The sequence below is a fragment of the Capricornis sumatraensis genome, chromosome 5 (genome assembly GCF_032405125.1).
Source record: "Capricornis sumatraensis isolate serow.1 chromosome 5, serow.2, whole genome shotgun sequence".
Taxonomy (NCBI): Eukaryota; Metazoa; Chordata; class Mammalia; order Artiodactyla; family Bovidae; genus Capricornis; species Capricornis sumatraensis.
The window spans coordinates 79,233,036-79,377,214 of NC_091073.1; the positions used below are offsets into that span (position 1 = coordinate 79,233,036).

The 144,179-nt window shown below is 37.8% G+C and overlaps 4 protein-coding genes across 8 annotated transcripts in view; 3 read left to right on the forward strand and 1 right to left on the reverse strand.

Annotated features, from left to right (window-relative positions):
• Positions 1–11,519: 11,519 nt before the first annotated feature.
• On the forward strand, positions 11,520–65,293 carry CFAP69 (cilia and flagella associated protein 69). 3 transcript variants are annotated; one of them, XM_068973232.1, is made up of 23 exons: positions 11,520–11,639; positions 20,744–20,803; positions 22,233–22,298; positions 24,859–24,968; positions 27,454–27,530; positions 33,072–33,170; positions 36,125–36,274; positions 36,374–36,551; positions 38,231–38,354; positions 40,752–40,800; positions 40,897–41,018; positions 43,637–43,853; positions 46,655–46,819; positions 50,605–50,723; positions 52,382–52,500; positions 53,556–53,637; positions 57,647–57,839; positions 58,866–59,003; positions 59,598–59,674; positions 61,136–61,333; positions 62,972–63,058; positions 64,524–64,628; positions 65,123–65,293. In XM_068973232.1, exons 1-23 carry the CDS (start codon positions 11,520–11,522, stop codon positions 65,291–65,293), a joined length of 2,826 nt encoding a protein of 941 aa, XP_068829333.1. The 3 variants fall into 3 exon arrangements, with proteins under 3 accessions (XP_068829333.1, XP_068829334.1, XP_068829335.1); XM_068973233.1 differs by having other exon boundaries at positions 33,072–33,116; XM_068973234.1 differs by lacking the exon at positions 61,136–61,333.
• Positions 65,294–77,216: 11,923 nt separating this feature from the next.
• FAM237B (family with sequence similarity 237 member B) lies at positions 77,217–77,694 on the reverse strand. The gene is given in 2 exon segments (XM_068972410.1): positions 77,217–77,310; positions 77,312–77,694. Coding segments are annotated over 2 exon segments (477 nt in total).
• Positions 77,695–98,793: 21,099 nt separating this feature from the next.
• GTPBP10 (GTP binding protein 10) lies at positions 98,794–126,754 on the forward strand. Of its 3 annotated transcripts, XM_068973192.1 has the most exons (10): positions 98,794–98,851; positions 101,854–102,047; positions 105,835–105,926; positions 106,589–106,733; positions 114,516–114,589; positions 117,536–117,588; positions 120,044–120,151; positions 120,674–120,751; positions 122,812–122,935; positions 126,205–126,754. In XM_068973192.1, exons 1-10 carry the CDS (start codon positions 98,819–98,821, stop codon positions 126,465–126,467), a joined length of 1,164 nt encoding a protein of 387 aa, XP_068829293.1. In that variant the 5' UTR covers positions 98,794–98,818; the 3' UTR covers positions 126,468–126,754. The 3 variants fall into 3 exon arrangements, with proteins under 3 accessions (XP_068829293.1, XP_068829295.1, XP_068829296.1); XM_068973194.1 differs by lacking the exon at positions 120,674–120,751; XM_068973195.1 differs by lacking the exons at positions 105,835–105,926; positions 106,589–106,733.
• Positions 126,755–142,754: 16,000 nt separating this feature from the next.
• The window catches only part of HUS1 (HUS1 checkpoint clamp component), a 12,147-nt gene continuing 10,722 nt past the window's right edge, over positions 142,755–144,179 (forward strand). The window contains exons 1-3 of the mRNA XM_068973109.1: positions 142,755–142,922; positions 143,499–143,626; positions 143,731–143,907. Coding sequence (XP_068829210.1) covers positions 142,871–142,922; positions 143,499–143,626; positions 143,731–143,907 — 357 coding nt within the window. The 5' untranslated portion in view covers positions 142,755–142,870. The remainder of the gene's footprint in view (positions 142,923–143,498; positions 143,627–143,730; positions 143,908–144,179) is intronic.

Here is a 144,179-nt window from a genome sequence, read left to right on the forward strand (position 1 = left end):
CCATACACCTCTTTATGCAGTAAGGGACTCCAGTAGAGATAGGACTGTAGTAGTAGTTAACAGCAGAGGTCCTACAGAGTCTTAAAAAGTCCCTGTAGATTTGGTCATCTCTTTTCTCTCTTCTTAAGACATCCTCCTGCCTACTCAGCCATTCATTAGGGAGCAGTTTGCAACTATGAAGGATATTTAGATGAGTGGGTTAATTATGAATCTACTCTAGAGATATGCTGCTGCTGCTGCTAAGTCGCTTCAGTCGTGTCCAACTCTGTGCGACCCCATAGACGGCAGCCCACCAGGCTCCCCCGTCCCTGGGATTCTCCAGGCAAGAACTCAGGAGTGGGTTGCCATTTCCTTCTCCAATGCATGAAAGTGAAAAGTGAAAGTGAAGTCGCTGAGTCGTGTCCGACTCTTAGCGACCCCATGGACTGCAGCCTACCAGGCTCCTCTGTCCATGGGATTTTCCAGGCAAGAGTACTGGAGTGGGATGCCATTGCCTTCTCCTACTCTAAGGACATAGAATCATACAAATTATTCATGAAATTTTTCAGTACTGACATTACACATTAAAATTGTATTTTGTTCATACTTTGGTTAGAAAGTGCTACATTTTCCCCCCAGTTGCTCTTTCTTTATTAAAAGAGAAAGTTGCAAACAAGATACAATGATATGTATTCCTCTTCCTGAAATTTTAACATTTTAAAACTTACCCAGTAAGGTTCTACTGAAACCAGCTGCCAAAAAGAAAAGGACTTTTACTCAGTAGAAGCTACCTTTCCCACCAATGGCTTGCTCCCTACCACCATATCATGTCAGTTTGGTAAACTACTCATGATTCTCTGATAATCTCTCCTTGGTGAATTTTAGTAACTTGTACTTTTTAATTGAGCTTTTCATTTTAATTGTAGCCTTTCTGTCTTGATAATCATTTACTTGTTAGTTCTCAGCAGGAATTCAGTTGGGTGATAACTTCAAGGTAACACCTATAAACTATGTAGTAGACTTGTGAAATTAATGACATATTTGTAATAATTTCTTGTCCCTTCAGTTTCACTCCATTTAAGCCCATGCTTTTACCAGTTAATATGAAAATACAACAAAATAGTTTTAAAACTTAGCTTACTATTGAAGTATATTTATATTGTTACATGTATATATTAATTAGCTAATAAGATAAAATTATCACTATTACAGATAAATGGGGCCTTTGAAAATATGAAAAAGTGAAGTTTATGAAGTGTATGTAAGATGTAACAGTTGTTTGAAATGATAATAACTTCTTTTGAGTACTACAAAGCTGACATAATTTTGAAGTTTTAGAATAAATATAATATGTGCGTGCTCAGTCACTAAGCCATGTCCGACTCTGCAACTCCATGGACTATAGCCTAACAGGCTCCTCTGTTCATGAGATTTCCCAGGCAAGAATACTGGAGTGGGTTACCATTTCCTTCTCTAGGGGATCTTTCCAACCCGTGGATCCCAATATTGGCAGGTGGATTCTTTACCACTGATCCACCAGGGAAGCCCAAGTGTAATACATTCATTATAATTCTAAATGTTTAAAAGCTTTTCTAAAAGTGGAAAAATACTGACTTTTAATTGCTTTACTTAAATAACTTTTAACTGCTTTATTTTACTACTTCCTACCTGATTACTTTTCTTAATCATCATTTCTCATAATCATTCTTTAGAAATCATTACTCTGACCTCATCAGAAGTATGACTGAATTTTGCTCTTGCTAGATGTGAGAAAGTAGTTTTGTTTTTCCTAAACTATATTTTGAGAAGTGTCCCTGAGAAAATTATAAGAACGTAAAATATATCTAGTTCTGAAAATGAAAGTCGCTCAGTCGTTTCTGACTCTTTGCGACCCCATGGACTGTGGAGTCCATGAATTTCTCTAGACCAGAACACGGGAGTGGGTAGCTTTCCCTTCTCCAGGGGATATTCCCTACCCAGGTATCGAACCCAGGTCTCCCACATTGCAGGCAGATTCTTTACCAGGTGAGCCACATGGGAAGGCCTAGTTTTAATCCTATGCAAAATAATTAATGTTTTTCCTAAGAAGGAGTTAATTATTGGATTGAATCATGCTACCTAGCTTTTATGTGCAGATTTCATATGTCTCCTCTATTAAAGATATTTAAAATCATATTTGAATCGGAATATATTCATGTTAGCATATATTTTTCAAAGCATATATGAAAATTAGCCTAGATTGTCTACAGGTAGAGATTTTTATTTAAATTTTGAAGTATTTTAAAGTATGAATAAATTATATTTATAGGTATTTATCAGAGATAATTATTTTGTGCTACATATGGGATTGGTTAATGAGCTCCAATGTTAAACTACCTGATTAATTTCTTATAAATTAGCATAATTTTGAGTTGATTGAGGGATTTTACTTTCAAAATTAATTTGCTAATAATAGCCTAACATATATTCATCCTTACAGTGAAATTATGAAAATTATTTGTGTAAAAGGGCTTTTGAAAATATATCATATCCAATTTTTTTATTGTTTATCTCTTATTAATGTGATAGAATCTTAATTATTTTTAATTACCTTTTTAATATAAATTTATTTAATTGGAGGCTAATTACTTTACAATATTGTATTGGTTTTGCCATACATTAACATGAATCTGCCACGGGTGTACATTGCCATTAAACTATTTCATAAAAAATTCTGTACATAGAGGTTCCCCCTGCCAAGAGGTTTTATTTATGAAATTTAAAATTTCTTATGTGATGTTTTAAACAAAGTGCCATCAGTGTAATTCATAAATATTTCTTTAGGAATACTATGAACACTGAACCTGTGTCAGTCTATAAAATCTCTGTTTTGAAATAAGTATTCAAACAGCCTAAAATGTTGCATTGAAATTATTTTGTAAGTTCATGACTTAAAGTAGTGTAACACATAGTATAATAACCTGAGCCTGGTGTTAAGATTTATATTTGTGATGTGTTGTCATGAAAATGAGCTGCTCCACCCTCAGTTGTTCATAAGCCACTAAAGCAAATTCTGATACATATTCATTATATGTAATTGCTCTAAATGAAACTGTAATAATTTTAGTGGAAACAATTTGTTCATACTTTTGAACAGTGAATTTTATAGGAACAAATAGGTTCTTCAATTTTGTTTTAAGCAAACTTCTAAAGTGCTAATATTCAGAGATTCTGTCAATATGTTACCAAAAAACATTTAGTTTAGCTGAATACATGTACACACCATAGTCCCCCCTACCATGGTTTCATTTTCTGTGATTTCAGTTACTCACAATCAACTGTGGTTTGAAAATATTAGATGGAAAATTCTGAAAATAGACAGTTCATAACTTTTAAATTGTGTGCCATTCTGAATAGCATGGTGAGATCTTGGGTGTTCCCAAGATCAGCTGGGAACAGCTGATGTTCCCACTCCAGCTGCCCTAGGACATGAATCAGCCCTCTGTTCAGTATGTCCTTCCCTTAGTTACTTGGTAGCTGTCTTGGTTATCAGATTGGCTGTTGTGGTATTGTAGTGCATGTAATTCTTATTTTACTTAATAATGGGCTCAGAGTACAAGGGTAGTGACGTTAGGAATTCAGATATGTCAAAGGGAGCTTGTAAAGTGTCCCCTCTAAGTGAAATGGTAAAAGTTTTTGACTTAATAAGGAAAGAAAAAAAAATTGTATCCTGAGGTTGCTAGGATATATGGTAAGAATAAATCTCCTATCTATGAAATTGTGAAGAAGGAAAAAGAAATTCATGCTAGGTTTACATTGCACTTCATACTACGACAGTTATACAGTGTGTGACAAGTGCTTAGTTAAGATGGAAAAGACATTATATACAATAAGAGATTTTGAGAGAGATAGACTACATTCACATAAGTTTTGCTACAGTACTTTGTTATAATCTATTTTATTATTTGTATTTTGTTGTAATCTCTTACTGTGCCTAATTTATAAATTAAACTCTGTCACAGGTATGTGTGTATAGGGGGAAAAAAACATGGTATATATAGAGTTTGGTACTGTCAGTGGCTTCAGGCATCCACTGGGGGTCTTGAAACATCCCCTGTGGATAAGGGGAGGACTACTGAACAGATTTTTTTTTTAACTTTCCAAATCATTGGATTAACATCATGCAGTCATCCAAAATGAGGGTGGACTATTTGGATTCTCCCAATGGCTAGATGGGCTAATATAAATACCCAAAGCAGGTGTTTTTTTTAAATGATTTCCAAATTGCCAACTCCAAGGATGATTCTCTTATTTTCTTTAAAGGTCTTTCATAGTTTTGCAGATACTGAGTCTTAAGGGGGACTGGAAATTGTCTCTCTGTGTCTAGTTACCCTACTTTAAAAGCTGCTGCCCATCACATTCCTCAACAGCCCTTGCAGTTAAGTCTTCATTTGTGACTGAGTGTGGACCAGTGAGAAGTAGAGGTACAAATAAGTGAATTCTTAAAAGTCTCTTCAAAGAAAAGCAGCATGTGTTCCTTTATCTTATTCCTCTGTCTTGCTGCCAGAACTGTCATATAATAGGAACTCTTGCAAATATCCAAGAAGACCAAGGCCAAACCCTAAGGAGGGCATGTTAGAAATTAAAAAGGTCTTGACTGCTTCACTACTTTGACTGCCTTTTCCTGTATTTAAGCCATTGTAAATTTGGGTTTCTTTATATGAAATCAAAATTAATCCATCCTGGCCTTCAGTTCTTTATTACAATACCATATAACACTATTTGAATAAACTAGATTGCAATAATTCTTATGTTTAAAAGTTTTTAAAGGATAGTGTGCAGTTCACATTAGAACTGATTTTCCATTGTTAATTATACTCATTTTCCTGCCTTTATCTTTCATTGAGTATTTTGTATCTGCTTAGAAAATACTGTCTTCTTTATAACTGTGTAATAGATATTTGATAAAACTCCATAATCTCCAAAATACTGTTATCAAATTATATGCCATGTTTTTATATCATTCTCATAGATTTGCCTTATAAACATCTAAATAAAAACATCTAAATTAAATCATTTAATGTGATTTAATTTCTTTTTTAAAATGTTATATACAAGTGGAGTTGTCTTTCTTACTGAATAATCATTCCAGTATTTGATGGATGCCATCTATACTTTGCTGGCTGTTTCTTTTTAGAAGCATTCAGAAAGCATTCATGTAATTGTTTTGGGTTTGGGGGAAGTTTTGTTTGCTTTTATCAGAGCAGACATTTAGAAAAACATCCATCTAATGAGATGGTATTCTTAAAAGTATTTCACTTCACTAGCATTTATTAAGTATCTTTAAACTAGGACTGAACACAGTATTCAAGCTATATTCTGTAAGTTCCTGATAGCAGGAACTCTGTCTTACTGCTGTATTCCTTTGTTGTTATTCAGTTGCTCAGTCGTGTCCTACTCTTTGTGATCCCATGGACTGCAGCACATCAAGCTTCCTGTCCTTCACCATCTCCTGGAGTTTGCTCAAACTCATGTCCATCGAGTCAGTGATGTCATCTAACCATCTCATCCTTTGGCATCCCCTGCCTTCAGTCTTTCCCAGCATCAGGGTCTTTTTTAATGACCCTGATGGCCAAAGTACTAGAGCTTCAGCTTCAGCATCAGTCCTTCCAATGAATATTCAGGGTTGATTTCCTTAAGGATTGACTGGTTTGATCTCCTTGCAGTCCAAGTGACTCTTAAGAGTCTTCTCAGTTTGAAAGCATCAATTCTTGGTGCTCAGCCTTCTTTATGGTCCAACTCTCACATCCATACATGACTACTGGAAAAAACATAGCTTTGACTATATGGACCTCTGTTGGCAACTGTATTTCTAGTGTCTAGTAAAATACGGTCCTGCAGAAACCAATGAGATAGTATGACTTGCCTCATTTTTACAGAAAATTATGTTATTTATCAGCCGATTTCTGCGTAGCCATGCCTGCATTCTCCTGCCCACACCTTCCCCATCACCATCTCAGCTTCCTATTTTGCCTCCTGGCCAGTGGTTAGAGCTGCCCTACGGGCCCAGAGAGGAGTCATTGCTATTGCTGCCACTGCCACCATCAGTCCCACCACACTTCTGTACTGATATTCGTGCCTGTGCACAGGATCTGTGAAGGCTCTGGCTCCCCCTGCAGCTGCCTGGAAATGTGTGGGTATTAATATCCTGAGAGTAGGGTCCAGATAAAATACAGGACACTCAATCAAATTTGAATTGCAAAGAAACAAATAAGTGTAATTCTGTTACAAATACTGCATGGGTTTTCACCTTTAAATCTGGCAACTCTACTTCAAGGGTGAACTTTGATCAGAGTTGAAGCATAAGAGGGTGCTAGTAAGTAAGTTCTCCCTTCATTTCCCCAGATGGACAGTTCCAAAGTTTAATAATTCACAAGGCCTCCATGAAAATATTCTAAAAGCCCGAGCACCTATAACTCCATTGTTCCAAAGCTATGGCAGCTCAGTAACACCTGTATTTGTACATCCTCCTCCACTGCCTGCCTTACTTCCATCTTTTTTTCCCTTCTGCTTAGCAGAAACAGTGCCCGCCCCCAACCAACTGGCAGAAGGGGAATGTTTCTTGTTTGTTTGTGGAAGACTCCAGGGAACCTAGGCTAGCACAGTAATTTGGGTAGTAGATTCTTCAAATGGAAAATTATGAAATGATGATTTTCACAAAGTCAGACATAGGGCTGTGCAGACTCAAAATCCAGGTAGGCTGAGAACCTTGAGTGGATACATCTCCCAGGGATGGATTCACATTGATAAATGTACAGTGATAGTTTGTTAAGTCAGAAATATCTGAGAAATACCTGGACTTCCCTGGTGGCTCAGGTGGTAAAGATTCTGCCTGCAATGCAAGAGATGTGGGTTTGATCCCTGGGTTGGGAAGATCCCCTGGAGAAGGGAATGTCTACACACTCCAGTATTCTTGTCTGGAGAATTCCATAGACAGAGGAGCCATTGAGAAATATCAATGTCCTAAAGGCAAAGAAACTGGTATTGCTTCAACTAAGCACATTCTACTCTTCAATCTGTTCTTTACAAGAATTCTAATTATAGTCCAAAGGATGTCGGGATCAATTACAGGCTAAATTATGTCCCCCTAAAATTCACATTGAAGTCCTAACCCCTGGTACCTCAGAATGACTACATTTGGAGAAGGGGGTCTTTAAAGAAGTAGTTAAGGTAAAATGAGGTCATAGTGGTGGGCCCTAATGCAACATGATTGGTGTCCTTATAAGAACAGTAAGAAGAGTAGATAAAGATACAGAGGGAAGACCACGTGATGACAAAAGGAGAAGCCAAGGAGAAAGGCCTCAGAATGAAACCAATCTTGGACACCTTGATCTTGGACTTCTAGCTTCCAGACTGTGAGGAAATAAAACTTCTGTTGCATAAGCCACTCAGTTTGCGGTATTGGTTCCCACAGCCTTCAAAGACTAAAACATGGTTCATAGAATCAGAACTGGTCAAGTTAGTTACAGAACTTGGGTAATTAATGTCACTGGAATAAGCTTGTCCGATTAGTCCTACTCCACAATACAGACAGTTCTCTCCTGGGGTTACAATAACCTCCCACCATGTAAACACAATAAATGGCTTTTAGTTCTAAAAGTTCAAGAACATTTTCAGTTCATGGAACTATGAACTGGAACTACGTCATGGAGCTGAAGCTTTGATCAGATAAAAGTCACTCTTTATAAGTTAATACCATTTATTTCATTGCTCCACTAAACATGAATAGCTCTTGTGGCTTCCTATTTAAAAATCACTTGCAATTTAGATTATTACTACACTTCATTAGAATGGTTGACAACCAAACAATGGTTGACTTTGTTTTTATGTTCCATGTACTTATTACTTAGTATCAAATTTAATGATTCTGTTAGAAGGAGGTAATTACTTTTCTTTTTTATGCTTTGTTTCTACAATACTCGAAAGATTTTTTAAAACACTACAATAGATTAAATCTCAGCTTTTATGTATTTTTTCTGTTACATAATTCCCCTACAGGGGACTATAATCACACTTCCCATGTGCTATAAAATTTTTCTGTTTAAATTACTCTCAGAAAGAAATAATACTTGTGTGAACATTTAGAACATTTGGCACTAGGTTATTGACTACCAGATTCATATATAATCTAAAATGTTAATTAGAAAAATTCTTAATTCATGCTATTGAATAATTACAATTTTATTAAATATTGTTAATTAGGGTGCAAACAAGTATCAATAAAAAGTCAGAAGAAGAATATTTATTTCCTAATATTCCATTTAAGTTAAAAATATATTTAGCTTTCAATGTTACTTTTAAAAATGGTGCATAGTTCAATAAATTATTAAAACTTGTAGTTAATCTTTAAGTCTACAGCAGCTTTTAAGAAATTATAATTTGTAATTCAACAGAAATGTTAAATTCTGCTGAATTGTTACCAGATTGAAGTATTTTTATTCCCTATGTATGTCATCTCTTACACATTTCTCTACTATTAATTTATCTTTTTGTGAAATAATTTACCATTTCAGTAGTTAGCCATTTAACACTACATCCTTCTGGGTTCTGCTGTCATAAAAATGTCTTTTGTGTTCTTCACAGTTTTTAAAAAGCGACACTAAAGAAGGATCAATGGGACTTCCCTGGCAGCCCAGTGGTTAACACTCTGTGCTTCCAGTGCAGCGGTTAAGGATGCTGGGGGTGGTTAGGGTACAGTGTGGGGCTAGGGACATTGACCCTGACTTGGATGAAAACCCTGGGGTAACATTACAGTTAACCCTCTGTATCCAAGGTTCCGTATCCATGGATTAAATCCACCAGGTTGTGTGGGACTGTACTCTGTATTTATTGAAAAAAATCTGCATGTGAGTGGAACCCGCAGTTCAAACGTGTGTTCTTCAAGGGTCAACTGTACATGCAAACCCTTGAACCCTACCCGACTTACTAAAGCAGACCCTGGATATGGGACTCAGAAGTCTTTTAATTAGCTCTCTGGATGATTCTCATGCACATTAAGTTTTGAGAAATACTTCTCTAGACACTATGCTGAGGGCTTGGGGTATAAAAACCTGGGTAAGTAACTCCTTGTTTTAAAAAATCTCAGTCTAGCAGGGAGTCTGCTGAGCCAGTAAATACCATTAAATGTGTGGAGAGTACAAGAACAGAATGACAGACAAAGCAGCACCTAAAATAGCAGAGCATATAGAGAAGGTTTCCTAGAAAAGGTCACATGAGCTGAGTTTCATAAGGAGTTAGACCCTGGAGGACAGGCACAGGTACAAAAGATGCAAGGGTAATGCAGGAGGAAGTTTGGCACCTGTGTAAAAGTGAAGTAATTCAGTCAATACGGCTTGAGCATGGGGTGACTGAGGATTCTATTCTGGTTGCTTCTCACCTGTGAAAAGATAAAAATCATTAAAGCAAAAAAAAAAAATTACAGTTAGATCTATTAACTTCCCAGTAATAGACTCGCTAATGGAGAAAAGTCAAAAGATTTAAGTGCTAGAAAGGGGGAGTTCGTGGGATTTGTGCTAATTAAGGATGGGAAACTGATACTCTGGATATGGGGCAGAATGAATATATAGGTTGGTACACAACTGGTTAAAATAAAACAAAAATCCTATTGTTCATTTGTTAGAAAAATGTCTTCAGTTAAGTCCAGTTACAAGAGTTTGATTTCCCAGGGCCATTGAGGTTTATGGACTCTTATCACCTTCAGTCTATTGTGCTAAATCACAAAAGTCAGTTGACATCTCCTAGGTAAGCTCTACTTTAAGTGGAAAATTTTCCTTGGCAATCCTTTCTCTTCATCCTTCCTCATCTTGAGATGCCAAAATGAGCACACAGAGGAATCGCAAGTCACTGGATTATCAGCTTTCCAACCACCATTTTAGGCTTTGGTGCCATTCTCACAGGATTCCACTCTGTTTATCCAAGTGGTTTCAGTCTCCTCTTGATGTAGCATACTTACACAGTAATTAAGGTTACGTCAACAATACAAGTGACACACCCTTTGCACTTTCTTGGGTTAATAGCAACCTTAGACCTACTGAACCACCTCTGGGTGTAAGGCCTGAGAGGAGCTCTAAAGGCACCAATGAGTAGCTGTAAAGATTAAAAGAAATAATAATGCTGAAAATGGAGCTAGGGAGTTTCAAGAAAGGGTGAGTGGTCAACAGTGTAAAATATTATAGAGTATACACCAAGATGCTGCTTCTACTGCTGCTGCTAAGTCGCTTCAGTCGTGTCGAACTCTGTGCGACCCCATAGATGGCAGCCCACCAGGCTCCCCCGTCCCTGGGATTCTCCAGGCAAGAACACTAGAGTGGGTTGCCATTTTCTTCTCCAATGCATGAAAGTGAAAAGTGAAAGTGAAGTGGCTCAGTCATGTCTGACTCTTAGCGACCCCATGGACTGCAGCTTACCAGGCTCCTCCATCCATGGGATTTTCCAGGCAAGAGTACTGGAGTGGGGTGCCAATCCCTTCTCCGACACCCAGATGAAGACATGAAAATGTACACAGTCTTTGACCGCAAGTGGTGGTAACCTCAGTAAGGGCAGTTTCCAAGGACTGGGGTTAAACAGAATTGAGGAAACAGGGACTGGAAGCGTGCAGTACTCTTTCAAAGAAACTTGGTTTCTTTGGCTGTGACTCACATCAAGTGCTGCCAAGCCCAATCTAGGTTTTCCATTTCTATTTGTAGAGCCAGAAATGTCATATAGATCATCTCGCTTATTATGTGCCAAGCACCACTTTACAAAACCATCATCTCATTCAGTCCTCTCACAGCAATCCTATTGATGAGAAAAGTGAAAAAGTTATATGAGTGGAGTTTCCAGGGGTTAACTTGCTCTAAATTCAAGGATTTGACTCGAAAGCCTTCCAGCATTGTGTACAATGCTTTGGTGCTCACTAAAGTACAGAAGAGGTAAAAGGCTGGGGAATGTAGGTAATACTGGTCTCTTCTTAGGGGTGAGATAAACTGATCAGCTTCCAATATTAGCATTCTATCATTCATCATTCCTGCATCCCACATCCACCACCGGCCCATTCTTGTTATAAGAAGGCCCAGAGCAAACTACAAAGATTGAGTCACACAAGCCGCCAAGGTAACACTCCACCGTTACCTACCGAGGTGTTCGCCCCTCTTCCCTCTGGAACCCATGCAAATCTAGCCACTCCAGAGTTTAGGATGCAGATAAGGGTTTGGGGTAGTTTGGATCCTCCGGCTTCCGTAGGAGCCCTTTTGTCAGCCTTTGGCTCCTCCCCTAGCAACGCTTTAGCTTGTTAGCAACCTGCCTCCTGAAAGCGGCAAGGTGTGCGAGTGGGCTTCAGGGGCGGGATGCGAGTGGCGTCGCGGCAGCCGAGGCCACGGCCGGACCCTCGGGACCTTTCGCGACTCTAGCCTCTCTTAGGCGGCTTTCACTTTTCGGTAGCGGAGCCTCTTTCTGTCTCGCGGCTGCGGGCACAGTGTAGGAAGGAAGGAGACGCACCCATCCCTCCCTCCGCAGCCACGGCCATGTCCACAGGGGAGGCCGCGAAGACGGCCGAGGCCCGGGAGCCCAGCAGCAGGATCAAGTTCAGCAGCCCTCGCAAAATCCCGATAGTCGGAGTGGTGACGGAGGATGAGGAAGTGCAGGTATGGCCAGGTGTCTGGCTTTGGAGGGTGTCAAGGAATGGGCGGGGGTTGAAATCTGGGGGCGGGGACGATGCCTGGGGGCAGCGAGAGCGGAAGTGGGGGCCCGAGTGGAAACCAGGGCAGCCCACGGGACGGAGGCTCCAAGCGCAAAGCTGATCCTTCAAACTAAGCTGCCTGAGAGGGGAGTTGGTTGTCGTCAATCAGCCTGTCTGGGGACTTGTGTCTCGAGGTCCTCCTGGGTCCTCCTGGAGCGTCCTAGTAAATTGATTAGCCGAGGTTTGGAGACTTGGCTTCGAAAAATGTGAGGCGACGAAAGGCCTGAGAAGGCAGGGAAACATTCTTAGGGAAAATTTGATATGCATTGGGCTTTTATATGTAGAACCCTGTTATCGTGTGCTGTTCTTGATACAGGGGTAAATCCTCGTGTGTTTGAATTTGCTGCTACCAAAACCTGCATCTGGAGGCGGGGAGGAAAATACTATTAAAATTAGAAATTAAACAACATTTTTATATAAAATTGGAATCTGGTTTGGGAGGACGTTGGAGAGAATTGGAATCGAATAGAATTGATTTTATTGTGCTCGTATATTTTGGTTTTTGGTTACTTTTTGTCATACAAAACTAATTCTAATTTCTGTTGAGAAATTTCACTTCAGAACCCTGTGGATCTGTAGCAGGGGTCTTTAGAAACTCCAAGTTGTTTGTTTCATACTAGGTTCCATTGCTCCTCCCCAGAGAGCCATGATCAAGCCCTATATTAATGTGAATTCTACAGAGGAATCCTGCACTACCTCCTCACACTGATGGTGTGGGGCCACCCTGGGAATTCCTGTTGAGGCCTCAGAAGGCTCAGGCTGCGTCAGAAAACCTGTCCTCTGCGTCCACATCCTGGAGCCTTGGAGAGTTCCTTAGGAGCGGTTGGTTGACTGGGGACCTCTCCTGTGGTGGGAATAGGGTTGCACCCTCTGAAGATGGACAGACATTTAACTCATGGAGCAGCAACACTTTTGCATGAAGAGGAGCAGGTGTTGAGCGAATTTACCTAATCGATTTTGTGGAAGTAGTGCAGTCCAGGCAGGGAGAAGAATTTTGAGGAGCAACAGATGTCCCTTCACTCCCAAGGCTGCAAGGGGGCTCAACACTACCACTGTTCTCCCAGGCACCTGGCAAAACTGAGAAGTAGGTGTATTTGGCATCTGATGGCTCTCATTCCTCCTTTACTTGGTATTACAAAAGGGGGTGGGGTGCAAAGTTATAGGAGGCAGGCAACCGTGGGTTGAGAAGGAGAAAACGGGGGAAATACTTTTAACAGACTATTTACCAATATAGTCCACAACATATCAAGTAATGCAGAACAAGCATACCTGTGTATATGTGGGTATATTTTCTCCCTTCCCTTTCCCTTTCCTTTCATTACTATCTCTTCTTACAGAGCCTAGGATTCTTCTCCAGGTAGAAATTGGTTTGTATTGATTAAAGTTCCTACCCTGTTAATAACTGCTTCAGAAAGGCAGTTTAGCTGGGTACTGTAGATTTTCTCAAGCATAATCCCCAGTGTGGAGCCTGGGACTCTTAACAGCCTCCCTCAAATGATTTTTGGCCTCGAAACCTCTGAACTAGATGCATGTGAGGTCTTTGCCATCCTCAGTGTGTCAGGTCTACCTCTCTGTCCTGTTTGCAAGGTTTCCTAATGCATAACCTGTACTGTATCTCTACCATGCAGTCTGCTTAGTGCTAGCTCTGTGAGGGCAGAAACTTTCTCTGTTGTTTTTTCTGTAGTGTCCCCTATTATCTCCCAGTAGCAACCACCACAACACCTGGTACACAGGAGGGGATATTAACGATGTGTGGACTGAATGCCTTCCGCCTGTTTTTGGAATTTAAATCTTACCCTACCTTTAGGTCCTACCTCTCCACCATAAAGTATCCCCAACAGGAAGCACTTCCCATTCGTTTTCACACTTACAGACCTTCTTCTCATAAATGGGTATAGTCCCCAGCCTGAATCACACAGTTTCTTACCTAATGATCTCTTGTTTTATATTTGTTATTATTTCATTTGTCTTGTTTTGTCTCTCCCATTAGCATATGGGCTTCTTAAGTGTAGGACATATATATTAATACTTACATGTCCTTCCCCACTCAACTCTAAACTCAGAGTATATATTTAATTCTTCTTAAGTAGCTTACAAAATCTTCTGTATTCCAGCCACACTGGCTCCCTGGCTTCTCCTCAAACATGCCAGGTATACCCTGCCTAAGGGTCTTTGCAATTGCTGTGTCCACTGCCTGGAAGTTTTCCCCTTGATATCCATGGCTTGTTACCTTTCCTCCTTCATGACTGTAGTGAAATGTTACCCACTCTCCTCTTTTGCCGACAATTGCCTGAGCATCTTAGCACTGTTTACTCCCATTTCTCCAGAGCATTATTACCTTGCAGTACACTATATAACTTATTGTCTCCCCCAAACCATATCACTTCCTTATTGAAGCAGAGATTTTGTGTGTTTTATTCAATACTATGTCTTTAGAACTTAGAACGATATCTAACACAGCAGTTCAGTTCAGTTCAGTCTCTCAGTCGTGTCCGACTCTTTGCGACCCCATGAATCACACCACACCAGGCCTCCCTGTCCATCACCAACTCCCAGAGTTCACCCAAACCCATGTCCATCGAGTCAGTGATGCCATCCAGCCATCTCATCTTCTGTCGTCCCCTTCTCCTCCTGCCCCCAATCCTTTCCAGCATCAGGGTCTTTTCCAATGAGTCAACTCTTCACATGAGGGGCCAAAATACTGGAGTTTCAGCTTCAGCATCAGTCCCTCCAGCAAACACCCAGGACTGGTCTCCTTTAGGATGGACTGGTTGGATCTCCTTGCAGTCCAAGGGACTCTCAAGCGTCTTCTCCAACACCACAGTTCAAATGCATCAATTCTTCAGCGCTCAGCTTTCTTCACAGTCCAACTCTCACATCCATACATGATCACTGGAAAAACCATAGCCTTGACTAGACGGACATTTGTTGGCAAAGTAATATCTCTGCTTTTGAATATGCTATCTAAGTTGGTCATAACTTTCCTTCCAAGGAGTAAGCGTCTTTTAATTTCATGGCTGCAATCACCATCTGCACTGATTTTGGAGCCCATAAAATTAAAGTCTGATGCAGTTTCTCCTGTTTCTCCATCTATTTGCTGTGAAGTGATGGGACCAGATGCCATGATCTTTGTTTTCTGAATGTTGAGCTTTAAGCCAACTTTTTCACTCTACTCTTTCACTTTCATCAAGAGGCTTTTTAGTTCCTCTTCACTTTCTGCCATAAGGGTGGTGTCATCTGCATATCTGAGGTTATTGATATTTCTCCCGGCAATCTTGATTCCAGCTTGTGCTTCTTCCAGCCCAGCGTTTCTCATGATGTACTCTGCATAGAAGTTAAATAAGCAGGGTGACAATATACAGCCTTGACATACTCCTTTTCCTATTTGGAACCAGTCTGTTGTTCCATGTCCAGTTCTAACTGTTGCTTCCTGACCTGCATATAGGTTTCTCAAGAGGCAGGTCAGGTGGTCTGGTATTCCCATCTCTTTCAGAATTTTCCAGTTTCTTGTGATCCACACAGTCAAAGGCTTTGGCATAGTCAATAAAGCAGAAATAGATGTTTTTCTGGAACTCTCTTGCTTTTTCCATGATCCAGCAGATGTTGGCAATTTGATCTCTGGTTCCTCTTCCTTTTCTAAAACCAGCTTGAACATCTGGAATTTCACGGTTCATGTGCTGCTAAAGCCTGGCTTACAGAATTTTGAGCATTACTAGCTTGTGAGATGAGTGCAATTGTGCAGTAGTTTGAGCATTCTTTGGCATTGCCTTTCTTTGGGATTGAAATGAAAACTGACCTTTTCCAGTCTTGTGGCCACTGCTGCGTTTTCCAAATTTGCTGGCATACTGAGTGCAGCACTTTCACAGCATCATCTTCCAGGATTTGAAATAGCTCCACTGGAATTCCATCACCTCCACTAGCTTTGTTCATAGTGATGCTTTCTAAGGCCCACTTGACTTCACATTCCAGGATGTCTGGCTGTAGGTGAGCGACCACACCATCGTGATTATCTGGGTCGTGAAGCTCTGTTTTGTACAGTTCTTCTGTGTATTCTTGCCACCTCTTCTTAATATCTTCACAGCAGAGGCACACAATAATATTTGTAGGTTAAATACATTATTGTAAACAGTTGACTTGAGTGGGTGTCATGGCTGAGCTTCCTTGCCCAAATTTGTTTTCCTTCTGAGAGCCTCTGAGAACTTATACAATTTGTTGGTTGATGTCATATACTGGCACTATCTATAATTCTGCCATATGCTATGTACTTAAAGTGGCCTATCCTTGTTGTGGAGTAATTGCTAGAAGTAATCTCTGGGTCAACTGAGGTGTCAGGCAGAGAACTAAGGTGCAAAGAACCAGTGTTTCTGCATCAAACAGCCCTTCTAGCCCATACAGTCACTATGTGAACTTAATAAGTTAGATCTCAGTTTCAACGACAGGGATAATGATTCTACCTTCATATTGTAGATATGAGATATGTTAATTAAAACATAAAGTGCCAGACACATAAATGGACCATAATAAATGGTAGTTCTTTCCATATAACTAGGTATCAAATAAGCAGGATTTTTTCCCCTTTGAAATGTTCACTGTTAAAGTGGGAAAATAAGTTCATCCTATGACTTGAAGTAAGTGGAGGTATAATTTTCTTCAAAGCAGTTAATTAAATGAGCTTTTGATCTTAAAAGATTTTGTTAAATGTTTTTATAATTTCTCCATAAAATCTTATGATGATAATAACAACAGTTATTTTTATATTTACATTTGTAAATTGTCTCTTGCGCTACATTCTGCTTGTGTGATCTTGTTTACCTAATCTCTCCCAATTATGACTTTAAGCCTGTGATTTAGAAATCTCTGCCCCAAATTTAACTCATCTCCAGCCTCAACCCAAGCCTCTTCCTCCAGCATCCCTGTTTCAACAAATGGTGCTACCACTTATGTCATTCCTCAAGCCAGTCAGTCATCCTTACCTTTTCCTTCTCTTTCTTGCCAAATCAAATCACTTATTAGGACCTGCTGATTCTGCCTCCTTGATGCTTTTCATTCCACTCATTGTTGTGTATCCTGGCGGCCGCTGTTTAGTCAATGCCTGAAGTCATAGACTAGTCTCCCACTTCCAGTCTAGATCTTTCCAGATCAGTCTGTACTCAGCAGACAGAATTATCTCTTTATTGTTACATTCCTCTGGTTAAAACCTGTGGAAATCAACAAAGATCACCCTAATGAGAATGAACACTGACTGTTTATGCAGAGTTTGCTGTAGAAAGAGAGTCAGCCAGCATTACTTATATTTGACAGAGACTCCAAGGGAAGCTTCACTGTGAATAAAAGGGAGGCTTCTGCTTTGCTCTTGTTGACTGAATGATTGATTTGTGAAGCATACTTGGCTGTTTCTGGTTGGCCCTGAGTCGCAGATGGGGTCAAAAAATAGGGAATGTGATCATCATTGACCAAATACTGACTTTTCTGAGCCAACAGCTGCAGAGGTTGTGGTTTGACTTCCTAGGTTGCCTGCTGCAGAGGTTGGAGGGCAGAGTTCTGTTACCAAGTAAAATCTGGCCATTGCCTGTTTTAATATCCAGTCTCTCAAACCATTCAATATCTTCTGATGAGCCTTATCATAGTATGTACAAGGCCACCTGTAAAATGGTGTTAATAGTATCTACCTCACAGAATTCAGTTAGTAAATATTTAAAGAGCTTACAACTGTACCATCATTGTTATTATCACTAAGATTAGTATTCATGATTTGACCTCTGCTTACCTTATCAGCAGCATCTGTAGCTTCTATCCCTTGCACTATCCTCTCCTACCGAATGACTCACCAATCCTCTAAATGCCATGTTTTTCTTGTCTCCAGGCCTTAACACATGTTACTCCCTTTGCTCCATCTCTCAAACCTTCCGTTTATCTCACAAATCCTATTCAATCTCACTCTGCCTGCAGATTGCTTCTTTCAGAAGCTGTCCCAGATTCCTATCCCTCCTCCCCATGCTGTCCCTCTCTGTATAGTTCTGGAACACACCTCTCGACATTCATGAACCATTTTGTAGCATGTTATCTATATTACCTATATCTCATGCCAGATTGATAGATGCTTGAAGTCAGGGCAAATGTATTCCCCACACCTACCATTTCTGAAATGTAGAAGCTACTTATAAATATTTATAAAAGGAAGAAAAGGCTAAGGGAAGGAGGGAGAAATCTTAAAAATATAACATTTGCCATGCAAATAAAATACCGAGTAACATGAAGTGATAATATAAAATAAATTTAAGATAATATAAGTTAAATCTGTGCCTTAATCTTTACCACTCTTCTTTCTTATAAAAGTTATATCTGGCCATATAGGGGGAAAAATTCTGATAATAATACAGATTTTAAAAAGAAAATTCTGCACTGACATTTCATTTCAATATCTTTTCCAACCCACAAAACCAATATTGCAGAAAATCAGAAAATAAAAATTCACTGTACATTTTTATTTCTCTGAGAACACAGGGAGAAAAAAGAACAATTGAGGTGGTGGCAGATGGCACTATTAAAACTCCAAATCTTAAAAGGCAAAATTCTATTTATCAAAAAATTGTTAACAGTAAATTTAATAATTTAAGCAATTTAATAGTAAGATGTAACACTGTTAATGATAATCATAATACCTAGGATAAATAACTATATAGTAAATCTTTTTTGATAATATTTAAAGTGAAAATCATATTGAGTAAACTCAGGGACTTATTCTGCAGACAAAGTTAGAACACTTAACTGAAAATTGTATTTGAATGACATTTCTTAAGATTAGAACATATTAATTTGTAATTGTGAAAGGAAAGGAAATTCTAGACCTAGGAGGCAATGAAACAATGACTATGTAGAAATATGAAAATGTATGTATTATAGACTTAAAAATCAGAATATAAAATGGTATTAACAGTAAGTGAAATTATGTTAAGTATTTATATGTGGAAACAAAAACAAAATAAAATATAAGTAAATATATAAAACAGAAAATAGTATATAAAAATAATAAGATGTATTTTGATGATAAGAATGGAGGCGACTGTGTCTCAAAGGACCTGTGAGGGTTAACCAAGGAGACGGATAGGATCCTAACAACAATGAAAACAGAGGAGGGGGAAGGGCATTAGTGGAGTCATTGAATGAGTTAGACATGTTGTGTTCAGATTTGAGTTTTATTGTTCTGACCAGAGGGTAGAGGACAGTGTTGAAGGGTGCAAGACTAGAGGTAGGGAGAGCAAATAGCAGGAAAGCTTCACAATTGAGTGAGAAATAAGAACTGAATAAATCATTAAGCTGGAATGGGCCAACTACCATAAAACTCTTAGAGGAAAACATAGGCAGAACACTCTTTGACATACATCACAACAAGATCTTTTTCGATCCACCACCTAAAGTAATGAAAATAAAAATAAACAAATGGGACCTAATTAAACTTAAAAGCTTTTGCACAGCAAAAGAAGCCATAAACAAAACAAAAAGACAATCCTTAGAATGGGAGAAAATATTTGCAAACAAAGCAACTGACAAGGAATTAATCTCCAAAATATACAAACAACTCATGCAACTCAATATCAAAACACAACCCAATCAAAACATGGGTGGAAGATCTAAATAGACATTTTTCAAAGGTGAAGGTGAAGCTGCTCAGTCGTGTCCGACTCTTTGCGACCCCGTGGACTGTAACCTACTAGGCTTCTCCGTCCGTGGGATTCTCCAGGCAAGAATACTGGAGTGGATTGCCATTTCCTTCTCCAGGGGATCTTCCCGACCCAGGGATCGAACCCAGGTCTCCCGCATTGGAGGCAGACGCTTTAACCTCTGAGCCACCAGGGAAGCCCCAAAGATGGCCAAAAAAAAAAAAAACACATGCAAAGATGCTCAACATCAGTAATTATTAGAGAAATGCAAATCAAAAACTACAATGAGGTATCATCTCACACTGTCAGAATGCTGCTGCTGCTGCTGCTAAGTCACTTCAGTCGTGTCTGACTCTGTGCAATCCCATAGACGGCAGCCCACCAGGCTCCCCCATCTCTGGGATTCTCCAGGCAAGAACACTGGAGTGGGTTGCCATTTCATCAAAAAATCGATAAACAATAAATGCTGGAGAAAAGAGAAACCCTCTTACACTATTGGTGGGAATGTCAATTGGTACAGCCACTATGGAGAACAGTATGGAGGTTTCCTAAAAAACTAAAAATAGAGCTACCATATAAGCCAGAAATCCTATTCCTAGGGATATATCCCGAGAAACCCATAATTTGAAAGGATGCAGCACCCTGATGTTTATGGCAGCACTCTTTACAACAGCCAGGACACGGAAGCAACCTAAATGTCCATTGACAGATGAATGGATAAAGAAAATGTGGTGCATATATACAATGGAATATTACTCAGCCATAAAAGGAGCAGAGCAATGCCATCATTGTAAAGCAACTCTATTCCAATAAAAATTGTTTTTTAAATGATGGAGTGGGCTCCAAAATCTTTAAGATGTAAAATCTGTAGAACTTGGCAGTTCCTGTTTTCTAATCTGGGTGATGTAAGACTGCTGGGAGAAGGGATACCTAGTTCAGGAAGGTGGTCTCCTACCTGTAGTTTAGAAGCTAGTCTTAGGTATATCTGCACAGGCAAACTCAGTGTTTACGATGTGTATCCATGAGATGCATAATATGTATAAAATCATTTTATTTCTTAAGGCATGGAAGTGCTGTTATTCCAGAGCTCTCTTGGGCCTTTTGGAACTATTGAAATTTAAAGACATTGAGACTGTAAGATAATACCAAAATTCAAGAGGGCTGTTTTTTTTTAACTCCAAAATTTATTTACTCCTATAAGTCTCAGCTGCTTTTCATTCTCCCCTCACTCTCTTTTTGTCATAAGGTATTTTTAAGTTGCTAAGACATACTACCATATAAAAATAATGTGTTTGATGTGATTTCTTGATTCTTATGATATAAAATACTGTGAATTGTGTGTTTTTAGGGTGCCTTCAAGTCTATGGACCTAAATCGTGTCATCAAACTCTTCGAAGAGACTGGTAAAGTAAGCTTTGGGAGAAAATTTCTCCATTTCACTTAGAAACTGTGATTTCCTGAAAGGTAATATGTACTCCCCTAAACATAAGTCCCATTTCTCCTTTCATTGACAACATTTCAAACAGTATATGTCTTCTGTTTAAATTTAGTATGAATATATTTAACCTGGTAGGTACATATATATGAATATAATATATACATATATTATATGGGTGAATATAAACAGAAATCCTAAGAGTAGATTTGACTCATCTAGTCTTTGTTCATGCTTATTAACAAGTAGGATGTGGGTGCAAGGGTAGGAAACATGTATCATGATATAGTACTTAAAAATTCTCTGATATGAAATTAGGATATGTAGATACTCATACACAGTCATAAGTAATTTATTTTGAGAGAACTCTCATACAGAATGTAATGGAAATAAAGATACAAAACTCAAAACTGAGTTTACGCTTTGGCAGAAAGGATAATAAATGCATATGCATACATGTTTATAGGACACTCTGCTGATGTTACTCAAGAATTGACTGAATGCCTAAAAAGTCAGTATACACTAGAAAATTACTACAGGATGAAGATTGCACGCTTTCAGTATATGGGAAGTGGGCTGACCATGGTATCAAAACAGTCCTGTGATTAAAAGGTGCAAAAATTTAGTCATTGTCTTAACATTTTTTAGTTTCTAGTTTTACATAGAAAGAAGACAAAACACAATAGAAATAATGCCTTTTATAAGGATAATTTCTTTTGTTGGCTCTGATTGTTGTGAAAGTTATTTTTAATTGTGAATATATCTACAGTTTTTAAAAAAGGAAACCCAACTACATAGAGCTCCTAATAGCTTGTTAATTAAGGGTAGCCAAAATATGTGTGTGTGTGTGTGTGTGTGTGTGTATGCTTTGTTTAAATTGACTGAAGGTGTTTAGTTTGAGCCATTATGTTGGGCATATTTTAGGTTAAAAATACAACTTCTGGACTCAGATGGTCAAATCTGACTTCATAAATCACCGGTTATTAGCTGTATGATTTGGAATAATTAGTGTTTCAGCTGAGATTCCTGTTCTGAAAAAGAAGGATAATAAAAATACCCTCCTAATAAGGTTATTTTGAATATTAATGAAATGATATCTATATATATTGCCTAAATGGTATTTGGCATAGAAAAATGCTCAACATACCTCAAGTATTATTAATATTTCTGGAAACCATTACTGCTTTTATATTAATCTAGTTTTGATTTGCAATTTCCTATTCGAATATATAGTTTATTTTTAACCTTCACTATTTTAGGGAGCATTTTATAATGCTTACATTATAATAAAGTAATTCAAGAATTACTTGATAATGTATCTACTTTATTCTTACATTAAGGGAAACTTTTAAAAATCTCAACAGAATAACACAAAACAACTAAAATAGATAATTTGTTTCAGGATGATTTGGAAGAAAGACAACTTAAATCTGTCAAGAAATTGGTGCAGTGTTATCAAAATGGATTTGTATCCTTTACTTATATGTGTATGTTTGTTTCCTTTATCCTAAAATGGGAGAATTATTAGGAAACGTGTTAGTTTCCCATTGCTTCTATAACAAATTACCACAGACTCAGTGCCTTAAAACCACATGAATTTTTTGTTTTATAGTCTGGAAGTCTCACTGGGCTCAAGGAGAGGTGTTGGCGGGGCTGGCTCCTTCTGAAGCTCTAGGGGAGACACCATTCCTTGCCTTTGCCAGCTTCTAGAAGCAGCCAGCCTTCCTTGGCTTCCTGGGCCCTTCCCAAGAGGTAGCCAAGGACCACCCCCTCACCTCTACTTTTGCCATCACTCCTCCTTCTCTGACCCTCTCCTGCCTCCCCTTTCCTTATAAGGACCCTGTGATTGTATTTGGCCTACCTGGATAATTGTGGGTAACTTTCCCATCTCAAGGCTTTTAATCACATCAGAAAATTCCCTTTGCCATATAGTAAGAAAGGTAACATTCACAAGTTCTAGGGGTTAGGATGTAGATATCATTGTTGCTGCTGCTGCTGCTGCTGCTAAGTCACTTCAGTCGTGTCTGACTCTGTGCGACCCCATAGACGGCAGCCCACCAGGCTCCACCGTCCCTGGGATTCTCCAGGCAAGAACACTGGACTGGGTTGCCATTTCCTTCTCCAGTGCAGGAAAGTGGAAAGTGAAAGTAAAGACGTTCAGTCGTGTTACACTCTTAGCAACCCCATGGACTGCAGCCTACCAGGCTCCTCCGTCCATAGGATATTCCAGGCAAGAGTACTGGAGTGGGTTGCCATTGCCTTCTCTGAGATATCATTGAACAGGCCATTATTCTGTTTACCACAGAAAATATCTAACATTTTATGTCTTTTACAAAATTATATTTTTACCAGAGAATGTAAAGCAGAAGAAACAGTATAATACAATATTAACTGTGTAGTGTCAGTTTCTATAGACTCAGAGAAATAGTGGATGTAGTTAGGAGGGCCAAGTCAAAGTCTTTTTTCTGCCAATTTACTTGAGTATTTGCACTGTTGGTAAACTTTTCAATTTTTTCACCCTTATGAAATAGGGGTAATAGCTCCTCATGAGGTCACAAGGAAGACTAGATAACACACCAGCATTGCTTGATAATCTTCAAAACATTCTATAAACGTGTTATTCCCAATGAATATACCCCCATGATTAGAATATGTAGAGAACAGTGTGTTTCAAAACTATGTGTGATTAAGAACCAGTTTGCTGCCGGGGGGTTGTTTTCTTTTTTAACCTTTGCATATACATGCTATTGTAAAATGCAATAGAATTGTTACAGGAAACTCACTTTCTGTAGTTATTTTTCCATAGACTGATAACATACAGTTCCAGAACTGCCATGGTCCACAACCACAATTACAGCAGTATTGATCTAAATAAACTTTAACAGTTGTCCAACCAGGTTTAAAGAAAATACCAGCCTCTAATTTAGCTTGTTTAATATATCATAACATCTTAAGCCTCCCATTTAGAAAAATGTGCCTTATAATTTTATCTAACTCTTTTCTCACCTTATTTTAGCCTTGTTTTATATGGATTTGTTGGGTCAGTCAGTTACTGAGGGCTTGTGGATATCAAGCATTGTTTACTGGTAGCCAAGAAAGTCTACTAGCAAATGATTTCTTTTCCTGTCTTAACCTGATAACTCAACACCTCCATTGTTTTTTCTTCTTCAGGCCAGAGAGTTGGTGGCAAATGGCTCTGTTTCTGAATGTCTTCAGTAGTCTGACTTTAGACTTTAGAAAACATAAAGCAAAGCTAGGTTAGAGAGGTATTTTAGTCATTTCCCTAGGAAGTTAATGGAAGTTTGTATTTCTAATACATCCAGCTCTCCTGTCTTTTACAGAGAAGCTCCTAGAAAGAGACTAGAAGTGATCAGATTCAGTGAAGAAGTGCAAGTCACGTTACCATGTCCACTTAACTATTAAAAAAAAAAAAAGTGAAATTTGTTTAGGTACCAATTGGGTTTTTTTAATAGATATAATAAAAGTTGCTTTTAACTGAAGATCTAGAGAGGGTACATTTTGCTTTCATAAACTAGTCTTAAATAAAATTTCAACCAATATAAACCTTAAAAACAAGAAAAGGCAACTGAGTAATATTAATAAATAATGCAGGAAAGTAAGGTAGGTTTGGTTTGCTTATTCCTGAGCAATGTATATTTTGTATTTGGGTGGAGATGAAGGATATAATTGAGCCATTAAGTTTTTTTTTCAAAGTGTTATTATTCATTGCCAATAATAAGTTATTGCTCAATTGAGCATCTGATGTAGTAGTTGGTAATCAGATTCTAAAGATGTGGTGAGAAGAGAAAAAATATTTTGAATAAGAGGTTACTGAGACAAAAATTAAATAATATTCCTTAAAAAAATGGTTCTGTTTTTCTCTTTACACTTCAAAATTACTGTAATTAAAATAGGGTCAACCATGTTTAACGAAATAGATGGAATTCTATAGATTTTCTTGATAGAAATACTATAAAGAATATATTAATAAAAATCTTAATTTTATTTCTTAACTAAAAATATTAAAGCCCTTAAGGGATTTAGCACAGATATTTAAAATTCTGAATCTGTGTGCAGAAAAAGTTAAAACACAGCCCCATTTTATAGAACCTGCATATAATATCATAAAATTATGTGGGTAAGTTTTTAAACTTTATTTGATATTAGCACGCATGCAATATTTTATGTTTTATCTTACAAAGACATTATGCTTTATGGTGTAGCAAAGCAATATAGAACTCAGGAAGCTTCACTTGATCACTTGATTCCAGCAGCTGATATCTCAAAGGTAGTCCATTTTACTGTAATCTGAGATTGCTGGCCACAAGAACTTAAACTGCAAGTATATTAAAATGTTTTCTCATAATAAGTTACCCCAAGTGAATGAAAAATGTGAGATATAAATAAGAAGTTATAGTATTTTTAGAGAATCCTTAAGAAAATTTATGGATAATACTAATTTCTGTCTAGTTTTTTTCTATCTCTTTAAAATATTTGACTCTCAGAGATATGAGAGTCAAAATGTTTTATTTGATCTTCCAAATTTGAATAAAGAAGGATTTATCACCAAATTGTTTGGGAGATTATTTTTCAAAATGTAAATTAGAGATCAGAATTATAAAATTTATGTCTTCCATCCTCTGTACTATTGTTTCAGCAACCATTTGGGGGAACAGCCATATAATTGCTAATCAAGATGTATATTAAAATACATATTCCCCATTTTCAATATAATACAGTAGAGGAAATTTCTTTAAAAAGAGATAAACTTTTTGACAGCTGAATCTTCTAAACCTTTCTACCAATTTAACTTTAAAAAGTGAGTTTCTTTTAATTATAAACAATAGTATTTATACATAGTAAGTATATCTCTCACTTTTAGATTTAGTAGCAATAATATTTGCAATTTTGTTACTTAAGTTCATTTAAGTTTTTTGATATCTGAACAAATGATTGAAAATAATTTATTGAATGTCCTTTCCATGCCTTTTTAATAGAGACCATGTAAAATAAAGAAATAAATGATTGCTCTGATGCTTTCAAGGAACTGTAATATACTAATTGGAAATTATTTTTATATTGATGTGAGATAATATTATGTAAAATAGTTTCACATTTTGAGGCCATGCAATCTTAGAATACCATGTTCACATTACTTTCAGTATCGGTGTTCCTAGAGTACTCTACCAAGAATTGGTTCTCTAGGAAAGCTGTAACTGAATGTTTCATTGCATAATATGAGAAATCTTTAGAAATGCACTCTCCACTTACCTTCATAGTTCATAATTGTCCACATTCTTTTTTTAAAATTTCCTAATTTCTCCTTTTATCATGCACTTTTCCATACCATACCCTCACTTGATTCCCTTTTAAGGTCATTTTGGGGATATAAAAACATTGAAAATTTAAAAAGTAAAATCAAGCCCTTCTGTTTTGGCCTCAAGTAATTCATTTTCTCAGTGCATCAAAAGCATAATGCTTACTTTTTTCATAACCTTTTTGGTGGGAAACTCTTCTGATTCTTTATCCTTTAGGTTGCTTTCTTTGGTAATGAAAGGAAAAAATATGACAAGGAGAATTTATTTTAGAGATTCAACAATGAGCTGGGTGTCAAGTAATAAATTACTTCAAATGAAAATTCTAGAAATGACACCTAGAAATGCTAGAAATGAACCTTGACGAAATTTATAAATTTTTCCTTTTCATAGCTTAACATTGAAATATCTTTTAATTCTAATTGGTCTATATATATGTATATATATATATCCATATGTGATAGTTCCCAGTGTTGTTTTTCAATCGGTTAATTTTTCTTGAAAAATATGATTTAAAAGTACTATATATAAGACATATTAAATATCTTTAAATAACATATAAATTTCAAATTTTGAACCCCTGAAGTGCTGAAATAGTTGATATTTTTTATTTAGGAACTGACTTTTATTTCTCCTCTGACAGACTAATGACATTGGTTCAAGTGCCTTATCTTTTCTGATTTGTGAATAAATAAATTATTTTCAAATAACTTTGGTTATATTAGTTGTGAAGTAGGATTCTACTATAATTAATATTTGTTAAATTGAATTCTTTAGTGTCTCAAAAAGTATATTTGTTATTTTGTGGATGGTAACTAATCCAATTAATAAGGAAAAAGTCACTAACCCTTAAGAACAAATAGACCATTGAGATATTAACTGGAGTTGCAAATTTTCAGGAAAAAAATCCCCTAAACAGCCTTTAAGCTATAGGTAAAACTAAACCTGTGATTTGTATCAGCTTTTCTAGTGTACTCCTAATTTTGATAGTATTATCTTACCCTCAGAGAGGAAAGAGAATTCTTAAGTTTTGTATTTATGTAGTATTGCAAGATGGCTTTCTAAACTGTTGCCTTTTATGTCCATCTCTCTTCATTTTTATAAACCAATTTTATTTTGTTTTATTTTATTTTGGTCAGCTGGTTAGAAAAACAATTTTTTTTGGTAGTTAATTCTCCAGGAATAAAGAAACAGGATATTTATCCTCATTTTAATCTTTAGAAGAGAAATTTTCCTCTATTTTGCAAATGATGCTTCAGTGAAGGACTTCATTAAACATAACTCATATATTCTTCATTCTTATTGAAGCTTGCCATTTTTGAAAAAGAAAGCATCAGATGAAATAACATATGCTGAAGATACTGCTAATTCAGTTGGACTTTTGGGTGAGTTAAGATGATTGGACCACTGACAAGAAGGAACTATCTCTTTCACTAAGTTTCACTAAGAATACTCCTTCTCTTTTCTTGTTTTCTGGTTGGAGATTAAGCATAGTGTGCTTGGTGATATTTTTTGTATTATCTTCCACTCAGGTGTTTCATGATACCAACAGGATTTTTTTGTTCCTTAATTATAAGGACTGGAAGATATTTCTTTGTGCTTATATGTCTTGATGTTATGTATTTAGTTCGTTGAAATGTTTAACATTTTTTTGTGTGTAAATCAGAAGTACATGTTCCTATCAGTAATCACAGAAATGTTTTCATCTTTGAACTCTAATAACCGCTTGAATCTAAATGATTGCAGGAATTGATTGCGGGCCCAATTATTTATTAAATAATTTTAAATCTTAAAATGCTGGAATATTGGGAACTTTAATATAATATACATAAAGATGCCTGTGTTTTGTACACAAAAATATAAAAAAATCACAGGCAAGTGTTTATATTTGGCTTATAACTCAATTTTCTAGAGAAAGAAGATAATAGAAATGAGATCAAACACTTCAGTTCAGTCGCTCAGTCATGTCTGACTCTTTACGACCCCATGAATTGCAGCATGCCAGGCCTCCCTGTCCATCACCATCTCCCAGAGTTCACTCAGATTCACGTCCATCAAGTCAGTGATGCCATCCAGCCATCTCATCCTCTGTCATCCCCTTCTCCTCCTGCCCCCAATCCCTCCCCGAATCAGAATCTTTTCCAATGAGTCAACTCTTCGCATGAGGTGGCCAAAGTACTGGAGTTTCAGCTTCAGCATCATTCCTTCCAAAGAAATCCCAGGACTGATTTCCTTTAGGATGGACTGGTTGGATCTCCTTGCAGTCCAAGGGACTCTCAAGAATCTTCTCCAACACCACAGTTCAAAAGCATCAATTTTTCAGTCCTCAGCCTTCTTCACAGTCCAACTCTCACATCCATACATGACCACTGGAAAAACCATAGCCTTGACTAGACGGACCTTTGTTGACAAAGTAATGTCTCTGCTTTTGAATATGCTATCTAGGTTGGTCATAACTTTCCTTCCAAGGAGTAAGCATCTTTTAATTTTATGGCTGCAGTCACCATCTGCAGTGATTTGGGAGCCCCCAAAAATAAAGTCTGACACTGTTTCCACTGTTTCACCATCTATTTGCCAGGAAGTGATGGGACCGGATGCCATGATCTTCGTTTTCTGAATGTTGAGCTTTAAGCCAACTTTTTCACTCTCCTCTTTCACTTTCATCAAGAGGCCTTTTAGTTCCTCTTCAGTTTCTGCCATAAGGGTGGTGTTATCTGCATATCTGAGGTTATTGATATTTCTCCCAGCAATCTTGATTCCAGCCTGTGCTTCTTCCAGCCCAGCATTTCTCATGATGTACTCTGCATATAAGTTAAATAAACAGGGTGACAATATACAGCCTTGACGTACTGCTTTTCCTATTTGGAACCAGTCTGTTGTTCCATGTCTGATTCTAACTGTTGCTTCCTGACCTGCATGCAGGTTTCTCAAGAGGCATGTCAGGTGGTCTGGTATTCCCATCTCTTTTAGAATTTTCCACAGTTTCTTGTGATCCACACAGTCAAAGGCTTTGGCATAATCAATAAAGCAGAAATAGATGTTTTTCTGGAACTCTCTTGCTTTTTCCATGATCCAGTGGGTGTTGGCAATTTGGTCTCTGGTTCCTCTGCCTTTTCTATAACCAGCTTGAACATCTGGAAGTTCATGGTTCACGTATTGCTGAAGCCTGGCTGGGAGAATTTTGAGCATTACTTTACTAGCGTGTGAGATGAGTGCAATTGTGCAGTAGTTTGAGCATTCTTTGGCATTGCCTTTCTTTGGGATTGGAATGAACACTGACCTTTTCCAGTCCTGTGGCCACTGCTGAGTTTTCCAAATTTGCTGGCATATTTAGTGCAGCACTTTCACAGCATCATCTTTCAGGATTTGAAATAGCTCAACTAGAATTCCATTACCTCCACTAGCTTTGTTCGTAGTGATTCTTTCTAAGGCCCACTTGACTTCACATTCCAGGATGTCTGGCTCTAGGTGAGTGATCACACCATAGTGATTATCTTGGTCATGAAGATCTTTTTTGTACAGTTCTTCTGTGTATTCCTGCCATCTCTTCTTAATATCTTCTGCTTCTGTTAGGTCCATGCCATTTCTGTCCTTTATCGAGCCCATCTTTGCATGAAATGTTCCCTTGATATCTCTAATTTTCTTGAAGAGATCTCTAGTCTTTCCCATTCTGTTGTTTTCCTCTATTTCTTTGCATTGATTGCTGAGGAAGGCTTTCTTATCTCTTCTTGCTATTCTTTGGAACTCTGCATTCAGATGCTTATATCTTTCCTTTTCTCCTTTGCTTTTTGCTTCTCTTCTTTTCACAGCTATTTGTAAGGCCTCCCCAGACAGCCAGTTTGCTTTTTTGCATTGCTCTTCCATGGGGATGGTCTTGATCCCTGTCTCCTATACAATGTCACGAACCTCCGTCCATAGTTCATCAGGCACTCTGTCTATCAGATCTAGTCCCTTAAATCTATTTCTCACTTCTACTGTATAAGGGATTTGATTTAGGTCATACCTGAATGGTCTAGTGGTTTTCCCTACTTTCTTCAATTTCAGTCTGAATTTATCAAACACTATGGCTCCTTGAATCAGCCCCTGAGACATGACATCATGTTCCCAAAACAAATCCTAAATTAAATTTATACTTATTAATTTAGTTTTTGTTTGTATAGTATAAATAAAAGAAATACAAATTAAAAATAAGTATTCCCTGAATATATATGTTCCTAACATTATATTGCATATTGAAAGATGACAGAAACTAGTATAGTAAAATACTAGTATCATTTAAAAATTTTAACATAGACACTAACACTTTTATGTCTAAATAAAGTTTCATAGTCTTCATCTGTAGGTACTTCGGGAGAAATTATTGTGGCCTACAGTGGGTGAAGAAGGAAATTAGAATAGACATGGGGAGTTAGATAAGATGACCTTTAGGAACAGGCAAGTTGGAAACTAATGGGAAACTCTAATTTACCAGTGAGAAGCCAACCAACCTGGAAGAGGATATGATAGTATTAACAGATTAAAATGTGTAGATTTGGTTGATAACATTAAAAAAATCTCTGTTGCCCCTATTACTTTTAAATATGCATTTGTATAATAAATACACAGCCCTTTCTTACTGTGTCAATCTGCTGTTTGTTGAATGCCTGCTCACAGAGCATGTTATTGCCTCATTTGAGGGCAATATGAACTCAGCTAAAAAATGAACTCCTTTCACTGATTACTTACAATAAGTACTGCTGTTCTGTCCTTTATTAATTGCTGGAAACATGAGTTGAAACTAAAATAATTGTAATACAAAGCTTTGAAAAAAGGATATTCATTTTTACTAATAATTTCCAGTTTCTACTTGTACTATTTATAAAAATGAATTATATTACTTTTTGTCCTAAATAGTAGATATTTTTCCACTTAACAGCAGGATTCTGGAAACATGAAGGAAAAAGTTGGTACTCTGCCCTGAGATTGTAAAACAGGAAACCATGAAAGATGATCTGAACTTACAGGAACTAAAATGATAGTGAAACAGACAAGAAACCTTAGCATTTCCCATAAACTTGGTTTGGCTAGTTTTGTTGGAAAAGTTTAGTTGTTCCAGTTGCCTAATTTGTTTCAAAACTTAGTGAGTTTTCAACCACAAAGGAGAGTCCAAAAAAATTAAGAGTAGCCTGTCTTTCCCCTTGCCCTGCTCCACCTTCCCCACCCAGTGTTAGTTTTTGCAGATAGATCCTCCTAAAGCTAGGCTGTCTCCTTCATGCTCCCTCCTCCTGTCCACTTGCTTACCCACTCACTGACTACCCTCAGAGATAAACATTATGCAAGACCTAATGCAAAACACAAATCTTCAAGGGAGATCTAATTATCTCTTTCCCTCAGAGAATCCAAGCATATCTTTTTCCGTTCTGAAGCTGATTCTCCTGACTGCAGTTGTTCTGCAGGTGCCCAGAAGGCATGGATCATTTTCAGAATCCCACTGGTCATTTTCAGATTCTCTTAGGGATCATACTTGGAGGACTTCGCCAGAGCAAATGCAATCCAGTTTGAAGTATAGGCTGAAGCCAATTCAGAAGTTGTTTAAATATGACTGAAAAGGAATCTTCCCTATCCTCCATCCCCGCCACAATAACTTGAACATAAAATTATTACCAGCAGGCGAAAGACTGCCTAGAAACATTATCTTCCAGTCTGTCAATAAACTGAGGGGGCAGAGCTCAGCTGGAACTTTTCTAAGCAAAGGATACATTATTAGAGGCAATAGATTACTGACTAGCTAGGGAGGAAAACTCTCTGCCGTTTTCTCAGGCTAACTCATTTAATTCTCACAGCAATCTTTAAAGTAGTAACTATTTCTATACCAATTTATGGATGAGAAAACTGAGACACAAGTTTATACAGGTAGTAGGATGGCAGAAAATGAAGAGGAACTAAAAACCTCTTGATGAAAGAGGAGAGTGAAAAACTTGGCTTAAAGCTCAATATTTAGAAAACAAAGATCATGGCATCTGGTCCCATCACTTCATGGCAAATAGATGGGGAAACAGTGGAAACAGTGTCAGACTTTATTTTTTTGGGCTCCCAAATCACTGCAGATGGTGACTGCAGCCATGAAATTAAAAGACTCTTACTCCTTGGAAGGAAAGTTATGACCAACCTAGATAGCATATTCGAAAGCAGAGATATTACTTTGCCAACTAAGGTCCGTCTAGTCAAGGCTATGGTTTTTCCAGTGGTCATGTATGGATGTGAGAGTTGGACTGTGAAGAAAGCTGAGCACCGAAGAATTGATGCTTTTGAACTGTGGTGTTGGAGAAGACTCTTGAGAGTCCCTTGGACTGCAAGGAGATCCAACCAGTCCATCCTAAAGGAAATCAGTCCTGGGTGTTCGTTGGAAGGACTGATGCTGAGGCTGAAACTCCAATACTTTGGCCACCTCATGCGAAGAGTTGACTCACTGGAAAATACTCTGATGCTGGGAGGGACTGGGAGCAAAAGGAGAAGGGGACGACAGAGGATGAGATGGCTGGATGGCATCACCGACTCGACGGACGTGAGTCTGAGTGAACTCCGGGAGTTGGTGATGGACAGGGAGGCCTGGCGTGCTGCGATTCATGGGGTCGCAAAGAGTTGGACACCACTGAGCAACTGAACTGAACTGAACTGAAGTGGTCAAGCAGGATTTAATCTTAGGCAATCTTGTTCTAGCTGCTAATTACCATTCTTTTCTTCTTGGGAAGGAACGGCTGAGTTGATTCTTGTCCAAGGATAGATAGGGTGTTTTGTCTGTGTATGTGTGTATGTATTTAAAATTACATGATCCAGTTTGAATCTCTGCTGATGATATTTTAATAATCATGTTACACTTTATTCTTAAAACTGTAGATAAACATATGTCATTGTTATTAAACAGCATTCATTCATCTTTCTGACAGGTGACTTAATGAAAATACAAAATTCTGAATTGAGGATTCAAATTTGTAAGTGTATTATTGACTTTTATCATGCAGAACCACCAAAAAAGCATATTACAGGTAAAGTTTTCAATACTGTTTCAGTAATAACTTGTGTCTTTATAAAACAGAACATTTTCATATCTCTTTGAACTTGTAAAAACAGAGTGGGGATCATAAATGCAACACATCAAAAACAGGCTTTTTTGGCAGTCTCAAGCTCTTCGGTCATTTTAAACAGAAAAATTATGTTTTTGTCAACTTTAGATATTCTGATGTTAAATATTTATAACAAAATTTTTAAGGCTAAACCCAAACTAGTTTAATTATAATTATTACTGTTAATGTAATTTAATACTGTTGATAATATTATTCTTTTCTAACGTTTATAATGTTAGATCCCCAAAGCTAATAACATTCTCCACCACTTCTGGAAAAAGAATTCTGCATGTTACAGCTAAGGAATTTTAATATATAATGGTATAATGAGTCACACTGAAATGGGTAGTATCAAGATAGGGGACACTTGCTATATGGAGGATATAATGTTACTTTAGGATATATTTCCTACCTTCATAGTTTCCATAATTTATAATCAATTTAGGAAAGGAGAGAAGATATAAAATACATTTTAAAGTTCTCTGTTCCTTAAGATAGGTGAAAAGACGCTGGTAGAAAAAAAAGATTACTTATAATAGGGGAAAATGGGAAGACATCTGAAGTGAAGAAATGAGTAGAGAGATTATTAACTGTCATATTTGAGCTATCAATGAGATAAACAGGAGAAAGTGTTTGATAGATAGTAGACACTGAATACTAACAGAAATACAGGTTTGGAATTCACCCAAATAGAAATGAAAATTGAAACCATCTAGATGCTTGAGTTTTTCCAGGAGATAAAACATGTAAATGGGAAAGGACCAAGAATAACAGCATGGAGAGGGTCCATACTGAGATCCAGGGGGAAAAAACGATCCAAAGAAATTGGCAATGACAGAAGGTTCAAAGTGGAGGATGAAAAGCAAAAGATCGTCATGTCTTGTATGCCAGTGAATGAAATATTTGATGAAGGAAGTAGTCCTAATGTCAAATACTGTAGAGGCTTCTGTAATTGAAGAGTCAAATTACCAACTGATGTGATATCTGGAAAACTCTAGTACATCTTTGGTGGAACTATTGCCATAAATAGGACAGATACAAGACCAAAGAATGAGAGGATTGTGAGAATAGAGACAGTGAGTGCCGACTTATGTATTAAGATCAGATGGAGAAGAAAAAGAAGGAAGATGGAGAACAACTCAACTGGTAGCAAAATCAAAGAAGATATTTGTTTTTTTTTTCATAATTTTTAGGATACAAGAAGCTAGTATATGGAAAATGAGAGGAAGAAATTCCCAAAACATGAGAGGATGGAATTAAGAGTACAAGCATAAGGTTAACCTAGGCAATATATCCACTGTCTTTTTAAGATAGAAAAAAAAAGGGGGGGGTGGAACAAATGATGTATAAGATAAGACAGAGGAGTTACGGTGCAGAGAAGTGAGGCTGATCTTAATTTAACCAGGCTGTGAATATTGGAAACCTTAGGCAGTGCTCTCAGTAGCTGTGTCACACAGTTGGTTTCAGGTGATGGCGTGGCTGGATATTTGGGACCACAGCTGAAAAGTCATCGGTAGGGCAATTGTATGAGACATATCCCTGGGGATAGGAATCAGGTTCATGAGCCTTAATATTACAATATCCTTCTAGATAAATGTAAACTAAATATATAAAGATACTGTAAGCACAAAGTACAGGCATGCAACCAGGCTATTATGCAAAAAAAACCATGATTTGGGAAAATATTTTATAGAATAGGCTTACAATAAAATGTTTAGTGGCTACAATTGAATATAAAATTCTACATATAGTGTATTGTTAAAATTATATGATACATTAAAATATCAATACTCTAAGAAATATACCAGAATGTTAAGGTTGTTATCTCTGAATGATGAAATTATGCAATGGTTGGTTTCCTCTTTATACTTACTTTTTATACACCTAAAGTAAATAGCTAGGGTATACCAGAGAACCCATCACAGCAAAGGACAGGGCCATGTCCAGGGCTAAAGATCAAATGCATAAAGATGAAATAACAGACATCTCAGAACCATGGCAAAGAATCTAGTTGGTCTCAAAAGTCAAGAAATCAGGGAGGTAGATAGTATATCACTACAACGGAAAATAGCTGCATCTCAAGGAAGCAGGTACCCTCTGCTGTGTATTTAATCTCTCTTGAGTTGAGAGATTGTTGGGCAACCACCTGTGCAGCTGTATCACAGGAGAGGTGGTGGTGTTGCTCATGGGAGCTATTATCACCAAGAATCATGCTTCCTTAAAATACCATTATATTTCACTAGCATTTATCAGAATAGCATTATATATTCATTGCCAGATTACATCACCAAATTGCATAATTGTGGCCCCTTGAAAGCACTAAAGTCGTGAATTGACTTGAATATGAATACATTTAGTATTTGTAATCATGCCATTTTCATTTATGGAAAAGTGTATCTAGAGACAAGAAATAATGTTCATTTTAGCATTTAAGATATGTCTCCAAAACTGTGGTCCTATTTCAAATTCTACACTAGGGATCAGCAAACTGTGGATCCTGAGCCAAAACCAGCCCTCTGTAAATAAACTTTTATTGGAACACAGCCATGCCCACTTATTTTTATACATTTTATACCTGCTTTCGTGCTATGGTAGCAGTGTTGAATATTTGAGAGAGAAACCTTATAGGCTACAAAAACTAAGATACTTGTTACCTGGCCTATTATAGAGTAAGTCTGCCTACCCTGTGCTATACCATTTTAAAATGCTGTATCAGTTCAGTTGCTCAGTCGTGTCCAACCCTTTGCCATATACTTTTTAAAAATTTTTGTTGTTGTTGTTGTTGCTGTTTAGTGATAAATTACTCATTCCTTTGTTTAATGTAGATGATTTCTATGTGAAATAATTGCACATATTTATTCACTAATTGTTGTTAGGTTACCAGCAGGCTAGTTCCTCATATAAGATTAAAATGGCTGAAGTTGGAGGACTGGCAAAAACAATGATCCAGTCATTGGAGTTGCTTGAAAATCAACTTGTTGAGAAACTTTGGGTACTTAAAGCTCTGCAGCACCTCTCAACTTCTGGTTTGTATATTATGTACATAACTGAACACTTCATTCTCAACTATTTGTTTTTATCTAATAATGTCGAGTCTATAAAACAATTTTAGAATTTATTTTCAGAAGTTAATTGTACTTTAATGGTGAAAGCACAAGCAGCCAGTGGAATCTGTGCTCACCTCAACGACCCAGATCCCTCTGGACAACTTTTATTTCGTTCATCTGAAATACTCTGGAACTTACTGGAAAAATCTTCAAAAGAAGAAGTCATACAACAGCTTAGTAACTTGAAATGTTTGCTGTAAGTATATGGGGTTAGACAGGAATGTTTTTAGCCTTAAAATGATAGCTGGTGACATAACTAAACTCTTTGTTTAAATTTGTGTTCAATTAGGTTTTTGATTCATGTGATAGCTTTGTTTCAGGACTTTTTTTTGGTACCATGGTATAAATGTATTTGCATAATAACAAGTCTTTTCTTTCTATGTGGAAGACATTTAAAGTAGCTTGTTAACAAAAGTAAATTGTGTCCTTGAGTATATATAAAGTAAAATTATATATTTAAAAGGACTATCTCATATGTTCATTTAGTAAACCTATTTTTGAGTATTTACTCTCTTCCAGATATTGCAGTAAGCATTAGCAATAACATGAGTGAGACTTTAAGTTACTTATTCATTTATTTATCAAATAATTACTGTCTGCTCTGTGCCAGGTTCAGTACTAGGCTGTGGAAGTACAACTGGAAACAGTATAGAGATGGTCTCTATACTGCTGTGGCTTTCATGGCACTTTATGTTAAGAGAGACAGACAAGTAAATAGGCAACTAAAGGAGAGCATACTAAACATTATGAAAGAGAATTATTGCAAGGTCCTTCATGTTGTCCAGAAGAGGGTAGATCAGTACATTTTTGTTTGCAAATGACTGAACCCCCCAACTCAACTGATTCAAACCAAATAGGAAATTTATGAGCTCATGTAACTACAGAGTTAAGGGTAAAACTGATTTCATATGCAGCTGTATTCAAGGCTCAGCAAATATCAGGACTTGAGCCCTCTTCATCTCTCTTCTCTGTTTTCCACTGTGTTGGCTTAAGTCACAAGATCCATATGGTTAGACCTAAGAAGTCTAGTATCACATCATCACAACCCCAAACCAAGCAGAAGAGAAGACTTCCTATACCAAAAGCTCAAAGAAAAATTTTCTGAGTTCCTGCTAACCTGGTGCTGACCATATGCCCATTCCAGTGTGAATTACTAGTGACAGAAAGAAGAAATGTTCTAACTAGCTTCCCTTTAGTTAAAGGCAGCATCACAAGACCAAAAGTGGGGAAAGAGTGACTGCCTAAATAAAAATAAGGATACTGTTATCATAAGAAGAGCAAGCAGGTCCTAGAAGATAGAGTGGCAAATGCCCATTGTACAGGGAACCTAACCCATACTTGGAGAGTTAATGAACACTTCACAACAAACCCTAATCTGGTATCTGAATGCTAAATGTGAGTTAGCAACACAAGAGTTTTGCATGTAGAGAGCATCCTAGACAGAGGAAGAGAAGTGAGAGCAGAATTTAGTAAAACTGGAAAATTTAAAGAAATTCAATATAGTGAGAGAGAAAATACAGGGTAGAATAGTGAAAGATGAAGCTAACAATGTTAGCAGGGATCATAGCATGGAAGGCCTGATAACCCATGGTAAAGAGGTAGGACTTTATCCTGAGAACAAACGAAAAAAGCCTTTAAGTAATTTTAGAAAGAAGAATGATGTAACTGAATCTTTATTTTAGAAAAGTCACTTTGACCACCATGTATAGACTCGATTGAGAGATTCTTATTTGCTCCCTCAGTGAATTACAGGTAGATTTGGAAAGAGAAAAGATTAGAAATATTTTGAAATGAATGAAAAAGGGAGATTTTGGTGGGAAATACTTGAGTATTTCCATAGACATATGGCTTTAAAGATATGATTTTATTTTTTAGGGCTTTGAAGGAAGTATTTAAAAATCTGTTTATAAGAGGCGTTAGTCATTATGATCGTCAGCTTAGAAATGACATATTAGTGATCACAACAATTATATCTCAAAATCCTGGGGCACCAATGATTGTAAGTATAAATCAAATTGCATTTTAATTTTAATTGTGGAGGCAGTGGGTGTAGGGAGGAGGAAGCAGTCCTAAACGGTGTAACATTTATGTGAAAGTGAAAGTCATTTAGTCATGTCCCACTCTTTGAGTGACCCCATGGACTGTCCATGAAATTCTCTAGGCCAGAATACTGGAGTGGGCAGGCTTTCCCTTCTCCAGGGGATCTTCCCAACATTTATGTACTTGATTATAAATACCAGGTTATATCATTATGGTCACCAGTATACTTGCACTCTGCCAATTCTTCTTTGCATCCCTTTGGACAGCTGAGATCTTCCTCATGTACTATAATTTACTCACGTATTTACTACTCATGATGTTTTTCATCTCTTCCTGATGATATGAGTTTCTAACTGTTATCATCTCTTTCACCCAAAGAACCTTCACCATTCCTTGTGATGCAGATCTGCTGACTGCTAGCAACAAATTTTCTTAGTTTCTTGTATCTTAGAATAGTTTTAATTAACTTTAATTCTTGACATCTGTGTTCACAAAATATGGAATTCTAGATGCAATTTTTCTTCTATTTTAGCACTTTAAAGATATCATTCCACTGTCTTCTGGCCTCCATTGTTTTCTATAAGAAGCAGTCATTATTTCAATTTGCTGTTCTATGTAAAATGCATCACTTTGTCCTCTGTTTTCAAGATTTTCACTCTTTTTGGTTTTCAGCAGTTTTACTATAATGTGCCAAGATGTGATTCTTCTCTGTATTTGCCCTGGTTGAGATTCATAGATCTTCCTGAATATGTTATTGTTGTTCAGTAGCTTGCTCATGTCTGATTCTGCGACCCCATGGACTGCAGCACGCCAGGCTTCCCTGTCCTTCACCATCTCCTGGAGTTTGCCCAAACTCATGTCCATTGAGTTGGTGATGCCATCCAACTTCTTATGCTGTGTCATCCCCTGCTGCTCCTGCCTTCAATCTTTCCCAGCATCAGAGTCTTTTCCAATGAGATGGCTCTTGGCATCAGGTGGCCAAAGTATTGGAGCTTCAGCTTCAGCATCAGTCCTCCCAATGAATATTCAGGGTTGATTTCCTTTAAATTTACTTATTAACTTTGATTTAAATTTCCTGAGTATGTAAATTTAAGGAAAAACCAGTTATTCAGTGGTTCAGGTGCTAAAGAATCTGCCTGCCATGCAGAAGACCCAGGTTCAATCTCTGGGTTGGGAAGATCCCCTGGAGAAGAGAATGGCTCCCCATTCTAGTATTCTTGCCTGTAGAATTCCATGAACAGAGGAGCCTGGAGGATTACAGTCCATGGGTCTCAAAGAGTCGACCCGACTGAGCAGGTAACACTTTCACTTTCACTTGGAGAATTTGAGACCACAATTCTTTAAATATTTTTCCAACCCCATTCTCTCTCTCCCGTCCTTCTGAAACTGATTATACTTATGTTTAATTTCTTTGATATTATCCCACAGGTTGCCTGTGATTGCCTCTGTCTTCTGGTTCTTCAGACCACTAAGATTACAGGTTTACCCTGAATTTTAGCGTCTCTTTAAGGTGCAAGGGCCTGGCCTCAGTCTAAAAGTCATTTTTTCATTCATTACCTACATAGCTTCCTAGTCAAGGCTGCAATATGTAGGTGGACCTATGTTTTGTGGAAGCCCATGGTCAGTCAATAAATTCTCATTAGCATCCTTGCAAACTTGGGTGAATTCCATGAATGTGAATCAACAGATATAACATCTTCACATTTTAAAGAAAACAGGTAGATCTTAAAGTAGTAAGAATATATAGTTGCAAGCTCAAAAGCCCAAAGTTTGTCTTATAAATTCTTCCTAATGTACAAAGTCCACCTAGAATATCTCTGTCAGGAATGAGTTCCCTCATGCTGAAATGTTTGCAGTTCTCGTCATTCTTCAGGGCTTTTCGGGTTAAATAGGAATTGTTTGTTTTCTCTTGACCAAGACTTTCATATATGAGAGTGGTTGATGTCAGGATGGGGAGCTGGGGGGGTGTTAAGAAGAAAAGCTGTTGAAAATAACTATTTTCTTTCCTTCTTTTCTCAACTGAAGCTATGGAATTACCTAAGTAACTTGTAGTAATACATTTTTAGGTTCCTAACAAATTTTAAACAGCATCTTACAAAATATTCATAGAATAATGTAAAATATTTCTTAGGACCTACAAAGTTAACTTTAATATTAAATAAATTACAGGCTTATCTGGCTATATGCTTTTATTTTCTTGCTTTCATCCCTTCCTACTATTAGTGCTTTATGAATTCAAATCAATGACAAGGAGAATGTGACAAATATACTTAAATATTAAGTAAATATGGGAATCTGTAACCTAATTTACATATAATTAATTCATCCATCTGTTTCTTTTGTGTATTTTTATTAGGAGTCTGGCTTTACCAGGGATTTGATATTATTTGCAACATTTAATGAAGGTAAAAACCATAAAACTTTCAAGTTATAATTATCTTAATATGTCTTATACATCATTTCAGCTTTTATTTTCCTTTTCCTTTTTTTCTCCCTCACAGTTAAAAGTCAAAATCCTTTGGTAAAAGGTCTTAAGCTCTCTAATTCCTATGAAGATTTTGAGTTGAAGAAATTGCTGTTTAATATAATTGTGATCTTATGTAAAGATTTATCTACTATACAGGTAAAAAGTAATCAAAACAAAAATTAAAATTGTCTCACTTTGTAGTATAATTTTTTAAAAGTCACAGCTGCAAATCTTTCATCAGCCCATATGTTTACCATACTACTACTACTACTAAGTCACTTCAGTTGTGTCCGACTCTGTGCAACCCCATAGATGGCAGCCCACCAGGCTCCCCGCCCCTGGGATTCTCCAGGCAAGAACACTGGAGTGGGTTGCCATTTCCTTCTCCAATCCATGAAAGTGAAAAGTGAAAGTGAAGTTACTCAGTCGTGTCCGACTCTTCGCGACCCCATGGACTGCAGCCTGCCAGGTTCCTCCATCCATGGGATTTTCCAGGCAAGAGTACTGGAGTGGGGTGCCATTGCCTAAGTAACAAACTCTTATTCACTGGAATTTCACCTTTTCAAAATTTTTCATATCTATTAATTAATAGTGATTTTACCTAAAATAAAATCAAATCAAGGAAAAGCAGGAGAACCTGGGAGATTTATTTATATATTTAGAGCTGCTAAAAAGAGAACATAATATGAAAGGCAATCCATATAGGCCCACCCAGCCTAATAGTCTCTTTGACCATAGTAATAAGGGATGATTTAATGCTAGAAGAAATTGCTCATCTCTGTGATGCCCATTTCAAGCCCTATGACCCTGCTTTTTCTCCACACAAATCTAACCTACACACATATATACATACACTCAGCCTTCCCTGGTGGCTAACACAGTAAAGAATCCACCTGCAATGCAGGAGACCTGGGTTCAATCCTTGGGTCAGGAAGATCCCCTGGAAAAGAGAATGGCTACCCATTCCAGTATTCTGGCCTGGAGAATTCCATGGACAGAGGAGCCTAGCGGGCTGTGGTCCATGGGGTTACAAAGAGTTGAAATATGAGTGACTAACTCATATATAGATATATAAAACCCATGAATTATCTTAATACTTTATATCCTAAATAAAGCATGATGTAATTTGAAGAACACTGGAAATGAATTTCAGCCTGTATTATCACCTACTTGCTATATGACCTTGGCAAAGTCATCTGAACTTTCTGAGGCTCAATTCCTCCTTCTCTTGTGAGACTAAGATAAAGGCTTTGTAAAAGGTAACAGAAAAAAATAACTGCTTACTAACAATTCCATCTGTTTAGTTAATACTGCATTAGTTGAAACTTCATTTTAGTCTTAAAACTCAAGTTCCAGGGGGGCATTCAGTCTATTAACATCATTAGTAATAATATAAAAGTGGTATAGTATGGTGATTAAGGCTTTAGTCAGGTAAACTCGTTTCTTTGCTTTCTAGTAATGTGATCTAGAATAAGTATTTTAGCTTATCTCAATTCCAGTTATCTCAATTTCAAAATAGAAAACATACCTATCTCATGAAATTATTATGAGGATTAAAAGAGCTATGAAAAATTTTTGGTAATGACACTTTGAGGAATATACCAAAAAATGCTCAGGAAAAAGCCTGTCTTTACAATTATAACTTTATTATTCATATCAAAAACATGTACTCTGTAGAACCTAAATGTATTTTCTGAAATGTCATATAGAAAATCAATAGAATGTGTTTTATTATTACAATGGAGTATCATATAACTATTAAAATGACAGATACAGAGTCAAATGGCACAAAGACTATGGTAAGTTACTTAAAGCACAGATGTAAGCAATGGAATCAATCAATTTTTTGTGTGTCATATGTTTGTGTTTGTGGCTCAGTAGTGGTAGTGATAATGAATATGTGTACTATTACTTACAGTTCACAGAGTATTTCAAAAAAATTATTCACTTAATATAGCAATGCTAGAACTAATAGTTATTTTTGCTTTCTCAGTTCTAAATCTTGTGCTCTTTCCATGCGGAATAATATAAATTTCAGAAAAATTCATAGATGCTGTTGTGAAAATATCTTTGTAGAATAATGCCAGATGAAAAAAAAAATGAATAGAATATAGCACATGGTGTGTTACTATCTTTTGAACCATAAATATGTATCAATCAGAATCAACTATAATATTAACTTGATTGTCATATTATCATAGCATTGTACTTTTTATTTTTATTGAAATCATGGATTCAATACAAACTAGATAGAGTATTTGTAAAAGTTCTGTTGGCTATGCTTAAAAATTAACCATAGTCAAATTGATTTCTTGAAGTGTATAATTTCTTAAAGTATACAACTCAAATATACAATTGCGTTTCTAAAAGGTTTCTTTTTTAGAAAAGCAAGGAAGGCAGAAATAACCACCAGCTTATTTGCCCCAAATTTTTGACTCTTGTGGTTTTATGATAAGCAGGAGCTATGTTATAGCAGTTCTACAGTTATAGAAACTGCATATATAAGTAATATAGGTTTTAAAATTACTACTTATTATGTATTATTGTCAGCCATAGAGTGCATAGCCCAGAAAGGGGGATCATAGTGAACGGTTGTTATTATTGAGTTTGGGTTTTGGTTTTTTAGTTTTTGGTACTTAACATAGCTTGGAATCTTTAGGAAGGAAATATTTTGGAATCATCATCAATAACACATTAAATTGGAAATCTTTTATTAAATTTCCTTAAATTGTTTTAATTATGTCTCTAACATAGTACTTTTGCCTTTCTCGTAGCTATTAATTGATGGCAAAGTTATTTTGGCTTTGTTTACCTATGTTAAAAGGCCTGAGAAACACAAAATACTTGAATGGTCTGCAGCACAGTATGAAGAACTACAGCTGCACGCGATTGCCACTTTGTCATCAGTGGCTCCTTTTTTAATAGACGAGTACATGTTCTATAATGGAAATGCTCAAGTCCTTGAATTTCTAGCATGGTGTGATAATGAAGGTAAGTGGGCTTTCAGATTCCTGTCAAAATTCCAATTTACACATTTCAACTGAATAAAAGTGAAAATGAAGTTGCTCAGTCATGTCCAGCTCTTTGCGACCCTATGGACTGTAGCCCGCCAGGCTCCTCTGTCCATGGAATTTTCCAGGCAAGAATACTGGAATGGGTTGCCATTTCCTTCTCCAGATAATTTTCCCAATCTAGGGATAGAATTTGGGTCTCCTGCGTTGCGGGCAGACTCTACCATCTGAGCCACCAGGGAATCCTTCAACTGAATGGTGGTATACAAAAAGAAATACAATTAAAAGGAGAACTAAAAATGTTGATCTGACCTTCAGTGATTTTAATATATTTAAATTCTGTTTAAAAAAAAAAAAGTCTGAGATTTCATTTAGAGTCAGATGTTAGTAAATGTTAGCTATACCTGATACATACCTTTCAGTAAAAGAAATCATTCATTTAAACTGATTTAAATTTTTTGTATTATTAGACCTATCCAATAATTATACTGTCCTATAATATTATAATTAGTCATTCAACAAATATTTATTGAATGCCTACTAGTTACCATATTTTATCTGCTAAAGAAACACTTATGTTCAAAATAATAAAATCCTACCTTCATGGAGCTTCAAATCTAGATCTCTAGCCACATATTGCCTGCTAAATTAACAAGAGCCATAATTTATATGACTGTTTCATCTCAATTCTCATAATTCTTAGAAGGGAAATAAATATATTCTTTTAAAAAATTTATAAGGAAGATACTGCTTTCTTTTCTGGTAGTAACTTTGCTTTGGAAATAATTTTACATGGTGCATTTTTATTAGATCAGGAATAGCACTCATTTATCAATGAGGGAGAGAAAACTATGGCTTATTTTTATTCTCTAGCTTTTAATATGATGAGTTATTAAATTTAGTCATGTTAAATTCATTCAGTTCAGTCACTCAGTCATGTCCAATTGTTTGTGATCCCATGAACACGCAGCACACCAGGCCTCCCTGTCCATCACCAACTCCCAGAGTTTACCCAAACTCATGTGCATTGAGTCGGTGATGCCATCCAACCAGCTCATCCTCTGTCTTCCCCTTCTCCTGCCCTCAATCTTTCCTGCACATTAAATAAAACAGTTCTCCTGCATCTGCTTTATATCATTTATATTTATAGAAATCTATAAGACCAAAAAAAAAAAAAAAAAAGCAAAGGGTAATGCTGCTTAACCAAAGGAAGCCTGATGGCTAACAGTTATTGAGTATCTACTGTGAGGTAGGCCTCAACCCTTTCAACAATATTAAATCGTTTAGGCCTCAAAACAAATCTAGGAGTTATAGGTTCTGTTATTAGTCCTGCAGGTCAGTAGATAGAACTCAGTCAGAGGAGTTCAATAACTTGTCGCTTTCAAATAGTAAGTAGCAGAGCCAGGATTTAATACAAGGAGTCTAGTTCCAGAACGCACATTTTTAAACCTATACACATTACTGCGAATAGTATTTTGAACTTTTTTTTTTTAGCACCAAACAAAAAGATACCTCTAAAAGAACCTTTCTAAGAATGCATATTATATCCGAGAAAGAGGACTTGTCTTGTTACTTATCAAGACTGACCATAAAGCTATAGTAATTAAAATTATATTGTACTAGACTTGGAATAGACCAGTGAAATGGAATATATGGGAGGTGGGAATTATCAGAGATGATATTGCCAATCAATGAGAAAAAAATAGTGCTTGGGCAGTTGGCCCTCTGTGAAAAAAATAAAGATTAGATCTTTTCAACTTGTTTTAAAAAGTTAATTGCAAAATGAACTAAAACCCTAAATGTGAAACACTGTAAAAATCTTAGAAGAAAACATGGGAAGTTATCTCTATGATAACAGGGTGAAAAAAGATTTTTTTAAAAAACAGAAGAGCTTAAACTATTTATAAGATTATAAAAGATTATTAAATGTATCAATTACTGTAAAACAGAAATATCTGTGTGACAGAATGACAGAATCTGAATAAGATAACAATTTACAAATTGAGAGAAGATATTTATTCACCCCTCTGACTGATAAACAGTTGGAATTCAGGCTCATAAAGAACTCTCAAATATCAAAAAGAAAATAACTCCATAGAGTAGACAAAGAATAAGGTTTGCCAAGAAAATTCTTCAAAAATTTTGGAGAAAATCTCAAATTAAAAAAAAAAAAAAATTTAAAGACACTCAACCCCACTGCACTACAGAGGAAATGTAACTGCTCTGCAAATTAAGATAACAGTGAACTACTATTTCACATTTAATAGATCAAGGAAAAAATCTATTTCTTATACATTGTATTCATATAACCACTTTGGGAAACAGTCTGGCAAGGTGAGTAGAACTCCATGTGGGTGTACCCTACAGGATTCTGGTGTCACAGGCAAAACACTTCTTTGTGGGAACAAGAGGACATGAACTAGAATGTTCATCTTAGCAGTTTGTACTAGTGAACAGATAAAATGTTATTTATAATGTGGCTGTGGAAAACAGTTAAAACTGAGTGATCTAGATCTACTTGTAACCATGTGAATAATTTTAAAAACATAATGTTGAGTTAATAAAAAACAAATGACAAAAGATACATGCAATAATGAAACATTTGAGTAAAATTTTAAAACACATACAGGAAATAGAGGAGGGGAATCAAAATCACATTTACTTCCCTAAAAAGGAAAACCCTGAAGTATGACAAAATTTTACCATCTCTTTAAACTTATATAGACAGAAATAATGTATAAATTTCTTGATGTAAACTAAACTATTAATATTTTCCTACAGATTCCTTCTTTAGTCATGGTAACAGTTTTCATGGTGCAGGTGGCCGTGGCAATAAGTTTGCCCAGATGCGTTACAGTTTAAGACTCTTGAGAGCCATGGTCTACCTTGAGAATGATACTATAAACAAGGATCTGTGTGAAAAGGGAGCAATTCAGCAACTAATAGGTAAAACATAACACGTTTCTGTCCTGATGAAAGTAGGATTTTTATAAATTAGAAATTTTGTTTGAAATGTTTTTCTGTACATTTATTTTGTCCGATAGCTGACAAACTCCTAAATATTTCTTGATTTTTGTTTCATACTATTGGTATAAATTAGTTTGTCTTTACTGAAACATCATGATTACTTATCCTTAAAACATGTGTTTATTTAATTCGGATATGGTTTCATTTATCCTTTTTTTAATGGACTATGGTTATGTTTCATTCTTTTAGTAGTAAGATCACCACTTTTTGGCCAGACCTTTTGGAGTCATTTTAAAAGAGGAAATCATTACATTTTCCAGTGCATTTGACATACCAGAACACTGGTACACTGGTGTATTCAGAAATTTACATAGGCTTTCTGGTGTGAAATATCAGGATATCCTTAATTTTTAACTTAGATTTGACAATGCTAAGTCACTTTATCCCCAACATTCATACATGTGAGCTCAAAATTGAGTTCTCAAAAAATTGAGAACCCCTAAAGTTAAAACTTTATGCCTTTTATTATTAAAAAATAATAAATAGTTATCTGGCCCTAACCTTTCCTGACTTTGAGAAGTAAGAGTTATATTAGTCATACTCATGTTCAGTGACTACCACATGGGTAAGTGATATAATTTGCTGGATGTCAGTTAATTATAAATGCTTACTCAAAAACTTTCTTATCTGTTAAGACAGGTGCCCACTCTTCCATCAGTAGTGGATTGGGGTGAAAGTGAAAGTCACTTAGTCATGTCCTACTCTTTGTGACCCCATGAACTAGAGTCCATGAAATTCTCCAGGCCAGAACGCTGGAGTGGGTAGCTGTTCCCTTCTCTAGGGGATCTTCCCAACCTAGGAATTGAACCCAGGTCTCCTGCATTGCAGACAGATTCTTTACCAGCTGAGCCACCAGGGAAGCCTGAATTGGGGTGGTACCCTCTAATATTATATAAATAAAGAAAGTGAGGATATTGAAAAAAGGGGCTAGGCAAAAACATTCACATTATTGATGAGTTTACTTAGGATAACCAAACCTGAACGTAGATTTTATCTCTTCTGTGCACATTTCATTATGCAGAACTCAATGTTAGGGCCCCAGCCTAACAGGATGAATACAGTTTTCCATATATCCAGGTAGAAGTCTTAATCTTACCTGGGTGGCAAGTGGGGAAGGAAAAGCAAATAGCAAAGGTTTTTTTCTTCTTAGGACCTTATCCCTTTAACTTGAAAGAAGCTGATCTTTATTATGTGAGTTCCTAGTGGTAAGGATCTTCTCTTACTGAGTCTAACAGAGGGCTCCATAGTAGTAATAAGCTCAACACATAGTAATTGCATTGTAAACACAAATGTTTATACACCTGTTGTCTAGGCACTGATGTCATAAATATGTATAGAGCAGAACTCCCAGGACCTTGCCTTAATGGAAACAAAAGGAAAGATATATGTCATAGAAAGATAGTATGAGTTACCCTGCACCATCAGTAAAGCACCTAGTGAGTAATACAGAGAGTAAATGGCACAAGGTAGTTTTCAAGGCTGGGCAATTCTTAACAGGAAACTTTATGAGTTAGAGTGTGAAGGTAAGGCTGTTTCAAGAGGAAAAAAGAGAAAGAAATGGTCTTTCACACAAGGGGACAGCATGAGCAAAGACATGAAGCCAAAATATACATGATGGTTGTTCAGAGAGAGTTTAAGTGGAGTCAAAGTTTTATGAAGATAAATAATATGAGATAAAGTTAAGTGTTTAGTCAGAGGCCAAGCTAGAAAGAGTTGTTGTTGTTTCTTTTTTAATTTTAAAATCTTTAATTCTTACATGCATTCCCAAACATGAACCCCCCTCCCACCTCCCTTCCCATAACATCTCTGTGGGTCATCCCCATGCACCAGCCCCAAGCATGCTGTATCCTGCGTCAGACATAGACTGGCGATTCAATTCTTACATGATAGTATACATGATAGAATGCCATTCTCCCAAATCATCCCACCCTCTCCCTCTCCCTCTGAGTCCAAAAGTCCGTTATACACAGCTGTGTCTTTTTTCCTGTCTTGCATACAGGGTCGTCATTGCCATCTTTCTAAATTCCATATATATGTGTTAGTATACTGTATTGGTGTTTTTCTTTCTGGCTTACTTCACTCTGTATAATCGGCTCCAGTTTCATCCATCTCATCAGAACTGATTCAAATGAATTCTTTTTAATGGCTGAGTAATACTCCATTGTGTACATGTACCACAGCTTTCTTATCCATTCATCTGCTGATGGACATCTAGGTTGTTTCCATGTCCTGGCTATTAGAAACAGTGCTGCGATGAACATTGGGGTACATGTGTCTCTTTCAATTCTGGTTTCCTCAGTGTGTATGCCCAGCAGTGGGATTGCTGGGTCATAAGGTAGTTCTATTTGCAATTTTTTAAGGAATCTCCACACTGTTCTCCATAGTGGCTGTACTAGTTTGCATTCCCACCAACAGTGTAGGAGGGTTCCCTTTTCTCCACACCCTCTCCAGCATTTATTGCTTGCAGAATGGCAGATAATAATAGAGTTTGAACTTCATCCACTTTAACCACGGGGAGCTATCAGTAGTTTGGATTAGGGAAGTTATATATACAATGCTATTTTAGAAAGAGGAAATATGAAAGAATTATATCTAATGATTTAAAACAGGACACAGGGAGGGTAAATGTAGGGAGTTAAAGGATAAATATTAAGAAAATAATTCAGCATTAACATAACATTTATTACAGATAACAGGGAAAGTGACATACCCATACACAGATAGGAAGAAGAGGAGTTAATCTAGCAAAGAGAAGCAGACCTGAGGCAAGCCAAGCTGGATTCCTAGAAGGTGTCCTAATAAGAGAACATAGGCCTTCTGTCCATGGCATACCTTTGCCCTGGCCTCCAGCACACTCAACTAGCCTTCCTAGACTCTGATCCTTTACCTGTAATTCGCCATAACAGGACCGAGAACTTTCCCTTCAGGGACAACTATGGCAATAGGCTATAGTTTCCATGGCCCTTTTACTTTGAAACATAGCTCTACACCTTGCTGTTAATGCTAATTCCCTTTGATTCACTTTAAGTGAAGAAAAGTGACTTTTGTTCCTTATATAAAGTTTAAAGGAGAAGTCCTTTTCTGAAGCAGAATGTTCTTGTGAATGACATTCCATCAGTGTAAGTGACTATTTTCAAGTCTTTTAAAATTTTGATTGGAAGCAAGGGAGAACTTTCAAAGGACATAGGAATATTGCTACCTAAGTTGTCAAAGATGCCTTCGGGTAGACATAATTAGACAACACAGAAAGAAGTAACAGAAATAGAAAACATACTTGGGGCACTCGTCCACCTTTACTTAAAGTTGACCCTGTAAATCATAAGGATAAGAAGAGATGAGGCAAGATAAGATCAGTATTTTGGTCATATTTTTGCAAAGGCATGTGTCTTTGCCTCATGAAATTGCATATTTTTAAACAGTTTTCTTTTCTTGATGAAGTGTCAGGTTGTAAAAGGCTGCTTTTAATGATATTCAGTTAATTATGTACTAGAAATTCTGTATATATATATCAGAATATTGATTGTATTGAGAGCTCAAAGAATCCATTTATCATCTGTCTACAGCTTCTAGGAAACCATGCAATGAAAATAACCCTTTTAAAAATAGTTCTAGTTGAAATTTTATAAGAATTTCAGAACAGTAATTGATCAAAATAGAAATGCAGTGTTCAATAACTTTACATTCTTTAACTTTCTTCAAATCAGGAATCTTTAAAAATACAATAAGCAAGTATAATGATAAGGAAGAGGCCATTCTTCTGGAAATTCAGTCTGATATTTTACTTATATTGTCTGGTCTTTGTGAACATCATATTCCTGGGAAGGTATGTATGCCTGTGAATCAAAGTTTTGTTCAGATCTTTCAATCACATAACATTAGGAACTATTTCTTAGTAAATGTCCATAAATGTTGGTGTTTTTTAATCTTATGAAGATTTAATATTCTTTTTATAATTAGAGTATAATTACATACAGTATATAGATCTTAAGTATATCGTTCGATTTGACAAACGTCATGCATTTAACCAGTATCCTAATTAATATATCGAGTTTTTCTCTCTATAATTCTTTCATGCTGCTTAGCAGCCATGCCCCTACTTGCGTCTAGGCAACCCACTATTCTGGTTTCTATCTTCATAAATTAGTTTTGCCTATTCTTTAACTTTATATGAATAGAATCACATAATTATCTACCCTATTAGTTCTGGTTTTTGTCACCCAGCACCATGTTTCTGAAATATATCTATGTTGTTGCATATATCAATAATTCATTCCTTTTTATTGCTGAATAGTATTTCATTGTATACCAAAATTTGTTTCTCTATCCCTTGGTGATAAGCACTTGGGCTGATTTCATTTGGGACTACTATGTTTACAGCTTTAATTAAGGTTGCTGCACTAGTCTTTTTGTGGGAAAAAAATGCTTTCATTTCTCTTTGGTAAATACCTGGGAGTACAACTGATGAATCATAAGCTAGGTGTTATGTTTTGAAGTAACTGGCAAATAGTTCTCCAAAGTGGCTGTACCATTATAAATGCCATTTTGTGTTTGAATTGGGTTCATACCTAAAACTAAAAGTTAAAAAAGAGTTTAATTCCTTTTGATCTTTTTAATGCCTTAGAAAACTCTGAGTCTCAGAGATTAATAACATATAATAATACAGATTTGGAAAAGTAAAAAGTAAAAATTTTGAAGGCTTCAGTACAGTGATTTGAGGGAGAAGCCAAAAGAACAGTAAATACATACTTAGCTCAAAGCTTTTGTGAAACTTCTTATATTCTATCATCTTGTGTCTATGTTCTTCTAGAAAATACTCATAGTCTTGCTTACTGGGACCCAGAATAGAATAATAGGACTATAAGAAAGATACTTAGTATGGGACAGATATTAACTGGTAATAACTTTATATAAATTATTAAAAGTTTTAACTGCTATTGATTATTTCTCTCTTGGAAACATTAGAAAGTCTTCCGTAATAGAATTTTAACCCCTTAAATTAGTTGTTGCTATCTGGTACTTATCTGACATTATGTTAGACTACATTCACTACAGTGTGAAAAAAAAAAAAGCCATGGGACAAGTCTTATGGGTTTTTTTTTTTTTTTAAAGAAAGAGAAAGAGGAAAAATATAAATGGGCATTAAGTTGGCATATTGATTGGTATCCTCTCTTAAAAAATGACCAACTTTACAATAATTTGTCTTAAGTTCCTGAGAAAAGTGAGTAAAAATTAAAAAAAAACAAAACTGTATTACTGTACTATTTTCCTTGCTGAGATAATCCCATGGACAGAGGACTCTTGTGGGCTACAGTCCATAGGGTCACAAAGAGTTCATGACTGAGAAACTGAGCATGTCCATACACACTGTTTTCTTAACAATGTTGTATTTTCCTAGTTGAAAAGTTTTATGGCATAAGATGAAATGGGAAAGGAAATGAGTATTTGTTTATTTCAAGAAATAATTGTAAATAAATCTCTTAGGAAATTTTTGGAACTGGAGGAGTGGATATAATTCTTCATGTAATGAAAACAGACCCCAAGAAGTTACAGAGTGGATTAGGCTATAATGTACTTCTTTATAGTACACTAGACAGCATTTGGTGAGTATGGCTGTACCCACAGTAAAAGAAAATTACCTCTCTAGCTATGTATCCATTTTCTTCCCTCAAAACTACAGAAGAAAGACAAGCCTTTTTCTTTTCAATAGTCCAAAAATAATACTTACAAGTATACCTTGGAAAGTAGTCTTGTCCATCACTCAAATATAAAAACCATTCTTGTATCTAAACTTAGATCCTTATATTTGTGATTTGAATGCTTTCCATTTTGGCCTGGCCTGGGAAAACACAGAGCATCTACTGTTCCTCATATAGTATTCAAGCTGATGGCCTTTATGTACCAATCCTTACATCTGCCACCACACACAACCACCATCACAAAACAGCCAGAGGAAACAGGTCTCTCTATTTTTTTCCCCAAGAGGGAGCCATGTTAAATAATTATCATATTATTATTGAATCATAGATAAATAAATAAATACCACATTAAATAGAAAAGAGATTTCGATTGACCCCAGCAGGCTTGCCATTCCTGGGAAGACTAGAGGGAGATTGGGCTCAATTTACCACCACCACCAGCAGCGGCTTGTTCAGCCTATGTCTGTTGCAACCCAGGAAAACAGTGAAAGGAGCCCTGGCAACAACTTCAGTCCCTCACTCGATGAGGCACTTCACAGCAGGCACTTCAGCAAATAATCTCATGCCAAGATAAGATGTAATTAAAAGCAATTTAAAAAAGCAAGTATTTCAGGTATGCCAGCACTGTAAAAGACAGTAAATGAATAAAGCTTGAAGAAATAGTTCATAGAGCAACCAGAGGAGACTTTTAGGAATAATTAACATTGGGAAAGCAAAGGAGAACATTGCATCTACAGAAAATAGGCAGTAATGAAAAACAATTGGGATTAGTTTTTAAATAGTTGAAATTAAACTACACTGGCAGTCTCTTCAAAGTTCAGTTTTTAAGCAAAGAAATAAACTGATTTGAGAGAATGAAGAAAAATATTCTTTGAAAAGATATTTTTGATAGAAATAAACTCACAAATTGAATTTACCAGTAAAGCCTTGTTAAGTTATTACCTACCTTTTTATTTAAGGTGCTGCATTTTGGGATGTTACCCCTCAGAGGATTACTTTCTTGAAAAAGAAGGCATTTTTCTCCTTTTGGATTTATTAGCAGTAAGTACAATAACTGTTTAACAAAAATTAAATATGTCTTTATTAGGTCTTTACAAACTGAGGATCACAGAACACTACTCTGTGATTAAATGTGCCTCCAAATAGTTTAAATGTTTGTTTTAAACAAAAATCCCTCTTGGAGTTCCATAATGTGCATTGGTGTAATAAAGTCTGAAAGTTCCTCCAGTGAAGAAATTGGTTTACTTAGATGAATGTTCCCAAACACATGACAGCAAGGAATTTGTTTTATGTGGATTTTTCCCCACAAAATTAAAGAAACAGCTAGACTACTTCAAAGTCAATAATCATTTACTAATAACTTCTAGCTTGACAAACAAGGAAAAATCAACATTAAAAAAAAAACCTGTATGATTTGTAGGTAATGTGAAGACTAGTGTGTCATAGAATGATCCAGAAAGGCTGAGAATGACAGACTCTCATTTATCCTTACAGTAATCCCCTCCTAGCCTCAATAAGTGAGTCCATAGTTAATATAAAGAAAAAGTACACTTTTGTTTCAGTAAAACTCTGAGAGATATTCTCATGCAGAGTTCTAGGTATGTCACTGCCTGTGATTGCCACCATTCTTGATATTATTAACAGAATAATGGACCTTTAACTTAGCAAAGATACTAAAGTTATTTGTGTCCTTTCATCTCTGTGAAAGAAAATTAGTTGACACTAAAGATGATAGCAAGCTCATTAGATATAAAACACTACAAACAAAAAATAAGTAAGTAATAATTATAATAATAAAAATAACCCACCTTGAATGAGTCATAAGCAGAAACCCTTTGAGTTCAGAAAATTGAGCATAATACAGAGGATGTATGCATAGCTCTACTTAGGCAGTCCTAAACGACATTTATCTCACCATGTTCCTCTGACTAGAGTATGTCTAGAAGCACATGGTCAGTGCCAAGGAATTCTCAAAGCTACAAAATTAATTTGGCATATCTTCCTGGAATGTAGCTTCTATTTAATATTTGGAAGTGAGGAATGATATTATGTGTGTGTGTGTGTGTGTGTGTGTGTGTATATAAAGTAATTAAATTTTATTTTAACAATATGTAGAAGACTTAAAAGACATTTCTTACTTATATTCATTCTCCTTCACCATTAGGGTTTCTGGATGGAAAGATATGAAGACTGGTAGGAGAAGCCTTATAGTACAGTGACTGTGAGCACAGACTGGAATCAGTCTGATTGAGGCCTCCAGGAGTTGTTAGCTGTGTAACTTTGACAAATTATTTAACATCTCTGTTACCAATTTCTTCATCTATAAATAGAGATAACAGTATTATCTACCTCATGCACTGTTGCTAGGATTGTATGAGTAGTTATGTGCATGTGTGTATACATTTATATGCAGTGGTTTGAATAATTCCTGACATATTTTTGCTGTGTTTTCTTGAATGTAATTATTAGATTGTACTTAATGTAGATTAAACCAACCAAGCTAATTATAAATTACAAATAATTTTAATGAAGTTTCTATATAAACTTCAACCATTGACATTTGCCTCCCTCCTAATAGTGAAGTATGTCATAGTAGTTTTAGTTGTTAAGTCATATCTGACTCTTGTGATTCCATGGACCAGGCTCCTCTGTCCATGGGATTTCCCAGGCAAGAATACTGGTGTGGGTTGCTATTTTCTTCTCCAGGGAATCTTCCCAATCTAGGGATTGAACCCATGTCTCCTATATTGCAGGTGGATTCTTTACCACTGAGCCACCAGGGGTTCCCAAAGTGAAGTAGAGGAATAAAAAACTAACTTGATTGAGGATTGTGATTAATACAATCTGTTAAAATATTTATTCAGTGTGTAATAATAATTGCTCATAAACATTAAATATTACTGAGAGTTTACTATGTGACAGTGTGTGTGTATGTTAGTCACTCCGTCGTGTCTGACTCTTTGCGACCCTAAGGGCTGTAGCCCTCCAGTCTCCTCTGTCCATGGGATTCTCCAGGCAACAATAATGGAGTGGGTTACCATGCCCTCCTCCAGGGAATCTTCCCAACCCAGTGACTGAACCCGTGTCTCCTGTAGCTCCTGGGAAACCCCATATAAGATAATAACTCTCGAAGTTGCTGGGAGAAATATCAATAACCTCAGATATGCAGATGACACCACCCTTATGGCAGAAAGTGAAGAGGAGCTAAAAAGCCTCTTGATGAAAGTAAAAGAGGAGAGCGAAAAAGTTGGCTTAAAGCTCAACATTCAGAAAACGAAGATCATGGCATCCGGTCCCATCACTTCATGGGAAATAGATGGGGAAACAGTAGAAACAGTGTCAGACTTTATTTTTGGGGGTCCAAAATCACTGCAGATGGTGACTGCAGCCGTGAAATTAAAAGACGCTTACTCCTTGGAAGGAAAGTTACGACCAACCTAGATAGTATATTCAAAAGCAGAGACATTACTTTGCCGACTAAGGTCCGTCTAGTCAAGGCTATGGTTTTTCCAGTAGTCATGTATGGATGTGAGAGTTGGACTGTGAAGAAGGCTGAGTGCCGAAGAATTGATGCGTTTCAACTGTGGTGTTGGAGAAGACTCTTGAGGGTCCCTTGGACTGCAAGGAGATCCAACCAGTCCGTTCTGAAGGAGATCAGCCCTAGGATTTCTTTGGAAGGAATGATGCTAAAGCTGAAGCTCCAGTACTTTGGCCACCTCATGCGAAGAGTTGACTCATTGGAAAAGACTCTGATGCTGGGAGAGATTGGGTGCAGGAGGAGAAGGGGACGACCGAGGATGAGATGGCTGGACGGCATCCCTGACTCGATGGACGTGAGTCTGAGTGAACTCCGGGAGATGGTGATGGACAGGGAGGCCTGGTGTGCTGCTATTCATGGGGTCGCAAAGAGTCGGACACGACTTAGCGACTGAACTGAACTGAACTGAAAGCAGGTAATATTATCCATAATTTAATTAAACAGGAAACTGATAATGTATGTAATTCAGACAACAGGTTACATGCTTCTTTTGCCATATTCTATTAGCAGTACACTGTAAGAGTTTCTCAACCAAAAATATTTCATACAGAAGCCATGATTGTATGGACACCTCTGCTCTATTTGGACTTCTCTATACCTAAATTTTAGTTTGCTGAAAACTATTTGTAGAAAAACAGGAAATATGCTTAATAAGATAATTTTTCTTAACTGCTGATATACTCTTTTATGGTTGCTGAGTTTCAAACTACAAGATTATACTTCATTTTGATTTATTTTCACACATGACTGCCACTTGGAGTTACTATCAGTTAGTCTCTTAATATGGAGAAGGCAGTGGCACCCCACTCCAGTACTCTTGCCTGGAAAATCCCATGGACGGAGGAGCCTGGTAGGCTGCAGTCCATGGGGTCAGTAAGAGTCGGACAGGACTGAATGACTTCACTTTCGCTTTTCCCTTTCATGCATTGGAGAAGGAAATGGCAACCCACTCCAGTGTTCTTGCCTGGAGAATTCCAGGGACGGGGGAGCCTGGTGGGCTGCCGCCTATGGGCTTGCACAGAGTCAGACACAACTTAGCAGCAGCAACAGCAGTCTCTTAATAATAATGTTACAGTGAGGATGAGTCTTAACAAACTTTAATAAACCAGGTAAATTAAAAAGATCCTATAATTACAGTCTTATGTATAGCACAAATGACCTTGCTCCACTTAATTTCAATATTTCCCTTTCATATTGAACTAAATCAATGACATTTTTGTTCAGGATGTGTTTATGACTACATCAAAATTATATTCAATCTTTTTATTTCTATTTTTTAAAAGTCCTTATTGTTTGAAAATGAACTCATTACGATGGTATCTATTTTAACAGGAGATGGTCACAAATCATACTTAGAGTCTTGATTTTATAAGGCAATCATTTAGGAAAAAACCTACTGATTAACACAAATATTTCTCTTTTAAAAGACAATAATTCTTAAAATTTTTATTTTTTTATTTAAAAAATATTTATTTATTGCAACATTTTTCTTTCTCTGTTTCCTTGCAAAAGTTGAACCAAAAAAAATTCTGCAATCTAATACTTGGAATAATGGTTGAATTTTGTGATAATCCCAAAACTGCGGCTCATGTCAATGCTTGGCGAGGGAAGAAGGACCAGACAGCTGCTAGTCTTTTAATTAAATTGTGGAGAAAGGAAGAAAAAGAACTAGGAGTAAAACGTGATAAATATGGGAAGATTGTTGGTAAGTGTATTTGTAATTGTTTGTAGAAATAATTAGATCTGTATTTCTAAGAAGAGACATTAGGAAAGTATGGGCACTTTTACCTCTTTGTTTAAAGTTCTTTTCACAGGGGTCTGCAGATTAAAAGAAAACTAAGTAAATTAGTAGGTTCATGTTTTTATAGAATATTTTCAGGAAATGGTATTTGATTATATTCTTTAACTTGGAAAAAAAAACAACAGGACTTCCTAAAGCATTTTATTTGGGTTATCTGTTTTTGTAAGTATATTCAGTAATATTTCATTTACCAATAAAATTTGAGATATAAGTAGAGTGCTTAAGAACAATTTTTATAGTATTTTGTACATTTCTATTGATTCTCATTTATAGTTTACTTTTTATGTAAAGGAGGAAACTTTTCTAAATAAAAATAAATCAATGGTCATAAATTTAAATGACTAGACTCTAAATTAATGAAGTTTATAGTATCAGAATTTATATTTCATTTATCTATTCTATAGTGCTATATTACATTTTCTATACTTCTTATGATTCTTATTATAATTTTATGTGTTAGTATGGTTTATTTTTAAGTGAAAATACTTCCCCTTTAACTCCTGGTGATTTCTCTCTTCAATCCATTTTTACTATTTCTAACTTCTAACCCATAACATCATAAAATAGTTTTTATATTTATAGGATAACATACAGGAACCAAAAGCAAATAGGAGATTAAATCATTGTTAAACTGACATGTTCAGTTTCTGGATCTCAAAATTAGAAAAGTTTTTTATGTGAAAGTTTCATGTTTAAAAAAGTAATTTTGTGAAATTTTTATACTTTACATAAATAGTAAAAAATTAAATTTTTCCAACAGAATGGGGAAAAATTGCTGATTACTTATGTTTTTAAAAGAGTAATCATGTATCAGGCAGTACTATACTCTGTTAGTATATTTTATGATGTCTAGACTAAAATCTTAAAATTATTAATTTACTACAATTTTTATCTGTCCTTTCTATATTTTTATGATTATCCAATGATTAGATACAAAGAAACCTCTATTTACTAGTTTTCAAGAAGAGCAAAAAATCATACCACTACCTGCTAACTGCCCAACTATTGCAGTTATGGATGTTGCTGAGAATATCAGAGCAAAAATTTATGCTGTGTTGGGCAAACTAGGTAAGAAGTTACTTGTCAAATTCTAAAGAGCCTCTCTTTCTTTACTGAGTATTGTGAATTGATTTCACTTTGGAGTCCATTTTTCAAACATGATGAATAAAAGTCCCTTTATATAGACAAATGCATGTTCCATTGTTATCACAATGCAACCAGCTGCCCCCTTGAGCTCTGAATTTGGGGGAAGACATCAGTATTTTTAAGCTCCCCAGGCAATTCCAGAGTACAGTCAGGATTAAAGACAGTTAGTTTAGATGATTAGACTTAATACTAGACTTAATTAGACTTAAATACTAGAATTCTTAATCCTGAGGACTTAACTTCGCTTCTTATTAAGAAAAAAGTCCTCACTCTTCAGACTGTAAAAGTACAGTATCATGGTCTGACCACAGCACAGAAAATGTTCCTCTTTGAATGACTACATAAGGATGACCTGGCAGAGGTTTGTTACAGGAGGAAGCCAGAAGCTCACAGAAGTAACATTTTCATAAATCAGGATAAAATCAAAAGGAATAATTTGCATTTTTATGATAAATATATGCCTTTTAGAATTATTTGCTCAGTTAAAGTAATTCTCTCTTTATAAACTTTGTTTAGATTTTGAAAATTTACCTGGCTTATCTGCTGAAGATTTTGTCACTCTATGTATCATACATAGATATCTTGATTTTAAAGTGAGTACCTTCTTAGACTTGTTATTAAAATCTAGTATGCAGGTCATCAGTTGGGAAAGATCTATTCATATTTGTATTCATAATACACATACTATGTAGTTTTCATTTTTCATCTGATACTATTCAAGGAGCATACAGTTAATTTATTGGGTATTTCCATGGGATAAGATTTCATCCAACTTTTAGTTTATAGAGGAAGATAGACATTACTGATATAGAGGCCTAACAGAATCTTTAAAATATAATTTCTTCTCTTTAAAAGGGTATTTAGAGCTAGAATTGGGACTTCCCTGGTGGTCCAGTGGTTAAGAATCCACCTGCCAATGCAAGGGACACGGGTTCGATCCCTGGTCTGGGAAGATCCCACATGCCACAGGGCATCTGAGCCTGGTGCCACAACTACTGAGCCTGTGCTCTAGAGTGAGCCTGTGCTTTGCAACAGGAGAAGCCACTGCAATGAGAAGCCTGTGCACGGCAATGAAGAGTAGCCCTGGCTCTCAGCAACTAGGAAAAGCCCACACGCGGCAACGAAGACTAAGTGCAGTCAAAAATTTCAAAAATAATTTTTTTAAAAAAGAGCTAGAATTGAATGAATTATTACTTGTTAAAATAAATTATTAATACTTATTAAAGTATTGTTTTATCATTACATTATTCAGTGGTCAAATATCAATTAATAGTCCTGAGTTGTTTACTTTGCTGGTTATATACTTTTTGGTAAATAAATGCCTTTGAACTTTTAGGAAAGCCTTTTCAAGTAAACACTCTCTTCTAATATTAGTACTATGTATTGAATGCTGTAAATGAATAAATCTCTATTTAAAAAGGGAAAACAAGGCTTAATTTTACCTGTATCCTGGATGCATTTTTTTCCTCTAAATTTAACCATACTCAAATGCAGTAATTTCCATATATCCCAGTATATGAGATGGAGCTACAGCATGATGAAATCAACATATTAAAAGTTTTAGGTCAAGTATTACCTTAGCTAGAAGATGAGGGACAAGGCCCTATTTCTCATATGACTAGGTACCAGGATTCCAGAAATCTCCATCTTCACTGTTCTACAAATTCATCTTGACCCAGCCTTCAAACAGGGCTTTAGAAAGGAAAGCATCAGTACTTTAGGAAGATGAGAGTAAAGCAACAATTTGTGCAGCTGTGAAAACAGTGACTGTAAAGGAGAGGGCAGTGATGATGGCAATGAACTACACTTAGATAGTAGAGCCTTCTCTGTGAATACTTATCACTGAAAAACATTAGTTAAGTGATTCCTGAATACTCAAATGTAACTGTTGCCCCAAATCATTCCCAGAGCCACTTATTCCCAAAGAGTAAGTTAGGAAAAGCTGGTTCAGTAAGTGTTAACTTTGGAATGATCACTCAAATACATTTTAGGTTACCTAAAAGTATATCATTTATTTTTGGTTAATTTAACTTTTTAAAACTTTGCTATAACAGATTGGAGAAATATGGAATGAAATATATGAAGAAATAAAATTAGAAAAGCTAAGACCAGTCACCACAGACAAAAAAATTTTGGAATCTATTACAGCAGCATCAGAAAATATTGGAAAGATGGTTGTTTCTCTGCAGAGTGAGTTGATTGAAAGCCAAGCACGCCAAGATGTGCAAAATGAACAAAAAGTATATACAAAAGTAAGCCAAAATAATTTCCATGTGTAAACTAGTTGAAATTATCCCTAAGGTATATTTGCCTTACTTGTGAATGCTTCAGCACTTAGAGTCATTTTGTGATTTTCTTTTATAGTTACTGTGTCTTTGTACAGACTGAAAGAGAACATGGAGTGAATAGCTTGAAATTCAATTACTGTACTCAATGGTGGTCTATGACATTATAATTTTATTTCTAAAGGCTTACATTTCCATTTTTGAAATGTCACAGTTTCAAAAATTGTGGTCTATTTAAGTGCACACATTTAGAAAATTCTGACAAACATTATCTCTGTGACTATAAGTTTAATCTCAATGAGAAAGTCCCTCACTCTGTGACAGGCCCTCACTAGTATGCCAACCACAGGCACATCTCCTCACCTCAGTGCCAAGTCACATGCTGTGAGCACTCTGTACATGTGCTCTCTGACTTTAGCTAGTCAGAAAAAGCCTGTTGGGAAAATATGAGCCATTTTTCCCCAAAGCTTTACACAGGTGAGAAACGAACACACCTGAAGTTTTTGAGCAAATAGGTTAAGTGACTAAGTGAACTTGTCCACCGATGCAGAGATGATATAGACTCCCCATTGCTGCTTGGTGATCCTTTATGACTAAAGTTAAATATTTAGAACTCTTTAAGGTGATTTCCAAAGTGTTTTGCTATTGCCTGCTGGTTTCGCTTATACTGTTAAATGTTTATATCTTCAGTCTAGTGGAACTTAGCGTCCACTTATAAATTCTGCTCCATCTTAGATACCTCCCTTCTTAAAAGTTTTATTTGTTGGAGAGTTTTTATTGCAAGGAAACTGCCATTTAAGCCGTTCCTTTGATCTTTAGTGCCCTGATGGAAGTTCTGCTTCTCATTAGTTATATTGAGTGGCAGTATTCTGCTGTGTGGACTAGCTATTGCTGATTTGCTGATTATCGTTGATTTGTTATCATGGCTCTGACCCCACTTATTTTTTTAGCAGTTGTTTAATTAAATACTCTTAAGTTCATAATTTAAGCTTAATAATATACTATATACCAACCAAGGGCATGTGTTTTCTGATTATATATTTAGTGGAGAGTCTGTTGAGAACCGCAGTCTTTGTAGTTTGTCAGTAGTATTTCCCAGACTGTAACTCCACAACAAACTCACCACTCTCACAAAATTGCTTATCTTGCTGAAGTCATAAATTAGAAGAAGCTCCACCAATATAATCATGCCTAAACTATTATCAGTGGCAGCAGAAATCTCTTTACTTTCTCCTGTGGATTTGCTGTTGGGTCATTTATGTAACTTGCTCTGGATTACACTCTGTTTTTGCAAGTGATACTTATTTAAAACAGTCTTGCTTAGAACGATTATTGTTATTCTCATATTTTATATTTTTATAACAACAGTTTTTCATTACATTTCATGGGAAGCAGTTCAAACCTTGGCCACATTGTGAGGAAAGGATTTTTTTTGTTTGTTTGTTTTAAGACTTTTGTTATTTAAGTTGTTAAACTCTAATCTTTTTGCTAGTTGGCCTTAAAATTTATGTTGGCAAAAACTAGCTCTTTCGTCAAAATAGAGGTATTCAAGCCCTTTGGCATCCTTTCATAGAAACGAACTCTTAATTATCTTTCTCATTTCAGATACAAGCCACACACAAACAAAGAGAATTGGCTAATAAATCATGGGGAAATTTCTTGGCCAGAACATCAAATGCTAAAACTTTAAAGGTAGGATTTTTTAAATATTATAATAACCACAAAAACCAGCCAACTCTGACATAATTTTTCAGGGAAATATTCATTCACCTTTTTCTGTTGCTCTTTCTGTGGGTTACCAACACTGTTGATCCTCATTTGCAGTTTAAGATGATAACTGAAACAGCGTTTTTCACAGTTTCAGAAGATACCACTCTGAGTTTCATTTGGCTTAGCAGGGTGAAACAAGGATGGTGTTCCTGGTTTGCATAAGAGATGAGAGTTAGTCAGGAATAAGCAGGAGTGTGCCCCTGCTTTCCATTCTGAACCTTCTTATTCACTGATTCTTTCTGTAAGAAGCAGAGTGAAGGACACAAAAAACAACTGTCCATATTGCCCTCTCAATCAAAGATGTTTTCCCTGTGACCACCACAAGAAACATTATACTAAAGCTTAAATAGGAATTTGAGAAAATGTGATAACCTGCTTCAGCAATAAGCTTGAAAGTAATCTAAAAAGTTTATAATGCTAATTGTTCACTTGAAATATGTAAGAACACCATGAAGTGAAGCCACTCTGTCATGTCTGACTCTTTGCGACCCCATGGACTGTAGCCCACCAGGCTCCTCCATCCATGGGATTCTCCAGGCAAGAATACTGGAGTGGGTTGCCATTTCCTTCTCCAGGGGATCTTCCCGACCCAGGGATCAAACCCTGGTCTCTCACATTGCAGGCAGACGCTTTAACCTCTGAGCCACCAGAGGAGTCCCAAAATCTTATTACTTTTTTCCATTTCTGCTTGGGATACACTTTTACATAATGTGATAATTTTTCCTCTAAATATGAAATCATTAAATGATATATTAGCCCACAAAAATAGTGGAACCATATTAAGATAGCAAAACCAAAATTAACAAGCTTATTCAAGATACCATGTCTCCCCCTTCTCATGAAAAGTTCTTCCCAATGTTATTTACAAAATAGCCCCATAACTACCTGTACTTTTAAGGAAGAATTTATAAAACCCTTCCACACAGATTAGTTGTTACCTAGGATTTCACCTGTTCTAGTGCCTCAACTATTGAATTTGAAGGTAACTGCAGCAAATTGTATAGTTTGCATTATTCTGAATTCTTAAAACATTTAAGTGTACTGGATTAGTATTTGTACAAAATAATTTGAAAACATCATCTATTGTAAATTTAGTAGTTTGTTCAACCATGTGCAAAAAGTTGAGCCTGATTTCCTTAGGAACTACTTTATCCCTTGGTCATATATTGCCAGTATCTCTGGAAATCTCAGTAACATTTTTAGTTGTTTCCTGCAGTGTGCAAAGGATATAACTTGCTAATAACTATTTTCTTAGCCTAAATGAATAAATGCTGGATCTAGTGCTAATAAATTATATATGCAAATATATTTTGTATACTTCTTTGTAAGTACCATAGTTAATGCTTTAATAACAATTTTATTTTCTTTTTAATTCAAAAATCTTCAGAAAGCAAAAAGACTTCAAGAGAAAGCTATAGAATCCTCTAGATATGGTGAAAGACCACCAAATGCAATATTTCACAGGACAGATATTAAAGGCCTTAACGCAACAGTAAGATTTTTTTTTCTCCATAACTTTTCTTAATAGATAATGAATTTAGTTCCCAAAGAATGTTATTTCCATGAGGTTTTGTCTCATACTTTTTCTATTTGCTGTTAAAATGCCAAGTAGGTAAGGCATATTTATCCCTGCCCTTACCTGGTGCTGGTTTAGACCAGACCTAGCCCTCCAGGATTCCCAAGAAACTGCTGTAAACACTAGTCAAAGTAGGTCTTACATCTCATTGACAGGAAGTGTGCAGTGCCTCCTTTGCTTGGTAAATAGATCCATACCATATTCTAGTGTTCTTGGTGTCCCCTTCTGGAAATAATTTGGCCCTGAATCCAAAGGGCCCAAAGCCCTGATTTTTCCATTATTACACACTGCCTCCTAGTTACTATATACATTTTGTGTCTTTTCCAAAGTTAGCTAAAGGATGAATAGATTTTCCTCTTAGTGAAAATTTTTATAAATGGACTCTTAAATGTTTAATTTTGCTTTTATAGGTGCCCTCTGGTGGGGTAGTAACAGTGGAAAGCACTCCTGCCCGATTAGTGGGAGGACCTCTGGCTGATACAGATATTGCTCTTAAGAAACTGCCTATTCGAGGAGGAGCCTTACAGAAGGTGAAAGCAGTAAAAACTGTGGATGAGCCAAAGAAGGGTGATCCCACATAAAATAAAGGATTTTTGAAATAAATTCCACTCATAATTTTTAGCTAAATATCTTTATATATAAATGTAAAGCAAACATTTTAGAATAAATATTTTAGTAAAATACTATTAAAAATAAAAGTAAGGACATATAATGTATTTTTATTGAAAATATCAACATATACTGTGAGAAGAGTTGTCATCAATTTCTTTCTAAAGATTATAGTCCTCTTAACTGAAAATTGTAAAACATATTGTATCAGTTAAGACTCTTTCAACTGATGTGAACAGCTCCAACTGGTTTGAGCCAAAAAAGCAAAACCAAAAAAAAAAAAAAAAAAACGACAAAAATAAAATATAAAACTAATTAAAACTACAGGCATTGTTGGATCCAAGAACCAAAACTCTATGAGTAGGATCTTTTCTTTTCCTAGAAACTCCTGAATTATATTCTCCCAGGTTGATATCCAGTAGGAAAGAGTGCATGCCTACCTCTCAACAGTCTCTGCAACTGTCTCTGCATCTTGGGACATCTGATTGGCCACATGCCCACTCCTGAACCACTCATCATGACCTTAGCCAGATCTGAGAACTGCTTACACGCAGAGCCTGAAGGAGGCCAGTCCCATCTAAAGCATATGGGTGGAGTGGGGAATCAGGATAAGTACATAAGTTATTATAAATATATATAAATATGGACAGTAAAAATTTTGCAGCAAATATGTTGGTCAAAGTAAAAGTTCTTCTCCTATAAAAACCAAATGTTAGTCATAAGCTAAACAATAAAAATTAAACATAAAGATGGTTTTAAAAAATTTTTATTTATACTTAATTGGAGGAAAATTGCTTTACAATGTTGTGTTTTTGTTGTTCAGTCACTCAGTCACGTCCAACTCTTTGTGACCCCATGGGCTCCAGCACACCAGGCTTCCCTGTGCTTCACTATCTCACAGAGTTTGCTCTAACTCATGTCCATTGAGTCAGTGGTGCCAACCAACCATCTCATCCTCTGTCACCCTCTTCTTCTCTTGCCCTCAATCATTCTCAGCATCAGGGTCTTTTTCAGTGAGTCAGAGTTCACATCAGGTGGCCAAACTATTGGAGCTTCAGCTTCAGCATCAGTCCTTCCAATGAATATTCAGGGCTGATTTCTTTTAGGATTGACTGGTTTGAACTCTGTGCTGTCCAAGAGATTCTCAAGAGTCATCTCCAGCACAGTTTGAAAGCAGAGTTCTTTGGTGCTCAGCCTTCTTTATGGTCCAACTCTCAGATATGTGCATGACTACTGGAAAAACCATAGATTTGACTATATGGACCTTTGTCCTCAAAGTGATGTCTCTGCTTTTCAATATGCTGTCTAGATTTATTATAGATTTTCTTCTAAGGAACAAGTGTCTTTTAATTTCATAGCTGCAGTCACTGTCCACAGTGATTCTGGAGCCCAAGATAATAAAGTCTGTCACTGTTTCCATTTGTTCCCCTCTATTTGCCATGAAGTAATGGGACCAAATGCCATGATCTTTGTTTTTGGAATATTGACTTTTAAGCCAGCTTTTTCCACTCTCTTCTCTCACCTTCATCAAGAGGCTCTTTAGTTTCTCTTTGCTTTCTGCCATTAGGGTGGTATCATCTGCATATCTGAGGTTATTGATATTTCTCCCAGCAATCTTGATCTTGATAGTCATCCAGCCCAGCATTTCACGTGATGTACTCTGCATAGAAATTAAGCAGGGTGACAATACACACCTTTCTCATACTCCTTTTCCAGTTTTGAACCAGTCTGTTGTTCCATGTCCAGTTCTGACTATTGCTTCTTGACCTGCATGTATTGGTTTCTGCCATATATCAACATGAATCAGTCATAGGTATACACATGTCCCCTCCCTCTTTAAGATCCCTCCCACCTCCCACCCCATCCCACCCCTCTAAATTGTCACAGAGCACCAGGCTGAGTTCCCTGTGCTATACAGCAATTTCCCATTAGCTATCTATTTTAACTCAATATATAAATAAATCCCAATGATACTTCTCTTTAATGGGGATGGAAAGTGGGTGTGGAGGGAAACTCTTTTGGTGGTGGAGGTACCTTGTCGCATAGAGGTAGATCCCTTAATATTGGATGTAGAGCAATAAGTGTCTGTGTCCCTGTGTGTCATTATGCGTTTCCAAAGCCAAGAACCCTATCAACCCCCTTCTTCACTCAGGAAGCTGCAAAGTTGAGTTCATGTCCAGGGCTGGGAGAGACAAGACTGTTTCCTCAGAAAGGAATTTGAGTCTAGTCTTTAGGCCCATAGGGTGCACATAGCAGTGTAAATGTATAACCACCAGCTCTTCAAGGGGAAAAAGCTCTTATATATAGTGTTTGCCAATTTGCATGATATAAATATTCCCAGGATGACCAATTTCAAGCTACCAACATGGTGCTGCTGAATGCAGAGTTGGGAAGACATGCATAGGATCCACTTGCATTATCAAACAAAAGAGGGTTCCAACACCCCACTGGGCCCACCCTCTCCTACTTTATCCTCCCTCTTCCCCTTACACTTCCTCCTCCCACTCACATTCCTCCAGGAATTTTTCATTATTCCCTCTGTGAGGATAGTGCATTTGAAGAAGTAGGATCAGAAGAAATGACAGCTATTGATGTTGCTCTAATTAGAGTGAGTCGCCAGTGACCTCTCACCCTGGCCTGGCTGCCCACATAATATGCATCAGCTTATCAGTGAGCTTTGTCTTCTTTTGAATCCCTTTCTCTATCACCATCATCCCCAAGAGGACAGCAGAAGGCATAATTTGTTCCTCTTCTTCACAGGCAGTCCTAAGCACAAAGGTTCCATGTAAAGGGGAGTTGGGGCTTCCCGAGTGGTGCTAGTGGTAAAGAACCTGTCTCCCAATACAAGAGACTTAAGAGATGTGAGTTCGATCCCGGGTCAGGGAGATCCTCTGGAGACAGGCATGGCAACCCACTCCAGTATCCTTGTGTGGAGAATTCCATGAACAGAGGAGCCTGGCGGGCTACAGTCCATAGAGTCGAAAAGAGTTGAACACGACTGAAGCAACTTAGCATGCACGCACACATGCAAAGGGGAATTACTGAGACACAAGAATGGATGTGGACAGGAACATGCAACAATGAGATGGCCCATACAAAAAGTACCAGATACACTTTGGGTACATCTGAGATACATACAGAACAGAGATGAAGTGTCCGTGACTAAGAAAGGAATGTTTACCCCATTTTGTAGACTGTAAGTTCCTTCCTCAGACTCCAAGCTCCCTAAAGATAAGACAGAGACCATATCTCATTCATTGTGGTAACCCACATCTTAGTTAATTACTAAATAAGTGTGATGGTAGCCCCAGCTCCTGGCAGCCTTTCCCTCAACTTACACAAATACAGCAAAGTCCTGAACTCAAAGGGAAGGTTCAACCAACAAAACACTATACAGGGAATGCTAAACACAGACACGTTATGGTAGTTCAAACACATTCACTTCATAAGAGTGGTAGACTTTCTCTAAAATCAGGCACAAGTACTATTACATTAATATGACCAGAGAGTAGAAATAGAATTGATATTACTTGGGTGAATAGCATTTTTTGTATATAGTACAACTTGGTATCTCCAGATTTATTAGGACTGACTGTAATCAAAACCATCTGTGCCTTCTGTAAAATTTCTCCCTGTTGTTATAAATCTCACCCATCAGAAAGAGGAAAGGTAAAATAGGGCAGGTTATTACCTAGCATCCATTTAACAGAGAAAGAAATGTATGTGGATGAAGGGTAGTAAGGTTGCTTAATATAGACACTTGTACTTGGTAGACAGACAATACCCAAGACCCCATATTATAGTTCTAGGCACGCAGCAGTGAGCCAGCAAATCAGTCCCTCTGTCTGACATTGTCGCGAATTCTAACAAGTCTCCGTCTCCCCTCACATCTGTGCTCCCACTACATCACTCCTGAGCCCATCCAGCCTGGCTGAAAGGTGGACAGTATATTTCCTTCCATGAGTCAACTGAGACAAAATTTTAGCTCCCAAACTTTTGCCAATAAACTAAATGAAAAAATAGTCGAGAAAGTAAAAATGGACTTTAGTGAGCCCAGATGAAAGTGGCTTCAACACTGAAGCCAATCCTCCCTCATGAGGGAGGAGTTCATTACCTGATTAGATCCTTTCAGCCAGTGCTTGTTCATATTGGATGAAAACCAGTGAATAATTAGGTGAACAACTACTGTTCTTCTGTTCCTCAGTCTGCCTTCCGGAACACAGGGTACATTTCATATCACAGGGAAAAACTATGATGTTCACCCTAAGTCTTTGGGGGTAAAATATCCAGTTTATTTAATCATTCCAGACTATGAATCTGGCCAGCTCTTTCTGAAGTGCTGAAATTTGTTAATATTCCTCTAAACTGAGACCAACAGAACCAAACAAAAATTTACAGGTTTAACATAGATACATAGAGGGTATAATAAAACTAGTCCCTCTCATTACTTTGTCAACAAAGGTCTGTCTAGTCAAGGCTATGGTTTTTCGAATAGTCATGTATGGATGTGAGAGTTGGACTATAAAGAAAACTGAGCACCGAAGAATTGATGCTTTTGAACTGTGGTGTTGGAGAAGACTCTTTGAGAGTCCCTTGGACTGCAAGGAGATCCAACCAGTCTGTCCTAAAGGAGATCAGTCCTGGGTGTTCATTGGTAGGACTGATGTTGAAGCTGAAACTCCAATACTTTGGCTACCTGATGCGAAGAGCTGACTCATTTGAAAAGCCCCTGATGCTGAGAAAGATTGAGGACAGGAGGAAAAGGGGGCGACAGAGGATGAGATGGTTGGATGAGATCACCAACTCAATGGACATGGGTTTGGGTGGACTCTGGGAGTTGGTGATGGACAGAAGAGCCTGGTGTGCCGCGGTTTATGGGGTCGCAAAGAGTCAGACACGACTGAGCGACTGAACTGAACTCATTTTTACTCACCTACAGCCAACACAGCCTAAGCTTACATTAGTCATTGGCAGCCATGTTTCATGACCACTTATATTTAATTTACGTAGATAGGTCCTTTTCAAGGAAATATAACGTAACTTCCCATTCCCTGAAGTGTGGGTTATGCTTAATGCCTTGCTTTCAAAGAATACAACATAGAAAAAAAAAGGGAAGGTAACTTTACAGCTAAGAAATCTGGTTAATACTACCTTGCATACTAAGTCACTTCAGTCGTGTCTGACTGTTTGTGACCCCATGGACTGTGTAGCCTGCCAGACTCCTCTCCCTATGGGATTCTCCAGGCAAGAATACTGAAGTGGGTTGCCATGCCCTCCTCCAGGGGATCTTCCAACCCAGGGATCGAAGCAGCATCTCTTATGCCTCCTGCACTGGCAGAAAGGTTCTTTACTACTAGTGCCACGTGGGAAGCCCAAATACTACCTTAGCCAAGGTTAAACACCATCCATGGGGTTTGTTATGTTGACAGCATGTACCCTTGATATATACACATGGACAACACCAGAGGGTCAACACCGAAATCAGATTGATTATATTCTTTGCAGCCAAAGATGGAGAAGCTCTACACAGTCAACAAAAACAACACCGGAAGCTGACTGTGGCTCAGATCATGAACTCCTTATTGCCAAATTCAGACTTAAACTGAAGAAAGTAGAGAAAACCACTAGACCATTCAGGTATCACCTAAATCAAATCCCTTATGATTATACAGTGGAAGTGAGAAATAGATTTAAGGGTCTAGATTTGATAGATAGAGTGCCTGATGAACTATGGACGGAGGTTCGTGACATTGTACAGGAGACAGGGATCAAGACCATCCCCATGGAAAAGAAATGCAAAAAAGCAAAATGGCTGTCTGGGGAGGCCTTAAAAATAGCTGTGAAAAGAAGAGAAGCAAAAAGCCAAGGAGAAAAGGAAAGATATAAGCATCTGAATGCAGAGTTCCAGAGAATAGCAAGAAGAGATAAGAAAGCCTTCTTCAGCGATCAATGCAAAGAAATAGAGGAAAAGAACAGAATGGGAAAGACCAGAGATCTCTTCAAGAAAATTAGAGATACCAAGGGAACATTTCATGCAAAGATGGGCTCAATGAAGGATAGAAATGGTCTGGACCTAACAGAAGCAGAAGATATTAAGAAGAGGTGGCAAGAATACACGGAAGAACTGTACAAAAAATATCTTCACGACCCAGATAATCAGGTTGATGTGATCACTAATCTAGAGCCAGACATCTTGGAATGTGAAGTCAAGTGGGCCTTAGAAAGCATCACTATGAACAAAGCTAGTGGAGGTGATGGAATTCCAGTGGAGCTATTTCAAATCCTGTAAGATGATGCTGTGAAAGTGCTGCACTCAATATGCCAGCACATTTGGAAAACTCAGCAGTGGCCACAGGACTGGAAAAGGTCAGTTTTCATTCCAATCCCAAAGAAAGGCAATGCCAAAGAATGCTCAAACTACCACACAATTGCACTCCTCTCACATGCTAGTAAAGTAATGCTCAAAATTCTCCAAGCCAGGCTTCAGCAATACGTGAACCGTGAACTCCCTGATGTTCAAGCTGGTTTTAGAAAAGGCAGAGGAACCAGAGATCAAATTGCCAACATCCACTGGATCATAGAAAAAGCAAGAGGGTTCCAGTAAAACATCTATTTCTGCTTTATTGACTATGCCAAAGCCTTTGACTGTGTGGATCACAACAAACTGTGGAAAATTCTGAAAGAGATGGGAATACCAGACCACCTTACCTGCCTCTTGAGAAATCTGTGTGCAGGTCAGGAAGCAACAGTTAGAGCTGGACATGGAACAACAGACTGGTTCCAAATAGGAAAAGGAGTACGTCAAGGCTGTATATTGTCACCCTGCTTATTTAACTTATATGCAGAGTACATATTGAGAAATTCTGGGGTGTAAGAAGCACAAGCTGGAATCAAGATTGCCGGGAGAAATATCAATAACCTCAGATATGCAGATGACACCACCCTTATGGCAGAAAGTGAAGAGGAGCTAAAAAGCCTCTTGATGAAAGTGAAAGAGGAGAGTGAAAAAGTTGTCTTAAAGCTCAACATTCAGAAAACGAAGATCATGGCATCTGGTCCCATCACTTCATGGCAAATAGATGGGGAAACAGTGGAAACAGTGTCAGACTTTATTTTGGGGGGCTCCAAAATCACTGCAGATGGTGACTGCAGCCATGAAATTAAAAGACGATTACTCCTTGGAAGAAAAATTATGACCAACCTAGATAGCATATTCAAAAGCAGAGACATTACTTTGCAGACAAGGTCCATCTAGTCAAGGCTATGGTTTTTCCAGTAGTCATGTATGGATGTGAGAGTTGGACTGTGAAGAAGGCTGAGCCACGAAGAATTGATACTTTTGAAGTGTGGTTTTGGAGAAGACTCTTGAGGGTCCTTTGGACTGCAAGGAGATCCAACCAGTCCATTCTGAAGGAGATCAGCCCTGGGATTTCTTTGGAAAAGAAATGATGCTAAAGCTGAAGCTCTAGTACTTTGGCCACCTCATGCGAAGAGTTGACTCATTGGAAAAGACTCTGATGCTGGGAGAGATTGGGGGCAGGAGGAGAAGGGGACGACCCAGGATGAGATGGCTGGATGGCATCACGGACTCGATGGACGTGGGTCTGGGTGAACTCCGGTAGATGGTGATGGACAGGGAGGCCTGGCGTGCTGCGATTCTCAGGGTCGCAAAGAGTCGGACACTACTGAGCGACTGAAGTGAACCCTTGATATAATGGTATAAAGTGCTGTTGAAGACAGTGCTTTACCTCTGTAGTTTTCATCCCCCAAAACCTATAACCCCCATCAAAACCAGAGAGAAACATCAGGCAAACCCAAATTGAGGGACATCCTGCAATATACCTGGCCATATCTGAAATTGTCAAGGTCATCAAAAACATCATCTTAGAGTCTAAGGAGACATGACAACTCAATGTAAATGGTGTCCTGGATGGGATAGGGTTGAGTGGGGAATAATTCATAGTTTTCTTTTCCCTTATTCCGAATCATCAGACTGGAACAGCAAGAGGACATAAAGGGGGAAAACTAGTGTAATTCAAATAAATTATGAAGTTTAATTTAGAATGTATCAATACTGGTTCATTAGTTATGACAAACATACCAGACTAATGTAAAATGTTAACAATGTGGAAAAATGAGTGAGGCATATATAAGAACTCTCTGCACTAGCTTGCAACTTTTCAGCAAATTTGAAACTATTCCAAAATAAAAAGCTTATTTAAAGTAAAAAAAAAAATTCTATAGGAAGAGCAGAGGAATTTTAAGCATGCTGCTGCTGCTGCTAAGTCTCTTCAGTCGTGTCCGACTCTGTGTGAGCCCATAGACGGCAGCCCACCAGGCTCCCCCGTCCCTGGGATTCTCCAGGCAAGAACACTGGAGTGGGTTGCCATTTCCTTCTCCAGTGCATGAAAGTGAAAAGTGAAAGAGAAGCCGCTCAGTCGTGTCCAACTCTTTGAGACCCCATGGACTGCAGCCTACCAGGTACCTCCATCCATGGGATTTTCCAGGCAAGAGTACTGGAGTGGGGTGCCATTGCCTTCTCCGAATTTTAAGCATAGGCACTCAGTAAATTAACCATTGTATCACCACATGAAGAAATATTTGGGGAGCAATATTAGATGGTTTTATTTGTTTTGTTTCTCTGCACTTTGAAGCATGTGGGATCTTGGTTTCCCCTCCAGGAATCAAACCCAAGTCTCTTGCAGTGAAAGCGAGAAGTCCCAACCACTTGACTTCCAGTGAATTCCCAATATATGTTTTGCTATCTTTTTTCCCTCCTTAGCTTTCAGCACTCTGGAAAATAACTGGTTCTGAATTAAGCTATAAGAGTTCAGCATATACACAAAGCTGTGAAACTGATTGAGTCTTTACCATAACATCACTGCAAGAATGGGTGAGTTTGGGTTTTTTTTTTTTCCCTTGGATCATCGTCTTGTCTGACTAGTCTGATGATTTGGAATATGGAAAAAGAGAACTATGAATTGTTCCCCACTCAACCCTATTCTGGCTACCATTTCTCTTTGGTAAAAAGAAAAAAAAAAGCTTATATTTTGACATAAAAGTATTTTGAATTAGTTATATTATTTCCTGCTGCATCTTTGTCCCACAGCAGTGACAATTCTGGAAGCAAGGATTGTGTCTGGATTGCTCAGCAGTGTACCTCCAAGCTCAATGAATTTGTGTTGAATGAATGATGAAAAAAGAATACAATTTTATATATACAAATGACATGATTTTTGCCCAAAACTGGGGGGATTTAACAGAGTATTATATCTAAGTATCATCAAAGAGACTTAAGATGAACAGCTCTAAAACCAGAATGCTTAGTGTATTTTTAATGTCCTTAATAATCCAAGGTAGCTTGTAAATTTAACTAGCAGAACTATGAAACCATTTTCAGTTAATTTATTTTAGAAGGTTAGAAATTAATTTTACTAATATTAAAAAGCTCATCATTGCTGCAATAAAATTTTTATGACAACAAGGATTGCTGACAACTGGTTGAGTAATTTTTTAGGTTAAAATGACATGATCTTGCTTTATGGCATTCAACTGCTGAAGTTCCAAAAGAGGGCTGTTTTCTAAGGAAAATCATGACCCCATGCCTCTACAAAAGGAAATTAATTAATCAGCTTCATGGGTATTTGGTCATTTTTATAAGAGTACATATGGTCTACCCTCCAACTAGTTGATTTTCTGAGCTTAGGGATCTATCTGTAATTGGCAAGATAAAATATTCTCAATCTAGAATTTTATAATATTAAACTTAAAACCTCATATTATCTGTAACCAGTTATTATACAAAACTTATTTATATGAAATGCTACTTGTAAAAAAAAATACCTGAAAGTTATACAGTCCATTCATTCCTTAATACTGGAGTTTCTTGACCTAGGACTCATGGGGCCCCTGAAATTATGTACAAAGTATGAGTATATATATATAAAACGCCTAGTAAAGCATCTATAATTTCATCAGAATTTCAAAGTGGTCCACAACTCAAAGACTGTCAGGCCCCCTCCTTTAATTCAAAATTTATTCTTGGATCAAATCAAACCATCAGACAATTCATATTATTTTTGATGCTTTTGAAATTGTTTGTATTTAATTGTGTTTGGGTGTGCTGGCATCAGGTTACATTGAAGGCTATCTGTCACTGTTGGGATACTTGAAAACACAATGCTGTAACCCATGGCAGCCATTATAAAAAACCTATGGGACAGATTTCTATTGATCCTCAGACCTAGGAAAAGCTACGCTCCCAAACATATTGCTTGGTCCCCACTGTGAATCTTGAAACCACTCATGAGTCCCAATTCACATTGGAAATTTAGACTAAATTTATGGCTACCCTTTATCAAAGATATAGAACTTTATGACATGCATTTAAAAGCACTGATCTAAAACTTTAACTGCATATTATTTGTTTCCTCATATTATTTGTCTCATCATCCCAACCTCTTCATCTAATTCATGTTATTCTACTGTGGCATATGTCTTTAAATTCCATATCCTTTTTTACAATAAAATGTGTTATATAAAACGAAATATAAAAACAATTTTTGTATTCTAAAGACAAAAATTCTATCCAATTACATTTCACTAAAGGGCTTCCCTGTTAGCTCAGTTGGTAAAGAATCCACCTGCCACACATGAAACCTCAGTTTGATTCCGGGGTTGGGAAGATCTTCTAGAGAAGAGACAGGCCACCCACTCCAGCATTCCTGGGCTTCCCTTGTGGCTCAGCTGGTAAAGAATCTGCCTGCAATTGCAGGAGACCTGTGTTTGATCCCTGGGTTGGCTGAGAAAATCCCCTGGAGAAGGGAAGGTTACCCATTCCAGTATTCTGGTCTGCAGAATTCCATGAACTATAGAGTCCATAGGGTCACAGAGTTAGACATGACTGAGTGATTTTCACTTCCTTTTGCACTTTACTAAAATGAAGTTTCTTACTACTTTTCTGTTTCTTATTCCTTTTTTTAAAATGAGGAAAATAAAAATGAGAACAGAAAATTAAATTTTAGTCCTTAATGGATAAAAAATAATATATAAGATAGCTTGGTGATGAGACACATATATCAGAAGCCACAGAGTACACTACATCAAGATTAAATATTACTTTTTAGGATAATATTGGCATTAGTTTTGGCACAGTTTTAAGGTCAATATTATACATAACACCAGATAAAACTGGTTGTTATTTTACCCCATTGATCATTGTATTAAAATATATATATTGTATTTGCATTTCAAGTGGTATTTTCTTTTTTAAAAAAAAGATGCTTTACAAAGATGCCTTCTAAATAAAAAATTACTGACAAGTTATCCAAAAATGTAGAAATGATGATTCAATAGGCAGAAAACAATTACACATCAACAAAAATAAGACCTTCATCAATATTAAAGAACTGGAAATAACAATTTTGATAAATGCTGTAGGAAATATTTGAGCTCATAAATACTGACACAGAGTTAAATTTTCAGGTTGGTGTCATCCTGCTTGAGGTATTTTCTGTGTTCTCTTAAATGTAAAGCTCACGTTTTATAAAATCCAGTCCTGTAAAGTCAGAGAGGAAAAATTGTTAACACTTAATTTAATATGATTCTTAAGTTTCCCTCCCTTTAAGCAACCCTACTGAAAATATTAATTTCAAAAGTCTAAACACATGTTGATGTTTAAAAATTTTTTTAACAAATGTAATATGAATAATTACAGGGCTTTGTTATGAACTATTCATGGGGAAAAATAAAATGATAATTTATTTAATGATTACCAAAATATATTATATTCCAAGATCATTTAGAATCAAGTATTTGCACATCAGAGCTCCCATGGTTTCTAAACAATATAAAATCAGCAAAGCTGATCAAATTAGGAAAAATATGGCAAATTTGCTAGCTTATTAGATAAACTTTAAAAACCAGAAAGATTAAATGTTGAATTTTTAAGAAAACCAAACTGCTATTATCTAAGTACACATTTAAATTCTCTTATCTTCTGTAGAAAATTATACCTGGAAGACATCAACTGTCTTCTGCCCATTCCATGAGATCTTGAAAGCAAGCAGTCTACATACATGTCCCAGAAATCCTGAGCTATGCTTAAGAAGACATTATAATGTCTAGGCCACTGGGATTTTTGCAGGAACAACATGAAATTCCAGAAGGCATCCACATTGTGCTCTATCTTGAGTTCCTTGAGCTCTATCAATGTCAAAGAGCAAGTATTCCAGCACTGGGGATCAATGTCTTCCATGATCCCTGGGTTGTTGCTGGCAAGTACACCCTTTTGAAATTCAAAGTCAGCATGAGTCAGATGGATCAGCAACATGCAACCCAAAGGCAGGTAGAACCATCTTGTGGCAAAATCCATATTCTGTACAGAAAAAAAAAAAAGGAATATGTTTTTAGCTTAAAAAGAAAATTATTCAATTACTTTATGATCTGTTTAAACCTAAAAATTATAAATACTTATATATTTGGTTTTCATCAAATCAAAATTGCCTACTATGTATTTGTTGGTTTTCCTTTACGTTGCTGACTTTTAGACCTCCCCTCAAAAGGATATCAGAGTAACAACTTTACCAACATTCTGATAAAGTCTTCAGGAGTCACTGAAATCCAACATATGTTTATGAAGTTGTGATGAGATTCATTTCATCAAAGATCTTTGGAACATGTGCTCCAACCTTTTCCTTTTACAGGTTAGAAAATTTCTCTTGATATGGTTCAGCAAGTTCTTAGAGGTCTTCTGTCTCCCTAATCCAAGACTCTTAACACCATACATTTCAATCAAGAGGATCAAAACGCAGCCCATTTTATGTGTAACCATGAGAAAAAGAGTGTGTGGTTGTGTTTCGCTGGCGTTTTCCAATCTATCAAGTGTTGAATGCTCAAGCACCATTTTAGGTTTCAAAGTTTACTTTGAACTTTACTGATGAACTTTGAATATTCATTTAAAAAATAGGTGTTATGAACTGATATCTAGTGGATCTCTGCCTTTTCTCAAGTTGTTCAGGAGTATGAAGACAATAAAGATGATAGAAGCTAATATGACATGGTGCAGCACAAATGACATTCAAGAAATTCAAGAAAAATCCTGATATTTTCTTATGATTCTGTACACAAGTTTCTCTAAAAGCTGACTGCTCAGTAAATAGGCCTGAAGCGTATAGATGAAGTCAAGGTCTAAATTCGCTTTGAATAGCCATACAGTTAACCATTCCAGGCTGGCACTGGAAATGTCCCTGACACAACCTTTACAACCAGGAGGGGAGTGTCCAGGACAGATCCAGGAGATGGGACTCACATTCTTCCGATACAGGGAAGAATGTATACAGCACCCCGCCTCCCCGCCAAAAGAAATAAAGTTAGGTGACAGACAAATCGAAGGAAACAAATTTAAATGTAGGTTATTCAGGTCGTTTCACACTGTAGAAAATTGTACAGATTTCCCAAACAGAGCTAACACGATTCCCCCCAAATTGTGTAGATTTCCCAAATAGAGCTGACAGTAGCCAGTTTATGACACAAAAGGAATGAGTAATTTTCTTCCCCGAGAATTTCAGGTTATACTTTCCCAACCAGTGCTCTCCTCCCGGGTCGGGTCACCTGCACGCAGAGGGAGCCGGCGGGGAATGGTACCTCTCGTAGGCGGCAGAGACAGACGTCCTGGTGTGATGTCCTACGTTCGTCTGATGCGCTCCCTCAGGTACGAGAGTGGCTCCTGCTTGGGGGGGGACAAGAGGTCTCAGAGGGGACTCCCATCCCCTGCCCAGCCAAGCCCACCCCCTGCAGGCAGGTGACAGGCGAAAGCGGTGCTCTGCGACCTGCCGCGAGCTCTCACCGGGCACCCTGAACTCGCCCTGCGGAACCCTCTAGGCGGCACCGTGCTGCGGAGCCGCGCTGCGGGACCTGCTGCGGCCGCTGGGGGACCTGCTGCGGCCGCTGGGGGATCGGGAGTCAGCCCTGCAGATCGAATCAAGCGCCTTTTCTAGAGAACGAGAGCCGGCAGAGAGTGGGTGGCTGCTCTCAAGGCCCCGCCCTCACCTTGCTCACTTCCGCAGCTCTGAGACCCAGAAACAAGAACAATGTGAAAAAGAGTAGTAAAGTCACAAGACCATCTCACTAAACTATGATAGGTGAAAAATCCTAAACAAAATATTATCAAACCAAATTCAGGAGGATCTAATACACATCCGCATCAAGCTGGGCTTATCCTAATTAATGAAAGATCAACAGATGAAAATCAATTAGTGGATTCACCATATAAACAAATTGAAGAGAGAAACCATTTGATAAAATTCAACACCCATTCAAGATTAAAACAAAAAACAAACAAAAATTATTCTTAGTAAACTTAGAAGGGAATTTCCTTAATCTCTTAAATGATTACAGCTGCCAACAAATATGTTAGGTATATTCTTTTCTACTGTCAAATAATGCATGTTAAAACTTCTAGAACAGTGACAAAATTATATATTTCAAATACATAAAGACAAAGCTTAGTAACTAGTCACACTGATATAAGATGGAAAGAAAAGATACCTAATGTTTTCGGTATGCCTGCTTTTGGGGGGGTGACAGTCACAATATGAAAAACAGGAAGATTAGTGGGGAGGTTAAACTTGATCCAGGATATGTTGCATTAGAATTGATTCTGGATCTTCTGGAGTATCTAAAATTTAGCTAGGAATAAAATTAAGTTGAGAGATCTCTGTTTTGATAGAAAATTATTGCTTCCATAAAAGTATACACTGATAAAAGAAAGTTAAGATGAAGATAGAAGACTATGCCCAAACTTAGGGGTCCATGAACTTCAAATGGAACCAGTGAAGGAGGAAGAGATAGAACAATCATTCCATACAAGCTCCAGGGTGGTATGATGTTACAGAACCAAAGGGAGGATGCTGTGGTGTGAATGTTTGTGCCCCTCCAGAATTTATGTTGAAATTCTAATCCCCAGAGGTGATGGTATTAGGACATGGAGGCCCATGGGAAGTGTTTATGGGACTAGTGCCTTATAAAAGGGGCTTCCCTGGTGGCTCAAATGGTAAAGAATCTGCCTGCAAGGCAGGAGACCCAGGTTTGATCCCTGGGTGGGGAAGATCCCCTGGAGAAGGAAATGGCAACCCATTCCAGTATTCTTGCCTGGAGAATTCCACGGACAGAGGAGCCTGGCAGGCTATAGTCCACCGGGTCACAAAGAGTTAGACATGACTGAGTGACAAACACTGCCTTATAAAAGAGGCTCCAGAGGGAACCTGGCCGCTTCTATCTGGTGAGGACACAGCCAGAAGAAGGCAACCCAGAAAGGAGCCTTCACTAAAACCCAACCATGCTGGCACCCTGATCTTGGACTTCTAGCCATCAGAACTGTGAAAAATAAATTTTTGTTGTTTATAAACTAGCTGGTTTGTGGCATTTTTGTTATGTTATCCTGAATGGATTAAGACAGAGGATATAGCTGAAGAATCAGAACACTGGTATAGATCTCCACTTGGAGAAATGGTCTAGAAAATAATATTTTTCATGTGGCAAAAAGGAGTGATGAAACTCAAAAGTGCACAATTTATTTAAACATAGCCATGAATGGCACCCCACTCCAATACTCTTGCCTGGAAAATCCCATGGATGGAGGAGCCTGATAGGCTGCAGTCCATGGGGTCTCTAATAGTCAAATATGACTGAGCAACTTCACATAAACTTTTCACTTTCATACATTGGAGAAGGAAATGGCAACCCACTCCAGTGTTCTTGCCTGGAGAATCCCAGGGACAGGGGAGCCTGGTGGGCTGCCGCCTATGGGGTCGCACAGAGTCGGACACGACTGAAGTGACTTAGCAGCAGCAGCATGATAAATTCATGTAGAAGCTTAGATTTAACGACTTGGACTGTAGCCCACCAGGCTCCTCTGTCCATGGTATTTTCCAGGCAATAGTACTGGAGTGGATTGCCATTTCCTTCTCCAGGAGATCTTCCCGACCCAGGGATCAAACCCAGGTCTCCTGCACTGTAGACAGACGCTTTACCATCTGAGCCACCAGGGAAGTATCTATTTATAAAGTCAAGCTAACTAATCCATCCAATTATAATTTTGCTTAAAACAAACCCTGAATAATATGCAACTTTCCATGCCGGGTATCATTTTTACCAACATACTTCACCAGCAGCAACATATTCATCACCATCTTATCATGATCCTCTTATTCCCAGTATATTCTCGTTGTCCCCAGACTTCATCATTCAAGTTATGTCCTATCTCTCCCTTTCTCTCTGTTATGTTAGGCCCTGATCCCACTTTAAAGTCCCCTCCATTTAACTCAGCCTTCCTTCTGCAATTAAGCGTCCGTTTTCACTACAATATTTGGCATCTATTTGTACTTGGCATCTATGACTATATATACTATCTTTTCCCCCCATGAGAACATGTAATCTTTCCTACTATCTTTAGGAAATATTAAATAATATCTAAGTACTAAAAATACTATCTCTATTTCATGTTCTTCTGGTGACTGGCATATGATGCAATCAGCACTCAAATAATTTTTAGCTGATTTCTCCTTCATATCCATGATATTCACTCCACTTAGGGAGTTTTGTCAGCTTTCCACAAGGCAAACCCAAGTCTTTCAGAACTCTAGTATTGCCTGTGAAAATTTCCTGGGTTAGTCAGGCCAGTAGCCTATTCATTTGCCCCCATGCTTCCTACCTTATGATTACTTATCTGACACTTTTGTTTACCCTATTTCTTCTTTGTATAGCTTTTATCTCCAGGAAATACTGCCATAATCACACTCCCACAGAATTCAGAAGAGCACTCCACACACAGCAAGGACATGTTGACTAATGCTGAATACCCACACAAAGAGTAATTTTTCAATTCACTGACTTTCTGACTCATTATAATGAAAGACAATAATTTAAAAAATCTACCAATATAATGGCCTCTAGTAAACCTTAATAACAATGTATTTATCAAAATGTGATTCAGTGACCTTAGGGAGAAAGAGGGCAGGAAATGAAGTTGAAACAAATAAGTACCCTGCAGAGAAAACAAGCACTAGCTGATTGCTGACAAATTGACGGGAAAATATGCAATTTTTTTCAAGAACATAGGAGAAAAAGATGAACAAAATACTGACTCTGAGACAGGAGAAAAAAAAAGAGTTGAAGAGAGAAGTTGAAAAAAAGATCATATAATCTTAACCCTTGGCAAAAAAGACCACTAACAGAAATATTTTGTCATCATTTACTAAGTACAAGAAATAAAAAGTTTGACTTAGGTTTCTTTATCTTTATCATTGGTTTATCTAATATAGCATATGCATAAACATGTATTCCAGCATCCTTATTTTACCTCTTTGCATTAATTTTTAGTGGTTGTTTTAAGGATCACAATATATATCCTTAACTTTTCACAGCCTACTTAGGGTTAATGTTGAATCAATTCATGTCAAATACAGAAATATTTTCAAGACAGGAGTTCATTCACTCACCCTTGCCTGTTTTTGCTAAAGCTGTCAAATGTATAACATCTACACACATTAAAACTCCATGATAGATACATGGAGTTTTAGTATCTACAGTCGTCAATGCTTTCATTCCCACCCCCAACAAGAGGATCTGAATTTGCATCTCTTTTTATTTCTCTTTAGCCTGTAGTACTTCTTTTAGTGGGGCTTCCCTAGTGGCTCAGATGGTAAAGAATCCACCTGCAATGTAAGAGAGTTGGGTTCGATCCCTGGGTTGGGAAGATCCCCTGGAGAAGGGCATGGCAACCCTCTCCAGTATTCTTGCCTGGAGAATCCCATAGACAGAGGAGCTTAGCAGGCTACTGTCCATAGGGTCGCACAGAGTCGGACACGACTGAAGAGATATAGCATGCACGCATGCACTTCCTTATTATTTCTTATAATGCATGCCCACTGTCAATATATTCTTTTAGTTTTCTTTTTCTGAAAATATATTTTATTTCACCTTCATTCTTAGAAGGTAATTTTCACTGGATATAGAATTCTGATTTGTTGTAGTCTTGTTATCCCTTCTCCTCCAGCACTTTAAAGATGCTCCACTGTGTTCTGGCAGTCAATAATTCAAATTCAAATGCAATGTGCCATTTTTCTCTGACAGCTTTCAAAAATTTTTCCCCTCAAATTTGATAATAATGTGCCTAGGTGTGCACAGTGCAATTCTGATGCTTATTGGGGCAATCTGAGCACGGATTGGAAAAGAATTTCCAGACACAGTGTGTTTTAGTTGCTCGGTCATGGCCAACTGTGACCCTATGGACCCTATGGAGCCCACCAGACTCCTCAGCCCATGGAATTCTCCAGGCAAGAATACTGGAGAGAGTTGCCCTGCCCTTCTCCAGGGGGATTTTACCGGCCCAAGATGGAACCTGGGTCTCCTAAATTACAGGCAGATTCTTTACTGTCTGAGTCACCGAGGGGCTCCAAGACACAGAGTACTGCAGAAAAGAGTGAGTTTATTAAGAACAAAGAATAGAAATAAAGTGGGTACTGCAAGTGGAGCAGGCCAACTTCCTGACAGACCAGGGAGAGTCGAGCGTTTTTGAGAGTTAATAGCCAATTTTTATAGCCTCAAGACAAAGAAAATTCCTGTTGGAAGGTTGGTGTTAGGTGACTGGTTGGAATGCTGTAAGCTGTCTACTGTAGTGGATATCTTTGTCTAATTGAGAGTCAGGAATTTTGTTAATGATGATCAACGGGGCTTTGGGCAATGGTTACAAAGGGGCTCAGTCAGCTTTAGAGGTGAGCTTAGTTCTGGGTTTCCCTTCTGTGAGCTTGGGGCAATGCCTCGAACCTGCAGTCTGGGGGGCAGGACTCTACAATGCTTACTACCTAGAATTAGGCCACATTTGGTAGGCTTCCCCGGTGGCTCAGAGGGTAAAGAGCCTGCCCACAATGCAGGAGACCGAGGTTCGATCCCTGGGTTGGGAAGATCCCCTGGAGAAGGAAATGGCAACTCACTCCAGTATTCTTGCCTGGAGAATCCCATGGATGGAAGAGCCTGGTGGGCTACAGTCCATGGGGTGGCAGAGTTGGACACGACTGAGCAAGCTCACTTCAATTCACTTCACTTGGCAAGTTAGGAGCATAATCCTACCCTCACATCAGAAGCCAGATGGAAATTCCAGAGTTTTCAGGTCATCCATGCTTCTGATCAACTGACTACCAATACAGAGGTTTCCAGTACTCCCCGAAGTATTATAGTTAACTAAGATGATTCACAGAACTTGTACTTGCATGTTCAGTTGCTCAATCATGTCGACTCTTTGCAACTCCATGGACTGTAGCCTGCCAGGGTCCTCTGTCTGTACCAGGTCTTAGTTGCAGCATGAGGGACTTTTCATTGTGGCATGTGGGCTCTTTAGTGGCAGGATATGAACTCGTAGCTGAGGCATGTTGGATCTAATTCCCTGACTACGGATGGAACCCTTTAATTATAATTTTATCATAAAGTATATAAATCAGGACCAGCCAAGTGGAAAGACCCATAGAGTGAGGTCTGGGGGTCCAACACACAAAGATTTTGTGTCCTCAGAATGCCCGACCTTCTAGGCACATTACTGTATATTTACCTAGTCAGGCTCACCTCAGTGACTAGAGTTTTTAATGGAGTTTCATTACATAGGGTTGATTGACTGAATCAGTTTTGAATATTTTGATTGAATCATTGGCCATGTGCTTGAACTCAATCTCCAGCCAATCCTGCCCTCTTCAGAGGCTGGGCTTATAACACCTAACTCAAAGCCCCAACCCTGTAATTCCACGCTTGATTTTTCTCATGTGGCTAGCCCCCATTTTGAGTCATCTTATTAGCATAAATTCAGGTGTGGGCCCAGAGGCCCACCGTGAATAACAAAGACTTTCCTATCACTCCAAGAAATTACAAAGATTTAGAGGTTGTCTCCTAGAGAGCAGGGACAAAAAATTATACAACAGTGTGGTTTTCTTTGTTATCTCATTTAAGATTTGTTAAGCTCTTGAGTGTGTAAATTTATATCTTCCACCAAATTTGGAAAATATTCAGCCACATTTTCCTTAGATATTATTTCTGCCCATTATTCCTTTCTCTCATCTCCTTCTGGGGTTCTAATTACACATATCTTAGAGCTTTCAGTATAGTTCCTGAGGCTCATTCATTTTTACTTCAGTATTTTTTTTCCCTGTGTTCCTCGGGTTAGACAATTTCTATTAATTTAATTTTTTTCTTTTTTCTTTTCTGGCTGGCATCTAGGATTTTAGTTCCCTGACCAGGGATTGAACCTATGCCCTCTGTGGTGGAAGGCCAGAGTTCTAACCACTGGACCACCAGGGAATTCCCAATAATTTCTATTACTATATCTTCAGATTTGCTGATTTTTTCATCACCTTCATTCTGTTAAGTACATCTGGTAAATTTTTATTTCAGATATTACAGTTTTTAGTTCTGGAATTTACATTTCTTTTGTTATAGTTTCTATTTCTCTGTTAGATTTTCTATATTTCATTTATAATGCACATATTTTCTTTTATGTCCTTGAATATACTTTACAGTAATTGCTTTAAATCATTGTCTGTTGGTTTCAGCATATGGGGCATCTATGGGTTGATCTTTGTTGATTGTCTTTTGTCTCAAAAATGAGTCACAATTTCTATGTTTCTTGGTTTATTAAGTAATTTTAGGTTGTATCCTTAACATATTATTATCCTAGCAACTTTATATATATCCTTAACATATATTTTCCAAACAGATTTGAATCTGTAATACTCTCACAAAGAGTGTTAGGTTTTTTTTGGTATGTTTGTTTGGTTTAGTATGCAATTGATGGATTGGGCTATATTTCGGAAGGCTGACTGCTTAAAGTTTGTCCTGTTCAGGCGTGATTCAGGCATTGGCAGAAGAGTCATTATAAAGATTTAAGGATTCCTTTCTCTGGATCCCTCCTACTTTGGATTTTCCCCTTACTTTCAAGCAACTACAGTTATGCCAAACTCAGTCCTCTACTCTTCAAGCCACAAAACCTAGTGTTTTGTAGCAGAATTTTAACTAAAATGCAGGGAACAGACTGAGTTTTGTCCTTAGTCTGGAAACAGTGAAAACAAGGGATCTGAGTACAACCCTTCTTACAAATTGTCAACTGCGCTCTAGAATCTACTTACTTTTGGTCATTCTCCAATGCCTCATTTAGAGTCTACCCATGCCATATGTAGAAGGATCACCTAACAAGAGCAACTCGTGTTAGAATTCCTCCATCACCCTCATTTTGTAGGTTAAAAAGATCTATAAAAGGAATTTCTTAGAATTGAGGCTCACTAGCATGAGAGTTGAGCTGAGTTGTGGTAGTAAGACAGATGTTACTGGGCAATTTCCCTAAATTTAATAAATACCACTAGTTTGAATTCATTGGCATGACAGTCGGTGTTCATTAAAATTCTATTATTTCTATAAGCATATGTTATAAAAACTCAGAGTATAATTGTGACATCAACTAATTTCATAATTTTTAATAAAAGAAAACCATCATGCACTTTACTCAACAAGTATCTAATGAGCATTCACTTTTTGCCAGATGCTGAGCTAGGTTTGGAGCTGTAGTGGAAAACAAGTAGACAAAGCACTAGAGGTAGGAGACAGATAGTAAACAAGTAAACATATATAAAGAAAAGGGACCATTTTATATAGTGGCAAGTGTTATGAAAATTACAGAAGATAACTGAGTTACAGAAGATAACTAAGCTACAATCTTAGACGTGGTGGTCTGGAAGACGTTTCTTAAGAGAGGACATTTCAGCTGAGACTAAAATGACATGAAAGAGTTGGCTAAGGGGACTTCCCTGGAGGTCTAGTGATTAAGACTTCACTTGCCAGTGCAGGGGGTGCAGGTTTAATCCCTGTTTGGGGAGATCCCTCATGATTTGCAGCCAAAAAACCAAAAACATAAAACAGAAGCAATTTGTAAAAAATTCAATAAAGACCTTAAAAATGGTCCACATTAAAAAAAAAAATCTTTATAAAAGAGAAAGAAAGAGTTGGCCAAGAATATAAGAAGAGCTGGCTATGTTAGAACATGTCAGGCAAAGGGAATAGCTAGCAGAAAAGTCTTAAATTCAGTATATGGGTAGTGTGTCATGTCAAGAGAAAGTCATGAAAAAGTTGTCAGGGACCAAGTCATGTGGGGCCTTATAGCTTTGCATTTCACTCTAATTGCAATGAGGAGATATCAGGGAATTTTAAGCTAGAAAAGAAAATTATCTGATTTATGTTTTCAAAGGATCCAACAGGTTACTCTGTGAAGCATGAACCAAAAGGGTCAAGGGTAGAAACAGGCAACTCAACTGGGAAGCTTTCACTACAGTCCAGGCAAAGGATAAAGGTAAGAGTGAAGATGGTGAGAGGATATTGGAATTGGGAAATATACAGGGGGTTTGGCCAACTGGATCAACTGGATTCCTGATGGAACTGGTAGGAAGTAGGGGTTCATAAACTTCTGTGCTTGTATGGATGAATTTTGCAGGAGCCTTGAATGCCCTCAAATGGAATGAAATTTTGTGTGTATATATTCACAAGGACTTTGGGTTGGGAGCGTACACAAGTTTCATCAAATTCTTAAGTGAATTTGAAGTTGTCTCTGGAAAACAAAGTCAGGTGCTTCCTAACACTTTACCCTCTGGATTTTCTTTTTCTTTCCTTTTCTGTTTATGATTATGTAAAAGCAGAGAAGAGAGTAGAGACTGAATTGTTATCAAAGAATTTTAAATTTGTATAAAGAAAGGATACATCTTGAGAGTCAGCTCTCTTTTTAATTTTACTTAATTGAGTATATAAGTACATATATACAAGGTAGACAAAAGACTCAAAGAACTCAACTTTCTGTTTCCAACAACTTAACCATTCCATAATGTGTGAAGTTCTCAGACATTATGACTAGTACTAGCATAGTGATTTTCATAAACTTGGACTACAGTTGTTAGTAAAATGATAGTTATTTGGGGATGATACATCCCACTTCTTTTATTCTTTTTTCCCTTTTGATATGTACAAGAAATAATAATAATATAGCTCTGACTTAGTGGTAATTCCTATGTGCCTATATAAATTAAATGAGTCAAGATCACTCAATTTTATATCCTATCTAATTCTGCTACAGACTTTAATATATAGCCTTATAGCAATGTTTTACAAGTAATCTTTGTTTGCTTTCTTGTCTCAACACTTGAATATCTTCAGTTCAGTTCAGTTCAGTTCAGTCACTCAGTCGTGTCCAACTCTTTGCGACCCCGTGAATCGCGGTACGCCAGGCCTCTCTGTCCATCACCAACTCCCGGAGTTCACTCAGACTCGCGTTCATCGAGTCAGTGATGCCATCCAGCCATCTCATCCTCTGTCATCCCCTTCTCCTCCTGCCCCCAATCCTTCCCAGCATCAGAGTCTTTTCCAATAAGTCAACTCTTCCCATGAGGTGGCCAAAGTACTGGAGTTTCAGCTTTAGCATCATTCCTTCCAAAGAAATCCCAGGGCTGATCTCCTTTAGAATGGACTGGTTGGATCTCCTTGCAGTCCAAGGGACTCTCAAGAGTCTTCTCCAACACCACACTTCAAAAGCATTAATTCTTCGGTGCTCAGCCTTCTTCACAGTCCAACTCTCACATCCATACATAACTAAGGAAAAACCATAGCCTTGACTAGACAGACCTTAGTCGGCAAAGTAATGTCTTTGCTTTTGAATATGCTATCTAGGTTGGTCATAACTTTTCTTCCAAGGAGTAAGCGTCTTTTAATTTCATGGCTGCAGTCAGGAAGTAATATAAAATTGATGTAAATATTATTGATTTTTCTACTCTGTGAACTCTAATTTCTACACATCGTAGATCTTACTGTCTTTTAACAAAAAAGAGTGCTTATTAGCTAATAAGACACCATTTTCCTTTGATTAAAAGGAAGAAAGTACCTTCCATCTATGAGAGAATTTTCTGTCAGAAATATTACATAGCAAGATGGGTAACATTAACAAAATGACATTTCATGTGAAAGATGATTTCCTTAATGAAGAGATGTAATCATTCCTAACTGTTGGAGAGGCAATTTACAAAGTAGGAAAAGAGAAGTCCAAATTTGAAATGAATGGCACACAGGAGAGTTTTCACAGTACAAGATCAGCCCTCCAAGATTTACTTGAAGGATTATTATTTCTTTTACATACCAGAAAGGGAAAAAAAAGAATAAAAGAGGTGGGAAATGTCATCCCCAAATAAGTATCCGTTATTATAATAGAAATGTTGTAAAGAGAAAAATTCATATTAATTCCTTCTCCAGTTCCCCATAACTAAATTATTAATTAACCAGGAAGAGAAATGACAAGTTTGAAATCACACACAGATGCAAGAAAGAACAAAAAATAATGTGTTAACATCTTAGTCAAATTCAATTCCAGCTCCAAGTTTCTTATTTTTCAAAAAGGGAATATCTTAGGATATTGAATGACAAGTTACAGCTGAGATATCAAGAGGACAGAGATACTTCATACCTAAGTCAGGTGCCAGATCAAAATTCAGATTTTTAAAGGAAAGGATCCCAAAATTCTTGGATCTCCAGGTCCTCCATCCCGAATACATAGGGATTAGGCTATGCCTGTTCCCTCACGCTCATTTGGATGTGCCTCCAGAAAGCCTACTGAAAGGAGCCTCTGAGAAACCTACTAAGAAAACTTATTGCCTTACTTCTGCAGTGATGAGGCAAAATGACTGCAGAGAAATCAAGGAGTCAAGAGATTGACTCAAAAACTGCTTTGATGGTAATGGGGGAGAGGTTCTGCTGTTTGGGGATTGGCCAGCACTCTCAAATGTGACCAGGTAAAGTCTACATGAGGGTTTCCCATGGCATGGAGATGGGTAGTATATGGGGGAAAGCTCATCTTGGATTCAGTACAATAGGCTACAGAAAAGGATCAAGGGGCTCAATTCACAAGGATAGGATCTATGTGGACCCCCAATTTCTGGAGGGAGGAAGGGCAGAGAGAGTCTAAATCTACCATTCAAATAGAGATCTATCCATTAGGAAATCAGAGGTGAGAGGCCCCAATGATGGGACTCTTCCAAGTACCTACAAAACTATCCAAGAAAGGGTCAGCTCTAAATATTTCTCAATCCCAGGACCTCAAATCTAGCCCACCAAACAAAGTTTGAGTAAGGATTTTCCTACCTTCTTACCATATTTTTCTTCCTCCCTTTCATGCTCCAACCAAATCTGGAAAGGTCTGAAGCCAAGGTTAGCAAGCAGGGAACTACATTCAGTAATAGCTGAGAGAGAGGAAAAGATGTTGCCATAAGTTAAACGCAGTTTCAATTACTATACAGGAAAGTGTGTTAGTCACTTAGTCATGTCTGACTCTTTGTGACCCCATGGACCATAGCCTGCCAGGCTCCTCTGTCCATAGGATTCTCGAGGCAAGAATACTGGAGTGGGTTGCTATTTCCTCCTCCAGGGGATCTTCCCCACCCAGGGATCAGACCCCAGTTTCCTGCATCACAGACAGATTCTTTACCGTCTAAGCTATCAAATCCAGACAAGTGTTTTAGGCCTTAAAATGTTTTTAGGAATGCTGATTATCTAAGAAAGAATAGAAATCTTAGAATTCTAACTCAGTGGTGGGAGAAAGCTTCCACCATTGAAAAAATTTAGATAATGGGAAGCAATATATATATATATTACATATATATATATAATATATATGCTTTATTAGGCCTTATGCCTAGGGCTTGGTCAATGTATAAGTAACTATATCATTCACAAAACTTTATACCAACTCCATCATATAATGCTCCCTAGAATAAACAACTTACTCTTTATTCTCTCTAGAAACAGCCTTAATTTCTTTGTTCAACTACTGCCATGTCCTTCTAACTCATCAGAAACTGTTTCAGCATTCTGTAAGTCAAGGGTAGGAGGGGTGATGTTTAGCATTAACTACAAAACACTACCAGTTTCCCCTGGCCTAGTTTTGTTACATACTAGGGTTTGAGCTTTATCTTTCTCACTAAGAAGTATGTAAAAGCATTACATAGTATAAAAGGTTCTATGGATTATGTTACCTTTTGATGTCTTCATTTTTTCTCCTTTATTAGCATTCAGTTTGCTCAACAAAAATGGGGCATATATAATATACTTAATATCCTTTCTAATGGATATTTCCAATCAAATAAAATATGGTTTGAGAAAAGGACTTAGTGTTTTCATGAAACAATAGGAACAAAAATAAAGTTCTAGTGGGTTGAAGAGTGAATGGGAGATAAAGAAATAGATATAAGAAATTAATACCAAAATATCTGGGAACTCTGTAGTAATCAAATGAAAGACTTAGTGTTCTTGCAAGAACTAGATTGAATGAATAAATGAACTGAAAGACCAAATGGAATTATTACAGATTTAATTTTTTACAACTTGTGTCTATGACTCTTAAGGAAGATTGAAAACATTATATATATTTTATATTCTATAAAGCTCTTGAACAAAATGAGTGCTCAATAAACTTCATTTCTGCTTACACAACTATGTTCTCCAATAAGCTATATGTTCTGCACCATCTCAGAGTACATTCTCTGTCACAAGCCCAAGTAGGCTACACAATGAGTGCAATGTATACAAATGCTGTTCCATTCCAAAGTTGTAGCTTACCATGTACAGAGTGATAGTCTAACACACATGCCTAGGACAATGATTTACAAACTCTTACATCTTTTTAAACAACAATTTGCAATCAAAACTTTAATCCTAAGGATTCTCACCAAACAAGTGACAGCATAAAAAAAAAATCTTGCACAGTAAATCAAAGTTCAGCACTACAATGTACCTTTCAACTAGCAGGACACTGTTATTTTGAGTAGTCTCAAATTTCCAAATAAACAATGTTACAAAGAATTACTATTCAAATTATTTAAGAATTCTATTTCTTAGTAAGTGGTTACTGTTTTATGAAATATCAATAACAAAGAAATAGTTTACGTAAATGAGAACTCTGAGTATACTACCAACTTTCCTGCTGCATGAGTACTTTTGTTTCGGACAAGCATTAAGCATCATCATCAAAGGCCCTTCTGATAATGCCACTGCCATTCTTATACCTGTAGATGATTAAAAGGAAGTATAAAAAAAGAAAGCAATCAATGACTCAGACTACAGCAGAAGCCCTTTAAAACACTTTTTTCCTCCAGTACAAATGGTTGACAATGGGGGTCTTAAAAACATGATTCAACTATTTCTTAGGATTTCTCTATATTTCCAAGAAAATAAACTTTCAATGATACCCTTCAAATTAAAAACCCAAGGATTGAACCCAGGTCTCCCACATTGCAGGCAGATTCTTTACCAGCTGAGCCACAGGGAAGCCCCAAATTAAAAACAGGATGAATTAAAAGCAAAGCAAAATCCTGTTCAATAGAAATAAGTTTTTTCCACTCACTATGGATTCAGGTATCTCACACTAAAATTTGCTTTCTCTCATTAATACAACTACTATGCTTAATTATTCTTGCTTAGTTATTCCAGTAACCATGGCAATGTTGTAGCACATAGCTGAGCGCATGGGACAAATTAGGAACTTGGTAATAGTTATATGTAATTAAAAACTACTATATTAAATTAAATTGTTATATGTAATTTAAAATTGTTATATGAAATTAAAAGACGCTTGCTCCTTGGAAGAAAAGCTATGACAAACCTAGACAGTGTATTAAAAAGCAGAGACATCACTTTGCTGACAAAGGTACATACAGTCAAACCTATAGTTTTTCCAGTTGTCATGTAGGGATGTGAGAGTTGGACCATAAAGAAAGCTGAACACCGAAGAATTGATGCTTCTGAACTGTGGTGTTGGAGAAGACTCTTGAGAGTCCCTTGGACTTCCAGGAGATCAAACCAGTCCATCCTAAAGATCAGTCCTGAATATTCATTGGAAGGACTGATGCTGTAGATGTAGTATCTACAACTGATGCTGCAGATGTTGTATCTACTACATGTAGATAGCTACATAGTTGGAGATGGCAACATATTCCCATTTAAAACGTCTTTTCAAGATCACAGTGTCAAAAAGATATAGAGATGGAATGACCAAGAAAGAAATTTTATAAATGTTCCCATCTGAAACATGCACACAACAGTCATGCTGAGCTCATGAGAGGATCTTTAATTTCAGTGATATGATCAAATCTGTATGTTTAAGAGGAAAAAAAAAATTTTCTCTGGAGATCATACAGATAAAGGACTACAGTGAACAAGACCTTCATGTTATATTATTTTCTTTGGGTATGAAAGCTCGTGAAACATGCTGACTTGAGTTATAGAATCAAGAAAATAATTAAGGTTAGACTGAATCTTATAGAAACAATGTTAGCTGCTACCTTCTCTTATACAAAGGATACCAAGAAGCCTCCACTGCTTTCACATATATCTCCCATGGAAGGCTCTCTCACACTAAAGTTTAAGGGCTTTTTGTTCATTTCATAATTAGAGATAAAAACTAAAAGTAAATGCCCAGAGAACAATACACTGACTTGAAAATCACATCAGCTTGTAAAATGCAGGCATCAAAGCCATGCCTGAGGTCCAGTTTTGATAGGTACTGTGATAGGAGAGCAGAAGGGTTCTTAGTACCTGTAGTAAGAAGAGGTGATTAAAAGAAAGGAAGTCGAGGAATGCAGGAAATGGGGATTAAGAACTAAAAACAAGCAATTATTTCAACATTTTGTCCTTGTAGTGGCTCTGGAAGAGGAACTGTGGAGAAGAAGCATTTTGTTAATAAGGTAAAAGCCTTTGATGTGTGGCTGACAACAAACTGTGGAAAATTCTTATAGAGACAGGAATACCAGACCACCTTACCCGTCTCCTATATCCTGATAAACCTGTATGCGGGTCAAGGAGGAACAGAACGTTACATGGAACAACTGACTGACTCAAAATTGGAAAAAGAAAAATTGGGAAAGGAGTACCACAGGGCTGTACATTGTCACCCTATTTATTTAACCTCTATGCAGAGTACATCATGCAAAATGCTATGGATGAATCCCATCCATGAATCCCAAACTGGTATTAAGATTGCCAGGAGAAATATCAACAACATCAGATATGCAGATGATACCACTCTAATGGCAGAAAATGAAGAACTAAAGAGCCTTTTGATGAAGGTGAAAAAGGAAAGTGGAAAAGCTGGCTTAAAACTCAATGTTCAAAAAACCAAGATCATGGCATCCAGTCTCATCATTTCATGGCAAATAGAAGGGGAAAAAGTAGAAGCAGTGTCAGATTTTACTTTCTTGGGGTCCAAAAAACTGCAGACAGTGACTGCAGCCATGAAATTAGAAGAAGATTGCTCCTTGGAAGGAAAGTTATGACAAACCTAGACAGATAAAAAGCAAAGACATCACTTTGTCAACAAAGGTCTGTATAGTCAAAGCTATGGTTTTTCTAATAGTCATGTATGGTTGTGAGAGTTGGACCATAAAGAAAGAAGGCTGAGCGCCGCTGGAAAAGACTCTTCAGAGTCCCTTGGACACTGAAGAGATCAAACCAGTCAATCCTAAAGGAAATCAACCCTGAATATTCATTGGAAGAACTGATGCTGCAGCTGAAGCTAAAGCTCCAATACAGCTTTGGCCACCTGCTACAAAGAGCCGACTCACTGGAAAAGACCCTGATGCTGAGAAAGATTGAAAGTAAAAGAAGGGGACAACAGAGGATGAGATGGTTGGATAGTATCACTGTCTCATGATTTTGAGCACACTCTGGGAAGACAGTGAAGGACAGGGAAGCCTGGTGTGCTACAGTCCACGGGGTCACAAAGAGGCTGACATGATGTAGTGACTGAATAACAACAGCAACAAACCCAATTTAATCATTACATCTTGCTAACCTATACTATTCATACCAAAAATTATAAATGAAAGTATCAGAAAGTTAATATCACAGAAAATGCTGGGGTAAATTACCTCTTGAGTGACTATATTAACAGAGAGAAGTGACAAAGATTATAAAATAGCATTATGAAATACTAGACTGCTTGATTAATTTGCTCATTTTATGCTTAAAGTAATACACCACACTTGCATGTGTGCTCAGTCGTGCCTGACTCTTTTCAATCTCATGGACTGTAGCCTGCCAGACTCCTCTGTCCATGGGATTTCCCAGGCAAAAATACTGGCGTAGACTGCCATTTCCAGGGATCAAAGCTGTATCTTGTGTCTCCTGGATTGGCAAGAGGATTCTTTACCACCAGTGCCACTTAAGTGTTTACAAAATACAACGTGGTGTTCAGGATTGGATCCTGGAACAGGAAAAGGTTATCAATGAAAAGCTAGTGGTATCAAATAAAGTGTATAGTTTGGTAATACTATAATAGTATTGTACCAAAATTTTAAAACCTCTTAATGAAAGTGAAAGAGGAGAGTGAAAAAGTTGGCTTAAAGCTCAACATTCAGAAAACTAAGATCATGGCATCCGGTCCCATCACTTCATGGCAAATAGATGGGGAAACAGTGGAAACAGTGTCAGACTTTTTTTTTTGGGGGGGGGGGGCTCCAAAATCACTGCAGATGGTGACTGCAGCCATGAAATTAAAAGACGCTAACTCCTTGGAAGGAAAGTTATGACCAACCTAGATAGCATATTCAAAAGCAGAGACATTACTTTGCCCACAAAGGTCCGTCTAGTCAAGGTTATGGTTTTTTCAGTGGTCATGTATGGATGTGAGAGTTGGACTGTGAAGAAAGCTGAGCGCCAAAGAATTGATGCTTTTGAACTGGTGTTGGAAAAGACTCTTGAGAGTCCCTTGGACTGCAAGGAGATCCAACCAGCCCATTCTGAAGGAGATCAGTCCTGGGTGTTCATTGGAAGGAATGATGCTGAAGCTGAAACTCCAGTACTTTGGCCACCTCATGCGAAGAGTTGACTCATTGGAAAAGACTCTGATGCTGGGAAGGATTGGGGGTAGGAGGAGAAGGGGACGGCAGAGGATGAGATGGCTGGATGGCATCACCGACTCAATGGACGTGAGTTTGAGTGAACTCTAGGAGTTGGTGATGGACAGGGGAGCCTGGCATGCTGCAATTCATGGGGTCACAAAGATTTGGACATGACTGAGCAACTGAACTGAACTGAACTGAACTGAACTGAAAATTAGTTTCCTAGTTTTGACAAATGGTTATACAAGATGTTAACTTTAAATCAAGCTGAGTAAACAGTACACAGGAACTCTTTGGGCTATCTTTGTAACTTTCTTGTAAATTTAAGTTATTCTAAAAGAAAATACTTATTAACTTATTAGAAGTCTAGTTTATAACATTAAAAAAAGTCAAATTGTACCTTATGCCAATTGGTCATTTGAGAAGATCATGCTTATTACACAAAATTCTCTAGCAGTCAAATTTAAAGGAAATCAGTCCTGAACACTCATTGGAAGGACTGATGCTGAAAGCTGAAACTCCAATACTTTGGCCATCTGATGGGAAGAACCGACTCATTGGAAAAGACCCTGATGCTGGGAAAGATTGAAGGCGTGAAGGGAAGAGGACGACAGAGGATGAGATGGTTGGATGGCATCAGTGACCCAATGGACAGGAGTTTGAGTAGGCTCTGGGATTTGGTGATAAGAGAGGGAAGCCTGGTGTGCTGCAGCCCATGGAGTTGCAAAGAGTCAGACGTGACTGAGCAACTGAACTGAAACTTTTAATCTCCTGAGCAACCATGGGGAAGGCATTGTATCCACTCAATGGCAGAAGTGAGAATACTTCCAGCTAGTAATGACTTCTGCATCAGGTCTGGATAACACCCTGGGTTCATTTCAGCAGCACATTTCAAGGGAGCAATTTACATTTCATGTTTCTTCCACTATCTAGTAGCCAGAGCTGTAATAAGTATTTCAGGCTCTGGTGGTGTTTTGTTCAAGAAAAATATTATGTTTTCTCGTTTGATTATAGTACCTAATGTTCCCCAGTATTTCCAGATGTTTTTATATCAATTTCTCATTTATTTTTATTTGCTGTTATCATGTTCCCATGTAAATGTTATGACAAAGAAAACAATCTGGGCTTGTGTTCACTGGGAAATAAACCTTAGAAAATAAACAGATTGGGCTCAACATAATTATGACATTATAAGACCTAGTAAGGATAATAATCAAAAAGGACACAAACGTTATTGAGTAATCATCCAAGTAGTAACAACCTAGTTTCCTTTATTTTTTGGCCGTGCTGCTGGGCTTGTGGGATCTTATTTCCCCCTACCGGGACTGAACCCGGGTCTTCTGTAGTCAAAGCGTGCCGTTCCTCACCAGTGGACCCAGGGAATTCTCAGCCTAACATCCTGATTAATTAAATGACAATTATAGTTTTATTGATGGGGGAGTAGAGAGCGGTTCAGTAGTAGGAAAAGAATCAACACAGAGAGGGATAGTTTCTACATCGTGTCGTAAAGTAAGGGTAGAAATGGGAGGATTGTCTTAAATTCTGAAAGATGGTAAGGATGGGAGAATAATCCAGAGCCGCCCAGCAGGACTGTGTATGTCAGTTCTCCGCGTGAGGGCAGAAGAGGGGGTGGCTGGGCGGACTGCGACCCCGCCGCTATGCGGGTCTTGCCCTGCCTGAGGCGCGCTTCAGACGAGTTGGATAATGACCCATAATATCTATTGGACCCCTAGAAGCTTGGAGGAGGAAATGGCAACCCACTCTAGTATTCTTGCCTGGAGAATTCCATGGACAGAGGAGACTGGCGGGCTACAGTCCATGGAGTCGAAAAGAGTCTGACAAGACTGAAGCACAGAACATACCTAGAAGCTACTAACAGTTGCAAGATTCCTTCCCCACAGAACGCAATGAAACTCTTATAGAACTCAGATCCTGACCGTCGGGTCCCAAATTGTAAAATAGCTCCTGGAAGCTTTTGCTAGACATTACTCAGCTGGTCAGTGAATTAAAGTTTTTGTTTGTTTGTTTGTTTTCCCCAGTTGAGTTTGAGTTTTTCACGCGTTAGTTTTTACCGTCCGTGGGAGTTTTTTTTCCCCCACTCTGCTTCGCCAAGAGTGAAGAGACTGAGGTAACTTGCGGTTTCCAAAGCATAAGAACTCCTCCAAGGCAGCCCAGGTTCTAGTGCCATCCTATTCAAAATATTCCTGAGACAACCACTTCACACGCGACTGTCCCCTGTCACACTGCCTCTCGACCTTTCCTCAGCGTTTTATTCAGCCTGCCGCCAGGCGCCACCTTCCACCTCCGCACGGGGTAAGAGGGTGGGGACGGGGCACTGCACTGCGCATGCGCATGTTTCCGAGCGCGCGCGCGCGCCCCCCCCCCTGCGTATTACGGTATGAGGGGCTGTCAGGCACGAGGGGGCGGGGGGAAAGCGTGCGAACACAAAATAGAGGCGTTGGTCGGCGGTGACGTAAAAAGGCAGCGCCGTACTTCTGTGAGTACAGCTTCCGCGGGAGGGAATACTCGCCCTTCGCAGGCATGGTGTGCTGCAGTTGCGTGTTGTTCAGAAAGGTCCGTGACTAGTACCCCCTCAGCCTGATGTGCGAGGCCAGGTGCCTCTAACCCCACCTGAGGGTGCAGGTTTTTCGCTTTCCTCCTTCCCCACGTGTTTCTTCCTGGGGGCCTCTTTCTTGCTTTTTTTCTTAGTCCTTTTCGCCTCTGGAGAACTCGGGTTTGGCCTGTAATAAGAAAGGCGTGATCACCGATCTTTGTTAGGAAGGTTGTTTGGAACAGGGTTTGAGATTTTTCAGGGGATAGTGTGCACGTAAGATGGAGGGCTGGGATACTTGCTTGCCATTTAGGCACGCGATATGGTATAGGTGGAGTGTAGGTTTGACGTTTGACTCAAATACATATTTTCCTTCTTATAAGGAGTAATATCCATAATTTGTTTTTACATATTTTTTCTCTGAACGCATTGTTATTAATAACTTTCTAAAGACGATTTTTATCGGTAAACGAAAATAGGTAACTGACTTGCCGTCTTGGGAGAAGTGCAGTGTGGATTTCGGAATCGTTTTTGTAAACAATTCGCAGTTGCTTTCAGATTTAAAAACCACTATAAGATCCTTACTAGCAATGTTTTTTGAAACCTGCTGGCAACATAGTTTTATCATTATTACTAAGGACGAGATTGGGATATTCCTTTTAAGTTTGGGTTCTAAATCTTTGATAATCTAGAGCAGTAAAAAATGTCACATATTGTAAGGAACTTTAAAAACAAGAGTTTTATTTTTGTCGGAGGAAAGGCATGGTCAGTGAAGTTTTACTTTTTTCAGCTATTTTCCAGAAAATAGGTGGTCAGAAGGAGACTTGTGAAGCATAGTAATTGGGCATATAAGGTAACTAACTAATCCTTAAGCAAAAAAAAAGGACGACTACATTTTTTGCTGGTTATATTATTAAAGGCTACTTGTGTAACTACTGCCATAGCAGTCACTGCCAGTCCATGTTTTGCAAGGGAAATCTGCCTCTTCATTTACCTATGATGCATTTCTGATCTAGTCCTACTGAACCAAAGAGTAAGTTCTTAAGCTCTCAGAGAAAAATGTTCTGGCTCGCTCTTAAGTTGTTTTTATATATTCCTTCCATCCTTACTATACTGTTTCATGACTATATTTCCATACTCAAATGAAAACCTGTTCTTTGAAACTTTGCTGTGTAACTTTCACTGCGATCTCAAGTCTAGACTGAGATTTACCAGTATCACCAAAGGAGCTTTTGATAAATGTGCTGGTTTACCCTAGTCTCATCCCCTTCTCCAAAGTATATCAGAATGGTCAGTGAAGTATATGTATTTTTGAAAAAAGTCCCCAGATGTTTTTGATACTTAAAACTATATACTAAATGACTAAAAGATGGGACGATTATGAATTTAAGAAATTACTCTGTAAGGAACTTTGATAGTCCAGGTGGCTACGACACAGGATCTGACCAGTAGGAAGTTCTTGATTTAGTGAGGGAAACAGAAGTAAACCCTAGATGCAGTGGAGGATTTCTAGAGGCCTAATGGCAACCTACTCCAGTATTCTTGCCTAGTGAATCCCATGGAGAGAGGAACCTGGTGGGCTGTATGACTACACAGTGTGTATATATATATATGTATGTATATAATAATAGATATATAATTAAAATTAGTGCCCAGCTAAGCCAGTGGTAAATATTAAGTTGAGAAATTAAGAACTACATCAGAAAATGGGACATTTGGATGGGTTTATGATAGAAAAGAAAAAATGACATTGTAAATAGATGAAACAGCATGAGCAGAATGTCATGGAGAAGTGACAGTACATTTTGTAGTATAGAGTAAAGAGGAGGCTATAGGAGGGGTTGAGTGAATGGAAATGAAACTGGAAGGGTAGGTTAAGAGCTTTGACTGTAGCACGGAGAACTTTAGACTTCATTTTGTAAACAGAAAACCATAAATGATTTTTGAGTAAGGGGGAAATATGTTTAGAGATCAGATCAATTTTCAGAAAAGTAGCTCTGGCTGTGAGACAGAATATGTGTTGAGGAAGGAATGACTAGATGCTGAAAGACCAGTTAGGAGCTAATGTGAATGGTCAAGATGCTAGAGCATGTAGTTGTTCCATAAAGGAAAAATAGTAGAGCTTCAGGGAGACAGGTGTAAAGATTCCCAAATGTAGCCTCAATGAGTAGAGAAGCTTTTGTTTTATTATTTGAGAAAACATTGGAGGAACAGAATTTACCTAGGGAAAAGTTTGATTTTCAGTCACATGAAAGGTGACTGTTATCGTTTCAATACCTAAGATATATATTTGAGGGATTTCAAATATAAGATACAGATCTTGTTTCAGTTGCTTTAGACTATTAAGCTTACATCTGCTGGAGATGTCCAACTCATTGGAATAGAGAATATCTCACCTGGGTGATAGTTACTGAGAAAGTACAGGGGAGAAGGTATTGAAAAGTGGGCCAATGTCAGACCTTCAGGTTAGGGAGGACAACAATTGATAATGAAAAACATAGAGTTAATATGGGAAAGTGAGATCAGACAGGAGGTAGACTAAGCAAAAACAGTAAATGTGGCATACAGAAAAACCTTTTATATTTTTAGGAGTTTTAGTGGCATCAAAGAACTAGAAAGGAGTTCAAAATTGGTAAGCACTTATGGTATCAGTTCAGTTCAGTTCAGTCACATCCAACCCATTGCAACCCTGTGGACTGCAGCATGCCAGGCCTCACTGTCCATCATCAACTCCTGGAATTTACTCAGACTCATGTCCATCGAGTTGGTGATGCCATCCAACCATCTCATACTCTGTCGTCCCCTTCTCCCGCCTTCAGTCTTTCTCAGCATAAGGATCTTTTCAGATGAGTCAGTTCTTCACACTAGATGGCCAAAGTGTTGGAGCTTCAGCTTCAGCATCAATCCTTCCAATGAATATTCAGGACTGATTTCCTTTAGGATGGACTGGTTGGATCTCCTTGTAGTCCAAGAGACTCTCAAGAGTTTAGTATACAAATGTTCTTTTTTTCTCTTTCTTTATTAGTATGGAAACTTCATTGATAACCTGAGACTCTTCACCAAGGGAGGAAGTGGTGGAATGGGCTACCCTCGTTTAGGTGGAGAAGGTGGAAAAGGTGGTGACGTCTGGGTTGTAGCCCATAACAAAATGACTTTAAAACAACTTAAGGATAAATATCCTCAGAAACGTTTTGTGGCTGGAGAAGGAGCAAACAGTCGGTAAGTATTTACTGAATGACATTGATTTTATGAAATTAATTCTTCCCAGAAGAAGAAAAAGTTAAAAGATAAAGATTATTTTGAATTTAAGTAAATAATAGCCTGAAATTGTAACTGAGCAAAAATCTACAATTTTTGTCTCTAGTTAAGATAAACTAGACACCCTCAGTCGTGTACGACTCTTTGCGACCCCATGGACTGTAGCCTACCAGGCTTCTCCATCCATGGGATTTTCCAGGCAAGAATACTGGAGTGGGTTGCCATTTCCTTCTCCAGGGGATCTTCCTGATCCAGGAATCGAACCCAGGTCTCCTGCATTGCAGACAGACACTTTACCCTCTGAGCCACCAGGGAAGCCCAGTTAAGATAAAAGATAAGTATTAAGGTGGTTCTGAAATTTTTAAACTTTTGTCCTTTTCTTCCAACGTTTATATTCTTTCACGCTTCCATTATAGAAACAAAATGATCTGAATCTCCACTGTTTTCTTCTGAGATTATCTTTGAAAATCTTTTTAGTAAACTCTCTAGAATGTTAACTGGCTACTCCACCTGACTGCAATGCTTAAGATTTAGAGACTGTTTGCTGCTATGTCTCTTGAATGTTTTCCTTTTGTCTCTGTTTTGATTTTCTCTCTGTGAAAGCAAGATCTTGCCTTTGTTTTTTGTTATTGTCTGTTATTTTCTGTGGGACATATTATGTTGGCCTTAAAAATATGAGGATATTTTCTTTCATTGTAAAGAAAATGAAGAAAAAAATTCTTAAACCTTCCATCAAAATGCAGACTATGCATTTTTCCTCAGGCCTGTATAATTCTGTTGTTGTTCTTTAGAAAGTGTTTGTACAAAGTTTAGGCTTTCTGTTCCTTTTTTGTTTTCCCTTCCCAAGCAAGTGTTTGGGTATATGTATATATATATTTTTAAAATAATTTTATTTATTTATTTGTGGCTATGCTGGGCCTTGGTTGCTGCTTGGGCTTTTCTCTAGTTGCAGTGAGTGGGGGCTACTATCTAGTTGAGGTGCACGGGCTTCTTATTGCAGTTGCTTGCCTTGTTGCAGAGCATGGGCTCTGGAACGCGTGGACTCGGTAGTTGTGGTTCCCCGGCTCTAGAGCACAGGTTAGGTAGTTGTGGAGCCTGGGCTCAGTTGCTCTGTGGCATGGGGAATCTTCCTGGACTAAGGATTGGACCCATGTCTCCTACATTGGCAGGCAGGTTCTTTACCAGGGAAGCCCCTGTTTGGGTACATTTATTTATCACAATTGTAGACGATGGAATGTGGCACTTGCTTGGGGGATGGGTATAAGCAAAGGATAAGAGCCCATACACAAGCTAAACAGCCTGCGACACAGAGTGAGGAACTTCCCGCCGCAACCACAACAGCAAATATTCCTGCCACAAATACCCAGCAGTCATCTACTTGTAAAGAAATCCTTGGAGAAACCACTTAAATTTGAGCACTTTTATCCTATGAATAGTCTTTATAGGGCAAATTTTGAGGTCCCTATATTAGAATTTAGTAATCAGTTTAAAGATCAGAGTGTTGTTTTGCTATTTTGATGTTACAGGTGGGAAATAACCTGCAGTTTACATCCTAAAGTAAAATTTTTCACCATTTTATAATTTCTTTTGAAAAGTAAGGTTGCTGTAATTCCAAACTTACTCTGTTTAGATCAGTGGTGAGCTAAAGATGGTGTATAACATTAAATATTAAGAAAGATTTTAAAAGGACATTTACTGTGCTTGTGTGTTGCAATTTTTAGAATGTAAAGGCTTAAATCTAAAAGATTAGTAAAAGCCAACTGGGTGAAGGGGAGGAAGAAGCATTACACGAAAGCTAACAACATGAACAATGTGAAAAACCTAAGAGATAGAAGACAAATACCAATAAAAGACACTAAAAGAAGGCCAGTGTGGCTGGTATGCAGAAAACACAGAATGTAGTGGAAGATGAGACTAGAAAGATTCAGAGCTTTATCATTTCTAAAATCCTGTGGTATTCTCCAGATTGTCTCCTGTCTTCAGTCTCAGTCACCACCTCCAATCCATTTTTTATCCAATTATCTCTCCAGTGCTTTTTCTATAGCATCAAATTTATTAATGTGACTCGCCTATTTAAAATCCTTCAGTGTCCCCCATCACTCTAAGATAATATTCAAACACTTTAATATAGCATATCAGGCTCTTTGTGATCTGGCCTACAGTGTCTTCCACCCCACTTCTACTATACTTATGCTCAAAATAACCTATTTCACCAAATACCTAGTTCCCTTCTAATTGTGTGTGTGTATTTTTTTTTTCTTTCACTTTCCTGCCTTGATTATCTGACAAAAATCTTCCTCCCCTTCCAAGTCTTGGTTCAAGCACCACTTACAAAATGTTGGTAACTGAGTAAGATTTTAATTGCAGATATCTAATAATGTCTACTGAAAGACTGCTTTTGTTCATCATGAAATCTAATCTCATCTTTCTTTAATATATTTCAGATTCATTCATTTTTGTCAATCCAATTCAATCAGCTAATGTTACTTGAGTATCTACTTTGTGTCAGTAACTATACTAGATGTCTAGGATAAAATGATTATCTAAACTGTTGTGTTCCCTGCTGCCTTAGAACCTAACAGTAGTCTAGTATGAGAGCAAGCATTTATCAAATAAATGAACAATAGAAAATTATCACTGTGACAAGTGTTACGATTGAGAGCCTGCAAATGAATATGGGTATGGCAATTCGGATCTAATCAGAGAAATTAGGAATAAATAGATTTTTTAAAAGGTCAGGTACTTATAATTCTTCTAACCAGAAATAACCATTATCAACCTTTTCATGACTTTTCTAAGACTTTTCTGTGTCTTTATGCAAATGTAATTAACTCTATATAATATTTGGGGATATAAAAATGACAAAATTTAATAACCTTCTCTTTTAACTTTTTTTCCCCATCCCAGAAAATTGTTAAGAATGCCTGAATAGTCTGCTAGTATTGGAAATGACATAAATTACTTTGTCATTCACCTATTTAACTATTGATTTTTTTTTTGTACTGTTACTATCACAATGCAATACATGTCTTTGTGCATATAATAGTTTACATGGTTGTTCACTTTTTTAGGATAAATTCCTAGAAGTGGAATTACTAGTTAGAAGTTTGTACCACTTTATCCTCTCTTGAGCAGTTTAAGAATAGCCACATGAGCCTCCTGTAATTAAAGTACTCTCATTTGAGGGGAATTTTTAAAAAATACCTTGTTATTCAATGGATTTCTCATGTTTATTTGTGTTGTTGCGATGATCTCTTTCTTTCAAATATACAATATTTTAGTTTATTATCAATTAAAATGATTTTTGGTACTTACTTAGCTTGGTAACTTAGTGGCTCAGACAGTAAAAGCGTCTGTCTGCAATGCAGGAGACCCGGGTTCAATCCCTGGGCTGGGAAAATCCCCTGGAGAAGGAAATGGCAGCCCACTCCAGTATTCTTGCCTGGAAAATCCCATGGACTGAGGAGCTTGGTAGGCTACCGTCCATGGGGTCGAAAAGAGTCAGACACGACTGAGCCACTTCACTTTCACTTTTGGTAACTTAAATCATCACTTAATATTTTCATTGAGATATAGCAGCCTAAAATGCAAATAAATATTTTATTTTTTCTTCATTATTTGACCACTTAACATCTGTGTTAGAAGAACTGGTTGCTAATCTTCTTTGTATACCATTAAATTTGCTTGAAGCATGAACCATTTATCTGGCAGGTTTTCTTTATGTTAATTTAACTTTATTTTTTTGTAGAGTTAGTGCACTGAAAGGCTCCAAAGGAAAAGACTGTGAAATTCCTGTACCTGTGGGTGTTTCAGTAACTGATGAAAATGGTAAAATTATAGGTGAGTGTACTATAGCTTCTTATATTGTGGATGATGATGCTGTACTCTGCTTAGTTGTGTCCAGCTCTTTGCAACCCCATAGACTGTAGCCTGCCAGGCTCCTCTGTCCATGGAATTTCCCAGGTAAAATACTGGAGTGGGTTGCCATTTCATTCTCCAGGGGATCTTCCCCACCTAGGGATCTAACCCAAGTCTCTTACATCTCCTGCACTGGCAAGCTGATCCTTTATCATTGCACCATCTGGGAAACCCATAAAATTGTGAGAAATGTGCACATTTTCAAGAATTGAGAGCTGTAAGGAATAGCATCTCTCGAGATTCAGGATTTTTTTTCTAAAACCTTAAGTATTTTAGTTGCTAGTTTGTAAAACAGCTTTTAAAATCATTATATAAAAGTTGTTCAGAATTAGCCACTAGATTTAAAATTATTTTAAAGACAAGAATATTTAGTTGGTTTTGAAAAAAATAACTAGCTTTTTTCCATCCACTAGCAAAGATGTTTTTCCAGGGTCAGACTTTTAATAGAAACTTGATTCTGTTATTAAGTGCTTTAGATTTGTAAATTAGACTTTCCTGGCTTCTGTTTCTGAAAGAAGAGTGCCATTAGTGATTAGCTACATTTATTAACCTTTGTGTTAAATATCTTCATCTCTCTTTTTAAGGAGAACTCAATAAAGAGAAAGACAGAATTTTGGTAGCTGAAGGAGGTCTTGGTGGTAAATTACTTACAAATTTCTTACCATTGAAAGGCCAGAAGCGAGTAATTCACCTTGATCTAAAACTTATAGCTGATATTGGCCTGGTGGGGTAAGTATCATTCGTATTTTTATTTTTATACTTTACGAGAGATAGTTTATGAATAGGAAATAAATATAAATGGTAATGTGGGGGCTGCATTATTTCTTATTTGTGGAATTTGTGTGTTGTGTGTATACTTTAAGAATATGCTGCTAAATGTAGTAGTTTTCATGTTGCCAACATAGAGAGTTTCATAGTTACTCTTCATTTGTCAAGTTCAGTTCTGTTGAGTTGCTCAGTTGTGTCCGACTCTTTGCCACCCCATGGACTGCAGCACACCAGGCCTCCTTGTCCATCACCAACTCCTGGAGTTTACTCATACTCACATCCATTGAGTTGGTGATGCCATCCAACCACCTCATCCTCTATCGTCCTCTTCTCCTCCCGCCTTCAATCTTTCCCAGCATCGGGGTCTTTTCAAATGAGTCAGTTCTTCGCATCAGGTGGCCAAAGTATTGGAGTTTCAGTTTCAGCATCAGTCCTTCCAATGAACATTGAGGACTGATTTTCTTTAGGGTGGACTGGTTGGATCTCCCTGCTGTCCAAGGGATTCTCAAGAGTCTTCTCCAACACCACAGTTCAAAAGCATCATTTCTTCTGCACTCAGCTCTCCTTATAGTCCAACTCTCACATCCATACATGACTACTGGAAAAACCATAGCCTTGACTAGAAGGACCTTTGTTGGCGAAATAATGTCTCTGCTTTTTAATATGCTATCTAGGTTGGTCATAACTTCCAAGAAGTAAGCGTCTTTTAATTTCATGGCTGCAAGCACCATCTGCAGTGATTTTGGAGCCCCCAAAAATAAAGTCTGTCACTGTTTCCGCATTTATTTGCCATGAAGTTATGGGACCAATTGCTATGATCTTAGTTTTCTGAATGTTGAGCCTTAAGCCAACTTTTTCACTCTCCTCTTTCACTTTCATCTTTCACTTTCATCAAGAGACTCTTTAGTTCTTCTTCACTTTCTGCCATAAGGGTGGTGTCATCTGCATATCTGAGGTTATTGATATTGCTCCTGGCAATCTTGATTCCAGCTCATGCTGCATCCAGGCCACCGTTTCTCATGATGTACTCTGCATATAAGTTAAATAAGCCAGTGACATATACAGCCTTGACGTACTCCTTTTCCTATTTGGAACCAGTCTGTTGTTCCATGTGCAGTTCCAACTGTTACTTCCTGACCTGCATACAGATTTCTCAAGAGGCAGGTCAGGTGATCTGGTATTCCCATCCCTTTCAGAATTTTCCAGTTTCTTGTGATCCACACAGTCAAAGGCTTTGGCATAGTCAATAAAGCAGAAATAGATGGGTTTTTTTGAACTCTCTTGCTTTTTCCATGATCCAGCGTATATTGGCAATTTGATCTCCAGTTCCTCTGCCCTTTCTAAAACCAGCTTGAACTTCTGGAAGTTCACAGTTCACTGAAGTATTGCTGAAGCCTGTCTTGGAGAATTTTGACCGTTACTAGCATGTGAGATGAGTGCAATTGTGCGGTAGTTTGAGCATTCTTTGGCATTGCCTTTCTTTGGGATTGGAATGAAAACTGACCTTTTCCAATCCTGTGGCCACTGCTGCATTTTCCAAATTTGCTGGCATATTGAGCGCAGCACTTTCACAGTATCATCTTTTAGGATTTGAAATAGCTCAACTGGAATTCCGTCACCTCCACTAGCTTTCTTCATAGTGATGCTTCCTAAGGCCCACTTGACTTCACATTCCAGGATGTCTGGTTCTAGGAGAGCGATCGCACCATCGTGATTATCTGGGTCATGAAGATCGTTTTTGTATAGTTCCTCTGTATTCTTGCCACCTCTTTTTAATATCTTCTGCTTCTGTTAGGTCCATACCATTTCTGTCCTTTATTGTGGGCATCTTTACATGAAATGCTCCCTTGATATCTTCTTGAAGAGATCTCTGGTCTTTTCCATTCTATTGTTTTGCTCTATTTCTTTGCACTGATCACTGAGGAGGGCTTTCTTATCTCTCCTTGCTATTCTTTGGAACTCTACGTTCAAATGGTTATATCTTTACTTTTCTCCTGTGCTTTTCACTTCTCTTCTTTTCACAGCTATTTGTAAGGCCTCCTCAGACAACCATTTTACCTTTTTTGCATTTCTTTTTCTTGGGGATGGTCTTGATCACTGTCTCATGTACAAGTTCATCAGGCACTCTGTCAGATCTAGTCCCTTAAATCTGTTTCTCACTTCCACTGTATAATCATAAGGGATCTGATTTAGGTCATACCTGAATGGTCTAGTGGTTTCCCCTACTTTCTTCAATTTAAGTCTGAATTTGGCAATAAGGAGTTCATGATCTGAGCCACAGTCAGCTCCCGGTTTTGTTTTTGCTGACTGTAGAGCTTCTCCACATTTGACTGCAAATAATATAATCAGTCTGATTTCAGTATTGACCATCTGGTGATTTCCATGTATAGAGTCTTCACTTGTATTGTTGGAAGAGGGTGTTTGCTATGACCAGTGTGTTCTCTTGCGAAAACCCTATCAACTTTGCCCAGCTTCATTCTGTATTCCAAGGCCAAATTTGCCTGTTACTCCAGGTGTTTCCTTGGCTTCCTACATTTGCATTCCAGTCCCTTATAATGAAAAGGACATCTTTTTTGGATGTTGGCTCTAGGTCTTGCAGGTCTTCATAGAACCGTTCAGCTTCTTCAGTATTACTGGTTGGGGCATAGACTTGGATTACTGTGATATTGAATGGTTTGCTTTGGAAATGAATAGAGATCATTCTGTTGTTTTTGAGATTGCATCCAGGTACCGCAGTCCAGACTCTTGTTTACTATGATGGCTACTCCATTTCTTTGAAGGGATTCTTGCCCACAGTGGTAGATATAATGGTCATCTGAGTTAAATTCACCCATTCCAGTCCATTTTAGTTTGCTGATTCCTAAAATGTCGACATTCACTCTTGCCATCTCCTATTTGACCACTTCCAATTAACCTTGATTCATGGAACTAACATTCCAGGTTCCTATGCAGTATTTCTCTTTACAACATCAGACCTTGCTTCCACCACCAGTCACATCCACAACTGGTTGTTGTTTTTGCTTTGGCTCCATCTCTTCATTCTTTCTGGAGTTATTTCTCCACTAATCTCCAGTAAAGTCATTTAATCATGTTCAACTCTTTGCCACCCCATGGACTGTAGTCTGCCAGGCTCCTCAGTCAATGAATTTTCCAGGCAAGAGTACTGAAGTTGGTTGCCAATTCCTTCTCCAGGGGATCTTCCCGAACCAGGGATTGAACCTGGGTGTCCTGCATGGCAGGCAGATGCTTTACCAAGCCTCTGAGGGGCTTCCCAGGTGGTGCTAGTGGTAAAGAACCTGCCTGCCAGTGCAGGAGACAAAAGAGACAGGGGTTTGATCCCGGGGTTGGGAAGATCCCCTGGAGAAGGAAATGGCAACCCACTCCAGTATCTTGCCTGGATAATCCCATGGACAGAGGAGCCTGGCAGGCTGTAGTGCAAGGGGTCACAAAGAGTCGGACACGACTGAAGTGACTTAGCACTAGCACTAATTTCCAGTAGCATATTGGGCACCTACCAACCTGGGGAGTTCATCTTTCAGTGTCCTATATTTTTGCAGAAAAATCAATCAAATGTAGTAGTATAAGAGGATAGAAGAATGTTACCGGATATTAGTAATAAAATTAGAAAGCCAAACAAACCACATCTTAAATAGTATATAGAAAGAAAGAAAGAGTAGGGGGAAAATAACTAAGATACTCTCACAAGTTTTAATAGAGGTATTGAAGTATCATCAATCAGATGGCTAAAGACTGGTACAGATGATCTCAGCCATTAGCTTTACACACTGTTGAGCACCATGTTGGATCTTGTAATGACCATTCCCCTGTCCTTCACTCTCTGTTTAGGAACTGTCCATTCTCAATACTGCAGACCTTACAGTGTTGTTCTCTTTCACCAGCCTCCACCTTCATCAAACAGTGCTATTTAGCTGTAGGGTTTGCAGTGCTGCCACCAGCTGGAGGGAGATAGATAGCAGGGTAGAAGGTAGATAAAGGAAGGGAAATGCTCAGCTTTGCGTGTCTCCTCTCCCTCTGTCTTCCCCTCCCAAGCTCCACTGCAGCATTCCGCAACAGTCAGATGGAAGGCCTAAACTGCTGCTCTGCTCCAACTGCCACTTCCATTCCTTGCCTTCCCATAGTTTCTCACCTCTTTTCATCTTCCGCTTCTCACATCTCACTGCTGCTTTATCACGCTCTTCACTCTGAACTCCTCACCTCTTCCCATGCCTGTCTAAATCTTATCAGCAGGGGCTTAGAGTTCACAGAGGCCTCATACCTGCTGAAGTTGTAACAGAGAAAGATGAGATCTTGGCATTAAAGCTTGCTATTCACATTTAATTTTTTCAATACAACATAGTTATGAGGGTAATGGGTCCTAGGTTCTGTAATACTATTGGAATGGGCAAAAAGTTTGGGTTTTTCCATAAGATGTTATGTTGCAAAAGAACTTTTTGGCCACCTCAATATATATATTTTAGGAATTTTATAGACTGGATAGGATTTTGTGGATAAGACTGAGAATCCAGCCATTCACTTTCTCATTTTCTGGAAAAATATGTTTCAGTTTCCATAGAGATACCCTTATAGCCTAACAAGAACATACCAAGGTTGAGTAGTGAATATAAGTGGGGTGGTGATGGGAGACTCAAGTGAGACTGTGTTAGAATCTCAAATCTTCTGAAGGCCAGCTAGGTGGTCTTGAATACAATATCTCTAAACCTTTGTTTTCTCTTTAATAGAGGATGGCAGTAGTCCTGCCTTAAAAATGTTATTGCTGAGAAAGATTGCATTTGCAGCATAACAGATGTCTTGGATTTATGAATGCTCAATGAGTGAATGGTAGCTGCTGTCATTATCATTATCATATATTGTCAACTTATTAGAAACCACATATAGTGAAATAACTAAGCTTTTCAGAAGTGGACTTCATAGTAGTTAATACCGAGCATCATGATTCTAGAGCACAGTGTTTAACATGAATGCTAGTGCTTTTAATTAGGTAACTATTCTTAAAAAGTTACCTAATGTGAATACCAGTATAAGCAGATACCCGTTAATCTTTAAGCCAGCTTCAGGAATGAACTGAGCCTTGAAAGCAAGTTATCATGTAACTAGTATACTTGTACTGCTATGGTTAAATCTGATCTTTGCATGGGTTGGACTTCAGCCTGTAAAATCTTCTCTAGGTAACTTTCATTAAAAATCTGCTATTGGTTCTTCAATCATTAGCTTCCTTTTTCTTCTTATATTTTGATCTCTTTGGAAATAGTTGCATTTTTCTGTGCTTAATAGTGTTATGAAAATTTGAGGATATTAGAAATAAGCAAGTCCAGCTAGTGATAGTAATGGCAAAAATTATTGCAATTGCTTTTCAAAAAGTTACAAGAGCCTGGGTATAATAGAATATAAGAAAATACTGTTGCCAGGGGAAATTAGTCAAGCAATCTCATGTAATTTTATTCTAAATTTATTATAGAAATATTTTAATAAGGAAAATTGTTTAAAGAACTTCATTAACAGCTTAAATTTTTAATAGAATTTCAAGTTAATATTCATAAAATATTACACTATTATTCCAAATGAAAATTTTGCAGTTTTGAGAAAGAGAGCCTGTACTAAGAGAAATTTAAAAGATACATGATCATGATTTGAATGAAAACTGTGAAGACAGGGATAACATTTTTCCTGTTGATTGCTGTATTTCTCATGCCTAGTATATTGCCTGACCGAAGTCAATGCTCAATATTTGTTGGATGATTTTTTAAACTGAAATACACTTGACATATAACATAAGTTTCAGGTGTACAGTATAATGATTTGGTATTTGTATATGTTGATCACCACCGTGGTAAGTCTAGTTAGCATCTGTGACCATGTGTAGTTAAAAAAGTTTTTTTCTTGTGATGAGAATTTTTAAAATTTACTCTCTTAGCAACTTTCAAATAGTACTGATTATTAACTATAATCACCATGCTGTACGTTATATCTCCATGACTTATTTATTTTACAACTGGATTTTTTTTTCGGCTGCGCCACACAGCTTGCAGGATCATAATTCCCCAACCAGGGGCTGAACCCGAGCCATTGGCATTGAAAAGCACAGAGTTCTAACCACGGGATGGTTAGACCCGTGGTTAACCAAGGAATTCCCTACAATTGGATGCTTTACTTTTTCACCCCCCCTTTACCCATCTTACACCCTCCTCCCCCTACACACATTTCTCTGTATGCTTTCATCCATCAATGGACTCCTTAGATTGCATTCACATCTTGGTTATTGTAAATAGTGCTGCAGTGAGCATAGGGGTGCATATATCTTTTCAAGTTAGTGTTTTGGGAATTTTTTTTGATAAATATCCAGAAGTGAAGTTGCTGGATCATGTGGTAGTTCTATTTTTAAATTTTTAAGGAAACTCCATACTGTTTTTCATAGTGACTATACAATTTACATTCCCATTGGTTGAATTAATTTAATGAAAATATCTGAATGATTTTAGGAAATTACCTTTTAAGTGGCTCCCATTCTTAATACTTTCTTTCATCCATTGGGGGCTTTTCTTGAGGGATATTTAGCTATAAAATAAAAACCTTTAAAATAGCCAGATATTTTAATCTAATATTTCCTTATTTAGAAATTTACCTCAAGGAATAAAGGTATATGTAAAGGTTCAAGGATATTCACATCAGTGTTTAAATTCTTTTTTTAAAAAAATTTTGACAAGAAATTAGTGCTCATTTAGTGCAGAAAGAAAGTTAGTACAAAAAAAACCAAATTAGTGCAGAAAGAAAAAAAGAGATGTCTGTTAGTTGCACCACTTAATGTTAAGGTGACTTAATGTTGCTGTATGTCTTTCTAGCTGTATGCACATTTTTTGCAATGTTATTTATAACAGTAAAAAAATTTGAGACCACCTAAATGCCTAATAATAAGAAATTAGGTAAGTAAATTACAGCGTACCCTTGAAATGCATTCACCTTATATAATTTAGTTTAAAAAGAGGGCAAACCAACTATAAGTAGCCTTTTAGTGACAAAAGGAATCAAAGCTGAATCTAATCAGATATCTTCCAATTTGTAGGAATATGTTAAAGGGTATCATGTGTGTCAGCAGAAAAGATAGACTGGAAAAGAAACTACAGGACAAATGACCAGTTTCTTTAAAAATAAAATTGCAAAGGGGAGACAAGTTTGAAAGGGAGCCTGTACTAAGAGAAATTTAAAAGATATCAACTAGTTGTAATACCCAGATTTTATTTAGGTTTTTATTTAAATAAACCAACTTTTAAAAAGTTATTAAGAATGTATTAATATTTGTTGAAGCTAGATGATAGCTAAATCAGGTTCATTACTTTGCTAGTGAAATGTCCATATGAAATGGTTTTTTTTTTTAAATCCACAAAATAATATAAGAAATATTTTGTCAATGTTGGCTGGAGATAGTGAGTTGCAGGTATTTTTATTAATTTCTTTTTGTTTTTCTAGAAGTTTCTTTTGTTGTTCTACATTTTTTTTAACATTACTTGATTGTCAGTAGTGAAACATCTTCAGTGTTCACCATAAATTTACCTTTTTATAAGTATATTTTGTTCCTCAAGTTTTTTAAGATTATAAATTTATATTCTGCTTTTAATTCCAGCAATATTCAAGAAGTCTGTTTTATGAAATGTTAGGAATTCAGAGATAAGTATTAAAAATGCTGTTATTTGTTGTGATATGTTAATATGATTTTATTTTCTTTTTCAGATTCCCAAATGCTGGAAAATCCTCTTTGCTAAGTAAGATGTCTCATGCGAAACCTGCAATTGCAGATTATGCATGTAAGTACAATTTTTTTAGTGTGTGGAGGTATATTTTAAAGACTAATTTTTCTTTCAGTATGAATAAAACATAACTGGGGTAGCCTTTGTTTGAAAATTCCTGGCAGACAGAATATATGGATTTCCCCTTAATCTTTGAAACCTCTATAGCTCTCAGCAAAGTTCCTAGTGCTTAGATACTTTGTTGCATTTATTTCTCTGTTGCATAATCATTTGTTTGGTTTAGTTATTATTTTATGAGTCCCTACCCTTTATCAAACACTGTGATAAATGCTAGGAAGGTAGAGATCAGTTCTTTTATTCATTAAGCAAGTATTTATTTCCAGGAACTACAGTAAGTTCTGGAGTTATAAAGATTGGTAAACAGAAGTGAATACAGTTACTAATGAATATAAGAGGGTATAATACAGTTTTTTCAAAGAGTGTAGGTGACTGCTTTAGATTTCTTTGTGGAAGTGTAATGGTGGGGCTGAGATATGAACAGTAAATATGAGTTAATTGGTGACAGACAATGGAGATCAGAGTCTTTTTAGTCAAAGGAAATGGTGTGTACACAAAGGCTGCATGGTGGCAGGGCGTAGATTTGTTTGTCTAAAGAACATGTTATAAGGGGATGAAGGAATCAAGCTGAGGCTAGAGATGCAGGTGGAGATCTACTATATAGGCCATATAGGCTGTATTTGATCTTTATAGCTTTAGAAGAGGTTATAGTTTTTTAACAAAGGATAAAAGTGACTAATTTGCTTTTCAAAAATATCTCTTTGCATATAATGTACAAAATGGATTAATGTGGGACATAAGTAGATCTGGAAAGAACTTAGTAGAACTAGCTATTGCAGTAGCAGATAAGGAATAATGGAAGCTTAGACTAAAAGAAGTGAATGAATGGGCTTCCTGGGTGACTCAGTTGTAAAGAATTTGCCTGCAATGCACAGGCCTCAGGAGAAGCGGGTTTGATCCCTGTGTCAGGAAGATCTCTTGGAAGCAGGCATGGCAACCCATTCCAGTGTTCTTGCTTGGAGAGTCCCACAGACAGGAGTCTGGTGGACTATAGTCCATAGCATCACAAAGAGTTGGACATGACTAAAGTGACTTAGCAAGCAAGTGAATGAATAGAATAGGATCTCTACCTTCAATAAACAAAATGGCACAGAATGACATTAACATGGGGCGTGAAAGTGAAAGTCGCTCGGTCGAGTCCGACTCTTTGCGACCTGATGGACTATATAGTCCATGGAATTTTCCAGGCCAGAGTACTGGAGTGGGTATCCTTTCCCTTCTACAAGGGATCTTCCTAACCCAGGGATCGAACCCAGGGCTCCCACTTCACAGGAGGATTCTGTACAGCTGAGCCACAAGGGAAGCCCAAGAATACTGGAGTGGGTAGTCTGTCCCTTCTCCAGTGGATCTTCCCAACCCAGGAATCAAACCAGGGTCTCCTGCATTGCAGACAGATTCTTTTAACAACTGAGCTATCAGGGAAACTATTGAAAATAAAACCATGGAAAACAAAATCAAAATTCTAGGGCTAGACTCTGATAAAGTAGAGTTAATTTTGTACTAACTGCTATAAATCTCTTGGCCAGTATTTATTGTTAGAAAATAGAGGATCTTTGAGAAGGAAAGAAGAAAAGCAGAAAGTCATAGAAGGAGGCTAGTGTTGGATTGATGAAGTTTGAGGATAACTGGACATGGAACAACAGACTGGTTCCAAATAGGAAAAGGAGTACGTCAAGGCTGTATATTGTCACCCTGCTTATTTAATGCAGAGTACATCATGAGGAACGCTGGGCTGGAAGAAGCTCAAGCTGGAATCAAGATTACTGGGAGAAATATCAATAACCACAGATATGCAGATGACACCACCCTTATGGCAGAAACTGAAGAGGAACTAAAAAGCCTCTTGATTGAAAGTGAAAGAGGAGAGTGAAAAAGTTTGCTTAAAGCTCAACATTCAGAAAACTAAGATCATGGCATCTGGTCCCATCACTTCTTGGGAAATAGATGGGGAAACAGTGTCAGACTTTATTTTTCTGGGCTCCAAAATCACTGCAGATGGTGACCGCAGCCATGAAATTAAAAGACGCTTACTCCTTGGAAGGAAAGTTATGACCAACCTAGATAGCATATTCAAAAGCAGAGACATTACTTTGCCAACAAAGATCCATCTAGTCAAGGCTATGGTTTTTCCAGTGGTCATGTATGGATGTGAGAGTTGGACTGTGAAGAAAGCTGAGCGCTGAAGAATTGATGCTTTTGAAGTGTGGTGTTGGAGAAGACTCTTGAGAGTCCCTTGGACTGCAAGGAGATCCAATCAGTCCATCCTAAAGGAAATCAGTCCTGGGTGTTCATTGGAAGGACTGATGCTAAAGCTGAAACTCCAATACTTTGGCCACCTCATGCGAAGAGTTGACTCATTGGAAAAGACTCTGATGCTGGGAGGGATTGAGGGCAGGAGGAGAAGGGGAGGATGTCGAGGATGAGATGGTTGGATGGCATCACCGACTTGATGACATGAGTTTGAACGAACTCCGGGAGTTGGTGATGGACAGGGAGGCCTGACGTGCTGTGATTCATGGGGTCGTAAAGAGACAGACACGACTGAGTGACTGAACTGAACTGAATGAGAAAGGACTAATAGATTTCACATGTAGCCCAAATGATAGAAACCTAAATTCTGCCCCCTGCCCTCAACACCTTTGCCTCGCTCTTTAAGTTTGAGAGGAACTTTGAGGCCCACTAATTCTGTGCTTTTGCAGATTATAAAAATCTATATTTGTCCTTTTCCAAAATAATTATACCTTTAATTTCAACTAATGAGAACACAATCTAAATTAGGTTGTTCACAGAAAGGAAATATTATTTATTTTATACATAACACTAGGATAATTTTGAGAGTACAATGCTTTATTCTAGCCTTAATTTACTTTTTTTTTTTTTTTTTAGTTACAACAATAAAGCCTGAACTTGGAAAAATTATGTATAGTGATTTCAAACAGGTGGGTATTTTTTCTTTAACTTTTATTCTTTTAAAAATATTTATTTATTTGTTTGGCTGCTCTGGCATCCTTAGTTGCAGAATATGGGGTTTAGTTCCCCTGACCAAGGATTGAACCTGGGCCCCTTGCATTGGGAGCACAGAGCCTTAATCAGTGGACCACCAGAGAAGTCCTGTAGGTGTCTTTTTAAAATAAGACTCCTGGTTAGAAATGAAAGTACTTGCCTTATTGCTTAGATTTTATAACATTTGACAGTTTCTGTGGTGTTGGAAAAAGTAGCAGGATCTTTTTTTTGGTAATTGAAATCATGATCAAATCAATTCTGCTGAGCACTATCAGAGTAAAATATTATATAAGAATAATTCTTCCAAAGTTTGGATACAGTGTGTAATTATAACATTGATTGTATCTTAGTCTCCTTGATGTGTTCTCATTGCAATTCCATATTTTATTGCCATACTTGATTATTGATTTTCATTTCCTAAAAACATATTCTAAAGTTGATGAATGTAATTTTATCCCACTTTACTGTTTAAAAAAACTTTTTTTTAATTGGGATTTTGGTCTTAGCTAGCTATTAAAATTTATTTTTCCTTGATAAGGAAGAACTATAGGGACTTCTTTGGTGGTCCAGTGGTTAAGACTTCGCCTTCCAGTGCAGAGGGTGCCAGTTTGATCCCTGGTCACAGAGCTAATATCCCACATGCCTCATGGCCAAGAAACTAAACATAAAACAGAAGCAATGTTGTAGCAAACTCAATAAAGACTTTAAAATGGCCCACGTTAAGAAAAAAAAATTTTTTTAAAAAGGAAGAACTATAGTATTTTTTTGCATGATTAGAATGAAAACAAAAAATAAAAATAATAAATATTTAAAAATATGTAATGTATGATCAGCAGTTGCATTCCTTAGTGTTTACCCAGATTAATTGAAAACTTAGGTCCACTTAAAAGCCCACACACAGATGTTTATAGCTGCTTTGTTCATAATTGCCAAAACTTGGAGGCAACCAAGATGTCCTTCAGTAGATGAATGGATAAATAAGCTGTGTACATATTGAAAATTGAATGTCACTCAGCACTAAAAGTAAATAAACAGAGGAACCTCCAGTGCTTATTACTAAGTGAAAGAAGCCAGTCTGTAAAAGCTACATCCTGTATGACTTCAACTATATGATGTTCTGGGAAAAAGGCAAAACTGTGGAAATAGAGAAGATCAGTGGTTACCAAGGATTAGGATGAAAGAAAGGGTGAATAGGCAGCCTACAGAGGACTTTTAAGGGCAGTGAAACTGTTCTGTATATTGTAATGGTACATACATGTCATAAATTTGTCAAAACCCATAGAATGTATAAAACCTCGATGATGAACCCTAATGTAAAATACGGACTTGAAGTGATGATGTATCAGTGTAGTTTCATATAATCCAATGACATAATTCAAAAGATATCAAAGATGTATATTCATTAATAATAGTGGTATAACAGTAAAAAAAATTTTTTAAGCTTTAACAATTATATAGAATATTAAATAATAAGTAAAATTATAAGTGCAGGATAATATGAATTTAGAAAACCTTATTGGTAATTTTTAAGGGAAATCAATAAAAAGACCTCTGAAGAAAATTTCAGGACATGAGACCTCTATATGCACTTTGATTTGTCACATAGCTACAACTTTGTTTAAAACTGAAAATTTTAACCACACAAGCAGTGTATGTAGAGCAGTGTTTTTTATCCCTTATTGTACATCAGAATCATCTGACTAGCTTAAGAACAACAATGATAAATCATGCTTGGGCCCCAGTGATTTGAAACCAAATCCCTGGGGATAGGGCTTGAGGATCTATAGTTTATAGCAATTCCTTAGATGATTATGATATGAGGTGAGGTTTGAAAACCACAAGTGTTGAATAGTGGTTAATGACTCTAATAATGGTTAATAGTCCTAAATAGAGTATAGGGACACTGTTTCCTTTACTTTTTAAAAATGGTTAAATCCTGGTAGAATATGAACAGTAAAGGAACAGTGGTACCAAACAACCATTTACATATAGAATAAAACACTTCACAGTGCTTACATCCTAAGTCAGTGTCTGCTGAATTAATATCCTTGTTTACTTTTAAGAATTTAAAAACTTGAAATTCTTTGAAAAGTTCATATTGAACAGTATAATTTATGGAATTCTAAAGAGGATTTATATTAATAAATGTTAAGCTAAGCCCTAGAATTCTTAGATTGTTAAAGTAAAAATGGGACTTTAATTTCTGATAGCAAAGGATTTTGATTCTTAATACATTTATTTTGTTATCAAAGTATCTTGGGTTTATTAGAGATGCAGTAATTCACTGGTAATCACAAAATAGAAACTTTATAATTGAAATATGAAAATTGTTGGATGTAATTAGATTTGTGTTTTCTTTTTTTATTATTAAACCATTTAATTTTGTATTAGATATCAGTAGCCGATCTTCCTGGTTTAATAGAAGGAGCACATATGAACAAAGGAATGGGCCACAAATTCCTCAAGCATATAGAAAGAACTAAACAACTGCTTTTTGTTGTAAGTCATATGCCTATCAATGTAATGCTTAAAAGAATGTGAGAATCAATGAATTTAGTTTTCCTAGACATTTTTGTAATAACATTTAAAGATAAAGTAGCATATATTAATCCACTAAATCTGTTTAGATAGGAGTCAAATTTATTTATAATATGGGGGTGGAAATGGAAATGGCAACATTTACTGTATCAGATGAAAGTTTGGCCATATTTGTCAGGTTTATTAATTCCTTAGGATTTTCTGTGTACTACTAAATTACACAGCATTACTTTCCTATTTCATGAGATTATCTTTATTAGTATAAGTTGTTTTATCTGTACTAGTTCCTCATTAATGATTGTGATATTATAAGAAAATTACAGTGATCTTAAAATATCAATTTCTCTCATTTCAAATTACTAAATTACCAAAAGAGTATAGATTGAGAAATTATTTATATCTTGAATGAGTGAAACTTTTCAAAACAGAATTGTATAGCTGTCATTCTTACTAAAGGCAATCTTTTATCCTTTTTTTTTTCAGGTTGATATTTCTGGATTTCAGCTTTCTTCCCAAACTCATTACAGAACTGCTTTTGAAACCATAATACTGCTTTCAAAAGTAGGTTTTTCTATCTGGTCTAGTATGCAGGGACATAGGACTGTATGAAATAACATATGACATTTAGAATAAATATATCTTATACCTCTACTTTCTAAAACTTTGATGTCAGTTAAAGAATTATCTAAACTTGCTGTCTCCAGTTCCTTAATATTCATCCACTTCTCAAACTGTTGTAATCAATAAAACCTTCCTGGATTCCAAATCCCTATTATATAAATTCTTAGACTGACTCTTGCTTAACTTAATTCCTACTTCTTAGACTATTTCCCAGTCTACTTTTTAGGCACTCTGATACCCAGATAGTTTGGTTGTACTTTAGATTAGCTCCCTATTAGATATCTTTGATTGGATGTCCCATTAACTTCTCAAATTTAATATGTGTAGAACTGAACTTGGGCTTCCCTGGTCGCTTAGTGGTAAAGAATTCACCTGCAAGGCAGGAGACCCAGGTTTGATCCCTGGGTTGGGAAGATCCCCTGGAGGAGGCCATGGTTACCCACTCCAGTATTCTTGTCTGGAGAATCCCATGGGCAGAGGAGCCTGGTTGGGCAACTGTCTGGAGTCTCAAAGATTAGGACACGACTAAAGTGGCTGAGCATACACACAGAACTGAACTTCTTCCTTTTCTTTTTTATTTTAAATTCAGAACCTTATTGAATATGTAAGCCAGAAACCTGGGTGATAGTGATTCTGACTTTCTCATCATCTGTATCAAGCCTTGTCAGTTTTATGCCCTAAATTTCTCTGAAATGCAGCTATTTGTCTTCACCTGCACTGTTGTAATCGTCAGCCTCTCTTGCTACCTGGTCTCCCTGCTTCTAGTCTCACTTCTTTTCAGGCCATGTTTTATAGGCAGCTAGAGTGATCTTTGTTAAAGAACCAAGCAGATGTTTGTTCCCTGCTCTGATGGTCCCCCATAGCCATGGGTTAGATTGAAGTCTAACCTGAACATGGTATATGAGGCAAAGCTGGGTTCCTACCAAGCATTTATCTCTATTGTTCCTGCACCCTCTCCCACTTCCCCAAGCAACACCCTGTACATTCTCTATCCAGCCATATGATTTCTCTCTAACACAACATGATGTCTTTTACCTTAATGACTTTTATATCCTATTTGCTAGCTACATTTTTGCCTTTTATTGATAATGCTGTGAACATCTGTGTACAGGTTTTTGTGTGGGTATGTTTTCCTTTCTCGGGTGTATATATATATATATGTATATATATATATATATATATATATATATATCTAGGGGTGAAATTACTGGATAATAAGGTAAATCTAATATTTTGAGGAACTGCCAAACTATTCTCCAAAGTGACTGCAGCACTGAATTACTTTACAATCTTACTAGCAATGTATGAAGGTTCCAGTTTTTCTACATTAATGTCAACATTCATTATTACCTTTTTTACTTTGACTTTCCTGGTAGGAATGAAGTAGTATTTCATTGTGGTTATGATTTGCATTTCTCTCATGACTAATGGTGTTGAGCATCTTTTTATGTGCTTATTAGCCATTTCTATGTGTTTGGAGAAATGTCTATTCAGATTGGTTGCCCATTTAAACTGGGCTATCTTTTAATTGTTGAGCTGTAAAAGTTTTTTTTTATAATTTAGATTCAAGTCCCTTATTGGTTGTATGATTTGCAAATATTTTCTCCTGTTCTTTCAGTTGCCTTTTGAAGTACGGAATTTAAAACTGATGGAGTGCCCTGTGTCTATTCTTTCTTTTATTCCTACTTTTAGTGTCAGATATAAGAAGCCACTACCTAATCCATGGTCGCAAAGCTTTACTTCTAAGCATACTTACTTTTTCCAAGAGTAATACAGGCATAGGATTAATTGTTCTTAGTTAGTTCTGAATTTTATCTATGTGCTTAATAGAAGTTCAAATATTTGCATTTGTCTCTAGGCACAAAATCACTTACTGATAGCAGAGCTGCGAATGGGCCCTAGAATACCCAGGCCTATAAAGTATAGAAAGACATTACCAATAGGTCATTTATGTAGGTATTTTAATACAGTTATTTGGTTTTTTCTCTTTTGATTTAAAGGAGTTAGAGTTGTACAAAGAGGAACTTCACACAAAACCTGCACTCCTAGCAGTAAATAAAATGGACTTGCCAGATGCACAGAATAAATTCCATGTACTGATGAACCAACTCCAGAATCCTAAAGGTAAACCCGTTCATTCATTGAGTGCCACTTTAATGAATATCTATTTCTGATTTATTGACTATGCCAAAGCCTTTGACTGTGTGGATGCAATAAACTCTGGAATATTCTGAAAGAGATGGGAATACCCGACCACCTGACGTGCCTCTTGAGAAACCTGCATGCAGGTCAGGAAGCAACAGTTAGAACTGGACATGGAACAACAGACTGGTTCCAAATAGGAAAAGGAGTACGTCAAGGCTATATATTGTCACCCTGCTTATTTAACTTATATGCAGAGTACATCATGAGAAACGCTGGGCTGGAAGAAGCACAAGCTGGAATCAAGCTTTCCGGGAGAAATATCAATAACCTCAGATACGCAGATGACACCACCCTTATGGCAGAAAGTGAAGAAGAACTAAAGAGCCTCTTGATGAAAGTGAAAGAAGGGAATGAAAAAGTTTGCTTAAAGCTCAACATTCAGAAAATGAAGATCATGGCATCCAGTCCCATCACTTCATGGCAAATAGGTGGGGAAACAGTGGCTGACTTTATTTTTGGGGGCTCCAAAATCACTGCAGATGGTAATTGCAGCCATGATATTAAAAGACGCTTACTCCTTGGAAGGAAAGATGACCAACCTAGATAGCATAGTCAAAAGCAGAGACATTACTTTGCCAACAAAGCTCCGTCTAGTCAAGGCTATGGTTTTTCCAGTGGTCATGTATGGATGTGAGAGTTGGACTATAAAGAAAGCTGAGTGCTGAAGAATTGATGCTTTTGAACTGTGGTGTTGGAGAAGACGCTTGAGAGTCCCTTGGACTGCAAGGGGATGCAACCAGTCCATCCTAAAGGAGATCAGTCCTGGGTGCTCATTGGAAGGACTGATGTTGAAGCTGAAAGTCCAATACTTTGGACACCTGATGCGAAGAGCTGACTCATTGGAAAAGACCCTGATGCTGGGAAAGATTGAGGGCAGGAGGAGAGGGGGACGACAGAGGATGAGATGGTTGGATGGCATCACCTACTCAATGGACATGAGTTTGGCCAAACTCTGGGAGTTGGTGATGGACAGTGAGGCCTGGCATGCTGCGGTTCACAGGGTCACAAAGAGTCGGACACAACTGAGCAACTGAACTGAACTGAACTAATGAATACCTACTATTTGCAGAGACTTTAGGTGTACTGTAATCAGTGGGGAAAAAACTGAAACCTGTTCCTCTTAAAAAAAACGAGTGTGTTTGAAGAAAGAACACATACCATATGAAACTTCTAAATGTGATATGGACAATCTGTTATAGGACATAGAAGGGAAGAAAGATTTAATTTGAGCTGAAAAGTTCAGGCATCATCAAGAAGTAAAACTGGGCTCTTAAAGAGTTAATGGGATTTGGATCAGAAGAGGAAAAAGTCAGCATGTATTTATGAAGTCTTTTCACTTTTAACTTATTTCACAAGTTCTAGAACTTCATTCCCCTAGTACATTATGAATTTTAAAACTGAGCTAGTATTTCTAAAGAGATATGTATCTTTGCAGTGCCAGGTCTATAGATCTCTGGAGAGTATCAATCTTCTAAAAAGAACTTGAGTTGTATGTGTGGCCCAGAATAAAAGATGCTGTTACTTCTAAAGTATTTGTGTGAAATTGGTCCCTAAATGGACCACTTTGTATAAAGGAATTTAAAGGGATTCTTCATAGTTTTGAATACTGACGTTTGAAGAACAAACTCTACTGTATAGAGATGATGCTTTCATTTTTCTGAGTCTAGTAGAGGACCTTTTGCACAAATGAGAAAAGTAGGATGGAAGGTAAGTGGTTAACATGTTTTTTAAATAGACTTAACATGTTTTTATCCTTGAGATAAAAATTGAGGAAAATAAATTATAATGTACTAGGACTATCAGACAGCACCAGAAAATTCTCTCTTTTCTTGCAAAAATCCTTATATATATATTGGGCCTGCCCTTGAGTTAATAAGTTACTTTGAGGGTATAAATGTTTCTCAAAATATTTATAAATAATAAAGTCTTTATTCCTTAATGTCATTTGTTTTATGAGGTCATTAGATCTGTTCACTGGTTGATCTTGCAGAAAAGGGAATTTTCAGAAGAAGTACCACAAGAGGAGGGAAACTCAGGAGTTTGTGGCTATTTTGGCCTATCATAAAAACAATATAGTCATCTCAGTGATAACTTCCAAATTAGCCTCTCTTTTCCTTGAGGGTAAATGAATCCCAGAAACCAAGCTTTGTATTGATTTGGTTAATCTCTTCTAGCCAGCCTTTCCAGGTGATATCAGTGTTGATCCATCCCATCAGTATGCCATCCTCCCTTCTGTTGCCTTGGTAGCAGAGAAGAAGCAAAAGTTATCTAACGGTTGTCAGTCCCAGTGGGGTGAAATATTGGATTCATCTAAAATGATCTCTCCTTGAACTGTTTTCAATTTTAGTATGGCTCCTAGTACCAGTGATGATAAGTCTCTAAATTTGGATAGTTAAAGGTCACCTGTGTGCTGAAGCCAACTAGAATATCCCAAGTCACAAATGAGTTTATTTTTATAGAAAAGTTCTCTCAGAGAGTCTGTGTTGCCTTACTTTATTGAACGCCCCAAAACAAAACTTGCTGCTTCTGTAAGTAAATCATCTTGTGGGATTTATCTTTTGATTGGAGCGTTGTGTGCTCAGTTATGTCCAGTTCTTTGTAACCCCATGGACCATAATCCACCAGACTCCTCTGTCCATAGAATTTTTCCAGGCAAGAATACTAGAGTAGGTTGCCGTTTCCTACTTCAGGGTATCTTCCTAACTCAGGGATTGAATCCCTGTCTCCTATCTCGCCTGCGTTGGCAGGCAAATTTATTTTACCATTGCACCATTACCTGGGAACTTATACTTCATTCAGTTTAAAATATAATCATGTAACAAATATTTACACGACTGAGGAACTTCACTTTCACTTTTCACTTTCATACATTGGAGAAGGAAATGGCAACCCACTCCAGTGTTCTTGCCTGGAGAATCCCAGGGACGGGGGAGCCTGGTGGGCTGCTGTCTATGGGGGTTGCACAGAGTCTGACACAACTGCAGTATCTTAGCAACAAATATTTACTGAGCACCATTCATGTGCCAAGAACCTTACCATTGTCATTAGTAGAAACCAAAGGTGCTAAGAGCTTATTAGAGAAGGAAAAAAAGAAAAACTAAGTTTTTGGTTTACAAATGAAACCTCTAGCATAGTTTTGACTTATTTTCAAAGACAATGAAAATCAGCTTATATCTGTGTTGTTTCAGAATTTTTGCATTTATTTGAAAAAAACATGATTCCAGAGAAGACTGTGGAATTCCAGCACATCATCCCCATCTCTGCAATTACTGGAGAAGGAATTGATGAACTAAAGAGCTGTATAAGGAAATCTGTGGATGAACACGCCAACCAGGAAAATGATGCATATCATAAGCAGCAGTTGCTTAACCTACATATTTCCAATACAATATCTTATAGTGAGCCACCATCAAAGAATGCTGTTTCTAGTCCTAGAATGGATATAACTTAATGTATTAAAGGTGATACCAAAATTGTGTTCATTTGAAAGCTCTTTGACTAACACTTTTTAGAATGTTGGTTGTTACTAAACTGGTGTATATACATCATTCAAGAACCATATTTTTAAAGATGTTTTGTAGTTAACAGATTAACAGATGTTTTATTAACAGATTAAAAAAAAATAACAGGGTTAAAAATGACAGTTTATAATATTATGGCCATCAACCTATAATAACATCCTATAGTATTCTATATGTATATATCTAGTGAGATAATTGTTAAAATTATAAAAAAGGATTCCTTATGAGCAACTAGGTTTTATTTGTTTTTGAGTTTGTCATTACCTGGTTCCCCTAAATTAGTAATAGTTCTCTTTTTTTAAAAAAACCTCAAACTCCTGAATTTGAACATATTCACAAATAAAGATCACTGATAATCAGCAGATTCAGTTCAGTCGCTCAGTCATGTCCAACTCTTGGCAACCTGTGAACCGCAGCACGCCAGGCTTCCCTGTCCATCACCAACTCCCGGAATCCACCCAAACCCATGTCCATTGAGTCAGTGATGCCATCCAACCATCTCATCCTCTGTCATTCCCTTCTCTTCCTGCCCTCAATCTTTCCCAGCATCAGGGTCTTTTCAGATGAGTCAGCTCTTCGCATCAGGTGGCCAAAGTATTGGACTTTCAGCTTCAACATCAGTCCTTCCAGTGAACAATCAGGACTGATCTCCTTTAGGATGGACTGGTTGGATCTCCTTGCGGTACAAGGGACTCTCAAGAGTCTTCTCCAACACCATAGTTCAAAGGCATCAATTGTTCGGCACTAAGCTTTCTTCACAGTCCAACTCTCACATCCATACATGACCACTGGAAAAACCATAGCCTTGACTAGACGGACCTTTGTTAGCAAAGTAATGTCTCTGCTGTTTAATATGCTATCTAGGTTGGTCATAACTTTTTTCCTTCCAAAGACTAAGTGTCTTTTAATATCATGGCTGCAATCACCATCTGCAGTGATTTTGGACCCCCGAAAAATAAAGTCTGACACTGTTTCCACTGTTTCCCCATCTATTTGCCATGAAGTGATGGGACCGGATGCCATGATCTTCGTTTTCTGAATGTTGAGCTTTAAGCCAGCTTTTTCACTCTCTTCTTTCACTTTCATCAAGGGACTCTGTAGTTCTTCACTTTCTGCCATAAGTGTGGTATCATCTGCATATCTGAGGTTATTTATACTTCTCCCAGCAAGCTTGATTCCAGCTTGTGCTTCATCCAGCCCAGCATTTCTCATGATGTACTCTGCATATAAGTTAAATAAGCAGGGTGACAGTATACAGCCTTGACGTACTCCTTTTCCTATTTGGAATCAGTCTGTTGTTCCATGTCTAGTTCTAACTGTTGGCTTCCTGACCTGCATACAGGTATCTCAAGAGGCAAGTCAGGTGGCCTGGTATTCCCATCTCTTACAGAATTTTCCACAGTTTCTTGTGATCCACACAGTCAAAGGCTTTGGCATAGTCAATAGAGCAGAAATATATGTTTTTCTGGAGCTTTCTTGCTTTTTCGATGATGCAGTGGATGTTGGCAATTTGATCTCTGGTTCCTCTGCGTTTTCTAAAACCAGCTTGAACATCAGGAAGTTCACGGTTCACGTATTGCTGAAGCCTGGCTGGGAGAATTTTGAGCATTACTTTGCTAGCGTGTGAGATGAGTGCAATTGTGTGGTAGTTTGAGCATTCTTTGGCATTGCCTTTCTTTGGGATTGGAATGAAACCTGAGCTTTTCCAGTCCCGTGGCCACTGCTGAGTTTTCCAAATTTGCTGGCATATTGAGTGCAGCATTTTCACAGCATCGTCTTTCAGGATTGAAATAGCTCAACTGGGATCCCATCACCTCCACTAGTTTTGTTCGTAGTGATGTTGCCTAAGGCCCACTTGACTTCACATTCCAGGATGTCTGGCTCTAGGTGAGTGATCACACCATCGTGATTATCTGGGTCATGAAGATCTTTTTTGTATAGTTCTTTATATTCTTGCCACCTCTTCTTAATATGTTCTGCCTGTTAGGTCCCTACCATTTCTGTCCTTTATTAAGCCCATCTTTGCATGAAATGTTCCCTTGTTGTCTCTAATTTTCTTGAAGAGATCTCTAGTGTTTCCCATTCTATTGTTTTCCTCTATTTCTTTGCATTGATTGCTGAGGAAGGCTTTCTTACCTCTCCTTGCTATTCTTTTGAATTCTGCATTCAAATGGGTATATCTGTCCTTTTCTCCTTTGCTTTTCACTTCCTTCTTTTCACAGCTATTTTGCTTTTTTGCATTGCTTTTTCTTAGATCTTTGCAGTTTTAGCTTTTGGAATTTTCTGTTTCTTAAATATCAATATTATTTTCCTGCTTTGGGTCACACTAATGTATATCTCATTTTCTGTCTGTTTCAGTACTTCCATATTTTAGTAAGGAGAATAAGTAGGAAGTACGGTATTAAGCAGTATTATCAGTCATCAATATATTCTCAGGAGATTATAATTTCTAAGTTTCTTCTTGACTTTTAAAAATACTTAAAAATAGATATTTTCTTGTATTTTACTATAAAATATACATATTAATTATAAAAATAACATTTACACAGTGCAAAATCATATATAGTAAAAAAAGTTCCTATCTTTTTGCATCAGGCTTTCCAGTTCTCAGAGAAAACTGCATGTTCCTACAGGATTTTTTAACGCATGTATCTTTTTGCCTGAATGAGTTCATTATTTAAACTTTTCCAAAGTTTTTTTGTTTGTTTTTACAAAATAATAGCAAGTTAAAGAGCTTCTAAAAAGTATTCTTCAGTGCTACTATTAAATTGTTAGGAATTGTTTTGGAATTTAAGGCTAGGTGAAGCCTTGAAAAGTAAAAGTGTTAGTTGCACAGTTTTGTCCAACTCTTTGTGACTCCATGGACTATAGCCCACCAGACTCCTCTGTCCATGGGGTTTTCCAGGCAAAAATACAGGAGTGGGTTACCATGCCCTCCTCCAGGAGATCTTTCTGACCCATGGGTTGAATCTGGGTCTCCTGCATTGCAGGCAGATTCTTTACCGTCTGAGATACCAGGGAAACCTTCAGTTCAGTTCAGTTCAGTTGCTCAGTCATGTCCAACTCTTTGCGACCCTATGGACTGCAGCACCCAGCCCTGTCCATCACCAACTCCTGGAACTTACTCAAACTCATGTCCATTGAGTCAGTGATGCCATCCAAACATCTCATCCTCTGTCATCCCCTTCTCCTTCCGCCTTCAGTCTTTTCCAGCATCAGGGTCTTTTCAAATGAGAAAATGGGAAGCCTTAACAAGTATTAAATTAAAATGTCCATATCATTCTACTTAAATTTCTTCTGTTATGACAGTGTGACTTCTTACAAGTGTTATTTCACTTTTATTTGTTCTGTTTTCTATTCTCCACGCCTGCCTCCCATCCCAGTCCCCAGATCACTGGCTTTTCTTGTATTTGTTTTCATGAATGGTATTTATTTTCTCCCTTGTGTCAGGCACTGCATGTGCAGTGTTGAGGAGAATAGACAGGAGCTGCTGCCCTCAAGGATCTCGCATTCAACAGCAGAAGCAGCTGGAGATTAGAGCACTTTACAGAAAAGTAAGAGTGAGGAAAGCATTTGGAATTTGAACATCTCTACTGATCGTAGTATCCAGGTTTCATACTGGGTATGTTTTACATTTATGACTTGAGTCTCATTTTTCTCTTTTTCTATTATTTTTCTACTTTCTCTACTTCTATTATTTCCTAAGTATAAACAAGTAGCAGTGTGTGAGGACAGTTTTGTTGGGTGAATTTCTGACACCATAATTTTGCTTTTTGCTGTAACAAAGGGTAGGAAATGTATGTTGAGGACTAAGAGGAACTGTAACTTATTATGTCTGTATTACCTAGGTTACTACTCTACAACTGAAACATTTTATGTAACTCACTAAAATGTTCCATTATTTTTATTTTCTTACCAAAAGTGTACCCTCTATGCCTTTTCTTGATGGTTGATTTTTGCTCTAAATTAAAGAAGAAAATCTGAATTCCTTTTTCATTTTATAAAAAGTTTAAACACTTATTTATTTTGAAATAAATATTTTAACTGCCATTTATTTTGTCCTTAAGCAAGACTTTTTCATTTTCATCCTTCAAAATAAACACTTTTTGGATCCTTAATTGCTATAGTACTGAACGGCCAGGGTATCAAAACACTATGTATAACAAATTTTTACCAAGTCCCAGTAGTTCATGCAGAGCTTGCTACATCAGATATATTTACCATCATGAATCACAAATTTATACTACCAGGCACTGTCAAGTATTAAGTATACTATACTGTGAGGTTGGAAAGATTTTACTTATGGGAATAAAAAAGTCAGAAACTTACTATGTTGTTCTTTTTATAATATGTATCCATAATATTCTTGTCATAGCAAAATGACCTTTATGTTAAATTACTGTTTTCTTTTAAGTAATAAACATTTATTATTCGGGGGGGGTAATCTGCTTTCATGATGGGAAAAATTTGGTTGGGGTATTTTATTTCAGGTTTTATCCAGTTTTCTTATAAAGTTATGTTTTCTTTTAGCTCATTGTTAGTTTGTTTTGTGTGGACAGAGTCAGAGATTCTTTGGAGAAAGTTAATGAAAGCTACAGATTAATTTTTCTTGCTAACAATATACACAGACACATGGAGTATTTCCCAGTTTCTAGAGGTTTACGAAGTTCTGATAAGATTTCAGTTAATAAAGGTAAGTTCCATCTAGAAATTTGTAATACAGTTTGTAATGTACCTTTGGGGCTTCCATGATGGCTCAGTGGTAAAGAATCCTCTTGCAGTGCAGGAGACGTGGGTTGGATCCCTGGGTCAGGAAGATCCTCTGAGGAGAAAATGGCAACCCACTCCACTAATCCCAGAAAATTCCTTGGACAGAGGAGCCTGGCGGGATATAGGCCATAGGGTCATAAAAGAGTTGAATGTGACTAAGTGACTAAGTGACAACAATATACCATTAAGGTACATTAAAAATAATGTTTCAAAGCAACAGCATATAAGTATACTTACAAGCTATGGCTTTAAAAAAAAATGAAAATGAGCAATAATATAAACAGTAAAACTTATACAAAAGACACTTAAATTTTAAAAATATGTCAGCATTTTTTTGAAAACCAAATTGTTAAGTTGGATACTAAGTACATGAGTGTTTTGTTTTGGCTTTTTAACTTTTTATGAGTCTAAAGTATTTTATAATTAAACATAGCTTGCCTTGCAAAAGTTTATACCTTGGGAATTAAGATACAAACATTGTTGATAAATGTTTGCAGACAACATGCTACAGTCTTTACTGCAGAGTTTAATAATGAAAACTATCTATTTTTTTTTTTTCTTAAAGAGCTATTTCAGAGAAGTATTTGATTTGTTTTCTGTTTTGTGACTGGAAATGGCAAAAGAGGGAACATAGCAGAGGAATCTCTAGTTTTGAATGGGTGTCACAAGCCAGCTGAAGGAAAAGCCAAATCAAATAAGTGGTAGGAATGAGAAAAGGAGAAAAAAGAGAAAAATAAGTAGTTGGAAAGTTGCAGTATTTTCTTGTAGAGTAAAAGGTGGGCTCAGTGCCTCAGCTAGATGAAAAGCCAGTGGCACTTTCAACTACCTTTTCAGACCATAACTAACGACTAATTTTCAGTTCAGTTCAGTTCAGTTCAGTCGCTCAGTCGTGTCCGACTCTTTGCGACCCCATGAATTGCAGCACTCCAGGCCTCCCCGTCCATTACCAACTCCCGGAGTTCACTCAAACTCCTGTCCGTCGAGTCGGTGATGTCATCAAGCCATCTCATCCTCTGTCATCGCCTTCTCCTCCTGCCCCCAATCCCTCCTAGCATCAGAGTCTTTTCCAATGAGTCAACTCTTCGCATGAGGTGGCCAAAGTATTGGAGTTTCAGATTTAGCATCAGGCCTTCCAATGAATACCCAGGACTGATCTCCATTAGAATGGACTGATTGGATTTCCTTGCAGTCCAAGGGACTCTCAAGAGTCTTCTCCAACACCACACTTCAAAAGCATCAATTCTTTGGCGCTCAGCCTTCTTCACAGTCCAACTCTCACATCCATACACAACCCCTGGAAAAACCATAGCCTTGACTAGACGGACCTTTGTTAGCAAAGTAATGTCTCTGCTTTTCAATATGCTATCTAGGTTGGTCATAACTTTTCTTCCAAGGAGTAAGCATCTTAATTTCATGGCTGCAGTCACCATCCGCAGTGATTTTGGAGCCCCGAAAAATAAAGTCAGCCACTGTTTCCCCATCTATTTGCCATGACGTGACGGGACCAGATGCCATGATCTTAGTTTTCTGACTGTTGAGCTTTAAGCCAACTTTTTCACTCCCCTCTTTCACTTTCATCAAGAGGCTCTTTAGTTCTTCTTCACTTTCTGCCATAAGGGTGGTGTCATCTGCATATCTGAGGTTATTGATATTTCTCCCGGCAATCTTGATTCCAGCTTGTGCTTCTTCCAGCCGAGTGTTTCTCATGATGTACTCTGCATAGGAGTTAAATAAGCAGGGTGACAATATACAGCCTTGACATACTCCTTTTCCTATTTGGAACCAGTCTGTTGTTCCATGTCCAGTTCTGTTGCTTCCTGACCAGCATATAGATTTCTCAAGAGGCAGGTCAGGTGGTCTGGTATTCCCATCTCTTTCAGAATTTTCCACAGTTTATTGTGATCCACACAGTCAAAGGCTTTGGCATAGTCAATAGAGCAGAACTATATGTTTTTCTGGAACTCTCTTCCTTTTTCCATGATCCAGCGGATGTTGGTAATTTGATCTCTGGTTCCTCTGTGTTTTCTAAACCAGCTTGAACATCAGGGAGTTCACGGTTCACGTATTGCTGAAGCCTGGCTTGGAGAATTTTGAGCATTACTTTACTAGCGTGTAAGATGAGTGCAATTGTGCGGTAGTTTGAGCGTTCTTTGGCATTGCCTTTCTTTGGGATTGGAATGAAAACTGACCTTTTCCGGTCCTGTGGCCACTGCTGAGTTTTCCAAATTTGCTGGCATATTGAGTGTACCACTAATTTTAGGCAGTTCTAATTTTAAAAGTTTTGTTTCTTGTTATATGATAGCAGCTTAATTAATAATTGTTGGGTACTTTGAAGACTTCAGAGGAAATAATGTCCTTTGTGTGTATTATTAATGTGTTCATAATAGAAATCAAATCCTTTGGGGTACCCAGATACCAAGCTATGTGAAATATAGGTGTCATCTGAAACATGTCCTTTCCTTTGAAATACTTGGAATTTGAAGAACAGGGTATGCAATTTATAAATAATTCTGGAGCAAAATATGGCAAGGCAGTTTTTTCCTATTTATTTTGAAAACTGAGTGCATTGAAAGTTGAAAGCAAAGGACAAGAGCTTCCTTTGTTCATGACATATATTTCAGTATATTTTTTCTGAAATTTTCAGTATCTTCTGACCAGTGCCTTCATTTTCTTATTTGTTATCAAATATGGTTATTGGTTTTGTTTCTGTATAAAAGGCTTTAGGAAGGCTGTGGTATAATTTTCTTAAGAAAAAAGATACTATTATAAAGCTAAAACATACTTTCAGTTTTATTTGTATATGGTTTGCTACAAATTGGGAAGATGGAAAATATTTTGTCAGGAGCAGACATTGAGTAAAAGCTTAGGGCTGTGGATGGATTTGAAACACAATTATATGACAGAGTAAATAAAGGCCCCTGAATATATAAAAGTCCCTGGTCTACCAAGTTCTAATGGGGGGAAATAAGAGTACTGTGTAATAATGGAGCCTCAGTTTTAAAAATAAATCTTTCTGTGAACTGATACTACTGACAGGGTCAAGAGAAATTGTAAGAACAATATTGAACACACATTGCCTTTCCTATAAAAACATGATCCAGAAAACTCACATGCTTTGTTGTTGTTCAGTCGCTCAGTTGTGTCTGACTGTGACCCCGTGGACTCCAGCCAGACTTCCCTGTCCTTACCTCCTCTTTACCTTCCCTACCTAACCTCACCTCCTTACCTTCCCTACCTCCTGGAATTTGCTCAGACTCGTGTCCATTAAGTCAGTGATGCCATCCAGCCATCTCATTCTGTGTCGCTCCCTTCTCTTCCTGCCTTCAGTCTTTCCCAGCATCAGGGTCTTTTCCAGTGAGTTGGCTCTTCACATCAGGTGGCCAAAGTATTGGAGCTTCAGCATCAGTCCTTCCAATGAATAGTCAGGATTGATTTCCTTTAGAATTGACTGGTTTGATTTCCTTACTGTCCAAGGTATTCTCAAGAGTCTTCTCTAGCACCACAGTTAGAAAGCATCAGTTCTTTGGCGGTCAGCCTTCTTTATGATCCAACTCTCATATCCATACATGACTACTGGAAAATCCATAGCTTTGACTATACAGACCTTTGTCAGCAAAGTAATGTCTCTGCTTTTTAATACTCTGTCTAGGTTTGTCATGGCTTTTCTTCCAAGGAGCAAGTGTATTTTAATTCTGTGGCTGCAGTCACTGTCTGCAGTGAATTTGGAGCCCAAGAAAATAAAATCTGTCACCATTTCTCCTTTTTCCCCATCTATTTGCCATGAAGTGATAGGACCCGTTAATGTCATAATGCCAAATTTGTAACACATTCATCAAATGTTTAATATACAGGTTTCTCTTTAAAAACTGGGTTAAAAATATGCATGGTGAAAGACAGATTTAAAACACCTGAAAGCAATCCCAGGAAAAAGCCTTCAATTAATTATTGTACTTTAAGCCAGTTGTGTTGTACACATCCCCTACCCTCCTGGCTCCCTCTGCTCTTCACTAGTAACTTTATTAAAGATCAGTAACAAGTGTTGTCATCCTATGTGATAGTAGACTACACTTCCCTAACAGGTTTTTTTTTTTTTAAGTGTTAATCACTTGGTCATGTCTGACTCTTTCTGACCCCATGTACTCTATGTAGCTTGCCAGCCTCCTCTGAACTGTATGCAGCTTGCCAGCCTCCTCTGTCCATGGACTTTTCCAGGCAAGTGTACTGGAGTGGGAAGCCAATCCCCTCTCTAGGGAATCGTCCCAATCCAGGGATTGAACCTGGGTCTCCTTCAGTGCAGGCAGATTCTTCACTATCTGAGCCACCAGGGAAGCAAGGCTTTATTGGGCCTTAATGAACAGTTATCTTTTAATATAAATTTTTATTTATTTTTGGCTATGCTGGGTCTTCATTGCTGGGTGGATTTTTCTCTAGTTGTGGCGAGTGGGGGCTACTCTCTAGTTGCAGTGCATGGGCTTCGCATTGCAGTAGCTTCTCTTGTTGTGGCACACAGGCTTAGTTGCTCCATGGCATGTGAAATCCCCAATTAGGGATTGAACCCATGTCTTCTGCATTCACAGGTGGATTCTTTACCACCGAGCAACCAGAGAAGTCCTCCCCTAACAGTTTTTAAATATGACATTTCACTGTGTGATTGATCCAAAACCTTCTTCCCTTATTTTCTTGTATTACTTTGCTAAAGGTACCATAACAAAGCATCACAAACTGGGACTTAAAGAACAGAAATTTAGTCTCACAGTTCTAGAAGCTAGAAGTTGGAGATCAAGGTGCCAACCGGATTGATGCCTTCAGAAAGCTGTGAGAGAGGATAGGTTCCATGCCACTCATCTAGCTTGTAGTGGTTAGCTGGCAGCCTTTGGCACTCCTTGGCCTGTAGAAGCATCACCCCATTTCTGTCTTCATTTTTGCATTGCATTCTGTGTGTGAGGTTGCCTCCAGATTTTCCCTTTTCCTAGAAAAACCAGCCATATGGATTAAGGCTAATATTAATGAGCTCTTTTTAACTTGATTACTTGAGTAAAGACTTTACCTCCAAGTAACATTACATCCTGATGTATGCCGTGGAGTTAGGACCTCAGCAGATGAATTTTTGAGGGACATATTCAACCCACGTTTCCCTGCTTCTCTTTCTGCACTTTTCAATAAGTATAAATGTACTTTACAAGTATAAATGTACTTCCCAACTATATTTGCCAACTTCCCAATTATAGATAATGTCATTTTTTGACAGTCTCCTCTGAAAACTAGTATATGGTTTTTTTCATTAATCTAAATTTGCTGAATTTAGTCATAGATTTGGAGAAATACTATGGTGAGATATGACTGATGCATGGAAGAGGAACAGTATGTGCTAATTATAACTAGCTTATAACTGGAGGTTGAACTATGCTGTTTAGGGAAGATACAAATATTCAGAGAAGGGGCAAGTTAGGTAGGATTTGAGTGGACCAAGAGGATAGTATGAGGACATTCCAAGTTCAGGAATAGCTTTATTGAGCATTTAGAGTTAAGGAAATAGCAAGCCACTCCAGTATCCTTGCCTGGAAAATCCCCATGGACAGAGGAGCCTGGTCGGGCTACAATCGATGGGGTTGCAAAGAGTCGGACATGACTGAGCAAATTCACTTTCACTTTCAAGATCTTAGAGGCAGAAATCCAAAAATTGGAGATTGTCTTGATTCTGGAGAATTGACTAGTGACAGCTACCTTTTGGGAAGATCTACCTCTTGACTTTAGGCAAATTATTTAACTTTTCTGCATCTCAGTTTCTTTGTTGCTGGAAGGGACCCCCTTCCTGCAACAAATGTACATTGCATTAGAACACTCAGTACATTCTCCTTTTCCATTCTTCCCCAAGTCCTATTCCTCTGAGGCTGGAAACTACAAGTTTAAGATGGTAGCTGAGTGGGGTTTAAGGTTTGATTCCTCCCAAGGATCCATGCATCTTGGAAGGAAATTTCTAAAAATCATGAAGGTACTCTAATGTCCTTCCTCATGATTCCTACTCAGAAACACTGGGTAAGAACCCAGAGCTCCAGGGAAGTCTTCTTTCCTAATTTCCAGACCTATATAATCTGTTGGGCCTTTGCCAACATGGTACCTGAAGGTTATTCTTAAAAATATAATTCTTTAATATTTTTTACACAATGTTTCTTTTTGAATAAGAAAAAAGTCACTTTTCAAAAGCAACTTTATCCTCAAGATAGAGATGTTTGCCTAACTGGTAAATGACACGTTACTTAGGTATATATATTATTGTAACTAGGTGGAGCTTCCATTTGTAAGCTGTGTATATGTAAGTTTTTGTTAAAATGTGCCTTAACTGCCTAATACTTCAAAAGAAAATGATTCTTTGGAGGAAAGGCAAGGTTAATGCTTATGGTATCTGATCCAAGTTCATGATAGGGACTGCACTCTTTGATTAATAACACACTGATACATAGACATGGCATCTGGTCCCATCACTTCATGGCAAATAGATGGGGAAACAGTGGAAACAGTGTCAGACTTTATTTTGGGGGGCTCCAAAATCACTGCAGATGGTGATTGCAGCCATGAAATTAAAAGACACTTATTCCTTGGAAGAAAAGTTATGACCAACCTAGACAGCATATTCAAAAGCAGAGGCATTACTTTGCCAACTAAGGTCCGTCTAGTCAAGGCTATGGTTTTTCCTGTGGTCACGTATGGATGTGAGAGTTGGACTGTGAAGAAGGCTGAGCACTGAAGAATTGATGCTTTTGAACTGTGGTGTTAGAGAAGACTCTTGAGAGTCCCTTGTACCGCAAGGAGATCCAACCAATCCATTCTGAAGGAGATCAGCCCTGGGATTTCTTTGGAAGGAATGATGCTAAAGCTGAAACTCCAGTACTTTGGCCACCTTATGCGAAGAGTTGACTCATTGGAAAAGACTCTGATGCTGGGAGGGGTTGGGGGCAGGAGGAGAAGTGGACGACCCAGGATGAGATGGCTGGATGGCATCACTGACTCGATGGACGTGAGTCTGAGTGAACTCCAGGAGATGGTGATGGACAGGGAGGCCTGGCGTGCTGCGATTCATGGGGTCGCAAAGAGTCGGACCCAACTGAGCGACTGAACTGAACTGAACTGATACATAGACTACTGTCTGAAAGCCATAAACATGGTGATGATCTCTTAAAGAAAAATGTAGGAGTTATGTCTGAACATTCAGTTTCTGAAGTCTGTGCTGTTCGAATCACAAAATCTCTTCCTTTTTCATTTTATTTTTGATATGGGACTTAGCTGACTAATGTGTGGCCACCTTTAGGTCTCAAATCTAATGCTATAAATATGTATAAATATACAAAACAATGTGTAAATACAAAGCCCAAATACATGGCTACAGTGGCTGCTCTGGAACATTTTTGCTCATTTTCAAAGGTTGAGAACTTAACCTACAGGTTTTCAGGGCAATTGGAATTTCTATATGAGGGTGAGACCCTGCTTGTGAATTGTCATCTTTGGTTATTTTCAGAATACATTTAGCGTGTATGACCAGAGTGGCATGTTTCTGAAAGAATATAAATTAAAAACTGGCTGACGTTCACAAACAGTAATATTTTGTGAATATATTTTGGACCCTTAAATATAAAATAACTAAAAATACAGCAATATTGTTACATGTAGTTATATGCTAACTCTATTTGAAACAGATAAGTATGGTATACATTTAAAAAAAAAAAAAAAGAATACTCAGTAGAACACAGGCTTCTAGAGAGCTCTAGTGACCTCATTCCTGCCTTCAAATTGTTTGGAAGAATGTAGGGATGTAGTGTCTATCAATATTGAAATCATTGAATTATTAATTTTTTAAACTTATTTAAGGAAACTGCAAGAAAACACAATTCCTAATATCTTTAAGGAAAAGATCATTGCAGCTTAATTTTATATTTGTTGGGTCAGAATTTCCTATATTATTTGGGCCCTTACCTGTGTAGAATGTATAATCATTTATCTTGCTGCTGCTGCTAAGTTGCTTCAGTCGTGTCCGACTCTGTGTGACCCCATAGACGGCAGCCCACCAGGCTCCCCCATCCCTGGGATTCTCCAGGCAAGAACACTGGAGTGAGTTGGCATTTCCTTCTCCAATGCATGAAAGTGAAGTTTAAGTGAAGTCGCTCAGTCGTGTCTGACTCGTAGTGACCCCATGGACTGCAGCATACCAGGCTCCTCCATCCATGGGATTTTCTAGGCAAGAGTACTGGAGTGGCTTGCTATTGCCTTCTCCGATCATATATCTTAGGAAGTTTAAAATAAAAATCTTTGTTTCAGGGGATTAATATTGCCAAAGAGCTTTAATTTTTTTCCTCTTGAACAAAACTCAGTCATCCATGCTTAGACAATTTTCCCCACAACATCCAACACCACTGATGCTGCCTAAAAAATCTTTTTAATGGCCAAAAAATTAAGTATGTTGAAGTATCAGTATATTATAAAATATTGTTTACAGAGTTTGTGAGTCTGTGTGCCAAGTTGCTTCAGTCCTGTCCCATTCTTTGCAACCCTGTGGACTCTAGCCCACCAGTCTCCTCTGTGCATGGGATTCTCCAGGCAAGAACACTGGAGCGGGTTGCCATTTCCTCTTCCAGGAGATCTTCCCCATCCAGAGATCCAACCTGCACCTGTCACAGGTGCCTATTACAAAGTTTACTTAGTTCAGTTCAGTTCAGTTCAGCCGCTCAGTCGTGTCCGACTCTGCGACCCCATGAATTGCAGCACGCCAGGCCTCCCTGTCCATCACCAACTCCTGGAGTTCACTCAGATTCACATCCATCGAGTCAGCGATGCCATCCAGCCATCTCATCCTCTGTCGTCCCCTTCTCCTCCTGCCCCCAATCCCTCCCAACATAAGAGTCTTTTCCAATGAGTCAACTCTTCGCATAAGGTGGCCAAAGTACTGGAGTTTCAGCTTTAGCATCATTCCTTCCAAAGAAATCCCAGGGTTGATCTTGCAGTTCCAGGAACTCTCAAGAGTCTTCTCCAACACCACAGTTCAAAAGCATCAATTCTTCGGCTCTCAGCCTTCTTCACAGTCCAACTCTCACATCCATACATGACTACTGGAAAAACCATAGCCTTAACTAGACGGACCTTAGTCGGCAAAGTAATGTCTCTGCTTTTGAATATGCTGTCTAGGTTGGTCATAACTTTTCTTCCAAGGAGTAAGCGTCTTTTAATTTCATGGCTGCAGTCACCATCCGCAGTGATTTTGGAGCCCCCAAAAATAAAGTCTGACACTGTTTCCACTGTTTCCCCATCTATTTGCCATGAAGTGATGGGACCGGATGCCATGATCTTTGTTTTCTGAATGTTGAGCTTTAAGCCAACTTTTTCACTCTCCACTTTCACTTTTATCAAGAGGCTTTTTAGTTCCTCTTCACTTTCTGCCATAAGGGTGGTGTCATCTGCATATCTGAGGTTATTGATTAATCATAATTCATGACTTCCACGGGCTTCCCTGGTGACTCAGTAGGTAGAGAATCCACCTGCAATGCAGACAGACCTGGGTTCGATCCCTGGGTTTGGAAGATCCCCTGGAGTAGGGCATGGCAACCCACTCCAGTATTCTTGCCTGGCAGGCCCATGGCATCACAGAGTCATACACGACTGAGCACATAGCACATCCACAGCAACAACCTCATTTAATGATTTATCTATTTTTAAATTAACCTATGAAGTAAAAAAAAAAAAGCATGATTTTTTAGTTAAAAATTTAAATGTGACATTAGTCACATTTGGTTTGGGAAATACTTGTAACAATGTCGACTTGAGCCTACCTTCATGTCATAGTCTTAAAATAGGCAGAGCTTCTTGCAGTTTTTCTATTTTGTGCTTTTAAAAATAATGTTTTTATTTTTCATAGCTTGAGTCTATATATCAAGGTAAAAACAAGGTTGTAGGTTTCTATTTGCAAAGCACATAAAAAATAAAACATTCTTAATATGGACTATCTTGTTTCTGAAAAATCAGTTTGGAGACAATTATTCTGTTTCTCGTTTTGTTTTTCAAAATTCTGCTACATCATTTGTATCATTTATGCTAGGAGACTTTAACAGGCTCTGGTGAAGTTCGTCTTGAATAAAAACTGCAGAATTACTATCAGTGTTGTCAACTACAAATTGGCACTTACCAACAGCATTGCCAAGGACTGAACAACAAAGGCATTTGCCATCTGCCTCTACGGAGATTGAACCCCACGCTGCTATAGCTGTTGACCTTCAACAACCTCTGAGGGAGTTCAGGGTGGAGTGAGGCACTCTGTGTTCCAAGGAATCTGGTGGGACAGGTCTTTAGATAGTTGGATGTTTTTAGGAACAGATTTTACGGTTTCAATCCTTGTAGCTCCTCGTATCTAGAGATATCAGATCCTCGTGACTAACAAAAAACCTTTTGTAAAATGAGTGTTTCATGGTATTGAACTCCCCCTTCACCAAAACCTTATATATTGACTCTGCCACTGCTGCTTTGGAGTAGTCTCTCAGAACTATCTGAGATGGGAGAGCTATCTGCAGCCTCCAGGGCTGCAGTCCTCATTTTGCCCCAAATAAAACTCACAACTCTCAAGTTTTACATCTTTTTTTAGTCGACAGTGTTGTTTAAACATCCTGTGTTTAGCACTGTTTGTGAAAACAAATTTCAAAGCATAATCCAACGTGGTGCTACAGTGCTGAGGTACCAGTGTGACCATCTGAGCCATGGAAGGTTCTAAAGCTCCCCTACCACAAAGCGGTGTGTATTTAAGGAATAGCTTAACACTTCATAAATAAGAGACTTGTCAGGGGAGTGTTATCTCCTCGGTTCGGTCTTGTCACAACAAAAATTTGCAGCGATGGACGTTAAAGCTTGCCACAGCTCTCAGACTGTGTTATAGCTCTCAGCTAGACCATGTTATAGCTCTTGGACAGATCAGTGTTACAGCTCAGTTTTATTTAGAAAATAAAAGGAGATATAGCCTCAAGGCATGAGGGCATGACGACCCAAAAGACGCTAAGAGAAGAAAGAGCAAGCACGTGAGCTCGGGTGACCCCCGGCCCTTTGGCTCCTCTTTTTATAGGTTTTTTCCTTCCCCTGGGAACTTCCCTATTTAAATTGGGCTAGCCAGGAGTGCTGTGTTTTTCTACCTGAAGTCCCACTCTGGTCCTTGAACCTTCCTTTGTTCTATTTTCGCGGGCTTTTCCCTTCCTTGTTTTTTAGCCCCCGCCATTCTGGACTCCTTTTTCCTATTCTAACTACCTAGCAAGACTGCTTTTATTTCCTATGTTTTAAAACAGAATTGGAAATACGTTAACACAAAGCTCAACCTGTAAAAACTCAGAGGCACTTCCGGTACCAGAATCGCGTCACTTCCGGCAGAGTTCCCGTCATCCCGAGTGCGCCAGCGGGAAGCCCGCCTGCTCTCCGCAGGCGCGTCTCAGGCCCAAGTGGGCTGAACCCAGTACTGCGGTGGCGTTTCCCGCGGGCTAATTAAGGCGGGACTCTCACGAGCCCGGTGCGGACGGGCTCCTGGCGCTTGCCATGTCCAGCCATGAAGTTTCGGGCCAAGATCGTGGATACCGCCTGTCTAAACCACTTCACGCGTGAGTAGGGGCCGCGTCAACCCTGGGGGCGGGGAGGACTGCAGAGGGCAGGGCGGGAGGCTTGCGCGGAGCGGTGCGTGCGGCCGGTCCCCGCGCAGAGGCTGGCGCGCTGCACAGGCTGGCCAGCAGGAGCTTGACGCGGGCGCAGGTGCCGAAGGTTGTTTCTGAACTTTGATTCCTTTCGCGTGGCTTTAAGAAACTCGGCCAGTGGCTTCATGGACCACTTTATCTGGCGCAAGCCGCCCTTCACAGCCAGGCTCCGTGGTCCCCCTGCCCCAGCCGTGTCTGTCCTTGCCTTGACCCCTGCAGCACTCGGCGGCCCCGAGTGGACGTGAAAGGGAAGAAACCGGCCAGTAGGCGCCAGTTAACCTCCTAGTCTCAGTTTCCTTATTCCAGGTTGTTGGGAGGCCACCTTGACCCCAGCGGCAATAAAAGCCTCCCGGTAGGTAGGAGTGGAAACGTTGACTTTCCCACTGGGAAGCTCACTGTGCGCAACTGGTAATTCTGCGCTAAATTGGTGTTTTGGATACCTAACGTACTTCTCAGTTGACTCTTTACTGAAACCTTTTGCTATAGGCGTTAGTAACATGATAGCCAAGCTTGCCAAAACCTGCACTCTGCGCATCAGCCCGGATAAGTTGAACTTCGTCCTCTCTGACAAAGTGGCCAATGGAGGGGTGAGCATGTGGTGTGAGCTGGAACAGGTGAGTGGAGGCTACTGAGGCCTGCAGCCCGCCTGTCTTCCCCCACCCTCGCCGAATTCCAATGGAAAGCGCACAGATGTCCCCCCTCCTTTTCCTTCCCTTAGGAGAACTTCTTCAGCGAATTTCAAATGGAAGGTGTCTCCGCAGAAAACAATGAGATTTATTTAGAGCTCACATCGGAAAATTTATCTCGAGCCTTGAAAACTGCCCAGAATGCCAGAGCTTTGAAAGTTAAGCTGACTAATAAACACTTTCCCTGCCTTACGGTTTCTATAGAGCTGGTGAGTAGGAAGCTACCATTTCTGAAACTTCCCAGGAATTAGTAGTTATATAAGCCTTGGCTTTCTACTGGAGAAGCTAATTGGTTTTATTAAAAGGAGAGATTGGTACATCACTATTTTTTCATTGGAGTTGGGTCCTCCTCATATTTAAATAGCATTGTGATCTCAAAATCAGCGAGGATGCTGGTCTTCCTATGAAATAACACTTCTGCATCTTTCTTCTCAGATCTGCATATCCCAGCATGTCCATTTCTTTTAGTGGTATTGTCATC

Excerpts from the sequence above, each read along its gene's own strand:
- CFAP69 (XM_068973232.1), top strand. The coding sequence starts at position 11,520 with ATGTCCACAGGGGAGGCCGCGAAGACGGCCGAGGCCCGGGAGCCCAGC. Across the intron at positions 11,640-20,743 it reads CGGAGGATGAGGAAGTGCAG|GGTGCCTTCAAGTCTATGGA; the intron begins GTATGGCCAGGT and ends GTGTGTTTTTAG. Across the intron at positions 46,820-50,604 it reads AGCAATTCAGCAACTAATAG|GAATCTTTAAAAATACAATA; the intron begins GTAAAACATAAC and ends TCTTCAAATCAG.
- GTPBP10 (XM_068973192.1), top strand. The coding sequence starts at position 98,819 with ATGGTGTGCTGCAGTTGCGTGTTGTTCAGAAAG. Across the intron at positions 114,590-117,535 it reads TGCAATTGCAGATTATGCAT|TTACAACAATAAAGCCTGAA; the intron begins GTAAGTACAATT and ends TTTTTTTTTTAG. Across the intron at positions 122,936-126,204 it reads CCAACTCCAGAATCCTAAAG|AATTTTTGCATTTATTTGAA; the intron begins GTAAACCCGTTC and ends GTGTTGTTTCAG.